The sequence below is a fragment of the Zonotrichia leucophrys genome, chromosome 17, assembly GCF_028769735.1.
Source record: "Zonotrichia leucophrys gambelii isolate GWCS_2022_RI chromosome 17, RI_Zleu_2.0, whole genome shotgun sequence".
Lineage (NCBI taxonomy): Eukaryota > Metazoa > Chordata > Aves > Passeriformes > Passerellidae > Zonotrichia > Zonotrichia leucophrys.
Window position 1 is genome coordinate 1,937,985 of NC_088186.1, and position 116,867 is coordinate 2,054,851.

General features: G+C 45.8%; 5 protein-coding genes across 14 annotated transcripts; 3 read left to right on the forward strand and 2 right to left on the reverse strand.

Moving 5' to 3' along the window:
• The first annotated feature begins 9,488 nt into the window (after nucleotides 1-9,488).
• STOM (stomatin) lies at nucleotides 9,489-20,330 on the forward strand. 2 transcript variants are annotated; one of them, XM_064727472.1, is made up of 9 exons: nucleotides 9,489-9,644; nucleotides 12,973-13,076; nucleotides 13,902-13,974; nucleotides 14,877-14,959; nucleotides 17,205-17,408; nucleotides 17,902-18,036; nucleotides 18,478-18,658; nucleotides 19,574-19,705; nucleotides 19,791-20,330. In XM_064727472.1, the coding sequence occupies exons 1-8, from the start codon at nucleotides 9,605-9,607 to the stop codon at nucleotides 19,702-19,704; spliced, it is 951 nt and encodes a 316-aa protein (XP_064583542.1). In that variant the 5' UTR covers nucleotides 9,489-9,604; the 3' UTR covers nucleotide 19,705; nucleotides 19,791-20,330. The 2 variants fall into 2 exon arrangements, with proteins under 2 accessions (XP_064583542.1, XP_064583541.1); XM_064727471.1 differs by having other exon boundaries at nucleotides 19,574-20,330.
• Nucleotides 20,331-20,429: 99 nt separating this feature from the next.
• Nucleotides 20,430-43,624, reverse strand: GSN (gelsolin). Of its 4 annotated transcripts, none has more exons than XM_064727469.1 (17): nucleotides 43,518-43,624; nucleotides 29,552-29,753; nucleotides 28,566-28,720; nucleotides 27,580-27,741; nucleotides 27,227-27,376; nucleotides 26,335-26,424; nucleotides 25,294-25,426; nucleotides 24,987-25,075; nucleotides 24,588-24,803; nucleotides 23,877-24,010; nucleotides 23,311-23,401; nucleotides 22,951-23,121; nucleotides 22,159-22,333; nucleotides 21,756-21,880; nucleotides 21,534-21,611; nucleotides 21,048-21,108; nucleotides 20,430-20,810 (listed from the first exon to the last, which is right to left on the reverse strand). In XM_064727469.1, exons 2-17 carry the CDS (start codon nucleotides 29,742-29,744, stop codon nucleotides 20,641-20,643), a joined length of 2,193 nt encoding a protein of 730 aa, XP_064583539.1. In that variant the 5' UTR covers nucleotides 29,745-29,753; nucleotides 43,518-43,624; the 3' UTR covers nucleotides 20,430-20,640. The 4 variants fall into 4 exon arrangements, with proteins under 4 accessions (XP_064583539.1, XP_064583538.1, XP_064583540.1 ...); XM_064727468.1 differs by lacking the exon at nucleotides 43,518-43,624 and adding an exon at nucleotides 43,065-43,106; XM_064727470.1 differs by lacking the exon at nucleotides 43,518-43,624 and adding an exon at nucleotides 34,578-34,691.
• Nucleotides 43,625-49,470: 5,846 nt separating this feature from the next.
• RAB14 (RAB14, member RAS oncogene family) lies at nucleotides 49,471-64,057 on the forward strand. Its single transcript, XM_064727473.1, has 8 exons — nucleotides 49,471-49,681; nucleotides 56,304-56,362; nucleotides 57,220-57,273; nucleotides 58,677-58,854; nucleotides 59,815-59,881; nucleotides 61,001-61,088; nucleotides 61,392-61,422; nucleotides 62,123-64,057. Exons 2-8 carry the CDS (start codon nucleotides 56,311-56,313, stop codon nucleotides 62,298-62,300), a joined length of 648 nt encoding a protein of 215 aa, XP_064583543.1. The 5' UTR covers nucleotides 49,471-49,681; nucleotides 56,304-56,310; the 3' UTR covers nucleotides 62,301-64,057.
• A 592-nt stretch (nucleotides 64,058-64,649) lies between these two features.
• CNTRL (centriolin) lies at nucleotides 64,650-91,917 on the reverse strand. Of its 5 annotated transcripts, none has more exons than XM_064727632.1 (43): nucleotides 91,717-91,917; nucleotides 90,384-90,629; nucleotides 89,969-90,102; nucleotides 89,570-89,700; nucleotides 88,115-88,256; nucleotides 87,445-87,631; nucleotides 87,154-87,347; nucleotides 86,045-86,092; nucleotides 85,415-85,534; nucleotides 84,674-84,899; nucleotides 84,063-84,172; nucleotides 83,373-83,567; nucleotides 80,974-81,127; nucleotides 80,335-80,555; nucleotides 79,619-79,795; nucleotides 79,208-79,342; nucleotides 78,969-79,114; nucleotides 78,393-78,573; nucleotides 77,737-77,916; nucleotides 77,004-77,183; nucleotides 76,389-76,505; nucleotides 75,951-76,095; nucleotides 75,345-75,484; nucleotides 74,677-74,860; nucleotides 74,141-74,439; nucleotides 73,759-73,967; nucleotides 73,404-73,596; nucleotides 72,950-73,080; nucleotides 72,672-72,812; nucleotides 72,440-72,566; nucleotides 72,109-72,273; nucleotides 71,234-71,393; nucleotides 71,020-71,135; nucleotides 70,375-70,592; nucleotides 69,841-69,998; nucleotides 69,508-69,581; nucleotides 68,954-69,142; nucleotides 68,379-68,604; nucleotides 67,998-68,203; nucleotides 66,448-66,717; nucleotides 66,310-66,372; nucleotides 65,650-65,844; nucleotides 64,650-65,481 (listed from the first exon to the last, which is right to left on the reverse strand). In XM_064727632.1, the coding sequence occupies exons 2-43, from the start codon at nucleotides 90,595-90,597 to the stop codon at nucleotides 65,410-65,412; spliced, it is 6,873 nt and encodes a 2,290-aa protein (XP_064583702.1). In that variant the 5' UTR covers nucleotides 90,598-90,629; nucleotides 91,717-91,917; the 3' UTR covers nucleotides 64,650-65,409. The 5 variants fall into 5 exon arrangements, with proteins under 5 accessions (XP_064583702.1, XP_064583707.1, XP_064583703.1 ...); XM_064727637.1 differs by lacking the exon at nucleotides 86,045-86,092 and adding an exon at nucleotides 86,342-86,398; XM_064727633.1 differs by having other exon boundaries at nucleotides 90,384-90,638.
• A 1,639-nt stretch (nucleotides 91,918-93,556) lies between these two features.
• Nucleotides 93,557-116,397, forward strand: C5 (complement C5). 2 transcript variants are annotated; one of them, XM_064727715.1, is made up of 41 exons: nucleotides 93,557-93,621; nucleotides 93,875-94,067; nucleotides 94,679-94,841; nucleotides 95,162-95,232; nucleotides 95,817-95,908; nucleotides 96,523-96,605; nucleotides 96,754-96,844; nucleotides 97,161-97,266; nucleotides 97,893-98,019; nucleotides 98,242-98,357; nucleotides 98,567-98,767; nucleotides 98,962-99,165; nucleotides 99,588-99,797; nucleotides 99,977-100,126; nucleotides 100,516-100,645; nucleotides 100,940-101,005; nucleotides 101,109-101,309; nucleotides 101,822-101,912; nucleotides 102,281-102,357; nucleotides 102,935-103,074; nucleotides 103,303-103,524; nucleotides 104,027-104,087; nucleotides 104,678-104,767; nucleotides 104,985-105,197; nucleotides 105,324-105,399; nucleotides 105,775-105,934; nucleotides 106,390-106,485; nucleotides 106,770-106,941; nucleotides 110,339-110,544; nucleotides 110,927-111,079; nucleotides 111,299-111,361; nucleotides 111,608-111,696; nucleotides 112,307-112,348; nucleotides 112,724-112,826; nucleotides 112,917-112,991; nucleotides 113,088-113,193; nucleotides 113,396-113,482; nucleotides 113,836-113,925; nucleotides 115,397-115,480; nucleotides 115,875-116,013; nucleotides 116,268-116,397. In XM_064727715.1, the coding sequence occupies exons 1-41, from the start codon at nucleotides 93,557-93,559 to the stop codon at nucleotides 116,395-116,397; spliced, it is 5,034 nt and encodes a 1,677-aa protein (XP_064583785.1). The 2 variants fall into 2 exon arrangements, with proteins under 2 accessions (XP_064583785.1, XP_064583784.1); XM_064727714.1 differs by having other exon boundaries at nucleotides 111,608-111,689; nucleotides 112,297-112,348.
• Nucleotides 116,398-116,867: the final 470 nt, after the last annotated feature.

Here is a 116,867-nt window from a genome sequence, read left to right on the forward strand (position 1 = left end):
AATCTCTTCTAGCTTGGCATGGTGATAATGAATCCTTTTCAAACCCTCTGCCAGCAATTTACCTTTCCAGAGCCCTGCACTGCTATCCCAGATTCTGGGGAGGATGCAGCCAGAAGTGAGAGTGGAATTATGAAGGCCAGAAATGCACAATAGTCATGAATTCATTTTTATCTCTTGAACTGGGAACACGTCATTGGGATAATTTCAGTCATTTGGTTTGAACAGCCTCACAGAGACAAAGCCAGTCATTATTTTACATTGTTCAGCTGCTGGCACCAGCCTGTTTCTGTTTGGTTTTGTACAATGGAAACAGTAAATTTTTCTCCCATTAAACCACTCTCACTATCTTTAAAATTATCTAAACCCTTATTAATTTCTCCTTTTATTTTGTGCTAGAGCTCCAAACACCTGGTGTACTCCACTTGATCTATTTAAAGGAACAAATCAAATGAGCCAAAGCAGAAATATTTCATTTCCAGTATCAAACACTTGTGTCAGAATGAAAAATCCTGAACTTCAGGGCTGCCTGGTAGCTGCTGTTGGAAACAGTGCTCTTCACATTGTATTCCATATTTTACTTGTGCAACAGTATTTCCCCCAAGGAAAGTAGCAGCAAACATGGGAGATAGTTCAACAAAAGATGAAGAGCCAAATCAAGAGGAAAGAAACTGCAGGTAGCTCTGAGTTTTATGAGGAGGTGGGAAGAAATAACATTCCTTAAATTGGAAATAAATTTCTGCTCTTTTCCATATTACTCTTCCATTTAAAGCATCAATTCAGGAGTGAATCTATACTTGTTGTAAAAGAGTCTAAGTAGTTCCTGAACTGATTAGAGTAAAAATGAGTAAAAATACATGAGTTATTTCATTTGCTCTAACAGTCAGTATTAGAAGACAGAGATGATGTCTCAGCCTCAACCAATTCTAAACATGAGCATGTGCTGTGTTGGCTAATGAAGCCATTTGTATGGCCATGGAATTGTGAGGGAATGAACCACAAGGTGCCTCTGACTGCTGAACTCAAACTTGATTAAGCAGAATCAGTCTCTGCCGTGAACTACTGAAGGATCTGGTAGAAAGTGAGGATGAATGGATGGTGCATAATGAATGGTGCATAATGAATTGCAGGGCTGTGAACTGATCTGTGTTGATTAAGAAAGTGAAATCAAGTGAATAAAAGCATGGACAGAAAGAGCACAAGGGCTCTGTGAACCACAGCTTTCACCTCTGACCAGCACGTTCCACTTCTGAGGAACGAACTGCAGAGTCTTGGCCTTGTTAGCACAGCCCGAGGCTCGGGGCTTGTGCAAAGGCTGCAGCACCACGAGGGACAGGGCAAGGGAGGGACAGGACAAGGGAGGGACAGGACAAGGGGAGGGACAGGACAAGGGAGGGACAGGGCAAGGGAGGGACAGGACAAGGGGGGGACAGGGCAAGGGGGGGACAGGGCAAGGGGGGGGCAGGGCAAGGGGAGGGACAGGACAAGATGGGGGGACAGGGCAAGGGGAGGGACAGGACAAGGGGAGGGATAGGACAAGGGAGGGACAGGACAAGGGAGGGACAGGACAAGGGGAGGGATAGGACAAGGGGGGGACAGGACAAGGGAGGGACAGGGCAAGGGAGGGACAGGGCAAGGGAGGGACAGGGCAAGGGGAGGGACAGGGCAAGGGGAGGGACAGGGCAAGGGAGGGGACAGGGCAAGGGAGGGATAGGGCAAGGGAGGGATAGGACAAGGGAGGGGACAGGGCAAGGGAGGGACAGGGCAAGGGGGGGACAGGGCAAGGGGAGGGACAGGACAAGGGAGGGGACAGGGCAAGGGAGGGACAGGGCAAGGGAGGGATAGGACAAGGGAGGGGACAGGGCAAGGGAGGGGACAGGACAGGGCAAGGGGAGGGACAGGGCAAGGGAGGGGACAGGGCAAGGGAAGGGACAGGACAAGGGAGGGACAGGGCAAAGGAGGGATAGGACAAGGGGAGGGACAGGGCAAAGGAGGGACAGGGCAAGGGAGGGACAGGGCAAGGGGATGGGACAGGAAAAGGGGAGGGACAGGGCAAGGGAGGGACGGGACAAGGGAGGGATAGGACAAGGGGAGGGACAGGGCAAAGGGAGGGACGGGACAAGGGAGGGACAGGGCAAGGGGAGGGAGAGGGCAAGGGGAGGGACAGGACAAGGGAGGGACAGGGCAAGGGAGGGACAGGGCAAGGGAGGGACAGGGCAAGGGAGGGACAGGACAAGGGAGGGACAGGAAAAGGGTGGGGGGACAGGGCAAAGGAGGGACAGGACAAGGGGAGGGGACAGGGCAAGGGAGGGACAGGGCAAGGGAGGGACAGGGCAAGGGAGGGACAGGACAAGGGAGGGACAGGACAAGGTGGGGGGACAGGCAAGGGGGGACAGGGCAAGGGAGGGACAGGACAAGGGGAGGGACAGGGCAAGGGGGGGACAGGGCAAGGGGAGGGACAGGGCAAGGGAGGGGACAGGGCAAGGGAAGGGATAGGGCAAGGGGAGGGACAGGACAGGGCAATGGCTGCCCATGGACAGAGGGCAGGGCTGGATGGGATACGGGAGGAAATTCTCCCCTGTGAGGGTGGGGAGGCCCTGGCACAGGATGCCCCTGGATCCATGGAAGTGCCCAAGGCCAGGCTGGGTGGAGGCACCTGGTCCAGTCCATGGATGGACTTGAAGTTCCCTTCCAACCATTCCCTTCCAACCATTCTGGAATTCCACCACAATCACAGAAACCAAGAGGCCACTGTGGGGACACTGGGACTGCAGGGATGTGGCTCAGCAGGGCAGGGTGGACATTTACCAGCAGAGAATGAGGAAGGCACAGATGTGATAAGTCAGGACTGGAAATGCCTGGAGATGTGCACAGGAAATGCCCACATCCTATGACCAACTCTAAGCACGAAATTAAGGCTCAGATGCTCAGTAAAAACAATCAAACAATTCAGCAACAGCAGCTGAATGGAAACTCACACCAGCACTTCGACTGCTGAGCTGCAGCTTCTGTCCAGCAATCCATCCTAAAAATCTCATCATTAAAGGCAGTGATTAAGACAGAAATGTCACCTTTCATTTATACAGCAGTTTTCATCCTGAAGCACTTCATTAACTATCTTTCCAAAGATCACTTTGCAACACTGATTCTGCTGTATTTCTCCTCTGTCTACCCAATCACAAAAAGAGGCAGATTGTACCCTTTTCAGAATCCATCAGATAAAACCTTAAACTGGAGTTTCCATAGAAACACATCATGGGGCTCTCGCTTTCTCTATCAAACCTGTTTTTAAACTTTCAGCTTTACTTAATGCTAGATTTTCAAAAACGCCAATTATCTCTTTCATTTCATGTAACAGTTGGACTCGAGGATCTTGAAAGTCTTTTCCAACCTAAATGATTCCATGATTCTATAAAAAGACAAGGGAAGAACAACAGCTGCCATAGACAGGGGAACAACAGGGAAAATTGGGGGGTTTGGTCTTCCAGTAAAATCTCTGAGTGCCAGTCAACTCCCATTTGCACTTCAAATCTCCTGTCAAAGGTTGTTACAGGAATCTGAGCCCCACAGGAACCCTGACTGTGGAAACAATAATGTCATGCAAATGATGAACACAGGACTGGGTCATTTCAGGAATATTCTGATACAAATATATGATTCACAGAGTCTACTGCCACTGACCCCCAGCTCAGAGCCAATTTTCTTGTTAATAAAAGTGAATACAAATGTTTGTCTTCATTTTCTTAACATTTCCTTTAGTTCTTTTTCTGCATCCAGTACAGTTTAATCACTGCTGCCAGAAATGTATTTGCAATAAAATACATTTTTATTACAAAGTCCCCAGAGCTTTGTTACTTTTATCATCAGATTTAGTTGTATTGTTTGTCCAGAACTGCTTTCAGTGTCTCACACAGTTATTCTGGTTTAAAATACAGAGCTGTTAAATACACAGAGTGAAATGTACAGCCCTTCAGTATCTTGTTTTTACAGTAACATCATCTCTTACTCTGCAACTAAATCTTTCAAGCATGCCAGTGTTCTGGAATGCAGCTCTGCTCCTTATTCCAGGGATGGAGCAGTTACAAGTGCGAACCCCCCCAGGCTATCTAAGTGTGAGACAAACTTGTAATTTCAGTGACATATGCAGGAGGATTCCTTCTGAGCCTGGGCTTCTGGCACAGCAAAGTGACATCCCACTGCTGCTCTGAGGCACCTTGATGACTTTGACTTGTTCCAGCACATGTGCTTGGTTTGTGTGTGCTACCTCAGGCTTCCTGTGTTTTGTCAGACACAAATTTTCTCTTTTGCCAAACCTACAGAAGTAAAGAAATCATTATATTGAAAAATCAAAAAGAGCCCTGGCTGCCCAGATGGATCCTGGGTAAGCCCAGAAATGACAAGTAAAGGCTCTGTGCACACGAGCAGCATAGGAAATAGGAGGAAGGTTTCTCCTTAGAGAAACTGACTGGAGAGCTGTGGGAAGTTTGGAATTTACAACTGCTGCATCCCCTTCTGTTCTCTTTCCTTCCCCCAAACTGGCTCCGGGGCTGGAGCAGCTCTTGGACACTGCTGGAAGTCTTGAAAGCTCAGTCCTCTGCCTCACTGAACTGTGAGAAACACTTCAGAAAACAAAAACTATCTCCAAAATATTCTCTGTCAGCAAACACCATCAGCAAGGACAGTTTAATTTGACTTTGATTTGTATTTGTGGACCTGAATATCCCTTAACACGATATATAGGAGAATTCAAAGGAGTGAGTTGTGTAGAATGTTCTAGATTTCTAAAATGCTCATAATACTCATAGATAGTTTGGCAGTAAAACTATCTGCTGAAAATTTGACCAGATTTTCTTGATACTTGTCATAATGAAAGTATCCTAAGTCAGGAAAATAATGCAGATTATTTTGCACAAGGATTTGTTTCAAAGCTCAGATGCCCCCAGGGCAGCACCCCACAGGACAGGCAGATTGCTGGGATCTGTGCTCTCTCCTGTAAATCCATGTACAGGAGATTGCTGGGATCTCTGCTCTCTCCTGTAAATCCATGTACAGGCAGATTGCTGGGATCTCTGCTCTCTCCTGTAAATCCATGTACAGGCAGATTGCTGGGATCTCTGCTCTCTCCTGTAAATCCATGTACAGGAGATTGCTGGGATCCCTGCTCTCTCCTGTAAATCCATGTACAGGCAGATTGCTGGGATCTCTGCTCTCTCCTGTAAATCCATGTACAGGAGATTGCTGGGATCTCTGCCCTCTCCTGTAAATCCATGTACAGGCAGATTGCTGGGATCTCTGCTCTCTCCTGTAAATCCATGTACAGGCAGATTGCTGGGATCCCTGCTCTCTCCTGTAAATCCATGTACAGGAGATTGCTGGGATCCCTGCTCTCTCCTGTAAATCCATGTACAGGCAGATTGCTGGGATCTGTGCTCTCTCCTGTAAATCCATGTACAGGCAGATTGCTGGGATCTGTGCTCTCTCCTGTAAATCCATGTACAGGCAGATTGCTGGGATCCGTGCTCTCTCCTGTAAATCCATGTACAGCAGCCCCAAAGCTCAGGATTCCTCAGGAGGAGCTTTGTTCTGAATGATTTTCATTTGTATTCTCCAAGTGTAAACAACATAAAAATAATGAACCTCCCAGACTCAAAGCTATTTTAAACTATGAAACTTTTAATGTGGGAGAAATGACTCTGTTTAAAGAAACCTGATTTTAGGACATTCCTATTTTGGGATTATTATCCAACATATATGTACTCTTATTTCCACTGAAAACAAATAGTCCCATGATATAAAAATAGGCAACTAAATGAAATGCAGGCTGCTATAGCGTGGGAAATGTTTGTGGAACTTGCAATTCTGGGTTTGATTACTTCTGGATGTTTTAAGGGAAAATGATTCAAAGCAGTGCTTTAAAGATTAAAGCCAAAATATATGGAGCCAGACCTACTGGAAATGCATAAGGGAAGTGAAAAAGCTCTCCAGAGAATTAAAAATTCAACAAAATCTTTAAACACATGTGTAGCAGGAACCCAGTAGATATCCTGACATGCTTAAATGCACCCTTCAAAACTCGGAATGGCAAACAGCACTGGAAACCAATGGTAAGAGTTGCTTAAAATGTATAGTGACCTGGGAAAAGCACACTGAGATACGGCACACAGCACACCTCACTGCCATGCCATGGCTAATCCCTGTGGGAAGCTCACAGCACTTCATGTGTTTAGAAAAGCATGAGTAAAACTGAGGTTTCACATAAAATTTAGTGTAATACGCCAGCTCCATAATTATGAATCGGAATATTCCACATCCAGCTACTTTTTAAAGTAAGAATCAACAACAGTTTCGGGAATAGCCTTTGCTATTATTCCATAATCCCTGGGGGCTACAGCTTACTTAACTGAGTTTAAAAAACCACCGAGGTGACAAAAACTCCTCCAGCAGCCTCAAGCAGAGGCTGTGCCCAGTGCCCTGCTGACATCTAACGGCAGCTGGGGACACTGCAGAAGGATCCCAGCGACAAAGCGCGGCTGGGAATGAACATCCTGTGTGGAGAGCATCGCCTCCGGTACAGCTCAACGCTCCTGATCCGTGTTGGTGGTGAGGACTCTAAAAACTCCTCACCAGACACACTGGAATTCAAGGAAAGGTTAAACAAACCAGGCTTCACTACAGGGCAGTACCAAGGAGCTCCTGCTGCCACAACTCTCATCTTTGAAGTGACACTGACTTATGGAAATAATAAAGTCAAGATCCCATGAAATGTTCCTCTTCATAAGGCCTAGAGATTATTAAATCAATTTGCAAGTCCACTGGTTTCTTCTAGGCAGACAGAAATCAAGTTCTTCATTTACTTTAGTTATTGAACCAAAAATTAGGAGAGAAGATATTCCAATGTTATTATTTAGCAAAGAAGGAGAGGAGAGGGAAAGGGGAAAGGGGAAAGGGGAAAGGGGAAAGGGAAAGGGGAAAGGGGAAAGGGAAAGGGAAAGGGGAAAGGGGAAAGGGGAAAGGGGAAAGGGGAAAGGGAAAGGGAAAGGGAAAGGGAAAGGGAAAGGGAAAGGGAAAGGGAAGGGAAGGGAAGGGAAGGGAAGGGAAGGGAAGGGAAGGGAAGGGAAGGGAAGGGAAGGGAAGGGAAGGGAAGGGAAGGGAAGGGAAGGGAAGGGAAGGGAAGGGAAGGGAAGGGAAGGGAAGGGAAGGGAAGGGAAGGGAAGGGAAGGGAAGGGAAGGGAAGGGAAGGGAAGGGAAGGGAAGGGAAGGGAAGGGAAGGGAAGGGAAGGGAAGGGAAGGGAAGCTGTGCCGTTGGTCAGTGCCCCAGGAATGCCCTGTGGAAGAGCAGCCCGATGGCAGCAGATGGCAGCAATGCCCCACAGGACAGCGCTGTCCTTGCCCACCCCACCAGGGGCTTGTCCAACTTCCCTGGCAAACAGCCAAAGAATAAATAATGGGATGCACCCATCTAAAATTAGAGAGAAGCATCCTCTTTAAGCAAACGCCAACACAAATTTGTACATCACTACACAGCTGAGACACTGCTGAACCAGGGATCCCAGCTCATGGAAGAGAAAGGTTTTAATTGCTTATTTTTAACTCTAGAGGGGGGAAATGAATTGGAGTTTCCTCTTCCTTGCTGAAAAAAGGTAAATCCATGCTGAACATCTCTTAACAAGCAATTTGTATAAATTTTCAAAGCACCTATAGAATCATAGAACCATTATCTTATAGCTCAGATTTTTCTAGTGGCAAAGTTGCTGTGGAGGACAGGGGTTCCTCACAGCTCATCTTCTCTTTCCACAGAGCCTTTCCCTCCCATTTCCAGCACATCCTTCCTTCCCTATCAATGCTGATTCACTCTAAACCAGCCTATTTGCCAGGAGATCCTAAGGTCAACCAGCCCATGAAATCTCATGGATTTTCATTCAATTACAGCGTGGTGATATTTACAACCCCTGGAAATCTCATGGATTTTCATTCAATTACAGTGTGGTGATATTTACAACCTCTGGTCAATTATCACATTGCATTGAAAGTTTCATCGTGGCATTTGTGAGCTGCCTGCAGGTGACAACCTGAGCATAGAATGATTATTTATCAGTTCTCATTTAGGCAGCTCACAGGTTCTCCCTTCCTTTCACCCATGTGAAGAATTAGTCCCATGTGTTACACACAGAGCATAGGTGAACTCACAGAGTTGTAGACAGTAGGACAAAAAGGTTGTGGAATTACTAATATGAGAACAGCAGGTGTCAGCACGTGTAAATGTATTAATAGCAAAGGTATGAGTAAAGATAATGGACAGAAGGACTTTGAAAAGGTCAGAGACAGATTTAGCCTTTGGTTTCACATATTGCTCATCTGGATCAGTCTGAAATCGACTGGCACCAGTGTGGCAGGAGGAGCTCACAGCAGCAATAGGAAGAGTGTTCAAGAGGGATCTTATCCTCACTAGAGAAACTGTTGGTCGTTCTCCAGTGCTGTTCTTGTCACTTGGAGACATCAAGAACCACGAGTACATTTAGCATTCAGCTCCACTCCTACCTCTGCCTCAACCAATTGTGCTACCAAACCAAAACCTTTGCTCCTCTGGAACGTAATGGACAGCAAGATTCAGGCTGTCCATTTAGGCTCTTCCAAGGAAGAGTTTAACACAGAATAACATCAACACTAAAAATAAAAGTATTTTAGTAGTCTAATACCATTTTTGTTCATAGGCTGCAATGTGTTTTATGAAGAAAAAGCAATTGCCCTCAGTACACAGTATAACGTGACAGATGCACGTTTGCACGTGCCCACTAATTATCAATATCCCATAGAGAAATAAAGGTTAAAGAATAGCCAGTAATTATTTATGGACTTCATAACTCACACTAATATTGAATTGGAGTTTGGAACTCTTGTCAGATTTAACTATCTGGTATGCAACGACTGTGTGCGTGATGTACTTTTGCACAGACTTTGTCTCTGTGGATGGACCTTGGAAAGCAGCAGAAATTGTTACTCTGGCCTCTTCCAAAAGGGATGAAAGATCCCAACTCTCCACGTGAGAGTAAGAGAACGTGAGGAAGAAAAGCAATAAAACCTCACAGAACATTAAACGAAACACAAGGCCGGGGCAGCTGGAACTTTCCCCGCTGCTCCCCTCACGAGGGCATGCCCGGGGCTCACTCACCTCAGGCGATGGCTGCCCGAAGGGCCGGCCGCTCACTCCGTGCCTTCTCCTTCGGTCCTCCCTGCCTTTTCCTTCGGTCTCCCTGCCTTTTCCTTCGGTCCTCTCTGCCTTCCCTGCCCTGGGCCGCTGCCCCTCCGCTGTCCCGGCCCGGGCGCGGCGGCGGGCGGGGGTCGTTCCATGGCCGCTCCCTCACGCCCTCAGCGGCGGTGGCGCCCCCTGGCGGCGGGGGCGGGCGGCCCCTCCCGGAGCGCGCGGCCGGGGCGGGGCGGGGCGGGCGCGTGGCGGCTGCGCTGAGGCGGCGCCGAGGGAGCCGCGACGGGGCCGCCGTGCTGAGGCGGCGGGAGCGGCGGCGGCGGCGGTGACAGCCGGGCAGCGCACAGGCGGCTCGGAGGGGACGCGGGACTGACGCCGAGGCGGCTCTGAGGGGACCCGGGGACCATGCCAGACGAGGAAGCTGGCAAGCCCCGGCGGCCTGCAGGTAACGGCCGCAGGGGGAGCGGGCAGGGGCTGTCACCAAACGGCCCCGCAGCGGCCGCTCCTCGCGGGGCGCCTTCGTGGCTCTCTCTCTCCGCTTTTTTGTCCCGGTTTTAATTCTTGCTTCATTTAGTCGAGGAGGAAAGTTTGAAGATGCTTCACCGAAGTTAAGCCCGCGGGAGGAGCGAGGAGCGGTTGTGCTTCGCTTCCCGGGCAGCCTCCGCTTCCCGGAGCCCCGGCTGCCGAGGGGTCACCGGCGGCCCCGGAGCGACGCCAGCCCCGGCTATCGGTGAATGCTGAGCCCCCAGCCCCGGCTAACGGGGCATGCTGAGCCCTCAGTCTCGGATGACGGGGTCTGCGGAGCCCCCAGCCTCGGATAACGGGGGCTGATGAGCCCCAGCTATCGGGGAATGCTGAGCCCCAGCGCCGGTTAATGAGGGATGCTGAGCCCCCAGCCCCGGTTAACGGGGGATGCTGAGCCCCCAGCCTCGGATAACGGGGGCTGATGAGCCCCAGCTATCGGGGAATGCTGAGTCCCAGCCCCGGCTAACGGGGAATGCTGAGCCCCCAGCCCCGGTTAACGGGGGATGCTGAGCCCCCAGCCCCGATTAACGGGGGATGCTGAGCCCCAGCCCCGGCTAACGGGGCATGCTGAGCCTCCAGCCCCTATTAACGGGGGATGCTGAGCCCCCAGCCCCGGTTAACGGGGGATGCTGAGCCCCCAGCCCCGGTTAACGGGGCATGCTGAGCCCCAGCCCCGATTAACGGGGCATGCTGAGCCTCCAGCCCCGGCTAACGGGGGATGCTGAGCCCCCAGCCCCGATTAACGGGGGATGCTGAGCCCCAGCCCCGGCTAACGGGGCACTGACCCCGCTGCCCCCTCGGGTACCGTGGCCGCAGGTGGCGATTCCCGGCAGGTCCTCACACCGCTCCGTGCCGGAGCATCACCGGGAGCTGCCCCGGTGGCGTAACTCGGGTGGGTTTCTGTGGTGTGTGATTTCCTTTCCTGTGCAGTAACTCGGGTCACTGAGGGGGAAACTACGGAAATGATGACAGAGTCAACAGAAGTAATCTTTGTTTACTGTTACTGCTGGACCAGTAAACAAGAACAAGAACTTAAAGATTGGTTTTTGACACTACTGTGGCTTTTCACCAAAGCCAAATCCTGTCTAGGTGTGACTGGAGGTAGTGGTAGAAGTCCTCAGGTGGGGCGATGGGTTGTACTGAATTTTTACTTCTTGGTATCGTTATTGATGAGGGTTTTGTGCTTCCAGTTAGGAGGCATTTTGGAGATGATGCACTGAGCACTACTGGCAGTCTCACTTACTGAAAGCTGGCATGTTTTCCTGTTACTTCCATTGTTCAGAAACAGGCAAAGTCCTGATTTATTCTACACTTTTCTCGTTTGCAGCCAGAGCAGGAAATGTATTTATAAGAAAGCTTTGTGTATGAAGCCTTTGGCTGGGTAATTTGAGTTGTTGTATAAATAACTGTGGATCTCTTTGGCCCTGGTGCCCAGTGGCACATCCTGGCTCTGGTATCTTTGGAGAGGATCTGCATTTCATGTTATTAATACCTCACCACGGTCACATCGGTGTCAATCTTGTCTCTGCAAGCCTTTCCTGAACACGCTGCTGAGGTGGTTTCTCCTGCAGCTCTCATGTGATCACAATAAAATATGGAGTAAGTGGCATTAGATGTAGTTTTGGTTATTAGATGTTGAAATTTTGGGGTTTTCCCATCTGAAATGCTCTGTGAAGCATCTGTGAAGACACGTAATTCACTTTGAAATTGGCGTTTCGTTTTCATCAGGGCACATTTTGTGTGTTTGACTGTGGTGTGCTTGTTTGGATTGTGGAGTCTTTGCAGAAGGAAATAAATCACAAATGAACCATGTGCCACACTCAAGCTGTAACGAGAACTTTCCCCTTCCATCTTAGCCTCCAGCACTAAGTGTGTATTATAAATTCTTAATACAGTTTGATGGTCCAAGTGATAATTTCTTGCTAAAGTAATGGTAACTGTTCCAGTCAGCCTTAAAGGCATTGAAGGCTGATTCAATTAAGTTTTTGTTTTTATTTTTTAAAAACCCTTCTCCTTGTGGTTTATTTCTCAAAAAGGTTGCTCAAGAATATTTGCATTTTTTTTATTGCCTGCTTAGACTTGCCCACCACAGCAGGCCATAAATCCAAGGTGGGGGCTTGCCTGCCTTTTAGCTCAGAGAAGATTCCAGTGGCGGTTTAGGGATACTCAGCCAGCACTTGGTGTGGGGTCAAGCCCTTGTTTTCAGCCTGTGGGATGGGCAGGGATGGGAATCACCTCCAGGAGCTGCAGAACTCGCTCATCCCACAAATGCCAGCCATGTCACTGGTATCTCATTGAGTTTTCCACAAGACAGCATCTCTCTCCCTTCTCGTATTGTGAAAAACAACACATTGGTGCTAAATAAAGCATCCTCTTTGCTCAGTCTTGAAATCTGACATCATTTGAGGTGTGACTTCTACATGAAATTCCGAATCTCCAGAGTAGGAGGGTGATGTTTGTGAGTGCTGGGACACTCAGGGACCATCCCTGCTTGGCAGCAGGCTCCTGGCAGCCCGTTAGGAGTCTCAGCTGGCAGGATAAGAAACTTCCTGTAGCTCTGAGGATGCCTCCCAGGCCACATTTTGGCATGGCTTTAGCTGGGGAGCTTTTGAAACCACCAGCTCGTTATTTGATCCCAGAGTTACCTTCAGGCGTCTTCCATTGACAGAGGAATAAGGCATGAGGAGCTTCTGGCCAAGAAATTCTTTATGGAGGTTTTATTTCCCGTCCAGCTAATCTTATACCTCGTCTTATCCAACCTCCCAGATCCAACGGGTGTGAGAATTGTGGTTTGCTTAGATGTGCACCCCTTACAGCTGGAACAGACCCAGTGCCAGCAGTGCTGCCCCAGAGCTGGCAGGCTGGGGGCATTTGTGCTCTGCCCCTTCCATGAGGTTCCTCTGACTTGTCAGGAAACAGAGGAACACGATTTCCACTGCTGCCTGCGAGTCACTCTGCTACAAGAACTTGGGGAGAGAAAGGCCTTTGGGAATTGAAACTTCAGTGTTGGTACACTTGTGCATAAATGCTGCTTGGACAGCATTCTGCCCTCACAACTTAGAGACCGATGGAAATCAAAGCAGAATTTTACTTTTAATTTGATTTTTGGATCTAAACCTAATGTATTTGGCCAGAGCAGTAGTGCTAACAGTGACTTATTTCTAGGAACATTTAACATAAATATCCAGTTTAGGCACTTTAATAGGCACTCTTGGTTTTAAAAAGTGACAATTTCTGCTCTTTTGTAGATGATGACAACTCTGGCCTCGGTTTCTGTGGATCGATCCTGGTGCTGATCTCGATTGTTTTCACTGTTATTACATTTCCTATAACAATATGGATGTGCATAAAGGTAAAATCGTTCACTGCTAAAGTGGATTAAAACTTTCAGCAATGCAGAGTGGCTGTTATTGTTCTCAATTGGATTTATTGAGAAAATAAACACAAATTAATCTAGCTCTGTTCTTTCTTGAGCTATAGTAGGCCTCAACACTGCAGTGCATTCAAACAAAAAATAAAAGTGGTTTTATAATATTTGGTCAAAATAATTCCTGCATTGATGTCTTCACTACATCTGTCCAGCTGTCATTAGTAAATAAGCACATTTGAAGGATCAGAATAATTGCAAGAACCCATAACTACTCTTAGAGAACTTATTTTTTTTAAAGATATCTCCCTGTATATCACTCATGTAAATATGAAGTGTGTAAATAGAAATCTGTAATTACATACATGGATGTGGCTGCACGTGACACATTTGAGGACGCAGTGCTGCCTGTGATCACTCTGGGGTTGATGTTTGCAGTTCCAGACAGGAGGAGTTATTTCCTCCTGGCTTGGCTGGTGTGGCATCAGAATTGGAGCTGGAAAAATCCCTGCTGGGTCACAAATGTTGCACTTTGGTGTGTTGTTGCCAGGATATTCCTGATGGCTCTGCTGGTGCCTGAACCTGCCCAGATGCCGTCCTGTTGAGAGTCTGAGGAATATTTCTTGTGGACTATTGTCATGATATTTTCCTTTTGCTCTTTGCTTTTTGACAATAAAGTTTTAGCTAAAATTCTCAAAAGCAGCCAGTAGAGAAGTGTGTATTAAATTTGAGACTCAAGACTGTCCTGGCCTGGTGTGTAGATAATTTGGAATCCATCATGTGCATGACATCCAACATTATCTGTTCCAGGTTATCAAGGAATACGAGCGAGTCATCATCTTCCGCCTTGGACGCATCCTGAAAGGGGGAGCAAAGGGACCAGGTATGTCCTGGACAGCAATTTCCTCCAATTAGTCACCAGCAAAACAATCATGCTGTAGAGACATTGCAGTAAAGTGGCAAATGGATTTCTCAAGAATTCTGTAACTTCCAGTAAGAGGATGTGTTACAACAGGAATTTAGGAGCCTCGTGGGTCTCTTCCCGCTCATAAAGTTCTGATTTGTACTCTGGATTGAGAAGGCAGCAAACTTAATTCTACCCAGCTCTCCTTTGTTAATGTATGATCTGCAGGCAGAATCAAAAGCACTAAATGTAAAGGGAGGAATAATGGCATCAAATGGGTTATTTGAAAAAAGGAGTTTAATGTATCAGTTAAACCCAATGAGTCTGAAAGCCTCAATGTCCTTCAAAAGTAACAGAAGCCAGTAGAGTATTTGATGGTTTTGACAAGTTGTTAGAAACTCTGAGACCTGGAAGAATGTTATTTTCAGCTGTTGCTCCTGCTGCTCAAAGTGACAAAGGGGCAATGGCTTCTTCCTTCATTTTCACCCAGGCTTTGCAATGTTTCACATTGCTGGAAAGCTGAAGAATCTCAGTGAGCCACCAGAACAAAAGGCAGGAGATTGGTGCTTGCCAGAATTAGGCCCCACAAATAACTGTGTGGGGAACATTTTTAAAAGTAGTTGTTAATAGTTTTGAGGCTGTTTTATTTCCAAATGTGAAAAATCTCTAAGTAAATGATATCCAGATAAATTGAAGTTTCTCAGCATGCATTTTTGAAAATCTTACCTTGGTTTGGAAGCCACTAACAAGTGTTGTGCTGCTGAGTTCCTCACAAAGAGCTGCACAGCCACAACAGTTGGATTTCACCTTATTGCATTAACAAGCTTTGTCTGCTCTAATGACTCATTTTCACATCTTCTTGAATGGATTTTTTGGCACAGGTTTGTTTTTTGTCCTGCCTTGCACAGACAGCTTCATCAAAGTTGATATGAGAACCATCACTTTTGATATCCCTCCTCAGGAGGTGAGTTTGCATTTGCCTTTGCATCTACTAAAGTCCTTGCAGAATTTTGTGCACTTTGCTTTTCCTTCTCCCCTCTCAGTATTGGGTAATGTGCAGTTTGAGTACAGATTCCCTGTGCAGGTGCAGTGTATTGTGAAGAATACATATATCCCTTAGAAATGTCATCCAGTAAGGGAAGAGCACTGAAAGAAGACAGATGATGCTCTGAGGACCAAATGAGATAATTGAATACTGCCTGAGAGCTGGAATGGGAGGGCTTTGGAACGAAGGCTGCTGGGCTTCATACTACATTCCCTAATTGCCTCTGTGAAATCTGGAAGATTTCCAGGCACAGCAGGGATCTGTCCTGTGCCAATTTATCTACATGTATAAACTGGCTCAAGTAATGGGATGAAATTGGAGTATACATCAATGGTATTTATAGCAACTGGGGGAATGAGTGGTCAGCTCCCTTTGTTGGGTTGGTGTGCACGTGGCTCCTGTGCCCTGCCCTGCACAGGAACACCCATGGCAGGTCCTAAAGAACAAAAAAATTACTTTGATTTCTAGTCTGATTTTCCTTGGACATCCTAACTTTGTAGCAGAATGTCTCCAGAGCATTAAGCCAGCTGAACTCAGTGCAACTCAATGGATAGCAAAAGAATAAAACCCAAGTGTCCCGCTAAAAATAAGTTGTATCCTGATGGTTATAACTGTATCACTCATGTATCAGGTGCATTTTGAGACACAGAGATGCTCCCTTCAACCCGTGTGCTGCATCTGTTTCCTGTCAGATGTGCTGTGGGCTTGTTGCTCATGGTTAGTTGTAGATTGAGACAAATGGCAGCTGTCCTGGTACACTCTAAAGGGTAATTGGGAAAAACCTAATCACTGGCAGGCAGAATGTGCTTGCAGCTGCTGTTGTGCCATTAGTGAGGCCATCAGTAATCCAGTTTTTCTTTTGACTTGATTAAATTACGCTTATGGATTTAGGTTTGTTTGTGTTCCTTACATAGGGGCAGAAATCAATTTTTATTTGCTCAACATGATTTCTGTGCATGCTACTCATTCTTTAGCTTTGTGTTACGAAAAGCCTGCTAAGAGAGGTCGTTTGGGAAGGGACAGGGCAGGTGAATCTTGAAGGGAATTGTGTACCATGGAACGAGGTTCTCTGAGCTCCCCTGTAAATGAGCTTTGCTTGGTCGTATCTTATGCAAGCTGTTACAGCTCCAGAGCTCAGTCCCCAAGGGGACTGGGTGCCAGAAGCCAGCTTGCTCTCAGACCAAGGCCGCGGGTCAGCCCCTAGCAAGCAGGGAGATATTCAGCTCTTAGTGATTAGGCAGCTCTTGTGATTTCAGCTTTGCTTGCTAGGTAGCTTTTCTCTTGGCTTAAGGCTCCAGCAGACGGTAGAGAGAGGAGAAGCAGAAGACGCTGGCTGTTCCACGAGTATGGCTTTATTGTAGGGTCCGTGAAGGGTCTCAGCTCTTCTTCTTCCGAGTTAGTAGGGGTACAGTGTGCTACTTTTATACCCTTGGCCTGGATCCAATCCTGACCAATGGCAAAGGTGTTAGAGTGACCATAAGTGACCAATAGTAGGGTTAACACAATATTGCCTTACATGGCTATAGGGATAAGGTACAAGGCGGATGTCCCTGGAGACAGGAAACTTCTTTGCTGCTGTGTCAGCATTCTATTCTCCAAGGGGCCCTGGCTAAACCTGAGGGGTTTACTACACCCCTGAGCAGTGGCACCCTCCTGTCCCAGGAGGGGCAGCTGTGCAGCACAGTCCCACAGCCCTGCTGTCAGGCTGCCTCACACAGCCCTGGGGAAAGCTCCCTGAAAGGCAGCACTGGGACCTGCCTGGGTGTGATTCCTTGCCAGAGTCACTGGTTAAACCTTCTCAGGTGAAGATGAATTTCAGAGTAAATAATTTCTGCCTTTTCTCTTTTTCCTGTCAGTGATATGACTTACAGATTCCTCTGTGTTTTCAAAGAAGTGGGTTAAAAATAACATTAGGGCAAAGTGAATGGAATGTGCTTTTCACTGACAAGTTTCTAATCCCATAATTAGTCTCAGCTTTTCAGAGCTGTACTGGGAAGTTTGTGAAAACACTGGGGCACGTTCACATGCAGCATATGTGTATAAGGACTTTGGTTTTCAAGACAGTGGGAAACCAGGGCTTGGTGTAGTAAAACAAATACGTGATTGTCTTAATAATTAACCTTGTATTTATGGAATATTCTGTACTTTCCCCACTGCTTTTCAGATCCTGACCAAGGACTCGGTGACAGTCAACGTGGATGGAGTGGTTTATTACAGGGTGCACAACGCCACCCTGGCCGTGGCAAACGTCACCAACGCCGACTCAGCCACCCGGCTCCTGGCACAGACCACCCTGAGGAACGTCCTGGGCACCAAAAACCTCGCTGAGATCCTCTCTGACCGGGAGGAAATTGCCCGCAGCATGCAGGTAGGAGCACCTTGGAGCAATCCATCACACAGCAGGTAAAGCAGCAATGCCATGGATCACTTAAAGGTGGGGATTTATTTTATCTCTGAGTGATCAGTTGTCATTTGGAGCTGTGGGCAAAGCCCTGACAAGATCTCTTGGGAGGGCACTGTGTAAAATAAGAATGAGGGACTAAAGCACCAAGGGCCAGTGGGGCTAGCATGTGGGAATGAGGGATACAGGAGAGGATGGCTTCCCTGGATCCTTGTGTCAGTCCTTCACTGTGGAAGGAAACTGTGCCACAGAACTCCTTCAATTCATTAATCAAGATCTGGGAGTTTTTGTTACTTTATACAGTTGTGCTGTTTTAGCTGTCACATCATACTACAAATACTAAAGCCCTGAAGGTCTGAGAATTTGAAGAGAATTCATTTGATTTATTGGTCATTTTTCATATTTGGGTATTAGTTTGAGGCAGGTGTGTGGCTTCACTTACCTGTCCTGCCTTCTGTAGGCCACACTTGATGAGGCAACAGATAATTGGGGCATTAAGGTGGAACGTGTGGAGATCAAGGATGTGAAGTTACCTGTCCAGCTGCAGAGAGCCATGGCTGCAGAAGCAGAGGCTGCCCGGGAGGCAAGAGCCAAGGTAATGACATCAGCCTGGGGGCTGGATTTGGTTTTTCCCAAGTAAGAAATACACCATTCTCTCTCAAGCCCTTGTAGATACAAAAAAGTACAGCTTGAGGGAGAAAGTAATTTCAGCTATCTGTGGGGAGTGCCTCTGGTTTTGAGAGGCAGTGCTGGAAGAAGCACAAAAGCTTTTGAAGACAGAATAAATACTTGCATTGCATTCTCAAGACCTGATGGCAGCTTTTGTGATCCTGCATTCTGGATGGGAGGATAGCAGGCACTGGGGCCTGGAGAGCAAACAGGAGCAGCTTGTGACTGGTGGAAGCATGTGCCCAGGGCAGGCCACTGAGCAGGGTGGTTCCTGCCTAGGGCTGAGATCAGCCTGTGCATTCCCTGCTCCTCCTGTTTGGGGTTCAGTTTGAGGACCAGGCTCAGTGTGACCCGTTTGCCTCCGCAGGTGATCGCGGCCGAGGGGGAGATGAACGCGTCCAAGGCGCTGAAGGAGGCGTCCATGGTGATCACAGAGTCTCCTGCTGCTCTCCAGCTGCGCTACCTGCAGACCCTGACCACCATCGCTGCCGAGAAGAATTCCACCATCGTCTTCCCCCTGCCCATAAACCTCCTGCAGGGCCTCCTAGGTGGGACAGAGTAGGAGACTGGGAGGGGCGAGCTCGGGGTCAGCCCATGTTTGCAGCACTGAGTTCACTGTGTATTGTAGCTGGCGGCAGTGTTAGCAAAGTGGGTTTGCTGAGGAACCTTTTTGTTTTATTGAGTGTGTTATAGAACTTGTATGCAATGTTTGTGAATGTGGACACGCAATATCTGAAGTTGAAAGCCTCTCAGAAGGAGTACAAGCAGGTTGTGATCTTAACTAAGCTTTATCCATATTGTCCTGGTTGGAACACCTCTATCCATATTGTCCCGGGTGGAACACCTCTAATCCAAAACTTCCTTTTCAAATAGAAGAGAAAACCAGTTGTGGTAGAGGTGATCCAACATTTGGGATTATTCCTTCTACAAAGTGGGTCTGTAGCCCTGCAAGGGAAGTGGAATAGTGTCCTGGAGGCTCCTGAAAATCAGGCTCGTGTTCTCTAAACCAGTCCCCATTGATGAGAAACAGTTGTTAGTGAAACTTTCTGACTTTCTGCCACCCATGAATGGCACAAACATGCCGTAGTTATGGATACAACGTGCTTGTGGTCACCGATGGGCTGCCCTTGTTATGAGGCTGTGTCTGCATAGAGTTGCACTGCTTTAAAGCACTGAAAAAGCTCTACATCTGTTTCTCCTAAAAATGTTTTAAAAACCAAAGTGCTGCATTTTATCCAGATCTACAACCATATTTCTCTAGGAAATGACATGTCTGTAACTAGCAGCAGGGACAAGTGGTGTTTAACAGAAGGCACTGCACTGGTGCTTTACCTGTTGGTGCTGCTCTCTGCAGACCTGGAGTGGTTGTTGTGTCAATAAGGGTTTACATTTCAACCTCAAAGCAGCTGGGCCTCAGTTCACATAACCCAAGCTGTTAAACTTCCTGTTTTGTACCCCTGTAGAACGGATTAATAACAGAAGAGGTGGAGCCAACGTAGGCAAGACTAAGACTCGTCAGGCTGCCACCAGCATTGAGTCTGACTTCCATAGAATCTGGGACGAGGCAGTGGAACTGAAAACACAAGACCACTGATGTAAGTGCCCTTCTCCCACTGGCCAGCATAACTCCTTAAGTAGTTTCTTATGCCCTTTCTGCTCCAATCAGCTCTGTATTTACAGGTGATTTAGGCCTGGGTACCTGTGCCTCGACACGCTGTGCCTTTGTCACTGGCAGGAGATGCCCAAGTGCTGTTGTTTTTCTGCCTGTCTGCTGGGCAGGTTTTCCTCTGCAACACCAAAGCAATATACTCTGTGTTTGTCAAGGTGGCAGCTGATGTAAGCTGAGCTTAACTTCTGGCTGGGAGCGGGAGAAACAGTTAACAAAGCTGGAATAATTAGCATTGCTGTGCTCAGGCACTTGGAGTGGGAAGCAGAGCCACAGCACAGCTCCAGGTTAATCCTTGGGGAAGATGAGTCACCCTGTAACTCCCGCTGCTGCTGCAGGTGCCACCCCTGTGAATTCTTGTTGATAGCACAAGATGCTTTTTTGCTCTCATCCTGAATAAAAAAACATGCTGTTTACGTATGAGTGAGTTTCTGAAAGAGTAAAATACTGTTTGTCAGGGTCTCAAATGCATATAATTCTGAAGAGGGGAAAGCAAAGCAGTTCCAAACTCCTCAAAATAATTTCTGTAACATTTTACTAAAAAGTCCATGTGCAAAAGGTGGCACAAAGAAGGTTTTGGTTTCTAAGGTGTGTTCAAACATGGGATCTACAGCTGCTCTTTAATGTTTTCTTCTTCATAACAAACCCCACCATTTCTGTTCTTCCCATATTTCATACAAGCTTTATTGTATTAAATATAATCAAAGCAAGGAGTAGGGTCAATGACTGGTCATGATTGTTTTCGGAAATTATTGCACAGCTAATTGGCTATTAACATCATTCCCTCGTTAACATACATCCTGCAGGAGGAAGGAGCTCTTGAAGGCACTGAAGGCACTGAACTTGCTCTGTTTCAAACATTGCTCACACATCCACATCTGCCATTGCTCTCTGCAGGGGATCCACAGCCCAGTAGTCATCATCCCAGCCCAGGAACCAGCCAGAGAAGGTGGGAGGCTCAAAGCCCTGCTTGACAATGGTCACCGGGGTCCTCTTGTCCCGCGTGGAGGGGTCTGTGTCAATGTAGCGCTTGGCTGGGGACACAGGGAGGGAGCTCACTGAGCACCAGCCCTGCAGAGCAGCAGCTCAGCTGGGGCCAAAGGGCTGCCAGAGAGGCAGCTTCACATGGGCCATTTGAACAAAAACACCCGCTGAAAGTTTGGACTCCCTATGGTTTTATCTATGCCTGTCAGAATATGAATTGCCTGAGTCATGATCACACAGTGGGAAAAGGAGAAAGGGATAGTTCAGAGAGGAAAATGTGACATTACCAGACTTCAGTGCCTCAGTCTTTTCTTCTTCTTGGGCATCTTTCCCAATCCATACAAAGACCTAAAGATAAAAATATTAATTACTTCAGCATCAATAATTCTCTTTATGAAGGGATAATTTAGATGAAGCCTCAGTGAACAGAGCATGACACAAACCAGAAAATCCTCATGTTGGTGCGCCTGGGTTGCCAACCAACATGGCCAAAGCTCTATTGGTCAATAATGGGAAGTTTTTTGCCTGCATTTTATCTACATGCATTGTAGACCCTTGAACAAATTCTACACTAGCTTAATGTCAGGGGAAAGTAGCAGATGTTTGAACATTTTTCCATAAAACATCAAAATTCAGCTCTGAGTTGCCATGTGGCTGATGTGTGCTGAATCTGTAATACAACAGCACCTCTGGCTATTGTGGTTCAGGTCTCAATCTAGAGCCAATCTGTGCCTATTCTTAGCTCCTCTTGTCCCCCTGTAAACGTGACATACCTGATCCCATGTGTCCAGGAGCATCACATCATCTGTGGCAAGGTCGTCCTGAGTCAGATCTCCAGGAACTTCTTCAATCTGAAAAAACAGAGTTCAGATGAGCACAGGCTTCATTTACTTTATCTGCACAGGACAGACCACACAAAGATCAGGTGTAAGCTGCTGGGGCTGAGCCTGTCCCCCGTGCCAGGCGGGTGCTGGATGCATCCCCCAGGCACTCACGGTGAAGCGGCCGCTCTTGTTGGAGCACGCGAAGAGGCGCGGGGGGTGCGTGTCCATCTTCTTGTCCTTGAGGCGGGGCGAGGTGCGGTACGGAGCTTTGCCACCCAAGGCTGCCCAGAAATTGTCTGGAAAACAGAGAGAGAGAGAGAGACTGATGCTTCTCCCACTCATGGAACCACACCAGGGTTATGGTTTGGGCAGGACTCGAAGCGTTCTTCCAGGTCAGAAAGTCCCAATGGCCTGCAGACATACATGAGAGCGCTGTTAAACAATGAAAATACCCTGAGAAGCCCCTCTTGCCCATGTCCACATCTTGTTCTGGGAGACAGGATACCCATGAAATAATTGCTGAGGGTGTGCAGCTACACAGAAATGATCTCAGACTCCACCGTGACCCCCTCACCTGGCTCTTTGCCCTCAGCAACCTGTACTGGGCGAGCTCCCAGAATCTTCAGCAGCTCCTGTGCTCCTGATTTCTCAGCGTTGCTGGCTCCTTGGCCAACCCACAGGTAGGCAGCAGAGGGAGTTTTCAGGACAAAGGCATCATTGGAGTTCAGCTGACTGGCTGTAGGATCCAGCTGAAAAGAAGGAACACTGCAGGTGTCAGGTGTAACCATCCTCTACAGGGAGCTTTCAAAATCAAACCAGAACCTACAGTTGAATAAACTGCAAACAAGATTTTCCATATGAGCATGTAAAGCTGTCAGATGTGTTGTGTATTCCCTGTATCTAAGTGATGAGTTAGATTTTCCACAGGGGAAGAGTAAATAACTCTTTCAGTGTGTGATTACAGGTACACATGATCTATAGCAGGAATGCCTGGCTGTCATTGTGCCACTCCTGGTGGTTATGGCAGGAGATTGAGGAGCTCACCGGGCAGCCCACGGCAGAGCAGTGCTGCCAACACTGATCAATCATTAACAGCAACCCCTCTGTGTCAACAAGGACAGGCCTCTTGAAGCTGGAAACGTGGGGAGTTCCTGCAGCCACAAACCACTGCCCTCTCCTCGGCAGGATTTACTCTCCCTTTGTCTTTGCACAGAGGGGTTTGTGTGCGTTTTCTCTCAGAGCACTGGGGCTCTGAAGCGTGTCCTGGCCCAAGTTCCTCTTCCATGGAGGGAACTGCAGTCTCCAGTGGATCCTGTTGCCATCATGGGCTGTACACACCCCCCCAGGGCTGGCTGTACCCACGTACCTCCACTGCTCTGGTGGCTCCGGAGGTGCTGGAGCGCACCTGGAACAGCCGCGTGGCCGCAGGAGCGGTCTGGCCTCCTTCCCTCGAGGTTCCACCCTTGTAAACAACCAAGGGCTTTCCACCAAACATGCTCATCAGGTGAGGGGGCTCTTTCCCTTGCACTACTCGTTTCTGAAAAAAGGAAACTCCCTGTCAGTTTTGAGGAGTGCAAGACTAACCAGAAATGGCTTTTACAACCCTATGTTGAGCTGGAATATTCACAGAGCACCCAGCTGGGCCAGATGTTTAATATATATATATTAAAAAAATATATTCTTTATTCCCCCAGTGTTGGGGTTGGTTTCTGCTGGGTCTCTTTACCTGCACAGGGGTGCCTCCCAGCTCCTCATCCAGCTGTACTGTGAGGAATGCAGAGGTTGCAATCTCATCCTGCGTGGAGTCGGCGCCCTGCCTGGAGAGCAAAGCCAAATCCCAGCTTTATTCTCAGCCTTTCTAACCACACACACACCTTACAGAGATCAAGGAGATGTAAGGGAACCCTTTGATACTGAATCTCTGCAGCACTTCCTTCAGCACAAAGGAGAAATTCCTTATCCTCTATTGTAGCACAGTGAGTACAGGGGGAGATAAGAACCTTTCCTAGATAAGCAGCACTTTCCTAGATAAGCAGAGCTTGATCCAAAGAAGGGAGTAATAACTGGGGGGGGAATGGAAAAAAAAATGTTCACACAGTAATTCCCTCCATTGCTCCACTTCAAATGGAACATCCCAGACCTCTGGTATCGTTTTGTTTGCAAGGGAAAGTTATCCAGGGTGAAACTTTATCCCCCAAAGATCCTCTAGAAGTGAGAACCAGCAGTGATCGATTTTCCCAGTGGACTCGCAGCCCCAGCGTTTGCTGACTTGCCCCAGGGTAAGTCCCGTACCAGGTGTAGATGATCTGTCCCCGCTTCCCGTCGTGCTGGTAATCGTACAGGATGATGTAGCTGTCCCCGCCGTAGAACTGCCCGTACGTGGCGGGGTCCACCGGCACCTTCTCGGAGCCTTCTATTCTCCAGATCTGGCGGAGAGGAGCAGAGGCGCTGCAGAGCGAGCGCACTGCCGGCCCGAATTATCCCCGAATTATCCCCGAATTCCGCATCCCGCAGCCGGCGGTGCTGCCGCGCCCTCTGCCGGAACCTGACGGGACAATTCCCATCCGCTCCCCTGGCGGGTCCCGAGCGGAGCTTTGAGGCTTTTCTGGGCGCTTTAAAGAGCCAAACCTCGCCCGGGCCCGCTGTGAGCTTCTGGACAGCCCCCAGCCCGTTCAAGCCCAGCTCCACCCCTGCTTCTATGCTCAAAGTCACGAACCCAGGTGCTCCAAGACATTCATACATGGGATGGCAACAGGGAGAATAATCAGGAGGAGGAGGAATAAACTCATGTCCACAGTGCAGGGAAATTGTGGAATCACAATCAAGCCCACTTTTCTGCAGGGCTTTCAAGACCCTGCTGCTATTTCTGGTGTCACAAATTCCCCCAGTAGTTCCAAGACCTCAGCATTGATGGCTCTGTGGCCTCCTGGCTCTTGCAGCCGGGCCATCAAGTAGCAAAGAAAAGTCTGGAAAGCTTCCCAGAGGGATTGTGCCACCACTGACCTGCTTCTTGCCAGAGCCATCATCCTCCATGCCGTGCTGGGCAGCCATGGCCTTGGAGCTGTGCAGGGTGGCAGCGTCGAAAGGGACCTGCTCGATCTTGGCAACGTGGCCAGACACGTGAGGCTGCCCCAGCCCTTCTGTCTGGTCCTTGTCCCGCCAGTTCTTGAAGAATTGCTTGAACAAAGGTGTCTCACCACTCTCAGGGAGGACTTGGATCTGAAAGGAATGGGCCTTTAGAACCATGTCCCTAAGAACAGCAGGTTTATCTACTCTTCTCCACTCTCAGAAGAGGTCATGGAAAAGGTAAAAGAGTATCTGAGAGGAAGAAACTTTCACTACCAGCTGTGCCCATGTGGCAGAAAAGTGACCCCAGTGCTTGGGGCTGCCACAGGTCCTTACCTGGGTGTGTTTGGGATAACCCATCTTGTCAATGAACTCTGAGGCTGTTTTCAGTGCTGCCTTCTTCTCTTCAGAGTTGGCACCTTTGCCTTTAATGAAAATAGAAAGAAAAGGGGTCAGGATTTCTTACCCAGAGAAGAAACTGTCCCAGGTACCCTCTGCCAAAGTAGAAGGGCCCAGCTTTCCAGATAAATGATGCCAAATAACAAATGACCACTGTTGGATCTCTTTCATGCCTGTGATGGCTGAGAGAGAACAACCTTTCTAGTTATGATATTCATTCTTTTCTCCCAGTTCTCTCAGGTACCTTTCCAAACAAAGATCTTCCCATCTGTGCCATGGTCCAGGATGAAGCAGTCATCTGTGCTCAGGGCTGCTTGGGAGAAGGGGTTCTCATCTGCCACCAGGGACACTGCCATGTTCCCAGCCCCATTGGAGACCTGTCACAACACAGCCCAGAGGTCACATAAGGCACCCTCTGCTCCCTGCTGCTCCGTGGCCACAGCTCAGGACTCAGGGAGGGGAAGGGAAATCCATTGAAATGCACTGGCTGCTGCAGGCACTATTGTGCTCAAACAGGATACCTCTGACACAGTAACAATATGGCAAAAACATAACACTTACTCTGAAGATTTCAATTACTTCTAGCAAAGTACATACTGCTGGGACCAAGGAGAGATTGGTCCAAAATGGGAAATATCCTCAGTGCAAAGGAAATAGCCTCTAAAGCAAGCCAACTGCACACAGGGACTGAAGGGTAACTGGAACAGCCTCCCTGTATCAAGTGGGGTTAAAAATCTGAGTTCCTCTACTGACTGATGCATAAAGTGCCACATAACAAAGCATCTTAGCAGATATTCACTCCATGGATACCAGAGGCTGCTTAGAGAAGACTCCTCCCAAAAAGTCTTGGACACTCTTCTCCACTCACACAGCTGATGGCAAATGGCACCTTCCAAGTCATGGCTGCATCTGGGTGCTGGAAAGGGGCAGGTCCTGCTTTGCAGGCTCACTGTTTCCAGTTCTTTCCTGTCACTTTCCTAACACAATGCCTGACAGCACAGAGGAAAACTTCCTCTTTCCCTTATTTGTTTCACACTCCACCTTTCTCTCAAAAATTCCTGCAAGTCCCAGCTGTCTCACTACAGTCCTAAGTGGTGACAAACCAACAGAAAGTACATGGACATGCAGCGTGAGCAACCAAGGCTCATACATAAAACTTGTTAAGAAGCAGAGTGAGGCAGGAGTAGGACCCAGAGCAGCTCAGCTCCTCTCTGCTATTGACCTCCACCCAATTTCACAAAGATCACTCCACTCTCCCCAGAGTTATGTCAGGGCTCCTCATTACCTTGTACAGCTTAGCCAGCTTCCTGTTGGCTGTGTCGGTTTTGGTCTCATCAGAAACTCCTGCTGGCAAAGTGGGCTTTGGTCCCAGAACCTGTGAGGGAGAGAAAAATCATTACCAGCCAGTCCAAGAGCATCTTCCTCCCCAGGTGCTCCAGTCAAGAGAATGAGTGGAAGAGAATTCCAGATCAGTCACGTAAATTCCCTCTGAAGTCCCAGCGGGGCAGAGGACCAGCTCTGCACTGAGCTGTGTGTTTATACCACTCACAGCACCCACCCCACCCTTCTTTCACACCCCACTTGCCACTGCAGCAGGGAGAGAGGTAAATGAGCCTTGCTTGGTCTTATCCTATGCAAGCTGTTCCAGCTCCAGAGCTCAGTCCCCAAGGGGACTGGGTGCCAGAAGCCAGCTCGCTCTCAGACTAAGGCTGCGGGTTAGCTCTTAGCAAGCACGGAGATATTCAGCTCTCAGTGATCAGGCAGCTCTTGTGATTTCAGCTTTGCTTGCTAGGTAGCTTTCCCTTGGCCTAAGGCTCCAGCAGACAGTAGAGAGAGGAGAAGCAGAAGACGCTGGCTGTTCCACGAGTATGGCTTTATTGGAGGGGTCCGTGAAGGGTCTCAGCTCTTCTTGTTCCCAGTTAGCAGGGGTACAGTGTGCTACTTTTATACCCTTGGCCTGGATCCAATCCTGACCAATGGCAAAGGTGTTAGAGTGACCATAAGTGACCAATAGTAGGGTTTAACACAATATTGCCTTACATGGCTATAGGGATAAGGTACAAGGCGGATGTCCCTGGAGACAGGAAACTTCTTTGCCGCTGTGTCAGCATTCTATTCTCCAAGGGGCCCTGGCTAAACCTGAGGGGTTTACTACAGAGAGGCACAGAGGGAATAACCTGGAGCATTTCCTCGCGCTCGGATCCCTCCTCTGACACGTAGACCTTGGCGCGGCCGTTGCGCTCGTTGTCCCGGATGCCCTTGGCCAGCACCGTGGCCTTCAGCCGCTCCTGCCGGTTGCTCTGGGAGCCACACCACTGGAAGATGTTCTGGGGAAGGACAAAGTGGTGTCAGAGCATGACAGCACCTCTCCAGGTGAGACAGGACTCAGCTGGGACTGAGCAATGTCAGTGTTTCAGGATGATCAGCACTGGGATCCTTCAGCAGAGTGGGGGAAAATAAAACTCATGTGAAGGTCAGACACCTCCTGCCCCCTGAATTCTGCCAGCCCTGCCTTTGACGTGGTACTCACACTGCCCAGGTCCAGGATGAAGCAGTCCCCTGTGTTGAAGCTGTCCCAGCTCACAGGGACCTCTGTGGCCCGCACTGTCCGCCTGCCCTTGACCTGCAGCAGCCTCTGCACAGTGACCTCGTTGGGAACCACGTGCCTGAAGCCAGAAGCCACACCACCAGCCTGGGGGGAAGCACAGGAGCAAGGATTCACACCAGGGCTGGGGGAAGAGTGTATTCCCATCTGTATAACATGTCCTGCCTACCAGAAATTATCCCAAGCTCAGGATTCTCTTTCTCTGCTGATAGAACTGGGAATTATTTATCAATGCAGGCAAAAGGACCCATGTCAGTTACCCTCAAAAAAAGCACAACCAACTTTAAATGAACAAAAGTAACAACAAGCAAGTGGGAAATAAACAAACCAGAAAGATCAGGAAAGTCTCAGACATGAGGAAATGTCAGCACTTTGCAAGCATGTGACCTGCTATCACTTTCCTTGTGCCTTTGGATTCCCAACAGACACAACTGCTTGACTGCATGTTTTCACTTCTTTCCCACTTTATTGTGATGGCAGGGAGGAGTAACTCCCACTACTGTTCATCTCCTTTACCAAAACATTGCACATGCTGGGAGGGTGGGCTGAGCACAGAGACTGCAAGGTCAGACTGTTATGCAAGTGGGGAGAAATCAAATCCCCTGGGTAGGCGTTTCCCATTAACTTTGCTGCTTCTTAAATCCATTCCAGGTGCCTTGGGACTGTTCTTTCCTCTGCCGCCTGAAGAAAAACAAAACCTCGATTCCTAAAACTTTCTGGGGCTTTTCTTGTGTATTATTATTTCAGCCAAATCTCTCCCACTGGGATCTGCTGTTCTCCACCCTGCTCAGCTCCAACTCATTGAAAACATCTGGCTGAGAATGGCTTTTAAGCAACTGGAAAAAGTGCAATTCTGACTCTCCTGGGAATTGGGCAGGACGCCATTTGTTGCAGACTCAGCTGTCACCCACCTTGTATTTGATGCCAGATTTGAAGTAGCCCAGGAAGGTGGGGGACTCGTGGCCCTGCACCTCGCGGTGCTGCACTGCCTTCCCCTGCAGGTGCTCGTCCATCTGCACGGTGAAGATGGCAGCAGCCCCACGCTCATCCTGAGAGCTCTCATCACCTGAAACACAGAGAGGGCATGCAGGGTCTGCCTCTGCACTCAACTCTGCAAACACACGAGGAGAAAGCAGATTCAACTGCGATATTGTCAGAGCCTGGGGTTTGCAGGCTTGGGGAAAGCCGTGGCACTCTGTACTCTGTACATGGACAGCAGAGGGCACTTGGGAGAGGGAAAAATTCCACTCCCTGATCAGGAGGAACACACCTGACCTCCCTCCTCTCAGGCAGAAAGGATTCCAGCCAGACTTTTCACCTGAGGTCTCGTCTTCCCTGTGAACCTCTGCAGAACTTACCTGTCCCATTGCCCAGGAAAAGGGATTTCAGGGTGTAGGTTTAGGATCAGAGGTGGCTGTACTCCCTATTGCAGAGACCACACAAATATTTGACACGAGCAGGGTATTTACCCCCAGACTGCACTCTCACTGTGCTGCTGCTCCTTTCCTTGGGCAGATGTCGCTGAAGGACACGAGAGAACACAAGTACACCACTACTCAAGGTGAAGGGAAAAAAGGGTAGTTTTATTCTCTGACTCCAATATTTATAGCTTTACAAAAGTGACGGTGGATTAGAAGGTGACATTGACACCTCTGCAATGTCACTGGTCAAACCAACAGTCCATCAACCCTCTCCTCTTCCATAAAGGAATGTAAAACAATGAGTTATTTACAGAAAGTGTGTGAGAAAATTCACTCCAAGAATGTCAACATCAGAAAGCTTAGAAAATCTTAAAAAAACAAGGTGACAGGCAGGGTTTGGTGGCCACGGCTGGAGCAGAGGCCCAGGGTCACTCTGGGCTCCAGCTCTGTGTCCCAGGGACACTCCCAGCACTCACCCAGCCAGAAGTGCAGGTCGTACTGGAGGTTCCCGCTGCGCTGCTTGATGGTGTTCAGCACCAGGTAGGAATCCCCGGTGAAGAAATCTCCATAGAGGTTTTTTGGCACTGGCACCAAATCAAATTTCTCGACCCTCCAGATCTGAAGGCCAGGTTCCTTCCCAGCCTTCAGAAACTCGGCGTGCTCCACCATGCTGACAGGCTGGGGGCGAGACAGAGGGTGCTGTTCAGTGGGCAGGACACAAAGAAATCTTTAAATTAAATTTCTTCTCATTTCCTAACTTGTTGTGCCAGGCAAAAAGTGGAAAGTTTCCTTTTTTCTCGTGCACTGAGTTTTGAAGGGGGGAAAAATAAGGATGTGTGTGGAAAGAATCCCTGATCACTGTTAATTTTCACTTCCAATCACCTCCACTTCCTGGCTTATTACTGCCTTATCCTCTTCTAGACTCTATTGTGTCTCTCTCTGGATTTTAATCTCTGTATTTTTCTTACTAATTTATAACTTTTTAGTATGGCACATAAGTGAAGCTTGTCATTCCAGGCAGTGGGAAAGGAACCCCTTTGAACTCCACTTGTACATCCTGCACAAACATGATTTACAGGTTTTCTAAAACCAAATGGAAAATGCTGTGAATATCATTGAATATTTAGGTAATTAACAGGCTTCTTAAAGCCCTTCTGTTCTGACCTGTTACTTAACTGCTCCCCTGTAGGAATTACATTAATTTACACAACATCCTGTCCTAAAGACACTGCAATTTTGGTTTAATATGTTTACTGCCATCCTTATGCAATATATCAACACAGTGCAATATCCTTTTTTTTTTCTAATAAACATAATGAACACTTTCTTATAAAAGAATTCACTTTGGTAATTCTGAAAGGAAATAAAACATTTCTGGTGTATTGGCAATGAAGTGTGTCCATCGATCACATCACACCTTTGAGAGCTATCAGGTAACAGGGAAGAAAACATTACAATATCACATTAGAAGCATTCAGTACTTTGACAAAGAAGATGGTTCACAGCAGCTGATGGACAACAGTAAAATATGCTCAGTTTTCAAGGCAGAAATAAAGGATGTTACAAGCTAGAAAGCAAAACAGTAAGTTAGATATCAAAGTGATTCCTAAGCTGAAATCAGATATCAAAGATGGAAAAGAATGAACTTTATCATCACGATTCGAGTCTGTCTGAATCTCACCAAATTCCCACTAAAAACTGACAGAGTTAAAGGAGAGGGACTCCTGGAAGTAGCTGGAACCAGAAGTTTTTCAGTGTTTATTGTGATGTTCCTCACTTACCACGGCTGAAAGCACAAGAGCTGCTGTAACAACATATCCCAGCCCTGCCACAGACACGGAGCTGACACAGCTCAGCTTCAGAGCCATTGTGCAGCAAATGGTCAGGAAAAGATAACTGAAGTCCTTCCTGCCCATTTCTAGGAGCAAATGGGCTTCTCCCTTCTCCTGCGGGCAGTCCCAGCTCCTCGGGCTGCTGGGGCAGGCGAGGGGCAGAAGCCAATCTTTTATCGGGGACAAACACACCCACCCCCTCGGCAGCGCAGGGGCGGAACGCGTTTGTGCAAACAGCGCTGCTGGAATCCCAGAGCCTCTCCCAGCCAGAGCCCGGCGCGATGCGCGATCCGTTCCCCACAGCACCCGGGGGCACACGGGCCAAAGTCCCGCACGGCCAAACTCAGAGACAGCGTTTGTCAGCCGGGAGCTGGGGATTGATGAGACACAGAGAACAGCACGGCGGCTCCGCTGGCAGGGGCGCAGGGAGAGGGATTTGGGGAGAGGAGGATTGTAGTAAACCCCTCAGGTTTAGCCAGGGCCCCTTGGAGAATAGAATGCTGACACAGCAGCAAAGAAGTTTCCTGTCTCCAGAGACATCCGCCTTGTACCTTATCCCTATAGCCATGTAAGGCAATATTGTGTTAAACCCTACTATTGGTCACTTATGGTCACTCTAACACCTTTGCCATTGGTCAGGATTGGATCCAGGCCAAGGGTATAAAGTAGCACACTGTAGCCCTACTAACTCGGAAGAAGAAGAGCTGAGACCCTTCACAGACCCCTACAATAAAGCCATACTCGTGGAACAGCCAGCGTCTTCTGCTTCTCCTCTCTCTACCGTCTGCTGGAGCCTTAGGCCAAGGGAAAAGCTACCTAGCAAGCAAAGCTGAAATCACAAGAGCTGCCTAATCACTAAGAGCTGAATATCTCCCTGCTTGCTAGGGGCTGACCCGCGGCCTTGGTCTGAGAGCGAGCTGGCTTCTGGCACCCAGTCCCCTTGGGGACTGAGCTCTGGAGCTGGAACAGCTTGCATAGGATAAGACCAAGAAAGGCTCATTTAGAGGATTGACGGGAGCAGCCTGAGGATGGGGAAGGCGCCCTCAGCCCCGCGGAGCTGCCGGAGCAGCACCTGAGGGAGCCTCACACACAGCACTGGCACTGGGGATGCACTGAGGGAGCTCCCGGAGCACAACGCAGCGTTCACAGCCTGTAGGTGACACAACAAAAGCTCATTCAGCAATTCAGTCATTTCACAACCAAGTATTTCTGAGGGTGTAGCAACAGCCTGGGACAGGAGCACAGGAGCCATCAAACCTACTCAGCCCAAAGGAATTACAACAGGGCTGATTGTAGAACCCAACAATCTGCCACCAACAAACAGATTATTCTTCCAACTATCTCACACTGCAGCAAGTTCATCTATCACATTTGCCGAGTGTTTGCAGTGAGTGACCTGAGCAGGAACCTTTCCCTGAGCCCCTCAGAACGGAGCAGCCACACAATGTGGAGTTGTGCTGCTGGGCACTTTGCTCTCAACGCACCCAGCGGAGAATTCCTGACAAGCTGAGCTTGCCATGGTCAGAATCTCTCAAAAGATTCTTAAATAAGGGGCCAAACCCTCCACCCATAAAACTCCACGACAAAATTCCACAAAGGAAAGAGCAGACCCTGCTTTGTGCTTTCTCCACTCTCATGAGGGTATTTGCTTTCCCTCTCTCCCGAGAACACTCTGCTGCTCTCTTGTCCAAGCTGATGCATTTTAATTTGAAATGTCACCTTGGCAATGTACCTTTGAAAATTTCACTGGAAAGTCTCAAAGTGAAACAGACAATAAAAACAATGTGCTAGTCCTGCTGGTATTTCTGATCTCTGTGAAGGAAGTTCAGAGTGTCAGAGGTCTAAGTCTCAGTGAAAAACATGTTGGAACCCTGACTCTAAGAAAGGCAGCTGTGAAAAACTTTGGCAGCTGCAGCAAACCCCAAACTAAATGACTGGGTTGCATAACATTAGAAAGAGATGGGTCCTTTCCAAATGGAAAAATACTCTGGACTTTTTATTACTAAATTAAATACCTGTATAGTCCCACACCTGGGCAAACCTCACAGACTGAAGGCACAAAGATGCAGGATAATCTTCTTTGTTAACATCCCACTGTAGGATACTGTAATCCACAGATATATGTAGACACAATATTTTTGAAAAGCATTTATTTAGCCTTCTAATTAATTTGGCATTTTGTAAGTCCAAGCTTGCATTGCCAATGAGCTGCAATATATAAATACAGGCAAAAAACTGAAAGAGGGTTACAGTGCATAAATGTATATTTTAGTGCTTTCTCATAAAATTAATTAATCTGAGCCATTCCTGGAGGGAATAGGTGTAAATCTACCCCAACAGCTGGTTTGGGTTATCACTGCTGGCAGCAAGTGTTGCATTGTTAAATCAAGCCCCAGAAATGTTTGCTCTGGACATTGTTCTGAGGGCACTTGCCAGGGCCCTGCTGGAAAGGGTGTCCTGATGGAGACATGGAAAACAGGCACTGTTCAAGCTGCTGCTCATAAAAGTGTCCAGCTTGGTCCCAGAAAGGGTGCTGTGCACAGCCAATGTCTTATGCAAAGGAAAGTTGTTTAAGGAAAACAAGGAAAGGGCTTGGAATACAGGATTTCAGTGCAGATGGATCAGCTAAATGACACTTGGCTGCACAGTGATGAAAACAAGAACTTGGGAAAATGAGTCCAATGATTTGAGCAACCACTGGAAGACAACAAGTTCATGATGGTCTCCAGATGTGCAGTCACAGCAGCAGGCCAGGCCAGCCCAGGAATGCCCTGGGATGGAGTCTGGCCTGCAGGAACAATCCCAGGGCACCCAACAGGAAAGGCGACCACTGATCAGAGTCTGTGTGTGGCCACAGCCCGGAGGCAGCCTGGAGCTGCTGCTGCAGGGGGGTGTGGAATGAAAGAGCTCCCCAGGGCTGGGAGCTGTTTGCTTCAGGACAGGCAGAGAGGCCCCAGTGCCTGAGCTCAGCAATGCCAGCCCTGCTGTGCAAGCTCCTGGCGCCGTGCTGGGAGCCCTGACTGCTGCTGCAGCTCCATCCCCTCGGACCCAGGCTCAGCTCCTGCCCCTCCGGTGTCCAACCCACAGCACCTCTCCTGTTTCCACCCTGCAGCTTGTAGCAAACAGCTCTCTGGGCCTCCCTCCCTGCATTCCTCATTTCTGCCCTGCTCACCCATGCCTGTGGCTGTGCCTCCCTCCCATCTGCCCTCCCACACTGACACCAGCAGCCCTTTGGCTGTTTGTCTTCACTCTGAATTTCTGCCAAGGAGCTGCCCAGCTCTGCACTGCCCAGCACAGCCACACTGACAGGAATGTCCTGCTCCCTTCAGGAAAAACCTGTGGACACTGAGCCTGGAATCTCTTCCTCTGCCTCATCACACTGCAAAATCCATTACAGAGAATAATTAATGTGTGGTTCCTCCACATCAAACACACTCTCACATCTTCACACCTACCACCATCTAAAGCTTAATGATGTCACTAAAGTAACTTTCTACAAGATAATATCATCCAATACTCACAGCAGGGAAAGAAAGAAAAAAAAATCTTTATTTCACTCATTAACTGGCCACTAACAAGAGAAAAATGAGCACAATTTTTGTGAGGTTAATTCGTAATAATCTGCGGTAATTCACACCTGAATATACCCACAAATACAGACAGGACTTACCTGCACAGGGCTGCTCAGGAAAGCCTGGCTGAATTAAATGAGACACACACAGGGTATCCCACATCCCCAAGGCTTGTGCTCATTTGCAGCTCCGGCGCCAGCTCGTGATGGGTTCAGATAATTTGTGTAAATCTGCTGCATAAACAAAACCCACACAGGAAGGGCTGCAGCCAACACAACACCTCCCCACAGAGCATCCAAACCACCTGCTGCTCACTGCTGGATCAATTCCTGCCTTTCTAATGGCAAAGGCTGGATTTCTGATCTCAATGGATGCCACTTGCAGAACATCAAAATAAGTTGCAAATACTGACTGAGTTTCTTAAATATGAGGAGAACAGTAAATCTGAGCAGAGCCTGTATCCACACTACAGTCATGCTGCAAAAATGCCCTCATGCACCAATCCCTTTTGTACCTTGGGGGCACACATTTGCATTTCCACACAACTAACTCTCTCTTTCCTTTTATTTATTTGTCAAACATTGCCTGGAGAATATGAACTGCTCCAAACAAACAGCAATATATGTCCTCAAAAAAGAAAGCCTCCCTTATGTCACAGCATTCCAGGCTGCCCACACCAAGTAAAGAGGTAAATTACTGCTGTATTTCTGCTGCAACAACAGGAAAACCCTAAATCCTTGTTTTGCAAGAGGCAAAGGGGTATAATCCTCCTGGCATGATCAGTTTGAGGAAATCTACAGGTTGTGCTTGTCACAGTAACAGCCCAGAGCCAGGGCTGCACTCCCCAGGTCTGTAATAGCGACACAGGAGAGACCACACAAACAAAACCCCAATAAAGTTATTTGCTTGCTTCAGGTTCAGCCCTTTGTGCACTTTGAACACAACCAACACTGTCTGACTACCCACGTAGCCATTTCTTTATTCTCTGGTCTGCTGCTGCCCCATAAATCTCTGATGAATTTACAAAGCTTGTGAGAGTGAACAGCACAGGACTTGAGTTCTGACAATCCAATCTCAGGCCATGATGCTGCTGAACACAGAGAAAGCTCAGCACAGGATCCACAGCGATGACAGCACACCCTGAAAATGGAAATATTTGTTCATTCATTCAGCTTCCCTGCCAAACCAGTATAGAATATCAATAATTCTTCAGTAAACCATTGAAAATAACTCTGGCAGGACTTCAGCTTTGTTACCAAGGGGACAGGCATTGAAAAATATCTAAAGCGATGGATTAGCTCAGTTTTCAGTCTCCAGACAGCCCAAAACTCATATATACACAAATCTAAACCAAACTCCTTTCCATCCCTTGAAGAAGCCAGTGAACAAAGGTTATTTGGGATAAGAAGGAACTGGCGTGGGAGAGCCTCCTCCTCCCCAGCCATGGTGACTCCATGAAGTATTTCAGCTCCTGGATGAGGAGCAGCACAGTTAATGGCATTCCCTGCAGCTACATCTTAACAGAAAAGCCACAAACCCCAAAAAATTCCAGCTGAGCTGCCTAAGTCAGATCAAGAGTCCAGGACATGAAGTCCAGCATTAGCTGTGCAACTGGCAAGAAAGTTTTTTGCATTTGTTAAATTAAGATTCCTACAAAACCACTTGAGCGAGTTAGAAGGCCCAGAAGATTTGAGTATTGTTCACTTTTTCCAGCTGTTTGTTTGCACTATGAGTCACATCAGCTCTATTCTGGGCTCTGTACCTTGTGAATGCAACCCCCTCAGTAAACACAGAGCTTCCAGCCTGATGCACCCAGGCAGAAAACTTCAACCAAAAACCTGAGTTTCCTCTCAGTAGCAGTGATGTAAATTGGGAAGGATATTACTTGCACAGGAGAAAGCTTTGGAGATTAGACAGGTCTGCCATCTGAAACACACCCAGGGAAATTTGCTGATACAATCAGCTGGTTCAGAGCCCTGCCTTGAGCATAAGTGAGAGCTGAATCATCCACTTAAACATACACAGCACAGGGAAGGCTGCATCAGTGGAAACCACCAACCACTTTCATTCACTGGGGAGCAAAAACAAATCCTGAATTATGCTCCAACACAAATCATTGTTCAGTGCTGAAAAAATATTTAAGGAGTGTTTATGTAACACATAAGACACAAACCAGCACATTAAAATCTGACTACCTCCCCGAGTTATGTCCCAGAGAGAGAGCTGCTGGTGACAGCCAGAACACGTTGAGGAAGGCAGCGAAGACATGCCTGTGGTCAGCTGCAGGGAAATGACACAGATGTTCTTCCTCCAGTCTCCAGGTTCAGGGGAAATCATCTGCAACTTTATGCAAACTCTTCTTCCCCAGAGAACGAGCTGATACATTCCTCTGCAGCACAGAAGTTGTTCAATCTGTGATCCATAACCCAAAAGCAACACGTTATTGCCAGGGAAAGGCTGGAAAGCAGGAGTGGCCTCCAACAACCCAGAAGGGAAGCACAGAGCGTGGCCTTGCACTCCTTGTGCACATCAGGCCCAGGCGAGGGGGTGAAAGCACTTAGGAGTCATTGCCACACGTGGGACAAGGGCAGGAGAGCTGCAGGCAGGTGTCAGGGTTGAGTACAAGTGAGTAAAAAGCACATAAATGAATTTTGCTGAGGCCACAGTGCCAGGGCACAGCAGGTCTGGTGTCACCAGGGAGCCCGTGGGAGTCCATCAGTTCCTGCCTTGCACATCAGCTCCACACAGAATTCAACTTTCCACATCAAAAGCCTCCACAAGACATGAAGCAACTCAGGATTAACAAGAAAAAACTGACTTAATACACAATAAAAATCGAGGTGCTCCTTCTAGATTAGCCAAGAACGTGAGGCTGAGGGTTCCTGTGGGATCTCAGCACCCCAGGACTGAGGTGCCGAGCCACCGAGACCACCCTTGGGGGCTCGGGAGTCCTGGAATGTTGCCAGCAGTGTCTGGTGGCTGGACTTTGACCCTACACAGGAGACGACACCTGTATGAGGACAGGAGGGTTTCACCGGGGTGAATGGTGAAGGGATCAGTTAATTAGAGAGTGAAACACAGGGTTTAGGATTTCTGTACAGGGGGGTTTAGAGAAGTAAGATGGAGGAATTGGGGCGTGTCCTGTCCTTCTTCTTCTTCTTCTTCTCCTCCATCTTCTTTGGTGATGGTGGCGCTTTGGGATTGGTCATTACTGAAAGTGCACCGGACAATAAAAATAAAAAGGATTGGGGAAAAATGATAAATATTGTACACGTAACCATGGGTATAAAGATAGGTGACTGTCCGGAGGGCAGGACAGTGTGCTCATGGCTGACTGCTGAGCAGAGCTCTGTCGGGCCGAAAGAACATCTTTTAGATAAACAATTAATAAACATAAAGACCGAAAGAAGAACTGAAGCCTCTTCTCGTCCTTTGATACGCGGGCTGCCCCAAGGCCACTCCGGGCCTTTCCAGGCCCTTCAAACAGCCGAAAACCGGACAGGTTCCAGGTTCCTGCGCTCACTGCTGGCAGGGAACAGTCACAGACCTGTCACCGAAAGCTTCCTGCAGTCCTGCCCAGCACACACACATCACCCTCCTCCTCCTCAGGGAGAGACAGGGCTCCCCCATTCCCCACTCCCCATGCAGTGCCTTCCTTCACAAACACCAAGTAATCCCAGTGGGAAGGGAGTTATCAGGGCTCTCTCCTCTCCATTTTGTCCCAGCTCTCCTGACACAGCCAGGTGTGCCAGGGCGTTACAGGCTGTGGTGAACATTCCGAGCCTCTCACGCAGGAGTTCCCAGCTCCAGAGCCCCCAAGGGCAGGAATGCCCGGAGCTCCCGTCCCGCGGGCACGGCCACCAGAGGGCAATGCTGGAAACGCATCCCCAAACCAGCCCTTCCTCCTGGGAGCTACGCCATTAACACGAGAGCGTTTCAATTTATCTCATTTCAAACAGGATTCGGGCCCTGGTGTGGAGGAGCCACAAGGATTGAGTCTGATCTGTCAGAGCAGACAGCCCAAAAGAAGGAAAAGTCCTCACTGCAGCAGCCTCCGTCCATCTTGAGAGATCCCAGGATGATTCATTTCCTCCAGTGTTTTAGAGATGCTGTTTTGAATTGTAGCTGTACTTTTACTGCATGTGGAAACACTGAGTAAATAACAAATGTCTAAACTTTGGGTTTGGACAGTGTCCCACTGCCTGACTGCCCTGATACAGACAAACTGTTGTTTCTCCCACTCCGGTTGTGCTGGGACCTCAGCTCAGATCGGTTCCAGCTCTCCAGGTTCTCAGTGGGAGGTGAATGAGGAACAAAAAAAGAGAAAAGGAAAGACCAAAACCACAGTCTATAGTCAGAAAAGAACACTTTGAAACAGGCAAAAGGAAAAAAATATATGAATCTTCAGAGTCCATACCATCCAGACACCATCACATCCCAAATATTGATCACAAAACCCTGGGATATCCTGACTGAGAACGGAGCTGCTCACAGAGTCCCAAGGCTGGGGAACCGGAACGAAGTAAAACAAAGATTGTTCTGCAGAGGGCAGTGTGAGATGCCCAGAGCCCAACCAGCCACTCCCATGGCAGCAGCAGCACCGGGCTCCCCGAGGGCCCGGATCCAGCACGGCCATTCCAAGCTGGCATTTCCAGCCAGCCCAGCACGGCAAAGCACCCGGAGCTCTGCTTAACCCCGCTCCTGTCAGAGCTCTATTTAACCTTGCAAATGCATCATCAGTGGATAAGCAGAGATAAATACCCGGGTGTCCTGCTGAGACAGGCTGCTACTGCTTTTCCCGACTTCTCTGGGCACCCTTTCCTTCCCTGAGCAGGTGTGAAGCTCTGGGCTGGCATTTCATGGGCACTGCCCGCCCCGATTTCATCTCTGCTGGGGTTTCTCAGTGCCACAGTAACAGAGCCCTGGCACAGCCCTGGAGCAGCAGGGGCACACAGCGATGGGCACAGCCTGCCTGTAAATGTAGTGCAACAGCACACCTGCTGTGCTGTGCAGGGAAGCATTCCTGCATTTCCCGGATGCTGAGCAGGGCAGGAACACCCTGCTGCAGGGCAAACAGGCACCCAGCAGCGTCTGACAGCTGATAAGCGGCCCGATGAATCTGCTCTGGCCATTGGTGCTATCAGGGTGTAGGACACAGTGTAAATATTTAAAATCTGCCAACGCCTGTGCCTTGCTGGGGAGCAGAGGCAGAGGCAAACCCCCTGAACTGCAGGCCTGGTGTCCGGTTTTCGGCTGTTTGAAGGGCCTGGAAAGGCCCGGAGTGGCCTTGGGACAGCCCATGTATCGAAGGACGAGAAGAGGCTTCAGTTCTTCTTTCGGTTTTTATGTTTATTAATTGTTTATCTAAAAGATTTTCTTTCAGCCCGACAGAGCTCTGCTCAGCAGCCAGCCATGAGCACACTGTGCCGCCCTCCGGGGCGGTCACCTATCTTTATACCCATGGTTACGTGTACAATATTTATCATTTTTCCCCAATACCATTTATTCTTATTGCTGGGTGCACTTTTAGTAATAACCAATCCAAAGGTGCCACCATCACCAAAGAAGATGGAGGAGAAGAAGAAGAAGAAGAAGGACAGGACACACCCCAATTCCTCCATCTTACTTCTCTAAACCCCCCTGTACAGAAATCCTAAACCCTGTGTCTCACCCTCTAATTAACCAATCCCTTCACCATTCACCCCGGTGAAACCCTCCTATCCTCACACAGGTGTCGTCTCCTGTGTAGGATCAAAGTGCAGCCACCAGACACTTCTGGCAACATTCCAGGACTCCCGAGCCCCCCAAGGGTGGTCTCAGTGGCTCAGCACCTCAGGACTGAGATCCTGAGATCCGACAGCCTGGTGCACACACGGTGCCTGCACACTCCCACCACCGGGCATTTACCTTCCTCCTCCTCACTGAAGCACCTGAACGAAGTCAGAATCCCTGAGCCAGACACTTCCCCATGCCAAGTCACACGGACAGACCTGAGGGAGGGTGCCTGAGCACTTTTCCATCCCCACCTCCGTGCGAGCATCTGCTGTGAGGAGATGACAGCCCCCGCCGTGCCCCGGGGCTGTCTCGCTGCATTCCCTTCTCCCTGCAGCCTCCTGCAGGAAAACACTTCCCCAGCTGCCCAGCTCTCAGCTCCAGAGCTGGGCACGATCCCCACCTAGGGAGCTTGTGCCTGACACAGGGAAAATAGTTCCTGCATGGCTCAGAGCTCCAGCAAGTTCAGTGCTTTTATGGGAAAAGAATTAATCATCCAGAGCGTTTCTTTCTGATTCCCTCAGGCTTCTTAATGTCTGAAGTGATTAATTAATGATTAAGGGACTGAATAGACACACACTTGAACTAAAGCTGTGAGCAGCAGAACAAATGAAGTGACAGAGGTACACAAAGAGCTGCACAAAAGCTTCACAAAAAAATAACTTGAGGTTTTCTTCCTAATGCAAAACCTGAGCGACCTCTGAAAGCCACTGCATAAAACACGCTTTGAGTCTTGAGTTTAAAAAGATCCAAAAGAGATTAGAAGCAAACATATGAAATATCAATACATACAATTTTCTTTTCAGCTGAAATTGCTAGAAGGGATATCAAATACCTGGTCCAGACAACCAGACAATCACTAACCAACAGAAATAATACACAGCTTGTTACAGGCAAATTGTCCATGTCAGAATCTTCTGCCTTTTCAGGAAAAACATTTGATAATAATCAAGCAGAGGCAGAGACACGCTCAGAACTCGATTATTCACATGATAATTCCCGAGTGCTGTGGAATGGAACAGAAAACAAGAGCAGCTGCTTCTCTCTAGGCAGGAGTTATTGTACCCAAGCCACTTCATAACTGTGTTTAACCATGTTCTGCTGTACTGCAAGCAAGCTGCAAAACTTGATCACCTCAGCTTAAAGAACAACAACAAAAAAGTTTCTTTAGGTCTCCAGATTCCAAAGTAAATCAGGGAAATAGTTGTTTTGTGAAGCTGCATACTTCTGTCCAAAATCCTCTTTCCCATGCATGCCACTCAGCAGCAACACTAATGTCTGGGGCTGGATTAAAATGGAAAGCTTGTATTTGTAAGTGAGCTGAAAGCAGATACAAATCCTGAGCACTAAATACGTCACAGGGCTATTTTAGAAATGGTTTGGTTCCCACCGGAATTCTGTAAAACACAAGTATTCTGTAAAACCAAGTACAACAAAAAGTTATTTCATCTGAATATGGGATGGGGAAAGCTCTGGCCCAGCCTGGGTCAGCAGCTGAACCTTCCCTGGCACCGAGGCTCAGTGGCACTGCTGCCCACACCTCCAACGCTGCATGTGGCTCAGCACTCCCAGAATTGCAGAAATCACTACAGAGCCAGCCCTGGAACACATCAGGCAGCCTTTCAGCCAGAGCTGGCAGCAATCCCCCCTGGTGACATTACCAGAGCCATGAACCTGGATTGCAGAGCGCTCCCATCCCTGCTCTGCTGATGAAAGGAACAAATTCACAACGGGCTGGATTTGTGTCTGTGAAATCCAAGTTGAACCAGCAGCAGCAGCAGCATTTCTGCCTTGTCACCCTTTCGACATTCAGAAGCAGCCAGAGATTGATGGCTGGTTCCATTTCCCCACTGTTTTCCCCACAGCACTGGAATTCCACCAGCCAGAGAAAGCCTCTGCCCTGCCAAGAGCCAGAGTCATTCCTCTGGGGACACTGCAGGTACTCAGCTCTCACTGAAACTCAGCTGAACTCTCAGACAACCCCTGGCAAATCTCTCCCTGCCTTTAAACACGGAACATTTCAGGCGCTCACCATCCACCCATGCCACTAACGAGGTGTAACTAAAATTCCCACCCTGTGTTCACGCTGAATTCAGTGAAATCCAGGAGCTGGGCTCCCCAGCACTCAGCAAGCTGGTGATGGCACAGATGGGCACTGGCAGCTGGGCTGGTGCCAGGCCAGCATTGCCATTACCCACTCTGGAGATGGACAGAGCTCAAGCAGAGCCTGGAACCACGGGCAGCCTGGCACTGGGCTGGGCAGGGATCAGCGATGCCAGCAGCACCCATCCCACAGAGCAGATGTCAAACGGGGCTGACTTTGCTTCTCTCTGCTCCTGCACAGGCTAAGCTCCCATCTCCCATCTCTCCGTGGTAGGAACTATGGAATAAACTGCCCCGTGGCCAAGAGAAAGCAGCTGCAATAACCTGTGAGAGACCCATTCCTCAGTACTCAGGTTTCACTCCATTTTTCCAGATGGATGTTATAAGGTTCTCTGTAAAACAGTTTGAGAGCCCCAAAGGAGGAGAGGCATTTAAGGAACCCCCACCCCCTCTGACTCCAGAGCAGGACACCCTGAGCTGAGCCATGCTCTACTCCCACAAAGGAAATAAAGGAGTTGGGGTTTTTTTGCCGATAAACTTGCATCATGCAGAGTTGGTAGTGGAAAATGGAAATTGTAATGATCAGTAAGAAAAATAAGAGACTCAAGGGGAAACAATGCTAGTATCATCCTTGTTAGCAAAGTCGGATTTTTTACATCCAAGAGCAAATAACATTCAAAGCAGTTTTATTCCAAGAGGGATCTACTTACTAATGAGGCCTCCTTGAAACAAGTCATCCCCATAACTTTTTTTTATAACACTCTTCCTAGGAAACATTTTAAATATGTTTTCAGTGCCTACATTTTTTGAATTTCTATTCAAACAGAGCTTTCAAACAGAGCTTTCAAACATTCTTTCCCCCAGGCAAGGAACAAAACAAACAAGCCCCCGCCGTTCCCATCACCACTCGCACTGCTTCCACCGGCGTTCACGGGCGCACCGGGCTTGCGGGGGCTCCTCCGGGCCCGGCCCGGCGGGATGGGAACTGCTCCGGGGGGCAGGAGCCCGGCACAGCCCGGCACAGCCCCGCGGATGCCGCGGGAACCGCCCCGGGCAGGAGCGGGGCCAGGAGCCGGCCCCGCGCTCCCCTCCCTCCGTCCCTCCGAGCCCCCGTCCCTCCGCCCGGGGAAGCGGGGCAGCCCCGGCACCGCTGCCGGCCCTACCTGCTGCTGCTGGCACTCGCGGGCAGAGGCAGCTGCGGGGCCGGGCAGGGCAGGGCAGGGCCGGGCAGAGCTGGGCAGCCCCAGGGGCGGGACACGGAGCTCCCCCGCCTCCGCCCGCCGCCCGCCTCCCTGGGCGCGGCTGCGGCACCGCGGGGACACGGGCACCGGGACACGGGCACGGCTACCCCGGCACAGGTACCCGGGCAGTTTGCCTGGCACAGTTATCCCGCAGCGGTGAGCCCGGACACGGCGCTGGTACCGCCCGTGCCCCCCGGCTGTTCCTGGGGTCCCTGCACGGGATCCCGGCCTCTCCTGCCCTTCGGCTGCCACACCTTCCCACCCCTTCAATTCCACATCATGTCTGAGCGCCTTGTTACATGAATTCCGCTGCTTGTTTTGTAGTTTTCATGCAGTCACTGGTATGTCCACAGCAAGCACAGGTACAGGGGATCTGTAGTACTGTCCAGTTTTCGGCTGTTTGAAGGGCCTGGAAAGGCCCGGAGTGGCCTTGAGGCAGCCCGCGTATCAAAAGACGAGAAGAGGCTTCAGTTCTTCTTTCGGTCTTTATGTTTATTAATTGTTTATCTAAAAGATTTTCTTTCAGCCCGACAGAGCTCTGCTCAGCAGTCAGCCATGAGCACACTGTGCTGCCCTCCGGACAGCCACCTATCTTTATACCCATTGTTACGTGTACAATATTTATCATTTTTCCCCAATACCATTTATTCTTATTGCCCGGTGCACTTTTAGTAATGACCAATCCTAAAGTGCCACCATCACCACAGAAGATGGAGGAGAAGAAGAAGAAGAAGAAGGACAGGACACGCCCCAATTCCTCCATCTTACTTCTCTAAACCCCCCTGTACAGAAATCCTAAACCCTGTGTCTCACCCTCTAATTAACCAATCCCTTCACCATTCACCCCGGTGGAGTCCTCCTATGCTCATACAGGTGTCGTCTCCTGTGTAGGATCAAAGTCCAGCCACCAGACACTTCTGGAACATTCCAGGACTCCCGAGCCCCCCAAGGGTGGTCTCGGTGACTCGGCACCTCAGGACTGAGATGCTGAGATCCCACATAGTACAGTCCCCTATGGATGACAGTCACAAATCAAACATCACTCCAGGATACAGGGGGGGATGTCCCAATACCCACCCCCGAGGGCTGGGAGCTGTCGGTGTCCGTGCCCTGGAGGCCAGGGACCTCTTCCTTCCTGTCCCCTATTAACAGTGACCCTGTCCTGCAGCCATGCTCCAGGCCCTGTGTGTGGATGCACAGATCAGTGTGTCCAGATGTCACAGACCAGTGTGTCCAGCTGTCCTCTTGGCCCTGAGCCACACCAGGTTCTGATGCTCACCAGCTACAGTGTCCCTCACCACAGTGAGTGCCCCTGGGCACCGTGTGAGCAGAGATCTGGGGAACAAACTGGGATGACACGGGTGACAAGTTGTAATTGTTGGTTGGATGAGCCCTTTAAGCTCCTAAGAAGTTTGGTGTAACAAGAGCACACATGAAGACACGGACCTCATGGCTCCTGTGCTTGGGAATGTCACACAGAGCTCACTCATCCCTCTGTATCGGATTGGGAAATTCAGGTAGTGGGGAGGAGGAAAGTGGGAAAGCCCACTGGCTACACCAGGTGCCAGTAGCAAACTCAGAACATCCATTGGTTTGACCACAGCATCCCAGAATTCCCACTTCTTCCTGGTCAAACCACCACACCCTCCGTGGTGGTTGTGTCTGAAGTCTGAGAAAGAACACGATCCTTCAGAGCAATTTACCAGGGAGCATTTTCCATTTTCTGTGAAACACTGTATGTAATAACACATCTGAGAGCGAGTCAGGCATCTCCAAGGGCACTCACAAACAGAAATTTCTAACTTCTTGCATTTCTTATGGAGTTTTCCTCAGCACTGCCAGTGAGTTGTGGTAAATCCAAGGCAGGCAGGCAGGCCACAGACAGCTGTTGTTTTCCTTTGCTCTCTCCATCCTGTAATCAGAGAACTGCCTTGTGCTCTTGAGAGGAGCACTGTACCGAGACAGTGCCACCCTGCAGTGGGTCTCACAAAAAAGGTTTCTATGCCACCAACAATGCCTCCCCTTGCTGCTGGAATTGTGTGGAACAAAGAATGGTTATTGATAAAGAAAGTGGTGGGTAATTCTCCTCTGTCATGGCTGTAACTGAAGAAGTTTTTTGTTATGCTTTTGTGTATGAGAACATTATTAACCAGGATATTTTAGGTGGGCTAAGAACCATCTGCCATTTTGATTCTGAAGTCTGGGAGAACTGTGCATAACCAAGGCAGGAGCAAACCTTTCATTACATCAGGAAGATCCTTCACAAAGAGGCACTGACACTGCACAATCACACAGATGCTGTTCCCATAACTCATCTGCCTGATGTTCTGCATCATGTTCATATCTTATCATGCATTTGTAACATCACTACACAGCTAAACCAAAACTTCTTCACCTGTCCATCAAATACAATTAATGCAAAATGACTTATCCTTTTAGAAACACTGTGTTCAATTAGTTTAATTACTGTTAAATTGTAATGTAAGTCAAATGAAGTCAGCAAAGCTCAGATTTATCTTCAGTCAGGACAAAGGAGTCATGGTGAGCACTGACCCATCAGGTGGGCTCACTGCTGTGTGTATTTGGAAATATTCCTCAGTATTAATGTTAAAGTTCCTGTGGAAAAGGTTCCACTTCCATTCCATACTGCCATTCCCACTAAATACTGACAGAGAGAATCCAGCTGAGCTGCACCTACTGACACCAGAATCACCATGGGCCCAAATGTTCTTCTATCATTAATCAGTTTAATTTGAAGCTTTGAGCTTTGTAGAAGTGCCAGTGGGCTTGGGCTGCCTATTTTACATGAGATGAAGGAACTAGAAAAGATAAAGAAGGAACTAAAAAAAAGACCCTTGACCACAGGAACATTTCTACAGACACCACAAAACTGAAATGGTAAGAGATGAAAGGAGAACTGGGCAACTCAAAAATAAAATACAAGTAAAGGCCAGTTAGTCATCTGTGACCAATCCAGAGTTACGTGATCAACTCCCACAGAAGGGTATTTCAAAGTGGTTCCTGAAAAATCCCTGTTCTCCCTTCTGTCTCTGTCTAGAGAAACTTGAGCAAAGCCAGGAGATGAAGCTGGGGTTCAGGGGGAAAGGACAGACAGACAAACCTGACTTTAGCTACTTTTTATTGTCTGTTTGTGGCCTGACAGTTTAAATTCTGACAGTCTGTCCTGCTTGCTGCTGTCCTCAGGGAAAAGTGTTGCAGATAAAAAATTCCATTCAATCCATGCTCTTCATGAATGCTGATGTGTAATTTAATCATATTTAGGTTTATTTTCTTACAAGGATGCATTCTAAAGAAGGAAGCAGATCCTACAGATCACTCTGTGTAATTTATTTGCAAAGAAGAAAATCCTCAAACCTTCTATCAACTGCATTAACTCAGTCTTTACTTTTCCTGGGGTTTGTGGTACAGAAATAAACCCAAGAGCAGGGCTCACGTGAGCAGAACACTTGGATGCTGTTCCCTCTTGACAGAGGCCTCAGAAAGAGACACGTGGAAAAGGCTCCTCAAGAGGGGACTGACCCAGCAGAAATCCACAGGGAAGGGTGGGGCCACAGAGGAGGATCCCATCCCTGGCAATTTGGGATTGTTACCAATTTAGTGGGTTTTAATTACTGTTGTTAGGTTCTGTCCAGATGTTCACAATGAATGGGCTGAAGTCAGCCTTTTCTCAATAACTGTTGTCGAAAAACTGCTGCAGGCTTTCAAGCACTCACAATAAAGAACCAAAGAAATGCAGATGCTGTTGCTCCATCCTTCTCGCTCATGGCTTCTGTTAACTTTAAACCTTGTAGGAATATTTGAGCAGAGCATATAAAACGATTCAAAAGCAGGAGTTTTGAAGCAAATCTGTATTGCCTTTTACATCACCTCAGAAAGGAAGGCAGTTTTACATAAAATATATTTGGGAATTTCAGTTAAAAACTGAATCTTACTCGCATTTGGATAATGGCTTTTAATTTTGCAGCAGGTAAGAAACATTTTATCCCAAAACTGCTTCTCATTTCTGTTCACAATTAAAATTCCCCACGAGCCAGACTCCAGACTGAAGTGAGCTGAGGCACCACAGTGATTTTCCGAGTTGTTGAGCAATCCTGAGGTGTCTCCATGGGCACTGCAGGGGAAGTGGCACCCTGTGAGTGTGACTGGAGAGCTGCAGAGGGTGAGCAAACCCTCGGGGAGCCTGGATTGGATTCCAGCTTGGATTCCCCCTGGAAAAGGAGCTGCAGCTCCAAGCAGCCACTGCCATGGATGACAGCAATAATTCCCTGTCCCCAGTTCCATCTTGTGGAACAGGGAACCTCACCCTGCCTGACTCTGCCAACACTGAACCACACACAGAGAAATCCTCAATGTATTTTTGTGTGTGATATTTGAACAATTCTGAATCTTAAACCCTCTCATTACAGTGTCTGTGTTAATAGAATAATATTTGGGGCAGTAGCAGGGAAGTGTATTTTTTTCAAGTCAGTAAACCAGACTGCAACTGTGTCTCAACAGTCAGGTCATTTTCCGTTTCAAGACTCCCTCTCGTGGAAATCATTCTCACTGGCTTGTTTTGACCTATTTTCCTAGTAAAAGTCACTCCATATAAGGTTTTGCAAAACTTGAAAAGGATTCTGTTGTAGTGTTGTCTGTTTTAAAGTTAGAACCCTGACAGTAACTGACGGGAGTCCTACATCTGTACTACATTGCCAGCAGATTTTGTATTTTTCTACTGAAAAATACAATTGAATTTAATTTTTGAATCTTTGCTTTTTGTCACTCAGAGATTTATTTATTTAGTGTGTAGATAAAGGGGAAAATAATTCTAATTGTTTTTCACCAGTGCTTTTCACTCTCTGATGTTTCTGCCCAGGTAACAGGGAGTGTTATCTGCTTCTCCCTGGTAGAGGTTGAGTAATAATTAGGGGGTGGCTGATTCATGGAAAGCAGAGGATTCCCTGGGTGTTGCTCAACATGGGAATGGAATTAGTAATGTCACAGTAATGGAGATGGAAAATGCCCATTCTGGAAAATACTTCCACAGAAATGTTATGGCAGTGGGGAAGCTGCAGTTTGAATCTTGGACACTGACACACAGCAGAATCTGATGCTTTCCATAACGTGTGGGACTGAAATAAAATCCTTATTGGGGAAATTTATTGATACACTTTTACATCTCCTGAACCACCGATTTATTTTTTGAATCCCGTGAGCTCTGAAATTTGGGCAGTGTGTTGTGGGTGTAGGTCTTTAGGATCGCATGCCACAAGTGTTTAAAAAGCCGATATAATATATTCAAAGCCCAAATGAACACCTTCGAGCATTTCACGGGACACACCGGATGATGTTACTGGGGACACACGGGGGCTCTGGAGCCCCTCAGAGGTGCCGGACCTCGCTACAGCCCCGTACCTGCGCCGCGCCGGGCTGCTCCGGTTCGCACCATGGCCCGGCGAGCCGGAGCTTCCGGGCGGGTCACTGTTGGCTTCCGTGCCATTTTCCGGTAGAACAGCGCGGAAATCCGGGATTTTCCGCGGTGCCGAGCCCCGCTCCGCCCTGAGGCGCCGCCGCGGCTCCTCCGCCTGAGGGCGCGCGCGCTCCCGCCCGGCCCCGCCCCGGCCCCGCCCCGGCCCCGCCCCAGCACCACTGCGCACGCGCGCTCCCGCCCCGGCCGGCCCCGCCCCGGCCCCGCCCAAGCATCACTGCGCGGGCGCGCTCCCGCCCCTCCCGGCCCCACCCAAGCATCACTGCGCACGCGCGCTCCCGCCCCGGCCGGCCCCGCCCTGCCCCGCCCCTCGCGCTGGCGGGGTGGGCGTGGCCTCGCCGGGCAGCGCCCGCCGTGATTGGCTGCGCCGCGGCGCCCTCGCGCCCACTCTTTGTGCGGCCCCGGCGCCCGTCGAGAGTGGGAGGGGAAACCCCGTGCGAGGGGCGCCGCCATCTTGGCTGCGGGGGTGATGGGGGCGCAGCGGAGCCGCGTCTGAGGCAGCGGAGCGAGCCCGGACCGAGCCGAGCCACACAGCCCGCGGGGCACCGGGCACCGCCCGCACAGCCGCGCTGCACAGCTCCCTGAGCCCCGAGCACAGGTACGGCGGGCCGCCGGCGCCGCCCGCCCGGCCCGGCCCGGCCTGCAGCGCCAGGCCCCGCGCCGGGGCTCCGCCGGGCCGGGCGGAGCGGGGCGGGTCCCGGGCGGCCGCGCTCCGGCCCGGTGCCGCCCCGAGCCGCGGCCCGGCGGGCCCGCAGGGCACCGTGCGGCCCCCAGGGCGCTGCGGGCGGGCCCCGGGGCCGGCGGGGAGGGGAAGGGGCGGCCGGGCCGGCGGGGGGAGGCTGCGGGCAGGCCTAGGCCGCTCTCGGTGTCACCGCCGCCTCCCTCTGCTCCTCGGCACTGCAGCCAACAGCCGGCCCAGGCGATGTTTCTGTGTGTGTGTTTCTGTATCTCCCCCTTACGAGCTGTTGCAGTTGCACGTAGGGTGTGTATGTGTATGTTGTACCGTATATGTGGCTGATGTGCGGCGTTATCTCTACTTTTGTTATATTGACCTGTGCCGTCATGAACTTTGACAGAAAAATAACTTTGAGGGTTGAGGGAAAAGCCACTTCCTATTTGAGAAAGCAGCGAAAGTATTCTAGACTGGGTTTTTTGTCAAAGCTTATTTAGGCTAAACAGGGTGAAATTATTTTATTTCTCCTAATGATTTATTGTCTGTTTGCAGCACACTAAGTATCTACAACATCTATTGGTAGCTTTGTTTTGAATTGGAGCTGTGCTGAATTATCTTTGCACAAAAGCCAGGCAGAGGGGGGTGTCTGCACTGGAGTGGCTCTGCCAGTGCCTCTGGAGGTTGCTCGCTGTGGTTTCTGCTTTGAGATGGGGTAGATCTGTGTTGGGAGGTTTTTCAGAGCCCCTTAGTGAACAGGACTCACTCAGGCTGGCTGTGTCCTAAACCACATCAAACCCCAAGTCACCACATCTTTTTCAGATGTTATCCTGTGGAATGGATTGCCTGGATTGGTTCCTGTCATGGTTTGGACTGAGGGGCCCTTGTGCTTGGGCAGTACTTGCTAATGGGAAGAAAAAACCTTGGGGAATTTAATTACTAAATGTCACAATTTAATCTGGTTTATAAAGGAATTTGCTAGCTTCCTGTAGGGATTGGAAAATGTCGTAAGTCTGAGTGGAAGGAAGAAGTTCCTCTTTTCCATTTTGTGAGTAACAAAAAAAAAAGAGGAGTTCTTATGAAGGACAGCAGTTTGGAAACAAACCTGTTCTACTGGAGGCACTGGGATGTAAAATGTAAATAATACTTTAAAATTACCTGCTCACTCCTGGGCATCTAATGGAACCTGGTTAGATTGATTCTCATTTTGCTGAATCTTCCTGAAACAAGAGGCAGAGCTTAGTTAATGTTTACCTAAAACGTCTGTGACTTGTGTTTCCCTAGGTGGGGACTCCAGAGTTCTGATTTGTTGGAATGACAGAAAACTCTTCTGGTTTTGGATATTCTGTCCCAGACTTGGCTGATATCTCTGGACCTGTTGTGAGCAGACACACAACAGGCTGGAGAGTTGTGTAGGAAGAGGAGAGCAGGAGAAGAGAGGAGATCCAAGTGGATCCAGGGTGGCTGAGGGCAGGGACATGGCAGGAGGTGCTGCAGCTGCTTGGGACAGGCAGGCAGGGATTAGTTCAGCTCTGCTGCTGGGGCGTGGCTGGGGACAATTGAGGTGTGCACAAATAAATGCAGGAAGTTTAGGAAGCAAAATGGAGTAACTTTAATGAGGCAGGATGTGAAACCAGTGGAAGGACAGCCAGGACAAGGTGGGTGTGACTGGAGAGGAAAGTCAGAAAGTGAAGGTAGTGTGTTATGGAGCTTTGATTTAAAAAGAAAAATGAAGTTCTCCTGGAGGAAGGAGAAGTGAAGGCCTTTAGAAGAACCTGCTAGGCCTCAGGCTGGGTTAGGGTGTTTGACATGATGAGGGAACATACCAAATGCATTTCTTCAGGAACAGCCTGGAAAGGGCTCTGCAGGGCTGCAGTCTGAGCCCCAGAGCCTGCAGGTGCTGCCAGGGAAGGAGCAACCAGAGGTGGGAACAGTGAGGAAATGCAAAGTGATCCTGGGCAGAGATCACCTCAGCCAGATCTCCTGCCTTGTGCTGACTGAATGCTTTGGTGAAATCCAAAGGGGAAGCAGGGGAGGGTGACTCTGGAGGAGCTGAGGGATGAGTAAGGAAAGGCCAGCAACAAGTGATGGTGTCACACAGGTGTGAAGGCTGCAGCAGGCTCAGACTCCTCAGGGACCAGGCTCAGCAGGGCTTTGTAAAGCCAAGCCTGCAAAAATGAATAAATGTGCAGAGCAGGGTGGCTGCAGAGCATCATCTTAAAGAGGGCTGAGATGTTGATGTGGCTCAGGAAGACCTGAATGTCCTTGGTGTGTGAAAGCCAGAGAACCACAGAGGAATTTAATTGTAGCAGACCTCATGGCTTGCTGTGGCCAGCAGACCTGTGGGTATTCAGTGCTTGATAACGTTTTGAATTGATAACAGAACTGTTGTTCCCCTCAGTGTGCTGTGGTCTGACAGGTGCCCATCACTGAAGCACTCAGACTGTTTCTGAGGTACCAGTTGAACCACATTGTTCTGTGCTTGACAAAAGTCCTTATCAGGGGAAAAGTGCAATTACCAAATGAAACAATGCTACCCCTCTCCAGCTCCTCCCCCTTCCTTATCAATCTTACTGTTGTCTGTTAATTAACATCCAAGTAATCTGCAGCTTCAACTGTGAGAGCTTTTCCTGCTGCACATCCTTGGAGAAGGGTGCACAGAACACCTGGCTGCCCAGATGGACCCACAAAATACCTTTTGTACCCAGTGCTTCCCTGGCTGCAGAGCTGTGCTTTGCAGGGAACCAGTAACAAAGCTGGGCACTGCTGACTTTGAAGGTGTTGGTTTTTCCCCCAGCTCTCATCCCTGCACATGGACCATCCATCAGCTGATGCTGTGAACCACAACAGTGTCTAATAAACCTCTGCATGCAGGTTCTGGGCTCCTTTCATTACACACCTCCTCTTGTTGAGCATGAAGATATTAAATTTCTTCATGCAAATGATGCCCAGTGAAGAGTTAAAGCTGTGTCCTTGAGCTGGAAGGAACTGCACAGGTCTCACAAAGGCTGCTATGAATTTGGTATTTACACTTATGTTACTGTGATAAAGAATGTTACTGCAGTGTGCCCAGAACAATCTTATCTCAGGAAGTACAGATGTAGCTGATACTTGAAATAAAGCTTTGGTGAGATTTCTAAATATCTGTGTGCTGCTTGTTGATTAGAGGAGGAGATGTAGATGTACTGGTGTCTCATTAAGGTCACCTTAATGTTATTTTTAAAAAGCCTGTAAGAAGAAGTTTGATATATGGGAAATGGATTTGGTGACACTACTCACTGCAAAATTTAATGTAAAACAGAGATGATTGTATAGGCTTTGAAATGAGCATAAATCTGTGCTTGGTGAGATGCTCTGGCCCGTGGCCATCCTGCACTGAAGCCCTGGGCTCCAGGGCAGCCTTACCTGGAGAGAGGAGCCAGCACTGAGCTGGCAGCCTGGCCTGGCAGCTCCCAGACTAAACTTCTGCTTTCTGTTAACTGTAAACTCACGGCTGGTTAGCTTTGATGTCACAGTGCCAGCATGGCTGAGCTGAGCTCTGGGTGTTTATGTGCAGCTTTCTCAGCCCTGCAGCTCCTGCTCTCCCAAGAGGAAAGGAGCCCCATCCCCCCGTTGGAATCACTGAGATTCACGTGTCTGGAGCAGAGAGGGTGGAGGCAGAACTCCAGTTCCTGCAGATGGGTGATGCCTCTCAGGGCACCAGCCCCTTGCATTGGCATGTAGCTGATAGTTCAGAATTCTCTGACCCCTCCTGTGCCCTGCTCTTGTCTGGACTTCCTCCTTTCGTCTGCAGTAAATGCTGAGGTGGTCACTTTTCCAAGGCTGAATTCTCAGCAGGGTTTCTGTGTTCAGTTGGTTGCAGTTTTTGTTTTCTCCTTCAGCACAGAGTCCTTGTGGAATATCACTTCTATTCCAAGATCTCAGTACAGTTTGAATTCCTGCTAATCCTTATTGGAATTTGAGTGTTTAAAAGTTTGTTATTTGGTTGTTTTAGTATTGGGTTTTTACTTGATTTTTTTTTTATTTAAAGGAATCATCTGTTCTCCAGAAAATACTCCTGACCTTTACTAATGGTTTGGAGTATTTCAGAATCTTTTCTGTAATGTGACCCTTGGAATAAATGTAATACCAGTAGTTTTTTAATATTGAAATAGCATAGTAAAGACTTTATTCCTTAGAGGGCATACTGAAAATGATCATATCTCAGCAAGCAGAAACAGCCTGGCAAACAGAGCTGTACATTTAGCAATGCAGATCTAGATGAGACTCACTTCAGATTCAGATTGTGACAGAGACTGCACAGTTTGTCCATGCTTTAAAAAAAATTCCTCCTCACTTTGCAGACTTGGATTGCAGGGTGCATTTCCCTCCTGGCTGGAACAGCAGAGCAGTTCAGCACTGTTTACCACACAGTGATATCCTGAAGTCAGGTGCTCAGAAACACGAAACTTGCCTGTGTTTGCAGTGCTTGGCACTCCTTGGCCTCCTGCTCTTGGGAAGAGGAGAGGGCACAGAGGCTGCTGCAGATTTCTTGGCCACTCAGGTGCTTGGTCCCCTGGCTTGGAGCTCCTGGTGCTGCTGCTTGGTGGGGCTGTTAACAGCATCAGGCACTGGGTATTCCCATGCTCAGATTGCACAGGAACCTTTGGTGCACAGTGGTGCTCTTGGTGTCTCAGGGCTGTAACAGCCAGCTGCCTTTGTGGGAAACAGGGCACTTCCTGCTCTCCTCCTGAAGTACCTGCATGTATAAATCAGCTTGTCCAAGCTTTCTTTTGTACTTCCAGTTACCCCCAGCTTGGCCCTGGAGCTGAGCTGTGAGCGTGGTGCTCCTGCCCTGCCCACACAGGAGGTGCCAGGGAAGGGTCCTGCAGGAACTGGTGCTTTGTGTGCCCAGTTTACTGTGCTGGGGAAGAAAAAGAACATAATGTGTGAAGATGTTCAGGAAACTTGAAGGACTGGATGTTTCCACAGTGACACATTCCTGTGGAACTCAATATGGAGCAGTGACTTGTCTTTATTTACTGCTGTTGAAAATAACCATTCACGTGTTGGAGCTGGTACTGTAATTCTGGAACCTTCCAGGAAATAAAGCAATAAAGCTGCTGGCTTGTTTGCTGAATTAGTGTCCAAATTTGTCAGTTTATTTCCTATCTTGGAATGAACTTGGTTCAGTGAAGAGTGTGTGTCTCTGTTGGATTTAGCAGAGGTGCTTTGTGTTCTGCTGGGACAGAAGGAGCCAGGGGTGTTTCCATGTCCTGAGGGCACACGAGGTGCACGGCCTGGCACTCTGCAACCCTCTGAGCTGCTCTGGGAGTGTTCCCCTCCCAGCTCTAGATAAGCATGTTTGCCTCAAATCTCAGTGCTGGGAAGCAGAGGCTGCTGGCTCTGTGCTGGGAATGAGATTTGTGCATCTTTCCTACGACTGCAGCTCACTGAGGGGGATTCATTGTGCTGCAGGGAACAGTGCTGTGCTTTTGAGAAAGTCCCAGGCCTGGAAGCTTACCTCTGTATTTCTTTGCAGTATTGGTTTCATTTGTCATGTGAATGACACATGACCTAATGAAAATCTTTCTAGGCTCCAGCAGTGTTCCTTGTAAGGAGCACCATGTGTTTGTAATGGCTGGCTATCTGCCCTGCAGGAGCAGCAAGGGAAGTGCTGGATTCCTGCTAGAAATTTTCCATTTGCTTAACTGAGCAGTGGATCCAGTTTAACTTCAAGCCTGGGACCAAAGCAGGCATTTCCCATCTCCAATGTTACCTGGCAACATCTGGCCCTTACAGATGTGTAATCCTGGCTAACTGATGTGTGAGTTAGCAAGTCAGCTTTCACTCCTTGCAGATTTAAACAGCCAAAGCCAGCTCTGATTCCCTCCACATTTAGGAAAATTCTGGAATATTACAAGTATTTTGACTGCCTTTTAAAAAAGAGAAACTGCTCAGCAGCCTGGCTGTAGCACTGCTGAGCTGACAAAGCCACAGAGATGTTAACCAACTTCCTGAACATCTGATTTGTGGCTTACAGCACTTTCTGACATGGACAGGCAGCACCCCAGGCCCACTTAAGGCTACTACAGCATTCTTTTAAATCTGAGCTGTTCTGCAAGCTGCACTGCTTCCTTTGTTCTGTTGGAAGTCTCAGAAGTGTAAGGTAATAGTTCCAACTTGCTGGTTTTGTTAAATCTCTCCAGGTTTTGGCTGGAGTCAGATTTTATTTTGGGTTGATCCCTCAGCTCCTTGGCGGGTGAGTGCTGGTCTGGCAGTGACAGAGCAAGGAGGGACTGAGCTTTTCAACAGCTTTAAATCCTTCTGGACAAAATTGATAATCTGTGTTTCTGCTTGGAGGCCTTGCTGCCAGGGGCTCAGAGCAAGCAGTGTGGGAGCTGTGCCATCAATTCAGTGACACTGGGGAGCTGCACAGATTGGAACTGTGAATGAAAGGGTGGCTGGGGGAGAGAGGAAGGGTTTTTTGTTTATATGAACTGAACTGAATTATTTGGGTTGCCTTGAGAGAACAAGTATCGGTTCTGACATGTTCTCTTTTTTATTTTAGTGCCACAATGGCAACTGCACCTTACAACTATTCCTACATCTTTAAGTACATCATTATTGGTAAGTAGCAGTGGGCTCACACCTGTGGATGCTCTGTGGGTACAGAGGAGCTGTGGCTGTGCTTTCAGTCTGTGCTTGTCCCACCTCAGTCCCCCAGGTCACCACACTTCTCTACAGCTTCAGCATTTACTGGAGCATTTTGCATCATTCATCTCAGAGGTTTTAGAATTTATGTTGAAGGCACAAGTGCTGATTGGAAACCATTGCATGAGGCTCATAAACCTCTGTCAGGCTGTATTTTTGTGTTTAAATGTTGCTTTTAGCTGCAGCTTCCTTGGCTGCTTAGTCAGGGACTCTAAGGGATTGCATTCATTGCTGTCCTGGAAGAACTGGTCTTGCTGTTAATTGTTTAATTGTTAATGACCTTGTGTAGGTGTAAATGATCTGCAGGTTTAAGTCAGGCTGCTTGACAGCCTCAGCCTCTGGAAGAGTTGGTTCTTAAAAGCTCTTGCTGTGTCTCACTCTTGGCATTGTGCAAGAGCATCAGTGGAAATAAAGCAATTTCTTGAGGTGTTCTGGATGGTTGTCAGTATTTTGATGTTCTTACCACAGTAAGACAGGAGCAAACACCAAGTATATTTTACATTTCAGTTTCTTCAGCTGTACTTTTTATAACCTTGTGAAATGAATTATAAAATCAGTAATACAAATTAACTGTTTCATGAGTGATCTGCTCCTGCTTGCGAGCTGTATCTGCAGCCAAAGCTTCAGTGGCAAGTTGATAAATTCAAGGCTATAGCCAGGGATAGAACAGTGCCCATCTGACCTGAGAAATGAATGTCTCTGTACCATTTGTTATGTGGGAGGAAGAAAATGTGCTTGTTGCAACAATGATTTAACTATTCTTTCTGTAACAGGGGACATGGGTGTAGGAAAGTCCTGTTTGCTTCATCAATTCACAGAAAAGAAGTGTGAGTATTTCAGTTGATGATATTTATTCTAACTGGCATTTCCATCCCTTTTCCCTGCCTGTTTCCACCATGCATGAGCTCAGTTTGGTCTCTCTTACTCTCTGTCAGTTTGGATTGTACTGGGTCACATTTCTGGTTTGACTTCAGCAGATGCAGAAACAAATATTGATGTAATTATGGCACAATGCTCCAGCCAGTCCTGCCTGTGAGGACTGGGAGGACTGGATCTGATTTTACAGCTTTTCTGTGGATTTTGATATGGACAAAGAAAAATGTAGTGTCTGAGCTTTGTTTGCTTTCAATATTGGTGTAGCTTGATCACCAGCAGTTGAGTTTTTAGTGCTGTTAAGGAGCTCAAAAGGAAAAAAAAGAAATAATTTTCCTTAGAGTTCTGGTTTGCAGCCTTAAGCAGCCCTGCAGGACTTGGCCTGCCCTGGGTGATGGTGTTGAGGGTTTGCTGCAGTCTCTCTCAGCTGAAACATTTCCTCATGTTTTATCATGGCTAATGAAGAATCAGGTTCAGTTCCTGCTGCTGGGCTGTGCAGCAGCTGCTCCCTCACTCAGTCACTCTGGAGCTGTTCCTGTGCAGGCATCACCATGTGCTGCTTCAGATGAGCTAACAAGTGGGTAGGAGCTGCAGTTCAAATATTTGTTTTCCACTAGAAACAGCAACTCCTGACTGCTGTTTTTAATGAAAATGCACTATCAGCCAGTTATTTAAAAGCCATTTTGCACATGGTCAGACTGTCCATGAGGAGAAAGTTCTGTCAGCACCAAGCCAAACCAAAGTGATGTGCCAAACACCTCTGCTGTGACACTGCCCCTGACTCTAGGTGGCCTGAATAGCTCCTCATCCTCTCTGTATTTTCTTGATCTTCCTCAGAGATGAGCTTATTAACATGCATTTATCACAACTGGAAAGTTGCCTTTTTGGATTTGATTTGGTGTGTTTGTAGCTGCTCATGAAACTGGGATTTTCTTGGACAGTCATGCTACTGCCCTGTCTGAACCACCTTGGGTGTTTGTATTTGAAAATGTGACAGACTTTTTAACTGCATCTTTCTTGGTAATTCCCTAAAAATTCTTTTCCTACTGCATTAAAATAGTTAACCTTCTGCAAGGATAGACTGGCAGTCAGCTGACTTGGTACCTTCTGATATGTATGGCCAAAGAGCAGCAGAGAAGGCAAGGAATTTTATAACTGTTCTTAAAACTAACAGCAGCTCAGGAAATGGAGCACTTTGTTTCTGGTTAAGTGATGCAGTTTGGGAACTGTAGCTGTAAAAATGCTTTTTTAGAGATTGAAAATCTAGTAAAGATAACTGAAAACGTGTGGTAGTCATATTTTTACAGCAAGGAAACCTTGTCCTAGATCTGATCTTTGCTCTTCTTTTTCATGACAGTTATGGCAGACTGTCCCCACACAATCGGTGTTGAATTTGGCACAAGAATAATTGAAGTTAGTGGCCAAAAAATTAAACTACAGATTTGGGATACAGCAGGACAAGAGAGATTCAGGGCTGTCACACGAAGCTACTACAGAGGAGCAGCAGGAGCTCTCATGGTCTACGACATCACCAGGTAAGGGCAGCAGAGCTCTGGCTGTGCTGCTGAGCTTGGGGTGCACAGCCCTGTGGGGTCTGTCTGTCTGTCTGTCTGTGCCTTGCTGTGTGTGTCTGTGCATCCTGCCTGCCACACCTTGCCTAAACACCCAGTGGTTAAAGGGCTGCAGATGAGGCAGGGAATGATGTGAGTGGCTTTTCTTGGGAAATCTCCCTGCTGCTGGGCCTGGGGAGTTTGCATTGCAGGCTGAGACTGCCTGTGTGCTGAAGTGTTTTAAAGACCTGGCTCTGCCCCCAGAACCTGCTGTTCAGGAGGGGATGCTGCTGCTGTGGGGGCACTGGCAGGGCTGCAGGGCTGCCCCTGGGCTGTGGGCAGAGAGCCTGAGCTGAGCCTCCTCCCCACAGCCCAGCCCTGCACAGCAGCCACCCTGCCCTGCCTTCTCCAGAGCTGGCAGCTAAGGATGCTGCTCAAACAACAATGCATCTGATGCAACATGAAATACTTTTGCTTTCACACCTCTTTCATCTTCCTCTGGGGCTGTTCTTGATATTCTTCAGGCACCTCTTTGTTTTTTCCTGCATATGTAGATGTATTTCCTGTTTGTGTAAATCTTGAGTAAAACATGACCTTGTGCAGTTTGTTACTGAAGTGCTGTCCTGCTGCACTGTGTTCTCTAAGAGTATTTGACAGGAAACCTTTAACATGTTCTATTGAAAACTGCACCAGCCTGGTGTGTGTGCAGAGCTTGGTGAGCAGTGGGAACTGGTCTGGCTTTCCACTGGCAGTGTAAGAGCTGCTCCAGGGGTTTAAAGCTGATTTGAATTTGTGGTCTGAGTCCACACTGCTGCTGCTTTGTCTGTCTTGAGGTGGGGAGAAGAGCAGGGATGATGGATGTTGCTGTGTTTGGATGCTGACTGTGCTGTTGGCACCTAAATATTTTATAAAAGGCTAAAAGTGTTCTCTCTTGATTCTTTGCAGAAGAAGTACATATAATCACTTAAGCAGCTGGCTGACAGATGCAAGGAACCTCACCAATCCAAATACTGTAAGTTGGACTTGATTTAGCTTAAAAGCAAGGTTGCTTCTCCAAAGCACTGCAGTGGTCTCTGCAAGAGCTGCTGTGTTTCTGCACTGCTCCTGTCCCCACTTGCAGCATGGAGTGATTCCCTTCCCTCCTGCAGCAAAAGGGCTTCCTCCAAAGTCTTCTTGTGCCACTCACCTTTCAGGGTCTGGTTGAAGCAGTTGGAGACAAAATTGGGGTGAAATCTGGACCGGCCTTGACTTGTGTTACTCCTCCATGCTTTGTTATTACAGTGGTTTTAGACAGTCACTGTGGTGAGAGAAGGACGAGAATCTTGTTTCTTGATTAGAAGGCTGGATTTATTGATATAAGATATATAATACATTAAAACTATACTAAAAAGAATAAGAGAAGTTGCAGAGAGCAGCTATGCTAAGAATAGAATAGAAAGAATGAATAACAAAGTTCTGTGTCTAGGGAATCTGTTTCTGAGTTGCTCCTGTGATTGGCTTTTAATGGTACACATTCAAGATGAGTTAATCACAGGGATACTTGCTACATTTCACAGCAGCTGATAACAATTTGTTTACATTCTTCTTCTGGGGTTCTTTGCTTCTTAGAAGAAGGACAAATCTTAAAGAAAGGATTTCTATGAAGAAATGTCTGTGACACTTTGTGTCAGTAATGAGGTGAATGCTGTCCTGAGGCTGGAATGCAGATTGGATCTCCAGCAAAAGCTGACCAGGTTTTGTGGAGGAAGATCCTTCCATAGCACAGAGCTGTTGTTCTTCAGCCTGTTCCTGAATGCCTCTAAAATACTTCAGCACCAAACTGATGGGAAAACTCTAAAGATTCTGGCTGGTGATTAAACAAATACAAGAAATGGCTCTCATGAGTAAAGAGCAGCTCTTTAGGACCTCATCTCATGAGAACACCCTCAAGCCTTGGAAAGGGACAGCTGGAGATGCTGTTCCTGCTTTCCCAGAGTGGGAATGCTAGAGCAGAGTTCTCCTGAAGGCTTCTGCAGATAATCTGCTCTGCCTGTTTCCCTTTGGGTTTTTAGAAAGTCTCATTAATAATGAAAGTGGCAGTGAAAAGGCTCCTAAGCTTTTTCCCAGACTAACTTTTTCTCTCCTGACCCAGGTGATAATCCTCATAGGAAACAAAGCAGACCTGGAAGCACAGAGGGATGTTACATATGAAGAAGCCAAACAATTTGCTGAAGAAAATGGTGTGTGTTTTTTCTCTTGAGCTGGTACTTTCCTACAAGATAGTGATGTTAAAGTGAATCCTCAGCATGGGTAGCTGCAAGCTTACACTTCCAGAGTGATGGAATTGTGTGTACAAACTCTTGCTGTGCCTCAGGCACTTTGATAACTCTGTGTAGTTCTAGAAGTCAGCTTGTGTTGATCCTTAATATAGTCACAAAAGCTAAAATAGTGTCCTGCATGCAATGGGAAGGCCGTGGTGTGTCTGACTTTGGGCTCTCTGAGGTGTGTTGTGCACTGACTGTTAAACCTCTGTCTCTGAACAGGTTTATTGTTCCTTGAAGCAAGTGCAAAAACGTAAGTGACTTTTGGCTGTGGTGATGCTCAGATTGGTCTGTTTGTTGTGACTTGAAAGTAACTTGGAACTGAGAGCTCTGGCTGCATTTCAGGCAAAGACTGGTTGAATTCAAATGAACTGATTTGGATTTCAGGCCTTATTTGAGTGTGCAATGTGTTCAGTGTGTAAAGGGTCCTTTCCCCTGGCTGTTCAGAGCTGCAGCTTTGCTCTGTAGGCAGTGACAGCCCCTGCAGTAACTGAAGAATTGCTGTGCCATGCTTGGGGCTCCTGTGTCACTGGGGATCCCCAGGGCCACCAGGAAATGTGGCTCCCACTGGCACCTGTCAGAACAGAACTTTGTAACAAAGAGAGGTTCTGATCCATAGCGGCTCCCTTGGCTTTAAGCCTCTGTCACAAAGACAGGTTCTGATCCATAGTGGCTCCCTTGGCTTTAAGCCTCTGTCACAAAGACAGGTTCTGATCCATAGTGGCTCCCTTGGCTTTAAGCCTCTGTCAGAGCTGTCCTGTGCACGTGGCTTGATGCCTTGGCTTATTTTTGTTCCTCAGTTCTTTGGCACAAATTCCCTATTCCTGCTGCTCCTGATAGGGGTTGCCCTGTGCCAGGGCTGGGCTGTTGGGCTGAGGAGGAGGGCACAGCGCCTGCCCAGCTCCCTCTGGCAGCAGCACTGCAGCTCAGTAACTCCTGCTGCTCTCTTGCAGTGGAGAGAACGTGGAGGACGCGTTCCTGGAGGCTGCCAAGAAAATCTACCAGAACATCCAAGACGGGAGCCTGGACCTGAACGCGGCCGAGTCGGGCGTGCAGCACAAACCGTCAGCCCCGCAGGGCGGGCGGCTAACGAGCGAACCCCAGCCCCAGAGAGAAGGCTGTGGCTGCTAGTGACCCCTCCGTGCTCCTCCTGACCCCTCACCTCTGGCTCTAGGGAGTGGTGCTTTTTTGACCGCTTCCCCATCTTCTGTACATCTTACCGGGTTTAATTCAAACTCTGAGACAAGTTTAACACAGTACTAAACTGCTAAACAACTTTAGATGTAATCAGGTTATCAAAGGCAAGTAGAGTAATAAAACCTCTCCTGCATGGTAAATCTAGAAGTTTTTTTTTTTCCTTGATTGTCCTTGTGATAGTGTCACCGATACATAATTTAAACTGAGCACTGATGCTGGACTCCTGATTTTACACTTTTGCAGGGCTTTGTCTTGTATGGTTTATTTTATGGTTCTTTGGCCTTTCTTCCCCACCTCTAACTGTTCGAGCTGTCAGTAGTAAAGGATAAGTTTTTGCTGTGAAATGACTTCTGATGGTAGCGAGGGGCTCTGTAATGATGTGCTTTTGTTGGAAGAATTCCCTGTGGGATGTGCTGGGGTCGGGGTGGCGCAGGGAAGCGATCTGTTCATTCTTGTGCTCAATAGCTTTATGTCATTCTTTTGCCACTTTTATCCTTTACCTTTGTTAACAGAACGTAAATATGTATAAAATTTGAAGGAACTGAGCTAACAGTTAAATACATCCTGTGTATATGATTTTAATGAAGAAAACGATGCCTGGCATTAGAGCAGTGTGTAAGAACCCCCCGTTTGTACAGTGTGAGCTCTCTGCGCCCCCGTGGCAGCACAGCCCAGCTGCTGGGTGTCACCTGCAGGGTCCCCACGGTGCTGGGGACACAGACACTAACACTGGTGGGGTGTGGCTCTCGTTGTGCCCTGTGCAATGCTCCCTGTGCACTCAGCAGTGCTCTGCCTGCTTCTCTTTGGCGTTCTCGGGCTTCAGCCGTGGCCGGGCTCTCGCACACCTCCCGCTTTTGTACCTGTAACTTTGGGACTGGGCAGAGGCTGAACTGGACAGTTGGAACAACGTGTGCTCTCTAGGGATTTTTAACTACTCTTGTATTTTTTAACAGTGCTGTGTGAGGGGTTTTTTTTTAAGGGTTTTGCTTCAAGCTTTCAAGTCCATCCTTCCTGGGGTGCCACAGCCTGGCCTGTGTGAGGGGGTGTCACGTGGTGACCCTGCCTGGGGGGGTGTTGCTGCACTCCTGTGGGGTTTTACTGTGGCTCCTTGTGCAGCTTCACTTGGAAAATATCACAAGGTTTTAAAATGGAAGGGGGTAGGTGCTTAACCACAATCCTGTGTCCCACTTCAGGCTTACTGCAGCGTTTCAAATACAAAGTAGTCTGAAAATCCCTCCCTAGACACTAAAACTCTACAATGTTCAGACTTGTAAGTAACCAGTGGTACCAGAGTATTGTACAGTCAATGTTAAATAAAAGCCAAAACTGGAATGTGCAGACAATAGGATTTGGGTAACTCGTGTGCTGTCCCTTTGTTTGTCTGGTTAGTCCATTTTTAACTCCTGTTCCTCAGTAGATGGGTATGTTCAAGATCTCCAGCTCCTGCATCCTGCTTAACCCAAGGCTGCACCAGGGTTTGCCCAGGGACCACGACCTGCTGCTGATGTGAAGTCAGTGTTGTAATGACTACAGCTTGTTGAGGTGCAATACCTGTACTCCCAGAGTAAGTTACAGTAGGTCTCATTGTTTCTGTCACAGAAAGGATCTGTTTGGACTGCTGTACTCCTCATTTGATGTAACAATGCTATTAATCTAAATATTTGTAAATAAAGTACCTGTATCTAGATAAACCTCCCTGCTGTGTGTTACTTGTGCTGAGGGTGGGACCTGAGGGGAGAGAGCTCCTTGGAGTGCTGGATTTGTGCTCAGCCTTCACCCTGGGCCCTTCCCAGAGGAATCTGCCCGTGGCTCCCAGAGCTGCTCTCAAAGGGAAGCAGGGCTGGGTGTGTTTGTTCCCACTGAACTCTGACAATGGCTGCATAGAAAATGTTATCTTTGAAGAGAAAGGGCAAGACTGATGCCAAAGCCCATCCCTGGGAAAGGGTGGGGGGGGCTGGGACAATCCCAGCTCAGCCACTGGCTGTGCCTTGTCCTGCTGCCTCAAGGATTTACAAAGTGGCTTTTCCTCTCTAAGTAGGGAGTAAGTTGATTGTAATTTTGTTGAGAAGCCATTGTCTGTATCCTCCTGGCTCAGCCAAGCCTGGGGAGAGGCAGAGGTGCTCACCCAGCAGCCAGGAAGAGGGGCAGGGACAGAGATGCCAATGTTGGAACGTCCCTGCCAGGAGGAGCCCCAGCTCTGAGCATTGTCACTGTCCAGGCCTGTGCCAGTATCAGTGTCCTGGAGAACAGCTTCAAGGAAAAGAATCTGCAACCACCCCCAGATAAAAGCATCAATCACAAAAGTTTATTTTAGGGAAGTATCCAAAATAATTGTATTTTAAACCTCCGTGCATTTGGCAACAGATCAGACCTTGCAACAAGGTTTCTTTAAAGTGGAAACTGGCCACTAGCTGGACACTTAGGAGGTTGGTTTGGACATGTTTAAATACACATTGAAATTTTTTTTTTAAAAAAACAACTTATATATAAAAACCTGTTGTCAATTGTACAAAACCTTCACAGTACAGGCCTTGCAGCAGCTGCTTGTGAGTGGCAGCAAAGGCTTTTCAGACAAGGCTCACCCAGTGAGGTAGGAGAATTCTTCAGAGATGGCACCTGAGGGCCCTGTCCAAGCTGTGGATGTGCTTTGGGCTTTGCTTTCAGAGTGAAGCCACTTTTCAAGTAACCTTTGTACCTTAAACCGTTACAAAAGAACATTTTTGTACCAGGCTGGGGTGGAACCAGCTGTCCCCGAGATTCAGCCACCGGGCTGAACAGTAAACCAGGAAAGTTCCTGAAAGACCAGGGATGGCAACAATTTCTGCAGCAGTAACTCCGTGTCCCAGGAGAGCTCCCAGCAGCTCTCACCCAGACTCTTCTGCACAACACACAAACCTAAAGCAGAACCGACAGCAGCCCCAGGAGTGCTGTCACAGGAAGGGACAGTGCGGGCTGTGAAGCCACAGCTGCCCCACAGCCCCTCAGCCTTGCAGCCCCTCAGGGAGAGTGGAACTGGCCTGAAGCCACAGCTCACCTCTGGCCTTCACCGAGAGACCCCCTGGGAGCTGGAACGCAGCACTGGCGATCCCAGAGCGCTCCCCGGGCTGCTGGGCACCTGCAAAAACAACCCCAGAGCACTGTGAGGAAAGCTCAGCCTTTGCAAAGAGCAGGGGCAGGGTGAGATCAACACCTTCAGAGAGGCAGCCCATGGCTGTTACCCCTCCCAGAGAGAGAAGAACCATTAAACCCCCAGATGAGAACCCTGGTGCCAGCAGAACATTACCTGAGCCTTTGTCAGGCTGTGAAGGGATCCCAGGCTGGGGCTGCTGGCCAGGAAGGAGGAGTCGGAGGCGGTGCTGTTGACCAGCTCATCCAGCACCTGCAGCTGCCGCTGGAGGCTGTGCAGGCTCCCGGCCGTCTGACGCTTCCCCTGCAGCAGCACCTCGGCCTGCTTGGCCATGCAGCGCCGCAGCTGCGCCTGCAACACAGCACGGTCACACAGGGCTGGGGGCACCAGGGTGGGCACAACACGCATTGGCAGCACTGGGTAAAGCCAGCCCTAAAGGCTGGAAGGTGGGGTCTCACACCACAAGCAGGGGGCGGTGGGTTTGGGAGTTATTTTATCCATTTTGATGGCTGTGTTCAAACTGAGCCTGGACCTTAAGGGGATCAGGGTGATGCTGAACTCCTCTGTCATGTTGCTGATATATCACAGGACGATATAAATTAAAGAATCTTGTTGGGATACTCCAACATCCAATTAAGTGCCAATTAAAATTACATATCTTGCTACAGCCAGGCTTTTACTGTTCCCACCCCAGGCTCCTCTCTCTGGTCATTCCAGAGTGGATTTGCCCGAGCTGGAGGAGGATCCCCACTCCCCCAGGTTGTTCTGATCATGTTTTGAAGGGGCCCAGGGGATGTGAGGGCACAGAAGTGGCACCTTGAGCCTGTCCTCGTGCTGCTGCAGCTTCTCCCGGCGTGCCTCTCCCCGCCACTGCTCATCCTTGGGGGAAAAAGCACAATCAGCCAGAGGCACCAACACAGCACCGGGAGCAGCCACTTGCCCAAAGCATTTTACCAGTAAGAAGAATCTGGAAATGTTGAACTTTTCTTCCAAGGAGAGGAGCTGTCTGTCAGCAGCAGGGAAGGGAGCAGTGTCTGAGTGATCACACTCACACTGCAGGCTCCTCTTTCCTTCAACTGATGATTCCAAATCTTCCGAGGGGGCTGGAGAAGATGAGCGTGAAGATTTAAACCCTGTCCTAATCTCATTTTCAACCTCCAGGTTCAGCAAGGTTGCTGCACTCTCCATTTCCCTCTGTCTCTCTTCCAGGTCTTGGGTTTTAACCTGCAGCACAAAACAGTTGGGTTACAAACACCAGTCCTTAACCTAAACCTGCCTCACACTCCAACCCTGCAAGGCCTTTCCAATTGCCAACAACATTCTTCTCTGTTTTTAAAGGACTTCACAACAATTTTCAAAGGGTTTATTGAAGGACTAGAAGGAGTCAGACAAGGTGAATCACTTTTTAATCTAAAGTGAGTATCTGAAGAAGAAAAAGCTGGCCCAAGCTGGCACTGGCAAGTTGTTAAATGCCTGCTGAGTAGCTCTGAACATTGCTAACATTTAGTGATTTGCATAAATGACAACTCTGGGTGTATTTTCAATCGTGAATACAGCAGGAGGATTCAAAACCAATACAAAATGAGCTTGGCTGAAGCCATGAGCCCTCAGCCCCCCTGACTGTGGGGATGAGCTCAGACACGGCCCTGGCACTCTGCAAGCTGCCAGGGAAGTGCAGGGAGATGCCTTTTACTGCAGCACCCAGTGCAGAACACGAGTGTCCGATTTTCGGCTGTTTGGATGGCCTGGAAAGGCCCGGGGTGGCCTTGGGGCAGCCCGCGTATCAAAGGACAAGAAGAGGCTTCAGTTCTTTTCTCGGTCTCGGTGTTTATTAATTGTTTATCTAAAAGATTTTCTCTCGGCCCGACAGAGCTCTGCTCAGCAGCCAGCCATGAGCACACTCCCTGCCCTCCGGGCAGTCACCTATTTTATACCCATTGTTACGGGTACAATATTTATCATTTTTCCCAATACCTTTCACCCTTATTGACCAGTGCACTTTTAGTAATGACCAATCCCAAAGTGCCACCATCACCACAGAAGATGGAGGAGAAGAAGAAGAAGAAGAAGAAGGACAGGACACGCCCCAATTCCTCCATCTTACTTCTCTAAACCCCCCTGTACATAAATCCTAAACCCTGTGTCTCACCCTCTAATTAACTGATCCCTTCACCATTCACCCTGGTGAAACCCTCCTGTCCTCATACAGGTGTCGTCTCCTGTGTAGGATCAAAGTCCAGCCACCAGACACTTCTGGAACATTCCAGGACTCCCGAGCCCCCCAGGGGTGGTCTTGGTGACTCGGCACCTCAAGACTGAGGTGCTGAGATCCCACACACGAGCTCAGAGAGCCCTGGTTCCTGTGAGGCACAAACAGGAGGAACCTGGGTGTTGTGCAGTTGTTCCATTACTTTGTTCCTCCAATGGCAAAAATGGGTGTTCCATCATTCTGCTGTTTAAAATAACCCAAACCCCCAAACTTTCCCCACTCAGCAAGGACTTACTTGCAGTTTGCTTTCAAGCTCCATCCTTTGCATTTTCTGTGTTTCTTTTAGATTCAAGATTTGTTTTTCTGCTTCTCTCCTCTCTGACACTATCTGACCTTGAAGCTGCTTTAGCTCAGACTTGGAGACCTCCAGTTCTTTCTGAAGACACTGTATTTCTCTGTCCTTTTGTTGCAACTGTAATTCTTTTTCTGAGAGCTGATGTTCTGTAAAGAACATTAAAAAAAAATCCTGATTAGCAAAACTTATCTTGGCCCACTTCATACACAGCAGATATTTTCCAACCACCAAGAACCCAAACAAGAAGAACAAAAATATTTGTTGTGCCATTATCCTCAGCCCCCAGGGACAGTGGCAGTTCATTTGTGCAATGACTCTTACTGCTTTTTCTGATGGCTTCTTCAAGAGCTGCACACCGGGACTCCTCCTTTTCCAGCTTCCCAAGGTTCTCCTCTGCCAGCCTGACTTTGGCTTTTGCCTGCTCCAGTTTCTTGTGTTGATCTGTTAGCTCCTTTTCCAACAGCATTTTCTGATCCTTCGCTTTAGCTGCACATTCTTCCAGTTTTTTCCCTTCACGCTCTGAGTTTTGCTTGAGGCGATGAAGAACCTGCCAGAAACCCCCACACTCTGAGCCTGAACCAGCACCAACTCAGGGAGACCAAAAACCATCACTGAGGGACATGAGAGAAGCCAAACCAGCATAAATTGGAAAGAACTGCAGTCTAACAGTGCCTACTGACAAAAGCTCTCTGTCAGTTTTTCTTGCCTCTCTCATTTTCAGAACAGCTCCCTCAGTTTTTCTTTCAGGTCACACTTTGCTGAAACTCCTCACCCAACCCGAGCTAATTTGGCCAAAGCAATCTGTGCTTTTGTGATTATTTGTAAACTCACTCCTCAAACTTTTTGAATTATTTTTAAGCTCAGGAGGAAGTGAGGCAACTCAGGGCGCTCATTACCGCTTCCTGTTGGGCCAGTTCTGTTTCCTTCTCCTCAATCTTTTTCTGGAGCTGCTGCAGTTGGCTCTGCCTCCTCCTGTGCCTCTCCTGGCATTCCTTACGTTTCCTTAAATACTCTCGGATCTCCTCCTTCAGGGCTGCCTGCTCCCTGAGCAGCTCCTCCTGCTGCCTGGAGCTCTTTTCCAAACCCTGCAATGGAAAACAAAAGCACGTGGCAGGAGGAGCTGGGAATAGGAACCAGCCCCAAAGGTTTGGGTTTGAGAGATCAGAGCTGGCCACTGGCACACTCAGGGCTCCTTCACTCAAACAGCCACAGGGTGAAGCACAAGGAGCCACCAGATAAAGAGCCAGGAGGTGCTGCTTGGTTGGTTGTTTTTAAATGATCTTCTCCCCAAGAAGCAATAAAGCCACTCCACACTCAGCAGGAACACCACAAAGCAATCCCTGCTCTCAGCTCTGCAGGGCTCTGCTGCTGAGCTGTGCCCTCAAGAGCAGGTCAGGAGCAACATCAGACTCCCAGAGGGACCATAAGGATGGGTTTCACTAAAACCAACCTGTTCCACAAGGTGCAGCTGCTGCCTCGAGTCATCCAGTTCTGCTTTCAGTGTCTCCAGCTCTTCCTTTTTCCCTAGAAAAGTATTTGGTGACAAGAATTTTCCATCAGCAGTTTGAAATACCAATACATAGAAATTCTCTCTTTTCATGAGCAAAGAGTGAGTAAGACAAACACAGTTTATGAAATGTCCATCCTTTCAACATGTTCAATTCTTTCTGCCTATGGACATGTGAGCATGCTGAATGTTTAATTTCACACAGTTCAAAGTGTATTTTTAAACAGAATTTCTCTTCTAGTGTATCACTGCTTAAACCTAAAAATTGATCTTTACCTTGAAGATCCTCCTGGACAGCAGCAATCTCTGCATTCAGTGATTTCTTCTGCTTGTTCAGTAGCTCCACCTCCTGCTGCAGGTTCTTAACATCCAATTCCACTTTTTCCATGTTGGACAGTGCAGTTCTGCTGCTGTCTTCAGCAGCAGTTAAGTCTCTGTAAAATGTGAATCACATCCTTGGTTAGCTGGAAATCCTTGGTGAGGACTTAAAAAATGTCAGTAAAACCCTCAAGCAGTCAGAGCAAGACAAACGTCCTGTTCCAAGATACAACACTTTACTTTTTGTAACATTTCTTATGACATTGCCAGGATATAAAAATGCTGCTGATTCATCAGCTCCATTGCTGAATATTTTTTAAATCTGCAGTAGAGAGGCTTAAAGCAAAAACTCCACAGAACATGAGAAAATGCCTGCTCTGTATCACTGGGCACCTCAGAGTCAGAGCTGTATTTTTAATTACAACACACAGACATTCATACACTTCCCCATCCCTTCTGATCTCTGCAGAAAAAAAAAAGAAATTCCCTCACCTTTTGGTTTGTGACAACCTCTTCTCCAAAGTCCTGGAGTCCTCCTGCAGCCTCTCCTTCTCCCTGCTCAGAGCCTCCACGCTGCTCTGCAGAGCTCTCAGGTGGGAGCCCAGCTGCTCCTTCTCCTCCCTGTCCCTCCTGAGGAGCTGCTCCTGCCAATCCACCTCTCCCTGCTGGCTCTGCAACACCCTCTGGGCGTTCTCCAGCTTCAGCTTCTCCTGGGGGAACAGGCATGGTGAGCTCCACACCTCTGGGCTCCAGAGGCAGAACAGCCTTGGCTGCAGCCAGAGTGATTTGGGTGCATTCAGTGGAGGAAGGTGACAATAAAATGGTTCCGAGTCCTTGGGGACATTTTTAGTGCCAGAGATCCCCAGCTGAGTTAAACTCCTTCCACACTCATTGTTTGGAAGTGACAGGATCCAGACAGAAAGGATCCACCCATCACTCTACAGCCCCAGAAGAGCTTCAGTGCTCCCTCTCTCTCACATGCACCATAAATCCCATTATTTTAAAGGGCCTAGGCAGATTTAAGATTTTCTGTGATAAGCTGAAATCAGATTAGAAACTGATTGATTTAAAGGTATCAGGACTCTGTTAGCCAAGGCTTAGGAGAACCACAGATGTCCCAGTCCCAGCATTTCTTACCTCCAGAAGAGCCACCTGGGTCCTTTCCAGCTCGTTGACCTTCTGCTCATGTTGGAGTTTCAAACCCTCCAGTTCATTCTTCTCAAGCTCCAGCATTTCCAGCACATGTTTCAGCTCTAGGGAGGCGAAATAAAGAGCAGTTATTGGATTAGGATGAGCACTAAAGAGCTCTGTGTGTTCCTTCACACAAAAGCCAGGAAATCCCAGGACATACCCATCTTGTGCTTGCTGATTTGCCCAAGTATTGCTTGAAGATTTTCCTCCTCCTTTCTGACATCCTTCTTTAGGACCAGAAGTTGTGCTCTTTTCTCATTCATCTGCACATCCAGTTCATTCTTCTCATCACTAAGCTCTCCCAAAAGTACTTTTATTTCCTGTGAGAATGTATCAGTGTTACAAGGAATAGCATTCTTTGCAATTTAAAATTAATATTTCAGTTAAACTGAAGTTCTAAATATTTATAAAATAATTTAACAGTCTGTCATCAATATTGTGGTACAACAAACAAAAAATACAGAATATTTAAGTTAAGGTCTTGTTTGTTGATGATTTGGAGTAGTAATTCTGCAAAGATTTTGATCTCCAAATCTTACCACAACATTGTCATTCAAGTGAATAATAGGCCTTAAAACAAAACCAGACAAGAAACCCTCACAAAAGAAAATAAACCACAAAATCTAATTAACCCTGGTACTTGGTTTTGACTTCAGCAGGGAAGTACAGAATCCTCTCTGTGCAAATGGGGATGGGCACAGACTGGGGCAGCTGTGTTGTGTTTTACACACACTGATCACACTCATTTCCCTCAGCAGCTGCTCCCCAGCAACAGGAAGTCATTCACAGACTCATATTTAATGTAACTTGGCTCTCAAGGGACCAATTCTGTAAGAGTTACTGGAACTGGGGAGTTCTTCCTTGTGCATCTGGACCAAGCTTTCAGTCACACAAACCCATCAAATTCCATGTTCTGTTTCTCAGTGGGTTTGGGGAGGGCACAAAAAGCAAAACTGATTTTGTGGAAACCTGGAATGTTTGTAATACTTCAAGTCTTTTGCTTCAATGGTTTGAAAACTCATTTGGGAAACTTGCCCTTATCTGGAGAAGCTTTTCATGTGCTTCAGTCTCTCCATCCCGAAGAGCTTCCTCGAGGTCACCTTTCCTTTGGGAAATGCAGTCCTGGAGGCCATGGAGCTCTTCTGTTCTTTCAGTCACCTGCTGCTCCAGGAGCAGGAGCTCTTGCTTCTGAGTACAAATCTACAGTGGGGAAGTTTAACAGAAGAATCAGTGCAAGCTTTTGTTTTTGTAGCTAAACATGAAAAAAACCCACATGTAAAAGTGCAGAGAGCCTGGGATCATAACTGTGACACAAAGGTTAATTCCAGCAAAATGGACAGCCCAGGGTTGGTAGGCCAAGCCTCACCTGATCTTTCAATGTTTCCAGTTCAGTTTTCTTGCCCTGAACAAGGTTTTCTGCTTCCCTGATGATCTGGAGATGCTGGCCCTCATTCCCTTCTGCAAGTCTGATGTCTCCTTGGAGCTTCTGAAGGCTGAGGGTGAGGATTAAAAGAGGAGTCAGCAGAAGTGAGAATGTGACTCACTGGAGGAGGAGATGTTTAACTTCCTACAGTCCATGGTAAATTGAAAGTCCTCACCTTTCAGTGAGCATTTCTATCTTCTGGTTCAATGACTGCAACTCAGAGTCTCTTGCAGCCACCATTTTGTTGATTTCCTTCAAAATACATTCTTGTTCCCTCTTGAGCTGCTCCAAACCCCTCGTGTCTGTCTGTAATAACCTAGAAGAGCATTTATTCCTTTTCATATTAAAATGTTAACAGCTCTCCCTCTCCAAAAGCAGTGTCCTGATACTGGGAAGATCCCAGTCCTTGTCCTCACCCCGTGTGACACAAACCCTCAGGAGCCCCCAGGGTACCTGAGCTGCTGAGTTGCTTTCACCACTTTGGTGGCAGTTTCCTGAGCCCTCTGCTCCAGCTCCTCTGCCTCCATCTCAGTGCAGGACAGATGGTGTTTGGCACGGTTGTACTTCTGCAGAGTCTCTTTAGTCTAGAGCAAAAATTGGGTTTGAGACAATACATTTCACCTTATGCTGCATTTGCTGTTTAAGGTGAGTTCCTGGCTTGAATATTCCAGCTCAGCCTTCTCCCTCTTTCTACCATGAACAACCTTTTCTCCTCTCTTGTCCAGAGCAGAAAACCTTCTTCCTCTCAACAAGAACTAAACCAAGTTCTTCTAGCACAGTTTATTTCCAACTTACTTCCATATAGAAGCATTTTAAAAAGTTCCAGGCTACCCATGTGAAAATAAACTGCCAGACAAACAAAACAACCCTCAAATCCTTCTGCCCTCAGGGCTTTGCCTTCCCTCACCTTGCCCCGGGTGCTCTCCAGCTCCACCTGAGCCTCTGTGAGGAGCCTGTTGGCCTCTCTGAGCTCGGCCCTGCGCTTCAGGAGAGTTTTCTCTGCACACTCAATCTCCTCTGCAACATCTTCCTGCTGCAGGAGGGACCTCTCCAGCTGCAGCTCTGCAAGGAGGCCGTCGGTGTAGCCATCAGTAAAGTCCCTGAAAGGATGGAATTAAACACAACATGGAATTCAAACACAAAGCTGCCAAAGGTCTGGGAGCCTGTTGAATTTCTAGACTTGTAAATGAGTTAAAAAGCTGACTTTTGCTGGGAAGAGGGTGAGGTATTTGCACAGGCTGCCTGTCAGTGCCCGTCCCCACCTGTGTGTGCTCCGGCTCTGAGCCGCCCGGCGCAGCTCTGCCACTTCCCCTTCCAGCTCTGCTCTCTCCTGCTCCAGAACTTCAACATTTCCATGCAACCTTTCCACCTCCCTTCTGTATTTATGCTCAGCTGCCTCTGAGCATTTATCTTTGTATTTCTGAGACTTTAAATAGCACACAGTGTCTTCCAGCCTTGAGACTTCACTCTCCTGCACACAGGGAACAGAACAACACAATCAGGATCCATTTTCCAGCTGAGGCCTCCTGACACCCAGCTGGCAAAGGCTGGAACCAGATCCAGACCCTTCCTAGCAGGGAGCTTTGCCTAGAATCCATCTGTCAGGCAGCTCCCAAGGGTCCCAGCTGCAGCTCTGGCTCTTACCAGGTCCTGGTGCTCAGGAACGTTGCAGAGGAGCACTCCCAGGGGAATGAGGGGCACGGTGAGGTTTGCAGGCAGAGGGCCACAAATCACCTGGGATCCCAGAGGAGCCAGGCCATGGATGGTGGAGCCAGGAGCAGCTGGAGCTGCAGGAGGGGGGCCAGAAACCCCCACACCCTGAGGTGCAGGGGTTCCATCTGGAAGGGCTGTGTAAATAACTGTGCCTGGGGCTGGGACAAAGGGAGAGCCTTCAGGGACAGGAGATCCTGCATTTCCTTCACCATCTTCTTTTGCTCTTATTTCTTTAAAAGAGACAAAACCAAACGTGTTACTTTCAATAACTTTTTTAGTAGAGATAGTCTTCAAATGCACATTCTAAATTCTATGTAATTTACAAAAATGTTGCTTAAACAAAGTTATTCAACAGTAATAAACATTTATATTCACTCATGTCCATCAAAAAAACCAACTCTCTGTGAACTCTAAGCAAGTCCATCTTTAGTCTGCTCCTAAACATTCTGAGACTGAGACTGACTCACCTTTGCCAGAATTTGCTTTGTACAGCCTATTTCTGACTGGTGAGTAAACCCAACATCCTTGGCTGGGCAAGTCCTCCCTCCCACAGGCCGTGTCCTGAGCATCCCCTCTGCTGGCTGGGGATGTGCCAGAGCACCCCAAACACACCCCAGAGTCCTTGGTGCTCTGGGAAGCAGGAGTTGAAGCCTAAAGAAAAAATACAGCATGTGTTAATCATGACATGATAAATCATGGCAAATAAAGGAATTGTTGTCAACATTCTAATGACTTTTCAGAACAGGCCACACATACCCTGCTGTCTCTCAGCTCTAAGCATGATGCTGCTTTAAAAGCACTGAATATATTTTAACAGTATTGGTTTTAAATTCAGACAAATATTTCCTTGAAAGAAATGTTTGTCTGTAACATCTCCTTTTAGCCCTTACCTAAATGGATTTTCAGTAGTGCCCCCTGAACAGTTCTCTCCCCATGTGATGTACCCGGGCTCCCATCAGCACAGTAAAGGCCTTTACCAGGGAACATTTTGTGTGATTTATTTCAATATTTCTCCTCCATGCCAGCCAATGTGTGTTGTTAAATTTCTCCCAAACCTACTAAATTTACAATGCACTTTCCCCCATCAAAGGGCTTTCCACAAGGAAAACAACACGGCAGGAGTTTTATTCCTGACCTGTGATGATGTCAGGTAGTACCAGCATCCCCCTCTTTTCAGGGGCTCTGCTCTGCTGGGGCTGTGATCATTCTGCTGCAGGAGCACATTTCTGAGGGCTGCAATTTCATCCTGTAAGGTCCCAATTTCATCTTTGTTACCTGCAAATTAAGCACAGCTTTAGAGTCATCCAAGGCAAATAGTTTAATAGATACTGCATTCAACTTTTCCCTCAATGCTATCCAGTTCAACTGGAACTATATTTAAAAGAATTAATTGTTGAGGGAAACAAACTAAATGTGATCTATAATGACAGGCATACACAGGGGGTTTGGTGGGTTAAGATTGTGGAAATACAAGTTCAGATCCAGGGAAGTGCTGCTCATTTTCCTTACACAGAGCTCTGCCAATGTCCTGAGCAGTTTAAATGGAATGCTCAGCACAATCAGTGTTTCCTAAAGAGCTGTGAAAAGTGCAAACTAAGGAACATTGCCACATATCCTGTACAAACATGCACAAAAGGATATTCTCAACACTATTCTCCAGCTTCAAACAGTGAGAAATGGGGAATAACAATCTTCTGTACCCCTGTCTGTCTGCAAGAAGTGGAGAGAAAAGAGAAATTACCTGTCCCAATATTATCCAACAGCCATTTCAAACGGTCAATCTCTGCTTTTTGCTGTTCCACAGCCTCACTTAATTTATTAATTTCAAACTTCTGAGTGTCTGATGCAACACTTTTCTCACCAGCTTTCTCCATTTCCTGCAGAAGCTATTTGAAACAGAAGTTTAAATCACAAAAAGCTCCCACTCAAGGGCACAAAGCTGCCCTTCCCATGCCCTCAAATGAGGGATGTTTGAGTGAACAGGTGATGGATGGTTTCCCTTCAAACTCAGCTGCTCCAGGCAGTGAGGTTTTCAGTTTGTTCTGGGGCAGGTGCCAGAGGAGGGAAGAGCACTGATTTGGGATAATCTGAGGGGAAAGGGCAGGGCAAGAACCTCTAAACATGACATTTCCAGAAACTCACTGGTATTTTATCATATAACACAGAGCAAACAACTTACTTGCTCTTCCTTCTCCTTCAGGAGTTGTTGTAGCAATTCTCTTTCTGCCTCTGCTTTGGCAAGAGCCTGGGAAGCACGAGCTGCCTCAGCACAGAACTCCTGGGCTTCCTCAAGCTCCTGAAATGGAGATTTGCATTTGAGCTGCAGTTTGCAGGAACCTTTCTCAGGCTTGAGATGTGCCATTGTGGAAAGTTAACCATGGAGAACCTGTTCTGAACTCCAGATCCATGTAAAATACTGTTTCTCCTTTCACTTCACAGTAGGGGTAGAGAGGAGATGTTATTATGTAGCCAATAGTGCTTCCCAGTTTGAAAAGGAGTTTCCAGTCCTTTCTTTTGCTTTTCTGGCTTACAGAACAATGAATTATCTCTTGTTTGCCTTTCAGTCAATAAGAGATTAATGATCTTTCCCCTCCCTTTCCCTCCCACAGCAGGAACCTGTCCATAGCCCCATTTCCTCCCTCATCTCTGCACCTCAAACTCTGCCCACAGCAAGAGCTCCTGCGCAGCTCAGAACATTCAGAAGAAAGCTCTGAAGCTCATTTGAAGGACCCCAGCCCTGCTCCCACTGCAATGCCATTAACAAGCAATTAATTAATTGCCCGTGCTGCTTGACCTCAGCTCTCTCCTGGTGGATCCTGAGCACAGTTCCCTGCAGAGCCTTGAGCTGCTGGGCAGCCATGGAGAGCTCGGTGGCTGCCAGCCTGTCTGAGGTGATCACTGCTCTCTGCAGCTCCTTCAGCTCCTTGTCCAGACTCAGCACTTGCACCTGTGCCCTGGCATCTTCTCTTTTTTTCTGAAAGCAGGAAAATAGATTTTTTACAATGTACTTTCATCCTCTCCCCTACCTTGTTGGGAATTTAGCTGTTAGAGAATAGAAAAGTACAAAACCGTGGCTAATTCCAAGTCCTGCACCTGTGTTGATGGCGTGTCCTTGAGGCTTAGCTGTGGTATAATAACAAACAGTGAAAGAGACATGAGAAAAGAGAGATGTAACCCCTAAGGAATGAGGATGAGTTATAGTTTAACCAATAGATTGCTTGGCTTACAGAATATTCATAAGCTTATTATTTGCTGTATAAGTGTTTGATACTTTCTTCAATAAACTGGACCAGAAGGGCCTGTGATGAACCAACTGGTGTCCTGGTCCCCCTCCTTCAACACTACCTCATTTCATATTATTTAGAAAAAAGTCTAAAGTGAGGACAAGCAGTAAAATTTAAGGAAAAGCAAGATGCTATATTTAACATCTGTGTTCCTGCACGTGTTGTTTTGGCTTATAAAGCAGAAATTCACAAGTTTTTTTCTCAAATCAAGCAGTGCACAGACCTGCCCTCACCCATCCTTACCCTGTTCTCTAAATCCTCCAGCTGAGCAAGAATAGCCTCTTTTTCTTCATCTGCCTCCTGCAGCTGCTGATCAGTCAGGCCCTGAATCTCTTCCATGCTCTTTATTTTTTCATTTAAACATTGAATTTCATTCTCTAGCTGATGGACCTTGTTCTTATTTTGCCTGTTTTCAGCTTTAACCTGTAAGTAAAATATGTTAGCATAAGTGGCCATACATTTTTTTCCAATCAGAAGCCACCCTGTTTTAATTATTTAATTAAATTTCTGGGAAGTGCAGTTACCAGCATACTTTGCATAAAAACAAAAAGGAAAAGTAACTACTGTGCCACTGTAACTGTAATATTTTAAGACTGCCTCAGTTATTTTATTAGAGATATGTAAAATGATCTTTCAAGAAGGTTCAGAGCTGTATTTTTCTAGTGGTCATTAAAGTCTTTGTTGCCTCTGAGACAGATCATTGACTAAATTCCAATTCACCAAACAATCAGGTAAAAATCAGGAAGACTATTAATGAAAAATCAAATCAGACTCCACTGTTACACAAAGGACAGAGCACAGCAAAGCTTCATCGAGTGAAACCTGATCCTTCAGCTGCAGGTTACATTTTTTAGACTAAGCTGAAATTGTCTCACTTGCTTTTGCTGTTTGATACATGCCTGTCTGTATTTCTCCTTCATTTCTTCCAGTTTCTCCTGCTGGGACACCAATTCTTCCTGCAACTGTCTCTGTCCAGCCCATGCTTTCTCTTTTTCCTTCTGTGCATCAGCAAGGATGTCATTGAATTCCTTCTGCAGACTTGCAAGGTTTTTCCCTAAAATATCAGCTGAATTTGGACACCTGGAAAGTTCCAAGACAGAAAACAGTGATTTTAAGTTGTGATCCCAGATACTGAAATCATGACTGACAAACAGTGCAAGGTTGAGAGATGCTGTGTAATTCATTCAGGTGAGGTTGGAAAAGTTCTCTGAGTTCATCAAATCCAACCACTCCCCCAGGACTGCCAAGGCCACCACTGACCCATGTCCCCAATATCTCAATAGTTTTTAATCCCTCCAGTGCTGGTGACTCCACCTCTGCCCTGGGCAGCCTGTTCCAATGCCTGGCAAGACTTTCAGTGAGGAAAATTTCCCAGATATCCAATCTGAACCTTCCCTGGCACAACCTGGGGCATTGCCCCTTGTCCTGCCCCTTCCACATGCTCAAATCTGACACTGTGTTTTTATTTTACTCACTTCATCTCTCCAGCTCCTGTCTGTAGCCTTTTCCTGAGTTCATTTATACAAGCCATAACATCCTCAGGGTGAATTAAGTTACCAACTGCATGGTTTAGCTGATTCTGGAGATCTTTAAGCTGCTGTTTTAGGAAATTATTGTCTCCCTAAAAACAGACCAAAAAAAAGCCCCACACAAATTAAGCAAACAAATCCACAAGAGAGAAAAGTCAGGATTTTTAATACACCAAAAACTTCACCTGCAATTGCTTGAACTGTAAATGCAGCTTGTAATTTTGTTGTTCCTTTTCTTCTGCCAGCTGTGCTTTGGTCTGAGCATTCTCTAACAGCTGCCTTTCCTTTTCAAGTTCATCCTGCAGGGCTGACAGCTCCATCTACAAAACCACAAAACCTCCAGATTAATATCCCCACTCCCAACCCCAACCTGTCCCCCAAACACACAACAGATGTATTTCTTAAAACAGTGACAACATGACAACAGCTAAAAAAGATCCAACAAAACAACCCCAAGCAAACCATCTGCACCTTGCTTCAAAGCAAAGTTCTAAATCCCAGCAAACTGCCTAGACCAGCAGTTTGTGGTTTGGCTTTGGAGATGAGGTGTCCTGGGGTAGCTAACACCTCTGGCAGCACTAAAGCTCTGCCCTTACCTGGCTAAGTTGTTTCAGTCTTTCAAGTTCTTCTTTTTGCTGCTTGGCTTCAGCATCTCTCTCTCTTAATTGAGCTTCCAGCTCAGCCTTGTGGGTGCTGACCTTCTCCTGAGCACCTTGCAGGGACTCATTTATCTCCCTCTGCTCCTGCAGTGAACTCTCCAGCATTGCAATCTCCTGGAATTTAACACCCATTTCAGAAGGATGCACAAGGGAGAGCCAAAATTTAAGAGTATTTCCCTCCCTTCCCATTAACTCCATTAAAACTGGAAGGGGGGTGGCACTTCTACCTGTCCAAAATCCACAGCCAGGTTAGAAAGGGGGAGCTGGAAGTGAAACAGAGCCGTGCCAGGAGTTTGGATTCACACAACACTCACCAGGATGCCAGACAGCTCTGGGTCATTGGCTGACAGGACAGAGCCCAGCTGCTGGCACACAGCCCTGGCCAGGGTCAGAGGGTTCACTGACATCCCACACAAATCCATCTGCAGGGTGAAAGCTGCCCTTTGAGCCATGGCCCACAAAGCACAGCTTTCCTGCATGTCTCTTACCACTGGTTTTAAAGGCCAGGTGTGTGGGCACCTCATCATGTTACCAAATCAGAAATTATTTTGTCCAAGGAATTGTGCTTCCCTAGTCCTAATCTGATCACCAGATTATTTTTTCCAGTTTATTCTTAGATACCTAAACTTGGGAAAAGAGGTATTAAGCCTTACTTTTCTCATGTTTTCTGCATCCATGGCAACCACTTCCAGGTTGTTTTTATCCTCCTCCAGACCTGCCAATCTTCCCAGCAAAGATTCTTTTTCCTTCTGCAACTTCTTGCACTCCTCATTGGCCTGTTTTGCCTGCTGCTTCACACTCTGCAGGTATTCCTGTAGGCCAGTGATAATACTTTCCAAATCCCTTTTCAGGGCTTCATTTGTTGCTATTTGACCTGCAGGAATGCAAAATGAGTTGGAAGTAGTTAAAAAGCCACATTTATTTACCAAGCAAACCAAACTGCCTTCCTTCATCATTTCAAAGTTTGCCATTGGAGTAAGTAAAAAAACAAGTACCTAGAACTCAAGGAGAAAATATTGGTTTTAAGGTTAGGATTCCCAATATTACTGTGTTAACCTGACCACTGGAAGAGTTAAAAGAAATTGCAGCTCTTTGTGTATTCCTCCCTTCCCAAGCAGGTAGAAGTGAGGTGAGCACACACAGTTTCTCTCACATCATTTAAGAATAGTTTTTTAACACTTTTGTACCCACTCTGTATTTCATTTGAGCAAAGATAAACAAACCAATCCTCAATTCAATTTTCATGTTGCCCTAAGTAAAAGAAATACCTTGAGACAAAAATGAAAGTTTACCATCAGTGAGCTGCTGCTCCAAATCCTTGATTTCCTCAGTTTCCTTGGCAATCCTGGAGAGCATCTCATCCAGGCGAGTCTCCAGCTGCTGGCAGTGTTTGTTCATTATATCCAGGTGCTGCTCTTTGCTGGCTTTTTGAGCTTTCATGTGAGCCTGCCAAGTAACAGAAAGGTAAAGCAGGGCACCAACACAGATTTAAAACCTCAAACAGGGATTTTGTCTCAGTGTCCCACTATCAGCAAGAAAAGCCACGAGCTCAGCACACACCGTGGTGCTTTGGGGTTTGTTACTTGTTGGAATTTTCCCTCAGCCCTGTCCCACAAAGGACCCCAGATAAGCAGCAATCTGTGAGTACCAGCATTGTCTGCCCAGGCTGAATAAAGCCTGCATTTATTAATTGGTACTCATGGCTACTATCTTTCTTCCTGCCTTTACATTTTGTTCTACCACTTCCTCTCCCTCAGTCAAGAACAAACATGATTTCTCCCAGAACCTTTAATCCTGTCATCCTGCATTGCCCTCACAGCAGATGATGCATTAGAACATGTCAGGTCAGCACATGAATGAAAATACTCTGAATAAACAGCAAGTCGGGTCAACTTTACAGTTACTATGTAAATATTCCTAAGTAAATCTTATTTTATTAAAATATTTCTGAGCAATACATCACACAGCTCACACAGACTCTGGCAAGGACTTCATGAATTTACATGAATTAACTGATTGCTCCAGCTGTTTACAAAAACTTGGTTATCAACAGAATAAAGTGTTATTTCTTACCAGTGTGCAATTGCTCAGAAACAACTCAAATGCCAGAAACTTGGGAAAATACAGAATTATACTGTCATGATTAACTGCATGTTTTTCTTACTACTCAAAAAAATAAATCAAGCTAACAGTAGAAAATTTAAATATGAGCTCTCAGAAGAAAGAACACTTACAAAGTTGCTTCCATAACGAAAACAAATGGGTAAAACCAAAGCTTTTTGTATTTTAAATGGATTAAACCGGAAGTTAACTTAAACATCCATATCAGCACAGTTCAACTTGTCACCTTGCTAAACACAAACTGCCCTGCAGCCTTCAAAACCGAAATTCCACCAAGTAAAACTCGAGCCGCTGCCACTCAGCCATCTTGCTGCAGCTGCCGGACGGCACCAAAAATGCAGTTTTAAAAAGAAACAAAAAGCCACAGGTCCCCGAGCACTTACAGCTTTGCCTTTGTCTTTTCTTCCTGAGACAGCACTTGCAGAACGCCCCACCCCTGAGCGGGAATTCATTTGAATAAAGCACCGGGAGCTTCGGCACGGCCGGAACGGAGCGGAGCCTCCGCGGGGCCGGGGCTGGGCCTGGAGCCGGAGCCGCCGCCCGGGCTCCGCTGCCCGCTCCGCTCCCGTTCCCGGTCCCAGCCCCGCTCCCGGTCCCGTTCCCGGCCGTTGGCTCGCACGGCGTTTCCTGTGTTGTGATTCGAAGCGAGGGGCGGCCGCGGGAAGGGCCGGGCCCGTTCCTGCCCTCGCTCCTGCCCCGCTCCTGTCCCCGGCCCCGCTCCTGCCCTCAGGGAGCCTTCCCGCAACGCGCTCGGCCCTTCTGCCACCCAAGAGCCGAAGAAATTAAGTTTAAAATACAAAAGGAGCGTTTTAAACAAGTGTTTACGTGCCTCTGCTGAAAACGGAGCCAAGAATAAAAATACTTTCGTTTCTCACTTAAAAGCCCCCAGCTGGCTTGAAAAACTTTCAATTAGATAAGATATATAAGATAGATAAGATAATTATCTTTCAAAAAGATAAGGTTTTAAAAAACGCTATTAAAGATAATTCTGTTTCATTTTAGTTTCGTTTCTGTAAGTGTTTGCTGTACCTGAACACAGGTGTAGCTCAGAAAAAGCCCTGCATCCCTGATGATGATCATAAAGTTGGGTGGAAGCTCGGGCTGTCCTGTGACCTCTGGGCCTTGCTGATTCCCCAGGACTGGAGGGGACAGCACAGAAAGGCCACCAAGTCCCCACCAAACAGCCTGGATAAGCACTGCCACACACAGAGCTTTAAAAACCTTTAAGGCCAGACTCCACAAAGAGATGCAGGAAGGATTTGTTACTCAGAAATTGTCTGCAAGGCTCTGCCCAGTGTGTTTGTGCAAAGCATGAAGGTTTAGTTCTGAATGTGCTCTACAGCACCTGCTGGGAATATGAGTGTTTGTTCAAGTGTTTTGCCAAAGCTGGTTGGTTTGGTGGGATTATTTAACTATAAAGATTTTTTAACTTTCAAATCATAAATTAATGACTCTGATAAACAGCAAAAGAACAGAACTCATTAAATAAGCACAAGTGAATGGGCACCTGCTAAAGCTGCCTTAATCCATTGCACAGTATATAACAACTTCAGATTCTGGTTTTACTTACATGCCTTGGATCCTCAGGATTTACAGAACCAAGAGAACTCTGCAAATCTTCAAGCTCTTTTTGATTTTTCCCTATTTCCCTTTTCTGTTTCTCTATTTGTTTTTCCAGTTCTAAGGTTTCATTGCGTAGTTCCTGCAGGGTTTGTAACTTTTCACTCAATTTCTGTTCAATTGCTTCCTTGCTTGCCTGGGAGAGCTGGAGACAGCATTAGGTTGAGTGGTTGGAAACAGACAGATGATCAAGAATATATTTAACATTTAAATAAAGACAATCCTGGTCACTGATTTTCAGGCAAATTTAAAAATTAAAAATAGCAACAATTGATGACAGCTGAAAAAGTGGAAGATGCTGTTTTAGTTTAATGGTGATAAATTAATTCTTGCTGCCAATTCTGTAGCCACACTGCTTACCAGCTGCACAACTCAACCTACACAGCAGGTTGCTCCAAAGGGTTTGGGCAAGTCAGCAATAAATCAGCAGCAACATGGAACAGATGCCATTAACTGCACTACAGTTCTAACAGCTGACTTATGAACAAGCTCTCTAAAATCTGGAAGATTTTTCTGATGCTTGACACATGGATTTATGTCTGTACAGTGGCCTCTTTATAAAAATGGGGACAAAAAGTTGTATTTTCTTACATCAACACCACTTCAAACACCTTCCCTTGCTCCTTGTGGAAAAACTTACTTTTTTCTGAGCCAGAGCATCCTCCAGTTGTTGCAGCTCCTCTGTTACTTTCAGCACTTGTTGCTCTGCATCTCCAATTTCACTTTGCAGTTCTTCTAATCTTTTTTGTGCTGCAGACAAAAGAAAACCAACATAAAACCCACAATCCCAGAAAATACATTATAATATTATGTATAACACTGACACACAGCTGAGTATGAACACATTCATCAGCACAGCATTAACACCCTGATAACCACACCTAATACATTCTGCTTTCTCAGAAAAGAAATCCAAAGTCACATTCATAGACGCATTTAACACCTGTAACCACACAATTACATTCGCTTTTCAGAAAAGAAATCCAAATTGTTAACAAGTACAACCAATAATTCACACATCAATTGACTCTAGATGTTTTCAGTAACATGTAATGCTCTCATCCCGAGTTATTTTAAAATAACAGCAGTAAGAAACTGTAGTACCAAAATGCATCAAGTCCAGTGTTTAACAACCACAGCACTTCCAGCCTTTGACACATTGCTTCTGTTCTGATGTCTGGCATGTAACCACTGGAATAAACCACACTGATACACATTTTCATCTTCATTTAATAAAAAACAAGGTTTTACCTGTATTAATCTTTTCTTCCTTCTCCAGCAGTATTTTATCTAGACTTTGGAGGTGTGATTCCAGCTGGGGTTTCCTGCAGGAGTCATCCTCCTCCTGTTGCATTTTCCCAAGCTGCAGCTGCTGGGCTGGGTCAGAGATGTACCCTTCCCTTATGAACATGTTCCTTTTGTACCTGGCCTTGCCAATGTAGGGGCTTTCACCAGGTACATTATCAAGTTCAACCTCCTGAAATGTAAGAAGCAGAGTCTTTACCTCAGAACTATGGCTGCAGCCAACTCCTAGCATACATTTATTCTCTTATCAAGCATAAAAAGGAAAACCAATTTGAAATTAGAAGAATAAGAAGAAAGGAGATTATGCCTAACATTTTTGGCCTTGAACATTGTTGTTTTAGAATGTAATTAAAAGCAAACAAACCTAACTGAGGTGTGCCCAGTTTGTTGCAGATGTCTGGAGGAACTTTTCCTTAGTATATTAAATTTACTTAGATTATATTTAGTCCATTACATTGTTGCATTTAACTATACTCAGACATAACTTAATTGTAGTCAATGACTACTGATCTTTACTTTTCTTATGGATTTCATTCTGGCATTTTTGTTTGCAGGTATGACAGAGGTTGGGCCTTTAATAAAGCAGTATCTATTTGATTATAGGAAAACTAATAAAGTGTTTTATTTTCCAAGTTGAAGAATCAAGGGAAACAGCAATAAAAAGATCCATGACTTAAAAATTATTACCTCTGGGGGCAAATAATTCAAGGGCTCAAATTTGACATCGATCTTGTAAAAGGCCAGCTCCTGCTCCAGCTCATACTGCTTCTGGCAAGCCCGGGTCAGCTCCACTGTCTTCTGCTTCAGCTAAAGAAGCACAAAGGCAGTGAGATCATTGCCTGGAATCCACTCAGCACTGGCACACACACTGCAGCTCCACAGAGAGCAGGGCACAGCCCCTAACGTGGCAACAAAGCTCACAGCACAGCTCAGGATCAAGGAGATCACAAAGGGCAATTTTACAATGGTGACTAAGAGGAGACAAAAGCCCCACAATTAATAGAATACAAATGATCACATGAAAGGCCTTCGAAATTTATGTACATCAAAGTGACAGGTTTATTTTTAAACCCACTTTAAGATAAAACAATAATTTGGGTATGATCCTTCAGCAAAATCTGAAGGATCTGCTACTAGTGAGCATGAGGGCTATTAACACCACTGATTGTTAAAAAACCAAAATATCTCAATTGTCAAGAGTACAAAGTCTATGTATTTTATTTTAGCTTAACCATGTGCTAGATTGGTTTTGAGGTTATTTTTAAGTAAAGGTCCATCATGTGATTTCTTTTTAAATCAACTTTTCACACTGAATACCTGAAGGAGAACATGCAGCACAATTCCAATAGAGAGTGGAAAGCAGAACTAATGGAGGAAAAGAAATAGAACAGGAAAGGCTTAAAGAAAGATTTCAAAACCTGATAAATGTCATGCAAAAAATTAACTCTGTTTCAGAGAAAAGGAGGAAAAAATAGCAAGAAAATTGTATTCCAAACCATAGTGAATATAAAATCTCACTGGGACACTTCATAATAATGCTGCTACTTCAGGGAACGTGCAAATACATCCTAGAAATAAAAGCAACCATGCAACCCAGGGGCACAGTGGGGCTACCTTGAGTGAGGAACAAAGGCTCTGCAGGAAGGGGACTGTGACAAACCCAGACATCAGCTAAAGGGAGACACAAGTGAGCCAAGTTTGTCATCCAAAGGAGAAGAGTGGGTTCAAGCTGCAAAGTATCTGCTGCTAAACCTCCTTATACTGCAAACTTCATTTTAGAAGCAGGCTGCTGGTTAGTGTGTGTGTGCTCAGAGAAACAGCTGTACAAGTACCAGGTATGAGAGTCTGAAGGATAAAATTTTAGAGGACAAGTCTAACAGGATAAAATCCAAATATTAAGTTCCCATCAGGTCATTCACAACCCAGCACTCTCAAATGCAGGACTTTGCCTGCATTTTATGGCTACCAATGGAAGAGACTCCAACATATGTGAATAAAACACAAATAAACTGGTGAGCATTACCCAAAATAACATTCAAGGGCTATTACTGACATACAACTTGTGTGCACATCTTGTTTGTGTAAAAGGAGCAATTTTCTTCCTCATTGCAGCAGCTCCTCAGAGTCTGAGCAGTGCAGGATATTCAGAACATCAGCAATTCAGCAGCTTAACCTTTCACCAACAGACAAAATTTTAAACAGAAATACATAAATAATTACTAGAAACAAAGAAGTTACTGCAAATCACAGGAGTGATACTGAGTGCTGCTTCCATACACCTAACTTTTTCCACAGAAAGAATATTAAAGATCAGTAATCACTCTCTAAAGAGTTGGAAGTCTCTCAGTTTTAAAATTAAATTTTCAGCCACTTGAACTCTCACATTGACAGTCTGAAGATTTCCTTAGTGCCAGGGATTACCTTACCAGCTCATTTTTGGTGCCCAGGTCCCTCTGCAGCTCATCAAAGCTCTGTCTCTGCTGCACAGCCTTTTCCTTTAGTGACTTGTTGAGCTCATCTTGATGCTGAAGTTGCTCAAGCACTTTGGTCTGGTTAAGTTTCACACTCTCCATCTCCTTTTTTGTGTTTTCCAACTCTTTTTCTAATTTTTCTATCTCTTCTGAAAAACAAAATCAGAGAAACATTCCAATAGAAAAAATCCTTTCCTTCTCAACTTAAAATGTGTCTCATTCACTTCAGATTTTCCAGATTATTACCCAAATTAAACCTCTCCAGAGCTTCCTGCCTGTCATGGTTTGTCACTGGCTGTCCATCCAGGTTTTCCAGTGCCCTCAGGTGGAATATGGTGTACAAGCAGTAGTGAGGCAGACTTGCAACTGGGTTTCCAGCAAGGAACAGAGAGGTCAGATCTTGCAGAGGCTTTAGCTTAGCTATATCATGGAGCTACAAAGAGAAACAAAACAATGACTAGACATCCTTCTGAGAAGAATTAAACCCCCAGGAGTACATTTCTGATTATGTAGAATGGAATGTATTAAAAGATTTATTTTAACCTTTATGCTAAAGAATAATCTCTAAAAACCTACCAAAATACAGAGTATTATAACTGAAGTTCACTTCTTAAAATCAAATTATTTCCTCTACAAAAAATGCCACTGCAAAGAGTGTAAATGCAATCAAGCTTTATCTTGGAAATGTCAAGGTACCAAGGCCTGTGGATGTACAATCCCCCAAAAAGTTATGCTTTAATATAGGTTTGTATCCTCACCACCTGCAGGACAGAGTTTCTCTGATAAATGACTTTATTATGCTGCATTTCCCAGCAGACTGTGTGGAAAGACACCCAGCAATTCCCCAGGGTAAGTCAATCAGTGTGAATGCCCAGCTCAGACTGAGCAGTGCCTGTTTGTGACCAGAATCACTCACTGAGGACACTTGGTTCTGTTTCAGATCCAGGCTGCGCAGGGATCTCAGCTTCCTCCCTACCCACACAGGAATGTGCTCAATCTCATTCCCTGCCAGGTTCAGCCTCTGCAGGTTCTGCAAATGTTCTATGCCTTCAATTTTGCTGAAAACGAGAAGAAAAATGGAATTTGTCATGAATCACAGCAAATCTGAAGTGAAACTGAGGCCTTATGGATAAACAGAACAAAATCTGGCACAATTAATTAACCAAGAGATCAGCAAAGCCATTATTTAGTGCCATGGACAACTGAAATAAAATGACACCAGCTTACTTACAAGTACTAAAATAAGACCAAAAATCACAGCACAATTTTCTGCCATTGTCACAAACTCATTACTTTTGCATGTCTTCATTTCGATATTAACACTGTTTTAATGTGTGCTAACTCCATTTTAATAGGCAAAATTTGCTCTTTCTCTCCCAGAACATAATGGGACAAAGATGAATCAAAAGAAAGTTGTTTTTTGTGGGGTTTTTTTCCCCATAAAAAGGAAGGATCAGCTGTAAACTGACAGCATGAAGAGCTACATTTTTGGTGTTTTCATTAAAACCATTGAGGAAACCATGCTAGGTTGTTTACTTGAGCATTTTTTATGAGTATGTGTGAACATGAAGTAAACCATGAGTATTATAACAAAGTACAGCAGGATGTGCTTCTGTGACTGTGCTGGTTTTTGGGTCTGTATGAGCTGTAAATAACCAAAGTGTGAAAACAGAGCAGGAGCTAAAAGCTACTTGGCCCTTTTCAATTCCTGTTGAGGGAGGAAGTTGTGTGAATGCAATGGGTAGAAATGAACTCTGGGGTTTTACTCACTTCCCATTGGAAATGTCTCTGCTGAAATGCAGCCTCTCTGCTGCAAAGGCAGTTTCATAATAGTAAAGATCATAATTCGTTGACAGAAAAATTAAAAGTGATTAAGAGTTTTGTTACTGCATGAACCATTACCCTTCAATGCTTTAAACGAGACACCAGGCTCTCAAAAGGGTTCAACAGCAATTTAGGGAATTTATGGCCTGCCTGATCAAGCCCATTCAGCTTCCTCTCCTAAAAGAAAAACCTATATATTACCTGTAATAATAAACAGTAAAAGTTTAATTAATTTTTAATGCACTTAATTGGGTTATTGCTCTTCATACAACTCTCTGTTGTGGTATCTGGAAACCTGCACTTCTGGCTTGGTTTCCAAGGAAAACAAATTAAACCCCAGCCATGTACACTGACAGCACTTCCAGAACTATTTATGCTTCCAATACCTCAGAGCTTGGGCTCTTTACAAACACCTCAAAGCCTCTTAGTCTTGCCATAAAACTGGGAACTCACCTCAAGTGTTCACTCCTGTGAGAGAACTCAAGCAGGAAAGGAAAATCAGCTTTACAGACCCTGGGCTCCCCAAAGCCTGGGGGTCTCCTCTCACCTGATTCTGTTGTTGGACAAGTTGAGCTCACGCAGCTTCAGCAGTTTGTCCAGCTTCTCAATCTTCTCTATTTGGTTGTTACTAAGGTTTAGCACCTCTAGTTTGTAGCACTTTTCCAAATTTTCTATGTACTAAAGAACAGAAAATCCCTTAGCATAGGGTTTGGGTTTTTCAAAAGAGAAAAGCAGCTTTCTATTAATTAAAAATACCAAGTACTCTAATATTTTATTAATCACAGTTCATTGTGGTGTTCTATAACCCCACTTTAGGTACAGTCTTCTACAGTTTTGGAAAGCTGGATTTTAAATTTACAGTGGGCTAGTCTTCATCTACATCAAAAGCAACATGTCATTAAAAAAAAAAAAAAACCAAAAAAATCCCAAACTTCCGAACACTTACCTTAAATTTCTTGTTCCCATCCTTTGGGCAAGAAAGATTCAGTGAGCTTATACAAGCCAGATTTTGCTGTTTTGACAGACTCTTTATAAGGGGCTCAGTTATGTACCTAACCCCTGGGCTAACACCATGTTCACCTGAAATTAAACAGAAAGGATTGATGATTGTTATATTTGCTGTTTTCTTTACACTGAATACTGGAAAAAATTAAAAATTATCCCCCCAGAAACATTTGCAGGAAGGAGTAAAAGTCTTATTATTCTCCCCAGCTTTCATTACTCCCACTTCCACATTTGTGTTAAAAAAAAAAAAAATCAAAAATTTCAGGCTTCTGTCCAAGAGATCATACATCTTTAATCACTGGCTTTTAATGCTTGTGGTATGTGCTGGGATAGCAGTATTATTGACTACACAATACCTTTCTGAAATTTAAAAGCAGCTCCAACATTTTCTGCTGGGATCTCCCACTGTTGGGGTCTCTGCTCCATGCTTTTGGCAGCAGCTGGAGGGGTCTGTTGGCCAGGACGTGGACGTGTGACACCAGAAGTGACAGGTGACATTGGCTGAGGTATCAGGGATCCTGGTGCCTGTGGTTTTCTACCTGGAACTTTCCTTACAGAGCCTTTCTTCATTGCCAGAAATGCTGGGTATCACATGGTAATACCTGGAAGAACTGAAACAACTATCAGTCTGTGTAGAAAGCTAAATCTCAAAGGATTGCATGACAACAAAGGTGCTACAGAAGCTGCCAAAAACCACATCTCCAATGAGTGCCAGCATCCAGTTTTCCTGGCATTGGGATGAATTTTACCTTTATACTCCCACCCTTGTACAGCACAGCCCCAGGGACTGATGGAGCAGCTCTGTGTCTGCTGCTCATCTTCCTCCTGTCCTGCAGGCTGTGCTTTACACAAACCCTGCCAGCTCTGGAGAGTGTCTCAGCTCAGGCTAACAGGGACACAAACAGAGGATTGGATCCCAACTGTTCCCAAAATTTAAAACACCCACTTTGCAGCAAGAACAAATGCAAGCAGAAAAAGGCAATCAAGGAAAAAAAATTAGGATCAGTCTAGCACTGGGATTCCCAAAGTTTTCCTTTCTGCAAACAAATTATCCTGTGACTGCCTGGGAAATTCCAGAGAATGTTAACAGAAACCTCCCTCAGGGATGAACATATTTATTTCCCCAGAGATAAATGCAGGAAAAGTCACGCTGTACTCCGTGTGACAGAGCCCTTGTGGCAACCATCTCCAAGGGACAGAGCTTCACCAACACCTCCACCCACTGAACAAGGAGCACATTTTAAGACATTCTTTAAGATAGAAAAGATTTCTGTTATGGGAACTTGGAGCTTTGCGAGTGATGACACTGTGCCTTAAGAATATGTTCTTCATTGTGATGGATTTTTCTTCCTCAGAAATTGGAAAGGAAATAAGGACAAGGGAAGGTGGGGCAAGAAAAAGGGCCACTGTTTTCTATCCATGATTTAGAAACACAATTCATAGAGGATCAGGAGAATGAGACTGGAAGGCGCAGAGAGGGAGGAAGATGCTGGCGCGCTACCGCAAAGCCACACTGGGGCGTTCCTCATGTTCCAAGGAGCGCAGTTCGTGGTTTCACCGCTGCTTCCTGAGGACAGGCTGTGCTCTTGCAGTGCCAGCCCCGGGGATCGGGGCCCCGCGCTCTCCCGGCCCCCATCCCCTCCCGGTCAGCGGCCGCGGGCCGCCCCCTCAGGCCTCCGCTGTGATTACCTGCGTTGACATGGTAACGCCGGCTCACCGCTCGCCGCCGCGGCACGGCCGGGCAGGGCGGCCTCGCAGCGCTCCCGAAGGATGGCACCGGTTCTCCAGGCAGCTCTCCGCCGCCTCCTTCCCCTCGGCGAGCGATCGCCGCCCGCACCGCCGAGCCCCCGGTGCTGCGGCTCCTTTAAGGCCGCTCCCTAAGGGGCCGCCCCGCCGCCATTTTGTTCGGCCGGCGATGGCGGTGGGTGCGGCTGAGGGGCGGAGCCTCGCCCAAGCCCCGCCCACTCTCCTCTTCCCGCCGCTGAGGCCCCGCCCTCCCCTCGCCATTTCCCGCCGCGTCCCCTCAGGGGGAGCCCTCAGGGGTTTGTGGTAAATAAAGCACGAATCACTGTATAATGTATAAACAATAAACGCAGATCGCTGTATAAACAACACAACCTTGAGGGGTTTTGGTTTATTTCAAACCCGAGCCGCTGTATAAACAATAAAACCTGCTCTGCTGATAGGTGTTTCATGCTTATCTGTACTCTATGTGTGTGTCACGTTAGCATTTCACTACAAAATTGCATATAAATGGACTTTTTTGGAAATACACAGTTTATTTACAGTTATAAACTCTGCGTATCCGGTCTAAATCACAGTTATTTTCACAGAGGTGTGTAAATAAATCTCTTTTTAACATTTGTATTGTGTTAATTCAGCATCTGTGTAAGTAAGTGTGAAATGCAGGGCTGAAAAACCAGTAGGTTGTGTCTCTGAAAAATGTAGAGAAGGAGTGGAATTAGATTTTAAAAACACTATTTCGGGTTACTGTTAGACTTTTAAAGCATTTCTCACTGTCCGTCACTATTCTATTTGTGCCTTTTCATTTACATACCACCCCAGTGCTATTTAATGATACATATATTGTCCACTCATTTCAGTAACATTAAGCATGCTACATTTTATAAGCTTTTATTCAATTATTGCTTCTCTTCTAGTTCCTTACATTTGGTGAGAAGCTGACCTTACTGTAATATCACTTTATATTGATCAGAAACAGTTTTGTAAACGCTTTTCCCGTAAAAGTTGACCACAATATTTGTTTAAACTTCAGCATTCTTGCACAACTTTATTTAACTTTACATAAACCCATTTTTCGAGGTGCTATCCCAGATGCCAGGCCTGCAAAAGTTTTGTCATCAATGGTGGTGGGGGGTTTTTTGCAAACTTTTTCAATTTTTTCTTTGTTTTTCTTTTTTTGCAAAATGCTGTTTAAAATGGTGCATGTTGATATATTGTGCTCTAATATTTCCATATTGCAGGTTTTATTTGTAATGGAATTGTCAGAAAGTTGGCATAATCTAGAATACAAATGGCTAAAAGAAAAGAAATTTGTAAGGGAAAAGTTATTTCAAAACAACAAAACAATAATGCTGGTCCAAACACATCCACACATTGTTTGATATGACTCAAATGCTTTCTTTTACTTCAGACACAAATTTAGACTCACTTTAATTTAAAAAAAAATTAATTAAATATTTTGCTAAGGACAAACCGAATCTCTCTTTTTGTTTGTTGGGGTTCTTTCTACCTCTGAAAATTATTTTATTATGCAGTTGTCAGAAGGAAAGTGAGGACTGACACAGGATTGCTGTGAACATATTAAAAATTGAAATCCTAAATTTAAAAATTGCTAAGTTTAGCAATTCTGGCTTCCTCAGGAAGTGGCAATGATGTTTTAGTAAAGAATGATCTGCCATTAATTATTAACTGTGGGTGAAATGTGTTGGCATTTCTGCTCAGCCACAGCAGAGGCTGTTAAACCCACCCTCATTAACATCTATGGTTTGCTCTTGTCCCAGACACAATGGCTATTTTAATATATTTTATTGTTTTGCTATTTTCTGGAACGACTTTTAGCCAAGAGAAAACGTAAGTAAAAGCAAATACGGAATTTACTGGAAATGTTACTTGATTGTTGTCCTCTCTTTGGGGTAAATAAATCCAGAATTTAAGTACAGCCAATACAAAGAGCGCTATCCAAATAGGATTTTAATTAGGGTCTTACAATAACCTGATTATCCTGTTTGCTTTAACACTCTGCATGTGACTGAATTCCGAAAGGGAAGCAAGAAATCTGAAAAATCAGAAAGAAATCTGTTATTGTTTTATATTCTGTGCACAGATATGTCCTTACAGCACCAAAGATCATCCGAGCTGGGGCCTCTGAGAAAATTGTAGTTCAAGCTTTTGGTTACCAGGAGGAATTTCCAGTCAGCGTTGCCCTGAAAAGCTTCCCAGATAAGCTGGTTGTGTATTCGTCCGCTCGGATCTCCTTAACCCCAGCCAACAAATTCCAGGATGCTGTAACTCTAACAGTAAGGAATTCAGACCTTTCTTGCACGCTTTTTATTATCACATTTAGACTTAAAAAAAGATGAAGTTTCAGTAAGTTTTCAGTTGTTTGAACTGGGGAGGAAGGGCTAATGCCCCGATTTTTTGGTCTGAAATTGAAATTACGCTGAATTAAATCAGTGTAACAACACTGATGTTAAACATAGAATCAAACTGTTTTGGAAACATTGCATAACTTTAAAAATAGAGAGAATCAAATCAAAGTACCAATCGCAGCAGCAGCTTTGTTGTGGCCAGGATTCATCAAGTGCATAAACGGAAATCTGATAATTTCTACTATTGTGACCTCATTACTGGGCTTTGAACTTTGCTGGTTTAGTTCTGAGCATAAATAAAATGCAAAATTTCCAAATATCTGTATCTTAATACTCCAAACCATCCTCTCCCATATAGAGGTAGAAGAAGCAAGAAGCAAGAATAAATCCATGTGAATATTGATATTTTTATTTAATGATACTCAACCACAGGGTGGTAATTGCTTTTCAGATACTCTTTGCATCAAAAAAATACTGTAGGAAAAATACATGAAAGATACTTTAATAATCTTCAAAAACCTTTCTTTCATCTCCCCCAGGTACAACCAGCAGATTTACCAAGAACAGATACTTCAGACAAGTATTTGTATTTGGAAGCTGTTTCTCCACATTTTACAAGATTTAAAAAAATTCCTGTTTCTTATGAGAATGGGTTTCTTTTTATTCATACAGACAAACCAGTTTATACTCCTGATCAGTCAGGTAAATACTGCTTATTTCTCCTGGATGGTATTTAATTTTAAAAGTTTGCTGACTCTGTCAAGGAATTAGAATTTAATTGTTCTTTAGGTTCTTGGTTGTGTTGCATTGCCATCAGCTGATATAGAATTTTTTTATCAGCAGAACAATACTTTGAATTATTTGATCACACTGGAAAAGTTAATAACTTCTCCCTGCCCTCCTCACCCTAAATTACTAATTTGTGGCACAGAGAGTGAAAGATATTCCTGGGAGTTTGTTAAAAGTATCAGTAAATTGTTTGGTTGTTTTGATTTTGAGATTTATTGCTGTAATTCTTACAGTGAAAGTCAGAGTTTACTCTCTGAATGAAGAACTGCAGCCAGCTCACAGGGAGACTGTCCTGACTTTTGTGGTGAGTTGTAATTGAATTTAATATTAATATTTTGTAGCTCTAATAACAAATAAAGGTAGGTAGATGGGAAATCAGTATTGCAGTCAATGCTTAATAAAACTCTTAGATGGTTTTGCAGGTAGCCAGACATCTTTTAAAAGATTTAAAATTGATTTTGCTAGGTTGGATAGAAGTTTTTAAATCCCAGATCTGAAGTTGTTCCAGAATAGAAAAAAAATTATCTTTAATATCCGGACAAAGGATTTTTGAGGGAACTGTAATAATGTATGGGGTTAAATTGTTTGTTTCATTTAAGATATAAAAATAATCAGTATCTACTGTATTTTTTAGCCTTTAACAATTGGCTTGTTATTACAGTAATTTTTTAGCTATTTTAAGCATAGCTTTTACTTAGTGGAACTAGAGTAAAGTATTTTATCAGAATTTTGTCTGATTTTTTCTACTAATATTTGTGCTTTTATGCTTTGAAGCACTTAAGAAAAATATGTTATGGCCGGGCTGCCTCTGAAATCCCCTCTGAAGGATGAAGATTCCCCTTTTAATAGAACAACCTGTAACTGCTCATTCTGTCCTCTTGTTTCAAGGATCCTGAAGAAGTAGAAGTGGATATTCTGGAAGAAAAAGATTTTACTGGAATAGTTTCTTTTCCTGACTTCAAGATCCCTCCTAATCCTAAGTAGATTTATTTAATTTTTTCTGTGAATTATTAACATTATAATGCCTTTTTATAGTGGCTGTCATAGAGTGGCTTTGCATGGAGAGCATGACTTGAAACTTGGAGATTTCTGACATTTCACATAGGGTGGAATCATGATTTTAACAGGGACCTTATGGCAGAGTGTTCTCCTTAAAGAACAGAGAGTGGCAGGTTTTTCATGCTCAATTAAAAAAGAATAATGACAATTAAAGCTTTCTAAAGATATAAACAGTGACAAAGACATGGGGATTTCATATTTCCTATGTGTTTCATACAAATCACCAGCATTTTCCCAGGAACAGCAGCATTTAAAATAAAATCTGTTCAGTTCTCCTTTTAGTCTTGAGAGGGTGCTGAAGCATTGCTGAGGTGGCAGAGGGATGATAGCAGGGGCTTGAGAAACTGGTTTATAACTGATTTCAGTGCTTTAAAGTGAGTGTCAAATAATTAGTGATGTGTCAAAGAGAATCTACTCAAAGCAGGCCTTGAACACCTCCAAAAATCTGGTGCAGAATTTTCCTCTCATAGAAGTTATTACCATTATTATCATTAATTTTAATCCTTAAAACTGTTTGATTGTTGATATTTCATAGATATGGAATTTGGAAGATTAAAGCCAAGTACAAGAAGGATTTTGTGACCTCAGCTGTGGCAAAATTTGAAGTTAAGGAATATGGTAAGGTGTGCCCATGCTGTGAATCTGCATTTTTAGTGTTTTCAGGAACTCAAACCCCTTGAAATGGTCGTGATTCTTCAGTGGCTGAGCACTTGTGGCTTCATGGGTAAAACACCCCCAAGTGATCTTTTTTCCACTCAATTTGCAGCAATGCCAAGCTTTTCCATCACCATCGAGCCAGAGAGTAACTTCATTAGTTCTGATAAATTTGAGAACTTCAGGATTGTTGTGAAAGCCAGGTGAGGAAATTGGCCTTGGAATCCTGAATATTTTGTATCTCCTCTTCTTTTACCTGAGGAATGTTTCTCCTGAGTCCAGAATTTTCCTCTGTGCTTTCCTCAAGAAGCTCTTTCATCAAAATCATTTCTGCTGTGTAAGAAATCTAAGAGACCCTTCTTAAAATTCTCTCAAAGTAATTATTTTTCAACAGAAGTGTTTAAAATACAGACATTTGTTTTCCATCTCTTGCCTAGGCAATTACTCTTCTTCAAAAACAAATGCTTTGTTGCAGCCATTAAAGTAATCTTAAAAGCATTTATATTGTTTTATTCTCAGCTATTTTTCCAATAAAAAGCTTCCCAGTGCTGATGTTTTTCTTCGTTATGGAATAATTGAAGAAAGTGAGAAAAGAATGATGCCTCAGGCAATGCATGTAACGAGGGTAAGAAGCAGCAAATCAAATTTGTGTAGAATTCACATGCATAACTCAGGACTGATCCAATCCCACTGAAGTTTTTCCATTAAATTTGGTGAGAATGGGTCTCAAATTGTAATTTGCATCCACAGCTCCCCAGTGTGGACTTTTCCTGTGTGAGGCTGTCATCAGGGGCAGAGAAAGGCACTTGGAAATGAAATTCAGAGGCAGCATCTGAGGCAATTTCAATCTGCTGTCATTATTCTCATGGCCAAACTGTGTGATTAAAATTTATATGAAACAACTTCAGTGCTATCTATTACAGAATAACTGAAATCAAATGGAGACAAGCAGATCAAAATGATAGTGATTTATTCTGAGGAGTCTGTTCTACACTAATTGTCCCCTTCCCTCATTTAGTGAAGATATCTCTGTGTTATCCCCACCTCTTGCTGAGCCTGCACACAAACTTTGCCATTGGTTGATTAATTTAAAATCATTTTGGGGAGTAAAGAATTCTTTATTTAAACATCTCTACCCTTTGATTTCCTCTGAAAATAGACAGTGAACAGAAACACACTGAATCTACATATGGTCTTTGTATTATTTCTAAATTATTGACTATAAAGTGATAATTTCGATTTCAATTCCAGATTGAAAATGGAGTTGCTCAGATCAATTTTAACAGTAAGAGAGCAGCAAGTTCTATTGGCTTTGACAGTCTGGAAGCACTGGATGGCTCATATTTATATATTGTGGCATCAGTGTTGGAGTCTAGGGGTAAGTTGCTCTTTAACTGAAATTTTTCTTAACACTTCTGCAAATGTGAACAGAACTAGAGAAGAAAATTGCAAGGCTGACTTTCATAATATCAGACTTCCTTTAATACTCAGTTCTTGTTCCAAAAGCTTGTAAGGAAGAGCAGCCCGTTCTCACTGTAGCAATGGTTGAGGATTAAACTTATTTTTGGTCATTTGTTCCATGGGTGCTGTGTTTTGTCAGGTGGCCTCAGTGGAGAGGTGGAGTTCACTGGAGTCAGGTTTGCTGTCTCTCCTTACAAGCTCAGTTTGATTGCCACTCCTCTCTTTGTGAAGCCTGGACTCCCCTTCTTCATCAAGGTCAGTTCCCAGGAGCAGGGGGTTGCACATTGAGCAAAACCCATCATGCACAAACTTTGTCCTTTTCTCTCTGTGTCACTCTGTGGCTGATAAAAACTCTTCCATTTCTGTTGGCTCGTACATTTTTTGACTCCCTGTTGTAGGAGCAGCTGAGCAGCTTGGAAGACTCTTCCTGAAAATTGTCATCATTTCTCTGTCCTGGTGAACAGGTGCAGGTGAAAGACCCCATGGATGACTTTGTTGGGAATGTCCCTGTAACTGTCACTGCCAAATCCTTAAATGATCAAATGGTTGAGACTCAGCTGATATCAGAGGGTTCAGAATCTGGGAGAAGAAAAACAAGCACCAGTGATGGAACTGCTTTGTTTGTTGTAAATATCCCACCAAACAGCAGAATGTTGGAGTTTCAAGTGAGTTAAATTGTTCCATTAAATTATTTCTTCAAGGGTGCAATTATTTCTTTGGGGATAAGGTCTTGAGCTGGCTTCTCTTTTATTAATCCCTCTGAACAACATATTGCAGCATGATTTGAGTATTGTCATTGCTTGTTTGCTTAGGTATCATTCTGTACTCAGACTATTCAGACATTTCATTATCTTTCCAGGTAAAAACTGCAGATCCACATCTTTCAGATGAAAACCAAGCAAGTAAAAGTTATGAAGCAAGAGCTTATTCATCCCTGAGTCAGAGTTATCTCTATATTGACTGGGCTTCAAACCACAAAACCCTGGAAGTGGGAGATGTAATAAATATTAATGTATATCCACAAAGTCACTACATTGATAAAATACATCACTACAGCTATTTGGTGAGTAACAGATGTTTCTGCATAAAATATTGAATTGTAATTCAATATGGATGGTCATGGATGAAAAACCTCAGCAGTCAAGAACTATCCTCAGCATAGAATATGTGCAGCTCAGGCAACTGCTTCCTTTCAGATACAATCTGTCAGCTTTATAGGAAAAAAAAATACTCTCATGTTTAAATTTTATATTTATATGGTCTATTTAAAAAAAAAATTCTTATCTGACATTGACTGGGATTGAGGACAAGTAGTGTTGGTCTCAAGAGCTATTTCAGAAGGTGAAATGTAGATGAAGGACAAGAAGTCCAGAGACAGCACTTCTTTTTAGTGGAAGATATAAATTCAAATAATTATTACATGTGAAAAATAGACCGAATATAAAATTTGACTTTTTTATTCTCCATCATTTTTTTAAACTATAGATCACATCAAAAGGGAAGACAGTGAGCTTTGGAACTCAGGAGAGAATGAAGGATTTGCAGTATGACCACCTAACTTTACAGATAACCCAAGAGATGGTTCCTTCAGCACGTCTCATTGTTTACTACATAGTCATGGGAGAAGGAGCTGCAGAGTTAGTGGCTGATTCAGTTTGGCTGAATGTGGAACAGAAATGTGGGAACAGCCTTGATGTGAGTAGCAAAATAGACACTGAAATTTGTGGGTGTGCATTCGTTTTATGGTCAGATTTTATGTGGACTTACACAAGTTCTTTGACACTAAAATGATTATAGTAAGTGTCTGCCATTAGCTGGATTGATTTCAGAACAATGTGCTTTCAAAATTACCAATCTTTGTTTTCAATTTATAGATTAAGCTGCAGTCAAGCCAAGAGACACTGAAACCAGCAGATGTTGTATCACTCACCCTAAAAACCCAGCCCAATACCTTTGTTGCTTTGTCATCTATTGACAAGGCAATATATGGAGTCACAGGAAGAAGGAAGAGGGCGATGGAAAAGGTGAGGTAGCAGCCAAAAAAGGAAATCCAGTTGCTCTTTGTTTCAGTTCACATGCAATAACTGATACGTGTCATGCACTCAGCCAGCCTGAAAATGGGCAGCAGAGCACTTCAAGGCTGAGTGAAAGTTGTTTGTTTAAATCTACAGTTCAAAATTATTAAAAGAACCAGTTTACAATCTTTTGAATTCCAGTAGACGTAAATTGTGATTTTAAAAGCAGATCTGAACTCTCTCATCAGAACTCCACAGACCTGGCCAAACCCAGGTTGCAGTGGAGAGCTCCTTGCTGAAGGAGCCATGGAGATTATGATCTCCTTTGTTTCACAAAGAGCCTTTCCAGGCTGTGTTCTGAGGGCATCCTGGAGCATGGCACGTGTGTTTCTCCTCAGATCATGCTGCAGCTGGAGAAGAGTGACCTTGGCTGTGGGGCTGGGGGAGGACAGAACAACATCGCTGTGTTCAGGATGGCCGGGCTCACCTTCCTCACCAATGCCAACGCTGATGACTCAGAGGAAGCAGGTACATCCCTGTGGTCCAGCCATGGAGCTGTGCATTTTCTGAAATGTTCCACTGTCATTCTCAGTTGTTATCTTTGAACTCACAGAGGTGCATATACTGATGATTTTTGAGGGGGGAAAACATCTTGTGGAACAGTTACTGTAATCAAAATTAAAACACCTCTATGTAATTAAAACAGCAAACATAAAAGAGTTTCATTCATTTGGAATGTGATCTTGTAGAGTTATTTTTAAGAGGACAATTCTACTACAAGAAAAGTTCATCTTGTGTGTACTTTTTTATTTTTCTGGACAGGTGAACCTTGCAATGAAGTGTTAAGAACCAAACGATCTGACTTCAAGAAAAAGATATTCGATGAAGGTGTTACAAATATTTCTATGTATATCATTATTTTAAAAAATCAGATCCATTTGGAAATAAAAACTTCATCTCAAGGAAGCTAATTGTTTTATTTTTATTTCAGTGGCCAAATACCGAGACCGAGAAGCCCAGATGTGCTGCTGGACTGGAGTAAAAACTTACCCAGTCTCTGATACCTGCAGGGACAGAGCTCAGAGGATTCAGAGGGGCCAGAACTGCATTTCTGCATTCACGAATTGCTGTGAATTTGCCAACAAGCTGCGGCTGGAAGAGCCAAACAAGCTCCTGATATTGGCCAGAATGCGTGAGTATGAGAGCTCTGGGTGTCCTGCTCCAGCAGGACAGGGCATGGAGAGGTGATGGAATCTCTAAACCCCTCCCTGGTACCTGGCAGGGTTGTTCCAGACAGAATTTGACCACTCTCCCCAAGTTTTAGTTAAATATCCCTGAGGAGGGCAGGAGAGCAGTTCTTTATTGTGTTCAGCTCTCTGTTCTGTTCACCCACATTTAGAACAAGCAGAGCAGCAATCAGAGACTATTGAGAGTAAACTTGAATGCCAAATTTGAATCCTTTGCCTAGGCCAGAGACAACCACTGGGTAACACCTCAGGAAAGATCTGTGGGAGGGTTAAATTCCTTCTCTTCCATTATCTCCCTATAATTGCTTGTTAACAAGGTGATCTGTCAGGATATTGGACAGGTATTCACACGTGTAAATATATGAAGTGGGATGAACACAGATTTTTGACTGAGGGTGTTTTGATACCTTTTTTCTTGTATCAGGGTTTTTTAACTTGATTTATTTATGTTCTTCAGATTTTGAGTCTCTCTTGGAAATGGATGAGGCACAAGTTCGTAGCTACTTCCCTGAAAGCTGGTTATGGGAAGTTCACCAAATTTCTTCAAGGTACTGCTTTTCTCAAATCAACTTTACAGAAAGGAAGTGGTGAAACTGAGGTGAATTGGGTAACTTAGTTGTACCTGAGATGTGTGCTGAAATGGAGTCTTATCCAAACAAATTATTCCTGCCATGTTCCTCTCCGTGTGCTGTGTGGCACCCAGATTGTTGAGCCGTTTTTCTTTTCACTTTGGACCTTGCTAAGTAGCAGCTTCTGTGAAATCAGTTCAACCAAGTTTATTCAAACCAAAATCCAGAATTCCTGTGTGCTGGCTCAGAGCTGCCCTGAGTCTCTCCTGTGGTGCTGCTGGTGATGAGCTGTGCTGTTACCAGATGGTGATTGGTAATGGATAAATGTAAAAACACTTTTACCACAGGTCCAAGACTCTGTCTGTCACCTTGCCTGATTCACTGACCACCTGGGAAGTACAAGGTGTTGGCATTTCAAATAAAGGTAGGTCCTGCAACCCAGCTAGTTTGGAGCTAAAGGATCAGGAAGCTTTGTAGACCCTCTCAATGAGTTTGACACTCATGTTCTAAAATGTTCATTTTCTGGTTGATAGGGAAAGAAAACAAAAATATGTATTTTAGGGAAAGTAAATCACTTCATGTCATGTCAGTGTCAGGGGCTGGGAAAACAAAGCCTGTCTTGTGTGTGACAGTGGCTCATAGAGAGTAAGAAGAAGAAAAAATATTGAGTAACTCTTGCCTGGAAAACTTTACATTGTCTTGCTACCTGGAGCTCAGGTATTTGAGATTTTCCAAGAGATTTGGTAATCCAAGCAGAGAATTTCTTTGGGAAGAAGAAACCCGAAGAACCTGGATGAGGTTCAGGTCAGATGGGGTGTGAGGAGTTGTGAGAGCAGCTTGGATGAGGAAGCAAAAACCTGGGAACTTTTAAAAAGCTTGGACTGTTCAAAGTACACACTGAAAAATCATAAATCATCACTAAAGCATGTCAAGACCTTTTCAAACTTGTCTATCACAAGGTTGGATGAGACACTCTGCTTTCATGTTTTTAATTCTCTCAGGTATTTGTGTTGCTGCACCTTTGGAAATCCAAGTTGTGAAGGATATTTTCCTGAGCATTTTTGTTCCTTATTCCGTGGTACGAGGGGAGCAAATCGAGTTAAAAGGATCTGTTTATAACCATAAAGCCTCTGCAATTAAGGTAATTTGTGTTAATGAGTCCTGCAGAAGGATTGAAATAATAAACTAAAAAAGCATTTTTCCTGGGAGTATTCAAGATAAACAGATCCTTGGGTGGGATTTCTTCAGTCCTTAAGGCAGAAACAGAGAAGTAGCATTACAGTAACAGAATGCTCAGTGCAGGATTTGATATTTCTCTGGTGTCGTACCTGCCATGGAAATGAAACATTAAAATCTCTGCACCTTTCAGTACTGTGTTAAAATAGCAGCTGGAAATGGAGTCTGTACCTTTGGAGATTCTGCAAGTGCAGGCTCGAGGATGCAGAGCTGTAAATTGAAGAATCTGGATGCTGGCTCTTCCTCAGCAGTCACATTCCGGATCCTCCCGCTGGAATTGGGTCTTCACACTGTCAACTTCACATTGCTGACGCCCAGGAACAGTGAAATTGTAGTTAAAACTTTACGTGTCGTGGTAAGGAAAAAAATCCCCCGTGTTTTTTAAGCATTTTCGAACTCCAATTAGAGTTCAATTGAGTCAATATAGAATTTTTGCTTTGTTTTAATATCACACAATGTTCTTGAATTCACTGAGGCGTGTGCATTGGAAAAAGGAATGGCTGAGTATTTGAGCACACTCATTTTTAAACCTTGATTATAAGAACTGGAAGATTACATGTATTAAAAAAATAGATTAGACTTTGTAAGCAAGGGAAAATACTTGATTCTTAGTTGCTTGGTTTGGATTTTCACTGAAACGTGATCTTTTCCTTTCCTAAGGCTTAACTTTAACAATTTGTTAAATTTCCTCAAGAATTGTGTGAGCTAGAGCACTAAAATTCATGTGTACAACAGTTAGGTCAAACTACAGAAAAAGAAGGCAAACATACTGTGGGTTTAACCTGTTGTTTCAGCTGATATATTTGATTAAACAAAAATGTTTCCATGTTCTACCTCTTTCCTCATAATGATCCCAGCCAGAAGGCGTTAAGAAAGAACTCCATACAGGTTTCACTTTGGATCCACAGGGTGTTTATGGTAAGAAAATTAATGAAGTGTCTTTGTGTTATTTTTTCCTGGTCTTGATTCTTGATAATCAACTTTTTCGTAATATGAAAAAGTTGGAGTTTCTCCTTCCTGAGATATTGTAAATATATCCTTTCCCAAGGATTTCCTGCCTTGGCTTAAGGGAATTTGGATTAATTTCTTAAAGGAATCTTTAGATATATCTTTTACTGTGATATGGTTGTAAGCTTTCCTCAGCTTTATTAATGGGAATAGAATATGTTCTCATTTAACCAAAGAAACCACAAAGTTTAGGTCCAGATTAGATTTTTTTTGGGTAACAAAAGAAAGATAAAGAGTTTTCACCTGTTCCTTTTCAAAGCTTGATGTTGTTTGCCTGTACATTTGGGAATATTTCTGGTTGTCAAGTTTTGGTGTTTTGGTTGCTGAATTCTCAGTTGTAACCTTCAATCTGTCAATTACAGCTGAATCATCTGTTGATTTAGATTGTGCAGTATTATATAGATATATAATACTATATATAATTGAAGATATATAGATATATAGATATAGATATATAGATATATATATAATTGAAGATATATATATATCTTCAATTTCAGGTTTAATCAAGAGGCGACAAGAATTTCGATACAAAGTCCCACCAAATCTGGTCCCTAAAACACAAATTGACAGAAGCGTCAGTGTAAAAGGTAAATAGAAAATTTGAGTGCACTGCATATGTATCTTTCCTTTAATATTTTGTACTAAATTAATCTGATTTATTCTTACCTTTTGAGACAAGGCTTTGCTTCCCTTTAGTGCAGAAATTCAAACACTTCCCAAAGACTGGTTGCTCACAGATTCTGCCCTTGGATTCGCTTTCACGAGCTGTCGTTTCACTCAGTCTTGGGGCTTTTCCTTGCACAGGACATCTTCTGGGTGAAGTGATTGGCACGGTGCTGAGCCCCAGGGGCCTGCAGGTGCTGAGCAGCCTGCCCAGGGGCAGTGCAGAGGCTGAGCTGATGGGCATTGCCCCCGTGTTCTACGTGTTCCGCTACCTGGAGGAGTCCGACAATTGGCACCTGCTGGGCCCGGAGACCCTGAGCGCCAGGACCCAGATGAGGAGGAAGATGAAAGAAGGTAGAAAACTCTGCTGCTTCTCTTGCTTCAGGCTTGTAGAGGTCCTTTGCTGAGAGAGAAGGGTGATGCATCTGAGGGAGCAAATATGATTCTCATAACTTTGCTTGTGCCTGATGTGTCCCTCAGGAATTGTGAGCATCTCGTCCTTCAGGAATGCTGACTGCTCCTACAGCATGTGGAAGAATGGGCAAGCTAGCACATGGTGAGCTGAAAGGGGTTTGGGCTGGAAAAAGCCTAATTTCATATTTTCAGTAAGCACCAGACAAGAACGTGGTGGAGATTTAAGCAGTGCTTACAACTCTGAATAATATCTTTTAATTCCTTGGTTTTACTTACCAGACTTTTTCTTTATGTCCATAATTCACACCACAACAACCAAGATGGCTTTGGGATGGGATGAGTTCTTACCCTGAAACATGGGACTTGATCCTGGTTTAAAATTATTTCAGTAGTTACTGCCTATTTGTTAAGTTAAATTTAAAATTAACCTTCATTATCCCTTTGAAGTAAATTTGTGTGTGCCCTCTGCAGTACCTGCCAATCTAAACAAGCAGCATCTCTTTCCTTCCCTTGGCAGGTTGACAGCTTTTGCTTTAAGGATCCTTGGACAAGTGAATCAATACATTAATCTTGATAAAATGTCTATTTGTGATTCCCTTCTGTGGCTGATTGACAACTGTCAGATGTCAGATGGGTCATTCCATGAATTTTCAAACTACCAACCTGTGAAACTGCAGGTATGAAACCCAAACCTTTTCTGTGCTTATGCAGTAGAAGCTGAAGGCACCAGGAGATAAAGTGTTTCATATTTTAGGTTTTATTTCATCAAAACACTCATTCAAGAAAACTTTTCTCTTTATTCTAAATTCATTTAAAGCCCAGCACAGTCTTGCAGACCTTTCTGTTTTCCCACAAAAAGTAGCTGCTTGCCACTTCTTAATATTCAGAAAAAGAATGTTTAGGTTCATTTCATAATCTAATAATCCTGGCTCATGAATAACTTTATATATTTTGGTTTCTTTTTTACAAATGAGCTATTACCTTCTAAAGAGTCAATGTATTTTCAGGTTTAACTAAGCTGATAGTTTTTACAGGAATTTCTATTTGTTTCCACAACTTAACACTGAGAAATTCTATTATTTAAATGAACTTTTACTTATATTCCATTATTTTTATGATTTGGTTTTTGTAGGGTACATTACCTCGAGAAGCTAAAGAAAAATCTTTGTATCTCACAGCATTTTCTATTATTGGAATTGACAAGTCAATGAAAATATGTCCTACTCAGGTAAACATTATTTTTATTTCTGCCAGCTGGTGTGCTCTGGGCTTCTAATTTCTTCCCTTTTCTTTAACTTTTTTTTTTAAGTCAGGAGTTTTTTTCAGTTTCACAGATGTCTTTGCTTTGTTAGTCTTTGTCTTTCAAAGCCAGCAAAAGAACAAGAAGAAACTTCAGGATTATTTATAAGCTGTTGTAGAAGACATTCTCTATCTGTGCAGTCCTGAGAGAGTAGCTGTGCTTCTGTAGGCTCACTGAGATGGCTGTGAGCTGTAAGCTGTCCATGTTTTCAGAAAATCCACGATGCCAGGAGCAGAGCAGGGGATTACCTGGCGCAGAACGTGCAGCAGGCCCAGAGCCCCTTCACCATGGCCATCACCGCCTACGCGCTGGCCCTGCTGGACCCCAACCACGGCGCCGCGAGGGAGGCGTTCTCTGGCCTGAGGAGAGAGGCCTTTGTCATAGGTACTGAATCCATCCTTTGGCATAGGTACTGAATCCATCCTGCCCTAGAGAGGCCTTTGGCATAGGTACTGAATCCATCCTTTGGCATAGGTACTGAATCCATCCTTTGGCATAGGTACTGAATCCATCCTGCCCTAGAGAGGCCTTTGGCACAGGTACTGAATCCATCCTGCCCTGAGAGAGAGGCCTTTGTCATAGGTACTGAATCCATCCTGCCCTGAGAGAGAGGCCTTTGTCATAGGTACTGAATCCATCCTTTGGCATAGGTACTGATTCCATCCTTTGTCATAGGTACTGAATCCATCCTTTGGCACAGGTGCTGAATCCATTCTGCCCTGCAGAGGCCTCTCTCTCAGGTACTGAATCCATTCTGCCATGAGAGGCCTTTGGCACAGGTGCTGAATCCATTCTGCCCTGCAGAGGCCTCTCTCTCAGGTACTGAATCCATTCTGCCATGAGAGGCCTTTGGCACAGGTACTGAATCCATTCTGCCCTGAGGAGAGAGGCCTTTGTCATAGGTACTGAATCCATTCTGCCCTAGGGAGAGAGGCCTTTGTCATAGGTACTGAATCCATCCTTTGTCATAGGTACTGAATCCATTCTGCCCTGAGAGAGAGGCCTTTGTCATAGGTACTGAATCCATTCTGCCCTGAGGAGAGGGGCCTTTGTCATAGGTACTGAATCCATTCTGCCCTGAGGAGAGAGGCCTTTGTCATAGGTACTGAATCCATCCTGCCCTGAGGAGAGAGGCCTTTGTCATAGGTACTGAATCCATCCTACCCTAGAGAGGCCTTTGTCATAGGTACTGAATCCATTCTGCCCTGAGAGGCCTTTGTCATAGGTACTGAATCCATCCTTTGTCGTAGGTACTGAATCCATTCTGCCTGAGAGAGAGGCCTTTGTCATAGGTACTGAATCCATCCTACCCTAGAGAGGCCTTTGTCATAGGTACTGAATCCATTCTGCCCTGAGGAGAGGGGCCTTTGTCATAGGTACTGAATCCATCCTTTGTCATAGGTACTGAATCCATCCTTTGTCATAGGTACTGAATCCATCCTGCCCTGAGAGAGAGGCCTTTGTCATAGGTACTGAATCCATCCTTTGGCATAGGTACTGAATCCATCCTTTGTCATAGGTACTGAATCCATTCTGCCCTAGAGGCCTTTGGCACAGGTACTGAATCCATTCTGCCCTGAGGAGAGAGGCCTTTGTCATAGGTACTGAATCCATCCTTTGGCATAGGTACTGAATCCATCCTGCCCTAGAGAGGCCTTTGGCACAGGTACTGAATCCATTCTGCCCTGAGGAGAGAGGCCTTTGTCAAGGTACTGAATCCATTCTGCCCTGAGAGAGAGGCCTTTGTCATAGGTACTGAATCCATCCTGCCCTAGAGGCCTTTGTCATAGGTACTGAATCCATCCTGCCCTGAGGAGAGAGGCCTTTGTCATAGGTACTGAATCCATCCTTTGTCATAGGTACTGAATCCATCCTTTGGCATAGGTACTGAATCCATCCTGCCCTGAGAGAGAGGCCTTTGTCATAGGTACTGAATCCATCCTTTGTCATAGGTACTGAATCCATCCTTTGGCATAGGTACTGAATCCATTCTGCCCTAGAGAGAGGCCTTTGTTACAGGTACTGAATCCATTCTGCCCTGAGGAGAGAGGCCTTTGTCATAGGTACTGAATCCATCCTTTGGCACAGGTGCTGAATCCATTCTGCCCTAGAGAGGCCTTTGGCATAGGTACTGAATCCATCCTGCCCTGAGAGAGAGGCCTTTGTCATAGGTACTGAATCCATCCTGCCCTGAGAGAGAGGCCTTTGTCATAGGTACTGAATCCATCCTGCCCTAGAGAGGCCTTTGTCATAGGTACTGAATCCATCCTTTGGCACAGGTGCTGAATCCATTCTGCCCTAGAGAGAGGCCTTTGGCATAGGTACTGAATCCAACCTACCCTAGAGAGGCCTTTGGCATAGGTGCTGAATCCGTCCTTTGTCATAGGTACTGAATCCATCCTTTGGCATAGGTACTGAATCCATCCTTTGGCATAGGTACTGATTCCATCCTTTGGCATAGGTACTGAATCCATTCTGCCCTAGAGAGAGGCCTTTGTCATAGGTACTGAATCCATCCTTTGGCATAGGTGCTGATTCCATCCTTTGGCATAGGTACTGAATCCATTCTGCCCTAGAGAGGCCTTTGTCATAGGTACTGAATCCATCCTTTGTCATAGGTACTGAATCCATCCTGCCCTAGAGAGGCCTTTGTCATAGGTACTGAATCCATTTTGCCCTGAGGAGAGAGGCCTTTGTCCTAGGTACTGAGTCCATTCTGCCCTGAGGAGAGGGGCCTTTGTCATAGGTACTGAATCCATCCTGCCCTGAGGAGAGAGGCCTTTGTCATAGGTACTGAATCCATCCTGCCCTGAGGAGAGGGGCCTTTGTCATAGGTACTGAATCCATCCTACCCTAGAGAGGCCTTTGTCATAGGTACTGAATCCATCCTGCCCTGAGAGAGAGGCCTTTGTCATAGGTACTGAATCCATTCTGCCCTGAGGAGAGAGGCCTTTGTCATAGGTACTGAATCCATTCTGCCCTGAGGAGAGGGGCCTTTGTCATAGGTACTGAATCCATTCTGCCCTGAGGAGAGAGGCCTTTGTCATAGGTACTGAATCCATTCTGCCCTGAGGAGAGAGGCCTCTGTCATAGGTACTGAATCCATCCTACCCTAGAGAGGCCTTTGTCATAGGTACTGGGTCCATCCTTTGTCGTAGGTACTGAATCCATTCTGCCCTGAGAGAGAGGCCTTTGTCATAGGTACTGAATCCATCCTACCCTGAGAGAGAGGTCTTTGTCATAGGTACTGAATCCATTTTGCCCTGAGGAGAGAGGCCTTTGTCCTAGGTACTGAGTCCATCCTTTGGCATAGGTGCTGAATCCATCCTGTCCTGAGGAGAGAGGCCTTTGGCAAGGTACTGAATCCATTCTGCCCTGCAGAGGCCTCTGTCACAGGGACTGAATCCATCCTGCCCTGAGGAGAGAGGCCTTTGGCAAGGTAGTAAATCCATTCTGCCCTGAGGAGAGAGGCCTTTGGCACAGGTACTGAATCCATTCTGCCCTGCAGAGGCCTCTGTCACAGCTACTGCCCCATCCCCACTGCCCTGCAGAGAAACTGTCACAGGTCCTGCTCCATCCCCACTGCTCCTGGCCAGCCCTGTCCCCATCTGTACTCAGCACTTGGCAAACATCAGTTTTAGTGTAGGAGAGTTGGGTTTCCATGCCTGGTAGCTGCAGGGTGAGCTCCTGCCCATCTCCTGGCCCTGGCTGGGCAGTGCCTCAGCTGGTGTAGCAGAGCTGCTGCTGGGCCTGCACCTGAACCCTCTTTCTCCTCCTGCAGGTGATCCTCCCATCTACAGGTTTTGGAAAGATGCTTTCAAAGCACAAGAGCAGCCAACCCCCAGCTCTGTCACTGCACAAATGGTTGAAACCACAGCCTATGCCTTGCTCACTACTTTGCTGAGAGGGGATGGACACTATGCCAAGCCCATCATCAAATGGCTCTCTGAAGAACAGAGATATGGGGGAGGATTTTATTCAACTCAGGTGTGCTTTTACATATTTTGTCCTCATTCCTCAAGTATCAAAGTCTGAAACATTTTTTTCCATCCCTGGACATTCCAGGCCAGGTTGGATGGTGCTTGGAGCAACCTGGTCTGGTGGGAGGTGTCCCTGGAATGAGAGGGGTTTAAGGTCCCTTCCAACCCAAACCATTCCATGATTCTGTGATAGCAACATTTGAAGAGGAGAATTCAATTAAATGATAACACTGCCAACATCAGACTCCTGTGTATGGGATCAGTATCAAGTGGCTCCATTGCCATGATATTCTTGGTCTCTGGGAAATCTGACTTCTCTTCATTAAAATAAACTAAAATTTTATAAATAGAATCTCTGGAGTTAATTCTTGATGATTGGTTTCTGACAGGACACTATCAATGCCCTTGAGGCCCTGACTGAATATGCCCTTCTTGTCAAACGGCTGCATTTGGACATGGATGTTAAAGTGTCCTACAAAAATGGTGGAGCCCTGAACTTATTTAAACTGACAGAAGACAATTTCGTGGGAAGAGCTGTGACAGTGAGTGAATAATATTACTTTAAAAATGGAAACCAGAATGCTTAGCATCTTGTTAAATGTAATATATTTGAATATTCATTTAAATTTAGTATTTCTGCAGAAGCTGTTACATATTTGAAATGTAAACAAGACAAGCAGATCAGCTGACCTGAATTGTTGCTAATTGTTGCTAATTTTTATTATTAATGTGCAATTTCTTGTTCCTCACCAATTCTTTAGGCACCTTTGCAAGATGATCTGTATGTAAGCACTGGCAGCAGCACTGGCATAGCTACAGTAAATGTAAGTATGCAGCCAGGTTTTTTAAATGGAATTTCTCTTTTCTTAATATGCTGTGGTTTTGCTCAGGAACTCCCCATTTATTTCTATGGTGATTATTTGTTGGCTCTGCTTTGCTGGTATTTTTATATTACCAATAAACCAGACTTGTTTCTATTCTTCCCAGTGTGAGTTTTTACAGTTTTATGCCAGTTTTGAGGATTGTTTCCTGCTGCTTCTGTTTTGTCTGATTTATTTGTGTGTGTGCAGGTGAGGACAGTGTACAACACCATTGGTACTTCTGAAGAGTCCTGTAACTTTGAACTCAAGATTGTTCCCAAGAGAGATGATGGTAAAGGGTTAATATAATTTTAAATGTTGCTATTCAGGTCAGTGTAAGGGAGGGAGGGGAAAAAATTTTGGATTTTTATGAGTGTTTTTTTATTAAGAAAGAAATAAATTCTGCCACTTTCTTAATGCAAAACTGGGAAAGAAATAGCTAAAAGCTTTTTGAGCCCTGTTTGAAATGACTGCCTTTTTGTGAATAGAATGAATATTTACTTTATTTCTGTTATATTCATTTTTAGTCATTTATGGAAGAGATTTTACAGGTGGGGGAATGAGAAGAAAGAAATAGGATGGGGAGTGGGAGAGATTAACAGTGAGTTCTACAAAGTTTTGAGAGTTCTAGTCCAATTACAATGGGGGACAGAATCAAATTCTGAGTTTAAACAATATAAACACACAATAAACGACATTAAACCTTAAAGCTATCATTTCACCTGAATTACCAAGGAGGTAAATGTCATTTGTTTGTGGCTAGATAATGAATTCCTATAAAAACAGCCACTAAAACAATGTAAAGAATTACCTTCCAACTGTGAAAATGCTTTGTGAGAGTTTGGGGCTGCAGCTTCTGGAGAGTTTTGAAATTCTTTGGCTCCACTTGCCACGAACAGGTCGCATAAGAAGAGAGGGAGAACCCCTGGGGCGCCTGGAGGCTTGTGCAAAGTAAGTGAGTGAGGTTTAATTAATAATTCCATCAGCTCTCCTCACCTTTTCTTTCTGTTTCCTCACTGTTCTGTACATGTGTGAACTGAATTAGAGCCAGGGTCATGATCTCTGTGGGGAGGAGTGTTCAGGTTATATTGGGGCTCTCCTGGAACACGAGCATTCAAAGCTTCTTCATGCTTGGTATTGGCAGAAATCTGAATGGATTCATCTGGACTGTTTTGCTTCATTATGAGTTTACTGGGGCCTAAATGTTGGCAGGGTTTTCCTCAGGTTTTGCTGGGATGATATTCAAATAGGTGTGTTTAATTTCAGTTATAATTAACTGTTTCATTTCAGTTATAATTAACTAACAGTGGCTCTAATCTAATTCAGGTACAGGCCCAGTGCCAGGGAGCCCCGCTCGGGCTCTGCTCATGCTGTGATGGACATAGGGCTGGTCAGTGGAGTGGAGGCCAATCCAGAGGATTTATCTACTGCAAGTATTCAAGAATGGTTCTTCCCTTACTGGCTTTATATGCCAGAGCTGCAATATTTACTGTTCTTCATCTTTTTCTGTGCCCTGCAGCTTGCGAGTGGAGTTGATCAGCTGATAGCAGATTATGAGATAAAAGATGGGCATGTTCTCGTGCAGATAGACTCTGTATGTTACCCCTCCCCTGACTGTAAGCATTGCTTTTACTCTTTGGAATAATTTTGCCACCTTTAGAGCTCCTTAGTTCATGTGTCTCTCCAACAGGTGCCAGCTCACAAGTTCCTGTGTGTTGGCTTCAGGATCAGTCAGCTTTTCCAGGTTGGAATGCTGAACCCTGCCACCTTCACTGTGTATGAATATCATGCACCAGGTATGTGCTCCAGCTCTTCACATCCTTGTTTGCCTTTTAGCTCTGTATTCCTCCCAAAGAATTACATTTTCCTAGCTTTAACAGATTTTTTTACTCCATTTTATTTGAAGCTCGGGTGACTTTTGCCTCGCCAGGTTTCAGTGTTGACATCTCAGACATTGATTTTCTACATGTATTTTTTATTTCTTTCTGGATCTTCTAGACAAAAGATGCACCATACTTTATAACCCCTATGGAGATGAAAAACTGGTGAGATTGTGTGAAGGAGATGAATGCAAATGCATGGAAGGTAAGCTTTATTTGAAGATGTTTTTTCATTTTACTTTGTGGGAAAATGCAGGGTAGTGCTTTGAACAAAGCCACACTGAACAGAAGGAAAAAGTCCCCACAAGAACACAGCTGTTTCTCCTCCAAATTTTACATTAAAAAGGAATTTAAAGCTGTGTGCAGTGTGATCATGGAAGTCTGACAGGATTAACTCTGGTGTTCGAGTTGTATTTTAAATATTCACTGTTCCAGCATGCAATCCCATACTAATGGTGTTGCTCAGCTAATTTTCCCATGCAGGACGATGGAAGTGCACATTTTCTTTGGGGACATGCTGGCATTCTCTTACCTCTGCCTTTCCCTTTCTCCTCACAGCTGAGTGTGGTGAAGTGCAGGAGAGGCTCGGGGGGTCGGTGACTGCTGAGAGCAGGAGAGAGGCTGCCTGCCAGGGGGACACTGCCTATGGTAAGGGGGCTCCCACTGCCTCTTCCCTGCTCTCAGATCTGCTGTGCTCTGGCTGCTGCTGCTGCTGCACAGCATCTTGTTCAAATTACAGCTGTAGTGCTCAGAAATTCAGTGTGGCTGCCAGTGACATAGAGTGATGGAGAGAAAGGTGAGCTCTGCCCACAGCTTCTCTCAGACCTGGTGTGGATGATTTTCAGGATTTGGTGGTTTTTACAAAGGTTGAGGGCCACTGGTTGTTTCTGGATGTGGATATGAGGATGATGAGGATGGATAAGGAGAATGATCCTAAGTAGGCTTTGATTAGGCTGGAATGGAGGGTGGTGGCAGTTTTGGTTGCTATTAGTTGTAGGTTGGCTCATCCTTCTGGGCCCACTGCCTCTTCCCTGCTCTCACATGGCTCTGTGCTCTGGCTGCTGCTGCTGCACAGCATCTTGTTCAAATTACAGCTGTAGTGCTCAGAAATTCAGTGTGGCTGCCAGTGGCATAGAGTGATGGAGAGAAAGGTGAGCTCTGCTGTTGGAGATTTTTTCAGAGATGGCTTAGAAGGCAGCTGTGAGGAGCAGATTCTCACAGCCTGCTTCTGTAAACAGCAGAGGTTCTCAGGTTATTTTTAATTACAAGTAAAAGTGGCAAACATGAAGGCTTTGAGAGCCTTGCACATCAGAGTTCTCAAGCAGCTTTCTCATAACAAGTAGATATTCTATCTTTAGCTGTTTTGGGAAAGCAAGAATAATTTTGAGAACCCAAATCTTGGTATTGGAAACATAAGGAGGAGTTGGTGTATAATCTCTGACCTATTGTGAGCTCAGATTTTGCAATATGCATGAAGTGAATTAACACTGTTATAAAAAGTGACTGATTGATCAATAAAGTAGAGTCGATAGCTGACCAATGCAAGGTGGGTCGTCTCCCCTCCAACTTCAATACTCTGCCCACAGCTTCTCTCAGACCTGGTGTGGATGATTTTCAGGATTTGGTGGTTTTTACAAAGGTTGAGGGCCACTGGTTGTTTCTGGATGTGGATATGAGGATGATGAGGATGGATAAGGAGAATGATCCTAAGTAGGCTTTGATTAGGCTGGAATGGAGGGTGGTGGCAGTTTTGGTTGCTATTAGTTGTAGGTTGGCTCATCCTTCTGGGCCCACTGCCTCTTTCCCTGCTCTCAGATCTGCTGTGCTCTGGCTGCTGCTGCTGCACAGCATCTTGTTCAAATTACAGCTGTAGTGCTCAGAAATTCAGTGTGGCTGCCAGTGGCATGGAGTGATGTAGGGAAAGGTGAGCTCTGCCCACAGCTTCTCTCAGACCTGGTGTGGGTGGCACTTCCCAGTGATTTCTGTCCCTGGAACCATTGCATTCCCAGAAATCAGGGTTGTAAAAAACCAAAATTCTCCCCCCTGAGCATCTCTAAGACACTGAGGATGCATGGCAGGAACAAGGAATAACCAGGTTCTGCTCTGTGTCTTTCTGCAGTTTATAAAGTGAATATCTTATCTCGCAGTGAGGAGGGGTTTTTTGTGAAGTATTCTGCAAATCTTCTGGATCTCTATAAAAGGGGTGAGTTCCATGTTCTGCTCCTGGGAGAAAGGAGTTGGGATGCTCTTGGGCACTCATTGTCTTACCTGTAGGGCCTGTGGAACTGAAGCTGATGTTCACCCCTTTGTCCTCTGAGTTTAAGCATCCCATGTTTCCTTAACATTACTGCAATATTAAATTTTTTAATGTGCACAAGGCTTATTTACCATTCAGATTTAATTGAAAAATCTTTTACAAGAGACATGTTTTATATAATTAAGTTTTCCTGTTACAGAACAGTGGCAAAGAGATCCCCTGGCTGTGCAGTACTGTAGAACATTTTAATGTTTTCTATCTAATAGATGAATTACTGGAAATTCTTTCTGTGTAACTGTCTAATTCTTGATTTTTTTTGTTGTTTTTTTTTTTTTTTCAGGGCAGGCTTTTGCTCAAAAAAACAATGAAATAACCTTTGTTAAAAAGAAGACTTGCACAGAAGTTGAATTGAACCCAGGAGAGCAGTATTTGATCATGGGAAAAGAAGCCCTAAAGATAACCATTGGTTACAGTTTCAAGTAAGTCATTTACCACCATGATAGGCTGAGATTTAATCTTAAAGTGTTTGTATGTAATAATTCTGGTGAGGAACAGAATTGATTTAATTTTGAAAGTATTCAAGCAGCAGTCACACAATGTGGTGTCAGATGTGCACACTTAAAGCAGGATTATGAACACAGAGCCAGCACTTCCATATTGTATTTTTTTTTCTGTTTGACATTTTCCTTCCCGAATCTCAGCAGCAAATGATAATTTTCTGTTGTCTTCATAGATTCCAGTACCCCTTGGACTCCAGCACTTGGATTGAGTGGTGGCCTTCAAATACAGCCTGTCCATCCTGTCAGGAGTTTCTGAACACATTGGAGGATTTTGCTGAAGATCTCCTCATCAGTGGCTGTTAACTCACTTGGAGAAGTTTTTAAATTAAAAATCCAGATCAAATCCCATTGAAAAGAAGAAAAATCCTCACCTATTTATTAATTCTTTTTGACTGAACACTCAATAATAGTTTTCATGAGAAATTATCTTGGCATATATTTTATAGCAATGTTATTACAGCTATATTATATACAGCTATATATATACAGCTATATGAGTAATGCTCAAATATGATTTTTAAGCTTGGACGAGAGAATAACACAGAATGGTGCAAAGACATTTGAAGTCAAAAGAGTTGGACTGACTGCAAGAACAAACATGAAAAGCACTGTCTTGTCACTAAACCCAAGTCTTATCTGAACATAAATACATGCAGCCACTTTGTGAGCTCTCTGTGAAAGAAACTTCATTCCTTAGCTTTTCCTTTTGTACTCTTTTTTTGAATTCCTGCATTTCCATTCCTGACAGTAACTGATGCTGCTTTTATGCTCTG

What these genes read in the sequence shown, in the direction of transcription:
- STOM (XM_064727471.1), top strand. Translation starts at nt 9,605, where the DNA reads ATGCCAGACGAGGAAGCTGGCAAGCCCCGGCGGCCTGCAG. An exon ending in CAAGCCCCGGCGGCCTGCAG is followed by an intron (nt 9,645 to 12,972) that starts GTAACGGCCGCA and finishes GCTCTTTTGTAG; the next exon opens with ATGATGACAACTCTGGCCTC. An exon ending in AAATTGCCCGCAGCATGCAG is followed by an intron (nt 17,409 to 17,901) that starts GTAGGAGCACCT and finishes TGCCTTCTGTAG; the next exon opens with GCCACACTTGATGAGGCAAC.
- GSN (XM_064727467.1), bottom strand. Translation starts at nt 30,991, where the DNA reads ATGGGCAGGAAGGACTTCAGTTATCTTTTCCTGACCATTTGCTGCACA. An exon ending in AGCTGGCTAAGCTGTACAAG is followed by an intron (nt 25,427 to 26,334) that starts GTAATGAGGAGC and finishes GTGTTGTGACAG; the next exon opens with GTCTCCAATGGGGCTGGGAA. An exon ending in GGACAGATCATCTACACCTG is followed by an intron (nt 23,402 to 23,876) that starts GTACGGGACTTA and finishes TTTGCTCTCCAG; the next exon opens with GCAGGGCGCCGACTCCACGC.
- RAB14 (XM_064727473.1), top strand. Translation starts at nt 56,311, where the DNA reads ATGGCAACTGCACCTTACAACTATTCCTACATCTTTAAGTACATCATT. An exon ending in ACCTCACCAATCCAAATACT is followed by an intron (nt 59,882 to 61,000) that starts GTAAGTTGGACT and finishes CTCCTGACCCAG; the next exon opens with GTGATAATCCTCATAGGAAA. An exon ending in CTTGAAGCAAGTGCAAAAAC is followed by an intron (nt 61,423 to 62,122) that starts GTAAGTGACTTT and finishes GCTCTCTTGCAG; the next exon opens with TGGAGAGAACGTGGAGGACG.
- CNTRL (XM_064727637.1), bottom strand. Translation starts at nt 90,597, where the DNA reads ATGAAGAAAGGCTCTGTAAGGAAAGTTCCAGGTAGAAAACCACAGGCA. An exon ending in AGGTTGTCACAAACCAAAAG is followed by an intron (nt 69,999 to 70,374) that starts GTGAGGGAATTT and finishes CACATTTTACAG; the next exon opens with AGACTTAACTGCTGCTGAAG. An exon ending in AGAAGCCATCAGAAAAAGCA is followed by an intron (nt 68,204 to 68,378) that starts GTAAGAGTCATT and finishes TGTTCTTTACAG; the next exon opens with AACATCAGCTCTCAGAAAAA.
- C5 (XM_064727714.1), top strand. Translation starts at nt 93,557, where the DNA reads ATGGCTATTTTAATATATTTTATTGTTTTGCTATTTTCTGGAACGACT. An exon ending in AGGATTGTTGTGAAAGCCAG is followed by an intron (nt 96,845 to 97,160) that starts GTGAGGAAATTG and finishes TTTTATTCTCAG; the next exon opens with CTATTTTTCCAATAAAAAGC. An exon ending in TTAAAACTTTACGTGTCGTG is followed by an intron (nt 103,525 to 104,026) that starts GTAAGGAAAAAA and finishes TAATGATCCCAG; the next exon opens with CCAGAAGGCGTTAAGAAAGA.